The sequence below is a fragment of the Rhopalosiphum padi genome, chromosome 2 (genome assembly GCF_020882245.1).
Source record: "Rhopalosiphum padi isolate XX-2018 chromosome 2, ASM2088224v1, whole genome shotgun sequence".
NCBI lineage: Eukaryota > Metazoa > Arthropoda > Insecta > Hemiptera > Aphididae > Rhopalosiphum > Rhopalosiphum padi.
The window spans coordinates 63,827,939-63,972,117 of NC_083598.1; the positions used below are offsets into that span (position 1 = coordinate 63,827,939).

The 144,179-nt window shown below is 27.1% G+C and overlaps 9 protein-coding genes, 1 long non-coding RNA gene and 1 other non-coding gene across 24 annotated transcripts; 9 read left to right on the plus strand and 2 right to left on the minus strand.

Moving 5' to 3' along the window:
• Positions 1–2,741: 2,741 nt before the first annotated feature.
• Trnaw-cca (transfer RNA tryptophan (anticodon CCA)) lies at positions 2,742–2,813 on the plus strand. Its single transcript has one exon. It is a non-coding gene; the product is annotated as a tRNA-Trp (tRNA).
• Positions 2,814–5,192: 2,379 nt separating this feature from the next.
• Positions 5,193–7,523, plus strand: LOC132921572 (cytosolic Fe-S cluster assembly factor Nubp2 homolog). The gene is made up of 5 exons (XM_060984654.1): positions 5,193–5,576; positions 5,944–6,142; positions 6,216–6,327; positions 6,404–6,557; positions 7,279–7,523. Exons 1-5 carry the CDS (start codon positions 5,466–5,468, stop codon positions 7,471–7,473), a joined length of 771 nt encoding a protein of 256 aa, XP_060840637.1. The 5' UTR covers positions 5,193–5,465; the 3' UTR covers positions 7,474–7,523.
• On the minus strand, positions 7,245–9,251 carry LOC132921571 (evolutionarily conserved signaling intermediate in Toll pathway, mitochondrial). The gene is made up of 5 exons (XM_060984653.1): positions 8,690–9,251; positions 8,188–8,628; positions 7,956–8,110; positions 7,723–7,896; positions 7,245–7,478 (listed from the first exon to the last, which is right to left on the minus strand). The coding sequence occupies exons 1-4, from the start codon at positions 9,105–9,107 to the stop codon at positions 7,741–7,743; spliced, it is 1,170 nt and encodes a 389-aa protein (XP_060840636.1). The 5' UTR covers positions 9,108–9,251; the 3' UTR covers positions 7,245–7,478; positions 7,723–7,740.
• An 8,559-nt stretch (positions 9,252–17,810) lies between these two features.
• Positions 17,811–43,309, plus strand: LOC132919832 (sodium-independent sulfate anion transporter). 3 transcript variants are annotated; one of them, XM_060981712.1, is made up of 14 exons: positions 17,811–18,239; positions 18,311–18,390; positions 19,039–19,093; positions 28,213–28,442; positions 30,428–30,623; positions 37,413–37,633; positions 37,705–37,882; positions 38,422–38,586; positions 38,681–38,842; positions 38,910–39,050; positions 40,692–40,837; positions 40,980–41,153; positions 42,048–42,201; positions 42,464–43,309. In XM_060981712.1, the coding sequence occupies exons 4-14, from the start codon at positions 28,233–28,235 to the stop codon at positions 42,562–42,564; spliced, it is 1,848 nt and encodes a 615-aa protein (XP_060837695.1). In that variant the 5' UTR covers positions 17,811–18,239; positions 18,311–18,390; positions 19,039–19,093; positions 28,213–28,232; the 3' UTR covers positions 42,565–43,309. The 3 variants fall into 3 exon arrangements, with proteins under 3 accessions (XP_060837695.1, XP_060837694.1, XP_060837693.1); XM_060981711.1 differs by lacking the exon at positions 19,039–19,093; XM_060981710.1 differs by lacking the exons at positions 18,311–18,390; positions 19,039–19,093.
• On the minus strand, positions 30,649–33,941 carry LOC132919833 (cytochrome P450 6j1-like). Of its 2 annotated transcripts, none has more exons than XM_060981713.1 (6): positions 33,837–33,941; positions 32,327–32,859; positions 31,786–32,173; positions 31,303–31,530; positions 30,986–31,237; positions 30,649–30,924 (listed from the first exon to the last, which is right to left on the minus strand). In XM_060981713.1, exons 2-6 carry the CDS (start codon positions 32,852–32,854, stop codon positions 30,755–30,757), a joined length of 1,566 nt encoding a protein of 521 aa, XP_060837696.1. In that variant the 5' UTR covers positions 32,855–32,859; positions 33,837–33,941; the 3' UTR covers positions 30,649–30,754. The 2 variants fall into 2 exon arrangements, with proteins under 2 accessions (XP_060837696.1, XP_060837697.1); XM_060981714.1 differs by having other exon boundaries at positions 33,823–33,925.
• Positions 43,310–43,980: 671 nt separating the features above from the next.
• On the plus strand, positions 43,981–57,553 carry LOC132922642 (UNC93-like protein MFSD11). 7 transcript variants are annotated; one of them, XM_060986260.1, is made up of 11 exons: positions 44,150–44,168; positions 44,282–44,341; positions 52,435–52,572; positions 52,644–52,759; positions 53,201–53,370; positions 53,512–53,688; positions 54,483–54,763; positions 56,045–56,170; positions 56,271–56,460; positions 57,119–57,254; positions 57,338–57,553. In XM_060986260.1, exons 4-11 carry the CDS (start codon positions 52,673–52,675, stop codon positions 57,467–57,469), a joined length of 1,299 nt encoding a protein of 432 aa, XP_060842243.1. In that variant the 5' UTR covers positions 44,150–44,168; positions 44,282–44,341; positions 52,435–52,572; positions 52,644–52,672; the 3' UTR covers positions 57,470–57,553. The 7 variants fall into 7 exon arrangements, with proteins under 7 accessions (XP_060842247.1, XP_060842243.1, XP_060842244.1 ...); XM_060986261.1 differs by lacking the exons at positions 44,150–44,168; positions 44,282–44,341 and adding an exon at positions 45,353–45,493; XM_060986262.1 differs by lacking the exons at positions 44,150–44,168; positions 44,282–44,341 and adding an exon at positions 49,054–49,069.
• LOC132922644 (uncharacterized) lies at positions 49,081–49,792 on the plus strand. The gene is made up of 2 exons (XM_060986266.1): positions 49,081–49,322; positions 49,397–49,792. The coding sequence occupies exons 1-2, from the start codon at positions 49,211–49,213 to the stop codon at positions 49,729–49,731; spliced, it is 447 nt and encodes a 148-aa protein (XP_060842249.1). The 5' UTR covers positions 49,081–49,210; the 3' UTR covers positions 49,732–49,792.
• Positions 57,554–63,997: 6,444 nt separating the features above from the next.
• On the plus strand, positions 63,998–96,078 carry LOC132920639 (uncharacterized). Of its 5 annotated transcripts, none has more exons than XM_060983176.1 (15): positions 63,998–64,148; positions 64,253–64,342; positions 64,603–64,677; positions 66,298–66,342; positions 68,460–68,474; positions 73,286–73,342; positions 77,021–77,056; positions 81,318–81,383; positions 82,448–82,486; positions 82,651–82,692; positions 85,270–85,317; positions 89,240–89,287; positions 90,686–90,718; positions 92,003–92,047; positions 93,198–93,433. In XM_060983176.1, exons 2-15 carry the CDS (start codon positions 64,330–64,332, stop codon positions 93,332–93,334), a joined length of 699 nt encoding a protein of 232 aa, XP_060839159.1. In that variant the 5' UTR covers positions 63,998–64,148; positions 64,253–64,329; the 3' UTR covers positions 93,335–93,433. The 5 variants fall into 5 exon arrangements, with proteins under 5 accessions (XP_060839159.1, XP_060839160.1, XP_060839157.1 ...); XM_060983177.1 differs by having other exon boundaries at positions 64,253–64,315; positions 93,198–93,432; XM_060983174.1 differs by lacking the exons at positions 64,253–64,342; positions 93,198–93,433 and adding an exon at positions 95,757–96,078 and having other exon boundaries at positions 63,999–64,148.
• Positions 96,079–97,448: 1,370 nt separating this feature from the next.
• On the plus strand, positions 97,449–103,933 carry LOC132921064 (uncharacterized). The gene is made up of 4 exons (XR_009660827.1): positions 97,449–97,459; positions 100,010–100,066; positions 101,443–101,490; positions 103,873–103,933. It is a non-coding gene; the product is annotated as an uncharacterized LOC132921064 (long non-coding RNA).
• A 1,032-nt stretch (positions 103,934–104,965) lies between these two features.
• On the plus strand, positions 104,966–120,369 carry LOC132919033 (uncharacterized). The gene is made up of 8 exons (XM_060980386.1): positions 104,966–104,972; positions 105,357–105,416; positions 106,131–106,169; positions 107,007–107,045; positions 110,454–110,513; positions 113,044–113,106; positions 117,844–117,887; positions 120,134–120,369. The coding sequence occupies exons 1-8, from the start codon at positions 104,966–104,968 to the stop codon at positions 120,164–120,166; spliced, it is 345 nt and encodes a 114-aa protein (XP_060836369.1). The 3' UTR covers positions 120,167–120,369.
• Positions 120,370–132,832: 12,463 nt separating this feature from the next.
• On the plus strand, positions 132,833–140,567 carry LOC132920358 (UNC93-like protein MFSD11). The gene is made up of 10 exons (XM_060982688.1): positions 132,833–133,062; positions 134,852–134,984; positions 136,589–136,758; positions 136,831–137,007; positions 137,074–137,342; positions 137,424–137,549; positions 137,606–137,795; positions 137,873–138,008; positions 138,107–138,237; positions 138,567–140,567. The coding sequence occupies exons 2-10, from the start codon at positions 134,898–134,900 to the stop codon at positions 138,580–138,582; spliced, it is 1,302 nt and encodes a 433-aa protein (XP_060838671.1). The 5' UTR covers positions 132,833–133,062; positions 134,852–134,897; the 3' UTR covers positions 138,583–140,567.
• The last annotated feature ends 3,612 nt before the right edge of the window (positions 140,568–144,179 follow it).

A 144,179-nucleotide genomic window follows, 5' to 3' on the forward strand; every position in this document is an offset into this window, starting at 1 on the left:
GCAATTTGTAGATTGTTGGTGTCGTCTGTGCATCTAGACATTAATTACATTAAAGAACTCTTTTTCATGTCTTCAAAAAACTGGTCAAAAAGATTCTTTGATGCATTGAGTGAACGTCACCACTCTTCCATCAACTGCCGTTCCAATAAGTTAAATAATAATAATAATAATAATAATAATAATATTAAATAAAAACTAATAAATATAAAATACGATAAAAATGAAAAAAAAATGATTAATATGTACATTTTAAAAGGCGAACCGTAATATTATTGATATCATATTTAGTGTTGAATATTATGTTTTATCAAATTTCGCAGGTCGGTGTACATGCAGTATATTATTTTATAATAATATTGAGTAAAGACACGATCCGTAGACGCGTCATTGATCTGTAGTCAATACTATTATAAAAATATGTAAAACTATTTATGATATGATAAACACAACATTGAATTACCAGCAGGCAACAATAAATTAACTTAGTTCAGTTACACACATTCATCAATTTACTGTATTTTCTAGTAGGTCCTCACACACAAGTATAGATGTGAATAAACCTATCTAGGTAATCAAAAATCCGAAAAAGTACCTTTATAGTAGACTCCAGCTCGTACGTAAACTGGTGGTGACTGGTGAGTAACCCCCCGCCCGATAATTAATAGTTGAGTAATTGATTTATATCAATCATCGATAATTACAACAACGGGTCGGTGACAATTTATCTGAATTAATGTTGTCAATAATAACATATCGATGCGATTATAACTAATAACGATTACGTTATTTTATACCTAATAGGTAATAAAGATAATATACTGTCCTATTACCTAACTACCTAAACGTACAGAGTCAGAAACAATCGATTTGTCTGTGTTCGTTATTTGATTGTGTGCGACGTGCAATATTGACGGTACGGTACGATTTATTTATTGATTATTGTAAATTTTTTATGAATTCAACCTCCTCGAATTTTTTTTTTGTGTATGTGTCTGTAGTACTGTAGTCTGTAGTAGACTCAGACTGCAATAATAATAAAAACGTCATATGATAATAATTATTAACGTGAGAATTTTAATATGTAAAACATTCAAGAAATTGGATAAATAATAGTTAGATTACCTAGGTAATATTGAGCGTTTATGGCGATCGGCTAAAGAACGAAATAAAATACATTCAGGAACTAATCGGTCAATTTTAGATTCTTATAAAAGAGAATTTTTTGGCGACAAAAACATAAACAAAAACATTTCGTCCTTGTCTGCCGCCTCCGCCCGTTGGAGTACCTACGTACGATACCTAACCAAAAAGTACCCAAATTTGTCTATTTAATTTAATAACTTATATTTTATAATTAATACTTTGTCAACCCCTCTATAATAGCTAATAGCTATAGATTATCATTCAATATTATTCAATATTCGAATACTATCCTAGAAATTGTTTTGTGTGTCGGAAAATGGAAATGTATAGTTTTAACGTCACCTTTATTTAATTATTAAATCGAAAACGATAACTTTACTCTATAATATTGGTCTATGTGACTATGATAATATGATTACCTAATATCATTTTCATTATTGGTTCTAGGCAGTCTTGTTAAGTATTCGAATATTTGTATTTAAATACTTTTTTTATATTTTAAATACTTTTCAAATACTTTCGACCCGTGTATTATTAAATACTAAAAAAATACTTTTTTCTTGTATTTTTATTCGAGAATACTAAATACTTTTATTCTAGTGTTCAACTCGAAATTCCAATTACCAATTTTTCATAATATACTAATTTAGATTTTGTTTCTAAAATATTATTCTATAATAATAATAGTTTTGACTTATGAGAATTTATAAATAAGATTTCCCCAAAACACAAGCAGATAACAGAATGACTTTAACCCCCATCTGCTCCTGACCTCTCTACCATGGCATACGGGACACGGACCACCACTGGTTATATTGCTTTTTATCTCGAATCTATTATTAGTTTTAATTTCAAGTTGTAATAACAATAATATAATATTGTAATATAAGTATAAATATAAGATTGGTATTAATGTTATTACTTATTATATTATTATAAGAACTGATAATAAACTATTATAGGCTTTTCTCATCGATCATAATATTTAATTTACAAATACTATTTTCTTGCAAGCAAACCACAGCTAGCGTTCTACGTTAATTTTTGTTATTAAGTAATAGTATTATTTAATATATTATAGTGTTAATTATATATTATATATTAATTATTAATAAAAATAACATTATAATATGCAATTTATTGAACTAAAAAAAAAGTATTTGTTAAGTATTTTGAATACTTTTAAAAAGTATTTGTATTTATATTCAAATACTGTTATAATGACTTATTTGAATACGTATTTTAAATACAAATGACACCAAGTATTTAAATATGTATTCTGAATACATTTGAAAAGTATTCTTAACAAAACTGGTTCTAGGTTATTACTTTATTAGTGTTATTACATTGGCTACATTATATCGCTAATAGGTACCTATACTTAATACATAATGTACGGATTTGATCAGTTTTATACTGTATACCCTCTGTGAGCACTGAGCATAAAAATAAAATATTACAACATCCCCCACCCTCGTGGTTTGTATAGATTTATAAATAATAAATGCACTAATAATGTTTTAATTGAATAATATTTATAATTCATGTTTTAATATTCATAATACTTAAATAACTTTGATATTTACAATTACGTCAACGACTTCGTGGCGCAACGGTAGCGCGTCTGACTCCAGATCAGAAGGTTGCGTGTTCAAATCACGTCGAGGTCAATTTAATTTTTGCACTTTTTATTTATTTATTACTTAGTATCGTCAAATTTAATATTAACGTATAATATTATATTAACCAAACAATATATAATTATAATTTATAATTAAATCAGAAATGCACAAACATGTCTCATATCCTTTTGACAGTGACGTAACGATGATAGAAATATAGAGTAGCTATTATCGTGGCCCACAATTGCAAGGATTATGAAAATCTATCAGATATTGCCATATCACTAATTAATATTGAACATTTATGTATTGGAACCGTAGACAAACTACCAGCTCCCGCTTTGGCTGTAAAAAAAATGTTTGCAAGATATTCCATTTAGGTAATCTATAATATATAGAAAATATATACGTCATAATATTCCTACTTCCTACTTCCTAGACTAATAATAAATCTTAGAATTAAATTATAAATGATTTAACCAAACAATAATAAAATTAATTCCACCATCTATAGAATCACTAAGCATAGAATTAGCAAAGGACACTACAGTACTAACTACAAAGTACTATACCCTCGTACGCCGACGTCTTATACGAACATACAACATAGCAAATTTGTGTTCAGCAATATAAATTTCATGTAATAAAGCCTTAACAATATAAATAATATAATAAATTTACCTGTTACCAAACTTGCAGCCACTAACTCTACTCTATCTTAGTTCGTGCTTAAAGCTAATAATATTATCTACACGCATTGGTAATGGCCAACGCCATATTATTTTATTATTATTATTATTATTATTATTATTGCGGATAATACAGGAGTCGCCAACCTCTTCAAACGAGTGAGCAACAATCGCAATTTTAATTTTCTGACATTTAGGGAGAAAAATTTCTTTTATGAGCAAAAAAATGAAGATGATCATAATTTATTATACCTGAACTCGTCCGTTGAAGTAGACAATACGTTTATTGGAAAAATATTTAATTACAAAACTTATACCTATTATTTTTTTTAGAGTTAATTTTAATACGTATACCGTATACGTCAATAAATATCTGTAAAACTTTTTTTGAATAAGTAGGTACTTACATGATATTTAGTTCGATAAAGCCTTTCTAAGTTCCCACGTTTGAAAATTGAAAGATTGGCATAATATACATACGCACTTGCCTTTAATGTCAACAAAAGAAAACTCCATCTTCCGTTCTTGATTGAAATAAAAACTGACAAGTCTTGTATAAACTCATGTGTTAAATCGAGATTTCAAGGCGGGCCATGTCCCGCTCGGTCCCGTCTTTGGTATCACCACTGGTTGCCACTGACTACCGTTTAAAATAAATGGTACAGACTACAGCTGCTGTTCGTATTGCTAAACTGGCCTAAGATCTAAGAAATTTAAGACAGAATGTAAATGGATTTTTTAGATTTTGTCACTGACCAACCACGAGCCACGATTTAAGCGCGCCCGTTCAGCTAAACGATTTTAGATAATATATCGAACGACGCGCCCGAACAGTAACTTCAGCACAACCTATCCATGATAGGCCTTTACTACGCGTGCATAAATGTTGTTAATTGTTGTTCATAGATAGCGTTAATGTAATCTTAAAAAAATTTAATATAACATATTGAAGTTTTAAATATTTCTATTATATTTCAGTTTAAGATAAATACAAAGATACTAATCTATTTTTATTTTTTGTATTTTATATAAAGTAGAATACAATAAATACATTGACATTAATATTGTTTTTGTTCCTAATTGCTATAACTAGGGCCTAAATTTAAATGCTCTAATTAATAACAAAATAACCATTCAATTATATACTTGGAGTTTAAACTGTATTATTCTAAAGTACCCCAAAAAATAATGCACTTTCCGTTGAAATCCGGGCACTATACAAATAACCATTTAAAATTATATTTGTCGGATATTGTCGAAAACGCCATCGGAAATATTTATGAACAAATTCATCAGCATGTGTGCCTCTCAGCGATATCCGACACTAATTAAGATAGGTACTCGAATTCTTTGAAAAAATAACAATTGCAATTATTCTGCATTTATAATAATATGCTTCTATGAACAAATTAAAAAAAAGATTACAGCTCATAATTTAAATAAATTTGTAACGGCTCGAATTATTACCATAATTGTTTTGATGTACAAATGTGTTTTAATAAATTATTTTTATGATCTCTGAAATCAAGATAATAATACTTAACTAATAAGTATCATAAGAAAAATTGATCGATTCAAAATAGGCTATTTAGTAGTACTAACTGCTGTGGGTGTTGTTATAATTATATTATTAAATTATCTGAGCATCTGACCGTGTATCAATGTCGTGCCGCCGGGGCAACATGGAATTGATAAGAAATTGTTCACCAGTACGACAGTACCTGTCTTATCTACTAGTGTTTATAGTTTTTTGTGTAAAGGGTATTACAAATTACTTTATATTATTATTACTTACTATCATTTGAAGTATTTTAAGTAGTTTATACTTTATAAATTATAACTATTTGCAGATATGTTGGACATGTTTTGTGAATTTTTAACTTACAATTGATCATATTCAGTATTTACAAATTACATTATAAGATTTGCTTATTGTTTCTGAATAAAAATAATATAAAAAAGGCTGTATTAGATTTTATGCTAATTATTGTCTGTATAGATAATTGACAGGATGGCATCAAATGTGAAACATATTATTTTAGTGATGTCAGGTAAAGGAGGTGTTGGAAAATCAACTGTAAGCACTCAGTTGGCACTTGGATTAGTAACTAAAGGATATCGGGTAAGATCATTATTTTTCATTAATTTTGAATAGTGATGGGTTGGTAGTGCACTAGTGCTACACAAAGCATAAAATACTTGTTATTAAAATGTAGTTAAAATGCTTAGGATGAACATTTAACTTCCAATTATTTTGGAAAAAATTTACTATAGAGTATAGATTAATAGAGGAAAGAAAGAAAATAACCAATAGTTGAGCTTAATAGTTTTCTTGCAGGTACCCAGAAAGGAAACACATTGTTCTTAATATATCCATAAAGTTAAAGTTGTATTATAGCACAGAGCATTAAATATTAAACATATAGAAATATTGCCAACAATAGAAATTCAGCTAAATTTTTTTTTTAATTGCAATATTAATATTTTAGGTTGGCATATTGGATGTAGATTTATGTGGTCCATCAATACCATATTTATTAAAACTAGAAAACCAAGAGGTACATCAATGTGAAGCTGGTTGGGTTCCAGTTTATACAGACGAGTCAAAATCTTTAGGTGTCCTTTCAATAGGATTCTTGACCAAATCCAGAAATGATAGCGTTGTGTGGAGAGGACCAAAAAAGACTGGTTTGTTATTTAAAATAGTTATTGCTATCTTTATGTATATATACAAATTTATGTACGTGTTTGTCATAAACAGCATTCATAAAACAATTGCTTTCTGATGTTTTCTGGGAAGACGTTGATTATCTAATTATTGATACACCACCAGGCACATCTGACGAACACATAACAGTTATGGAGAATATTAAGTATAAAATTCTATAATTTGCTTATTATTAACTTTAGACTTGAGAACATACTTAATTGTTGTCTTCACAATTTTAGAGAAACTCCGTGTGATGGAGCAATACTTGTAACAACTCCACAACAAATTGCTTTGGATGATGTCAGAAAAGAGTTGTCATTTTGTCGTAAAACTAATATTCCAATATTAGGAATAGTTGAGAACATGAGTGGTTACGTTTGTCCTAATTGTGCTGTGAGTTAATAAACTGCTCAAGTATTTGATTTACTAGGTTTACTTTGTTCCATGACATATTTTGGCAATAATTTTAATGTGGAACAAAATATAATAACATAGCTTTTGTCTTCCAATTGGAACTGTTTTTATTATTTATTATTTCTGTCACTAAATTTTAATCATATAAAACACCAAATAATTTTAAATTTACCAATCTATAATCTTGTTACTCAATGTTAAAAATATATTATATTATGTTACAATTAAAATTTAGGTTTAAAAAAAGAGTTAATTTAACTTTTTATTATAATTAATACCCTGTACTAGACAAAACACAAAACTTGTTTATTTTAAAATTACTATTAGTAATTATTATTATATAATTAATTAATTTAATATGCTGACTCTTCATTTATATAGAAACTGTGAATTAGTATTTGATTTTAATTAAAACATTGCTATAGGTACATATAAGTAATTTTATTATAAATATAATAAAACAATACTGAATTATGTAAAATGAATTAAGTTATACCTTGAATATGTTAAATTTTTACTGATTTTTGAAAAAATATTAACTTAATAGCTTATATTTGTCAATGTTCATTCATATAAAAAAATTGTTAAAATTCTAATAATGTTGATATTTTATTGATTTTAATTTTTTAAGTTAGGCTTAACATAAAAAACATAATAATTTACAAATTTATTTGTTTATAATTTTTACTTTATTTTATAGGAGTGTACAAATTTGTTTTCATCCAACGGTGGAAAATCTTTAGCTGAACATTTCCAAGTTCCTTTTTTAGGAACTGTACCAATAGATCCGAAAGTATCTTCCGAAACATCAAAATATGTCGGTTTAACTCATCCTGAATCACAAATGGCAATATCTTATAACTCAATTGTTGACCGTGTAATAAATCCAAACTGATTAACCTAATGAATTTTTATACTTAAATACAAATTTAGTTTCATTGTTTATTGCATTAATATAATATACTGTTTGGTATTACCAAAGAACTTTTAACATACATATACAGCATTAATTAAGATACTATATCTTAATTCATGCTATACAATATACATTATACAAATATATATATATATATATACATACAAATAGTAAATATATTAATTATAACAGTAAATGATTAAAAATTCTATATGCTTTTATTCTTACTTGATATAAATTAACTTTTTACTCTATGGGAACTTTTTCTTTCGACTGTTCGACTTCTTTCTTAGATTCATCAAGTTCAGACAATGGTTCCACGTTTCCAAGTGGTGATTTACTTGTAAATAAAATTGGTATATGAGTTAGTCTTGGATTCCCGTCATTCTCCAAAAACCTAATCTTTAATGTTAAATAAAAATTTAGCGTGTATGTAATTATATTTTGTTAAAATTAAATACCCAAGATAATAAAGAGTTTTTACTGGATGTACCAGTAGCAGCGACTGCAAGTATTGTACCATCTTCTTGTTCATGTACAGTTTTTTTTATAGCAATTTTGTCAGACTTTTTCGCAATAGGTTTATCAATATAAGGTACACGAAAATTACTAATATCTGAAATGAATAACAAATTATTTACTAAATATATGGATTTGTTAAAAAAAAAATTATTTATTCATGTATTATGTTACCGTCTTCGTCTTCTTGTTCTTCATTTTCTATTTTTGGAGAAGGTTCAGTTCTTAAAATGAAATATACAATACTTTGTTTTCGAAGCCATATTCTAAATCCTCCTTCAATGTATATAGGGATATTTTCTGGGTGATTAGCAATAATTTTCCTTTGATCAGGACTTTGACCACTAACTATCCATGTATCCTCTATGCTTTCTTCTAATTGCTTAGTTTTGTACACTTTAACTTCAGATTCAATATCTATACTACTAATCCTTTTGATAGCTAATAATGCTAATTCATAAGGATCATTAGGTGCAGGCTTAGGTATAGGCCAAGGGGATAGATTATTAAATTTAGGCATCCAGTACATCATGCGCCAATAGCGCCGTACAGGGAATCCACGAGTACCAAACCGTTTCACAAGCAAGTCTTCTACTTCCCAATCAGGAATAACTCCTAAAAAATATATCAAAAACTCAAATGTATTACACATCAATTTAAGAATACACAATTTTACCATTATCCTCCATTTTCTGTAGTAAGTCGATAATACACTGTTGGTGTTTTGGGTAGTGCATAAACTCAGACTGTATATAGTTTTGAGGGACAAATTTTCCAGCTGGTAATACTTGGATAAGTTTCTTATAAGTTTCTAGATCTTCGTTTACTCCAAATTCATCCAGGTGTTTAATTGCCGTGTTTATAAACTCTACATGTCCAGATCGATATTTTTCTAACTGATATACCCTTAACATATCCAAATACGTCTTCTTATTCTTCTCCTGGACATTATTGAAACTATCTACGCTTACCACGTCAACTTTAGGTTTGTCAAAACATGGATCTGTTGAGTGAAACCCTCGTTGGACAGACTTGACAGACTGTCTGTTAAACAATAAAACAAAGCCCCTACACGTCCTTAGTACATTGTTCATTATCGTATTAACGTTATTCTTGAAGTATAATTTAAAATGTTATATTTGCATAACGAAATTTTTAATGGATATAATATAAATATTATAAATATTATGATAATTTCTAGTTTCTACAACTTTTCCTTATTTTATTGCCGGCTATCATTCACATTATCATTTAACCAGTTATCTCATGCAGGTTAGGCAAGAACTAATGATAATGTTGAAATCAAATTGTGTGCCAACAGATTTTCTTGATTTGATTCCTTATTACGTAAAACATTAGGATAATTTAAATAATTATTGTAGACTGTAGACTGAAGTAGTCAGTAGATAGGTACCTACACTCTACCGGCTACAGAGCCAGATCTAAGAGAGGGGGGCGAACCAGGGTAGGTGCCCCAGAAGTCTTGGTCGGAAGGCGCCAAATTAGGTACTTAATAATATATTATTATATAAAATATGGTAACTAAATAATAAGTGAATATATTAACAGATTTAATTCATTATAATAATATAATATAATGAATTAATGAGTATTATAATATTTAAAATACAAATTACAATTTTCATTTACTTTGACTATGAATACTTCCATTTTCCACACAGATTATCTGTGCTAAATATTTTTATTGTAATTGTACAAATCAAACAACTTTTATTTCAAGGTTTATATTTAATACACATTATTCTTAATCAAGTATCTAAGATTTTTTTTTCCTTTTCCCATATTTTTTTTTTTTTTTAGAGGGTAATTACATAAGTATAACAGTGTCCAGTGGCATAATAGAGGGGCTAAATAATGAGAAGGCGCTAATTTTATACTTTACCCGAGTAAAAAATATGCTAAATCCAGTCCTGGTTACCTACCTAAAATATTATGATTATGAATATATTGAATATACTAATATATTATCACAATTGTGGAGAAATTCTTTATGCTACTACTTCATAACCAGATTTGAGGAGGGCATTGATAGTAATAAATGCCCAAGGCCCCGCTATTTTGATTGCCCCGACAAAATTACCTTGGGTTTTTTTTTTAATGAATTTTAAAAATGTTTAATACATTACGATTGTAATGTAGTAAACCCAATATTATTATTAATATTATTTACTTATTTTATTTATTTTTAAATAATCAGTGTAAATATGTAATTTTATTAAAATGTTTTATTGTACGTCATGAGTCATGACGACATTTTGAAGGGATAAGGAAGAAAAATTCTAATAAATTCGTTCTTGCCTAGTGCTTACTAAAGTAGTTAGACGTAGAGTTATTGTGTTGCTTATCACTTTATCAGAAATACAAACGTGTGTTTGGATCACGATTTAAAATACTGTCTTAAATCGTGGTTTGTTTAATTAAAAATTATATATTCTTATGAATACATAATACATATTAAATACCTGATACCAAATATAGGTAATGTAAAAGTAAAATTACTTTAATTAGGTAATAATATATAATATAGGCGCCTATTTCGTTTATGTACTTGGTTGTTTGTCACTTAAAAACGATTTAAATAAATAAGAAAAATTCTGAAAAATATTTTAACATAAAAATATGTTGAACAATATGCCTAATACATACCTATATATTAGTATATATATATATAACCACAAATAGAGTTGTCCTAATTATAATCATAATATAACATTGGTATATCTGGTATCTACCGTATACCTAGGTAGGTATGCCGTATTTAATAGCAGTGTGGTGTGCTCTCTTTATATGTCTATGGGTGTGCTCTTATAGATAAGAAGGTAATAATGTATAAAAACGTATATATATAAAAATGCATAGCTATACGATACGTACCTTCTTAAGATACAGAATACAGGTATTTATTAAAATTAAATATAAATAATTATAAATATTGTACAAACAGGTATAATATTATTAAAATCCAAAGACTGATTTACCGCCAAAAAAAAAATGGCAGAATTTCATCTACTTCAGAACGAATCAACGAACAACATATTTTTGCGGATTCTTTGGCAGAAAACTTAATTCAAAATTATATTCCACCCATCTAAATACGTTTTTATTAATTGATAAAGAAGTACAATGTAAAACACATCCTATACCAAGGAGCACACTTAAAGTAAAAAAAAAAACAGTAGAGTAAGAAAAGTTAATTGGTGAACAAAATAAATGAAAACATCGAAGGGCTGCCAAATATTGAGTTTACAATATTATTAGTAAAATCTGTATGTTGTAGATATATTTATTTATTGATATGAAACGGGACAAGCCTAATACAAATATTGATATTAATCTTAAAACGTAACAGTATAAAATACAAAACATGGCGAACACGACATAAATAACTGGTTTAGTTCCACCTCCCCCAATAGAAACGATGGATCCTCGTTCGCTAGTCTCATCGTACGTGGTACAGGACTGTTTCGCAAATAATTCACAGAACAAAAAGGAATATGAAAAGGGAAGATATTGCGAGAATTAAAATTTGGGATCCTAAAATTAATCTTTTTTAAAAAACGGATGAGTCTATTTGACCATCAATGAGTTTTCCCAAGAATAATAGGTTTATTTGAACTCTCCTAGCACCCAGCATGGTCAAGCTCAGGTGGCAAAGTACTGGGTTGTAGTCATGAGGTGGACAATCAATTGATAACCGGAAAGATACACACTTCAGAAACTTGCGTTGGACTCTTTCAAGTTGATAGCTGTCATTCATAGTTGTTGGGCACCAGATTACAGCTCCATACTTAAGTAGAGAATGAACAAATGAGCAAAAAGGAGTTTTAATAGGAACTAGACAACTTGAAGTCCGTAGAAAGTCTGAGCAAGAACCCAAGCATTTTCATGGCATTACATAAAATGTTGTCTAAGTCTGTAAAACCTAAGACAGCGATTAAGTTTTATACCCAAATAATTTACAAACGCGCCAGCAGGTTCAAGGAGGACACCATATGCAGATATAGAATAGTTAAAATTAAAAGGGCATCTAGGAGAACGATATCGGATATATAGCCATATAAAGGTAGGTACCATTTATTTTTTTATATTATTTTTTTTTAAATTATTTAATATTGAGTTATAGTTGGAGTATAGGTAATATTACTTATACACTTATTTGATTATTATCACTTAATAGTAATGAGTAATGACTAATAGAAATATTATAGGTACGTACTATACGCATAAAAGCTTATTTCTTATATGCATGTATGGGTATAAATAATTTAACAACACAAACGTGTTTTAACCTATGAAACTATTATCACTAATACTGCAGGTACAGTAATATTTTTTTACTTTAGTCAAAAAGTTAATTTTATTATTAAAATGAAAATTCATTGAAACAATTTGTATATTACTTATAAGCTATAAGTCATAGCTGACCACCTGGGAACGAATTCATATGTATATATAAGTATAGGCCATAGGGTATTTAATAAAATATAAACAATAAACTTGGTATTCGATAACTAATTCGATAATAATAAAGAATCAAATCATCGCTAGGTAGCAGTAGTACTACTAAGTACTAGTATTATAAGTACCAATGGTAGTAATGGTACCACCATATCATTGTCTGTAAAATCGTCTATTCTATATAATATAATCAATGGTACCGTCTATCGTCTATCTACCTACTTATAATTTGTATCAGTGCCGTATTTAAGATTTTGTTTGGGAGAAAGGGTATATGTATATTTACCCAGAGCTCAGTAGTCTCACCCTTTCATCATTCGATTTGTCTCAAAATTATGAAAAATTCATAATTAATTTAACACAAAGTACGTTGCTTAAATTATGTATTACCTTTAGTCCTTTACCTGAGAGGTTAAATATGTTTTTCTAAAACAAATTATAATAAATTGACCATATTATTATCATTGATTATACATTTATTTAGTATTTTTTTTTATATAGTATTATTAGTATTAAGTAGGTACCTTATACTCCCGACATAATTTTGACTTGTATGCAATATAGTATATTATAATGAATAACTATTACGAATATATGTTGCATTTAAACATAACTTTATTATTATCTTACCAGTTGCCACATCATCTATGTATTATTGTAGTATACCTATAATTACCTATTATTTTTATTACAAATCTGTAATACATTTCTCTATACGACTATATAGGCATAAAATATGTAGGTAGGTAATATGTGGTCTGCATATTTTGTTAATACTTCAGTATAGGTACTAACAATTTTATATTTATGTTACATGCTCGCACATAATTCGTCTTTTGTGGTTTTTATTAATAAATACCATTTGAATAAATTCATATGCAGATGCAATACATAAATCATAATAACTATATAGGTTTTCTTCGATGTGCTTCGATATTTTAAAACTTAACAACATTTCATACATTAGTATACAACGATATTAGTAGTGTAATTTTATAAAAATAAATGATTATAAAAAAATATATAGATACCATATAAATAACAATCATTTATACATATACATATACGATATACTACACTACATGAATATTAAATATTATATTATGGTGCTGGTGAAAGCAGTGATACAGTATAATCTACCATTTCAAAAAGCATAAGTATGCCTTGTGACAGTCAACAAAAATAATTGTTTATTCAAATTAAAAGTTAAATAGTTATAGTAGTTATATAATATGTACTAGGCCCTTAAAACTTAGTTTATCTAGCTATTTATTTTCGTATTATTATTTTTAAAGAAATTGATTACCTATAATCTATATACTAATATACTTAGTATTTAGTATTAATAATAAATTAATAAATAGGACAATTTACTTCTCCTTAAACCCAATAAAATGTTTAAATTTAATTATTTAAATTAAAATATAATATCAAAAATAAATTATATATAATATATTGATTAAAAAAACGTTGCTAGTTTAGGGTTTATTTTCAAAAATCGAATATTAAACTTTCGGTGCATTCGGTGCAGGTGTGACAAAAGATAATGTAAATCTAATCAAAGAAATTCTTAACTAAATAGTAATTATTATAAATATACTTATTAATATAGTTGTGATGTGTAACGTGTAACTATGAAAGTTCATGACAAGGACAACACTGACAACAAATCATATTTTATTTATGATCTTATGGACCGTTGATAGATTAGATTTAAAGTTTATTATAATTGTATTTGTAATAATATAACTAGGTACTTATTAATTATAATATCCTATTTATATAAATATACCCATAAAAAAATTGTAATATTTTTAATTTTTATACAGATATTTTCAAATTCAAATTTATAAAATCATATAATTAATTTAGTTTTATAATTGGTAGATTTTATTTCATTTTTATTATGTTACATGTGTTATGTACATAAAAAATGTTTGTTAAGAAAACTTTTTAGATAATTTTTTTTCTAGGTATTTAAAAAATGCATTATTTTTTTTTAAAAATAGTATAGGTGATTTGTTTTAAGAACAATAAAAATTGGCCTCTGAATAATTATATATCTATTATATCTATTGTTCTCAAAGTATAGCTAAACAGCTCTAATCAGAAATTGCTTAACTCGTTTATGATAAAAAAAAAAAATGAACATGATCAAATCTAAGTAACTTAATCTTATTAGTTCCGATGCAATACTAAGGTAATATGTAATTCAATATTCATAAATTATCATTATCCACTCTAGCCGTAGTGGTTAGATACTAACTTATTAACAGGTGTTAGGTAGTAATTATACATAGTAATTTACTATTATAGTTACATATCTACTACCCATCACATGAATTACTAATGCTAGGAAATAAACATTTTTTTTTTATAAATTAAAAACGTTAAATAAAATTGTATGAAAATATAAGTTACAATTAAAAATGTAAATTTATAAATCTATACTAGATATAGTTTAGGTACGCAATAGGTAATTATAAATTATAATTAGCTATTGCAGGTAATCGAACCGACAAAGCAGACGATTACACGATATTCATAAGTTCTATTATTGGCACTTCGTCTTTTACTAGGGGGACGCAAATCATAAATGGTATAAAATATGTATCATTAATATTTGATGAATACTGAATAGCAATATATTCTAATACCTATATAGAACGGCTAAAACCTATAGTAAAGACGTATCGCCGAATGTCTTAAAATCTTCCAAAACATTTAAAGAAATAAAGAATACATAATATAATATATAATATATAATATATAGAAACTGGTGCACAAGTCCATGGTTTATTTTTATTTTTTAAGGTTAAAATAATAGGGCTGTAATGCTGTATAGCAATTAAATATTTCAACCCTCTTATAAATAATGTTGATAATGCAATTATATAATTTTATAATTATAGTTATTTTGTATTTGTTTTTATGATATTGAATTTAAAACTGACAGCTGTCCTAACACAATTTCTTCCCGCATCATTGCGGCAGACCCTGTAATGAAGATCTGTTCACGTTTGTATAACAGTATATTGTATAGTTTAAGTTTATTAGTTTGAACGGAGGTTATTTTTGAGTTAATTACAATAAGTTTTTGTTATAATACATTTTTTTTTTTGACAATGAACAAATTACCAAAGTATATTATAACATGCAGTATTCAATGTCTTAGTATTGAAAAAACTATAACATAAGCCATAAAGTTATGTAAGTTAGTTGTTAAATAATATAGATTTATAATTATTTTTTGGTATACTATACAATAATATGACTGTGAAAACATTAAAATCCATATATAGCCATATAGGTATACGTAAAAAGTAAAAAAATGTATGGAAAATTAGATAAGTTTCGATAGGAAATGGATGCTATCGCTATGGTATACACTCGTAAATTAGTATACCTAATGTAATTTGTTATTGCCTTCCAACGTATTTTTTTTATCCAATCACTGAATCTAGTTATATCAAACTTTTTTCATCGGACAAATTAACGTCAAACAAACGTGCTTTTACCAAATATTGTACCTACTAAACTATGTAGATTATTTATATGTAATATAAACTTATACATAAGTTATACTATGTAGGTCGGAACCGATACTTATCTTGATTTTGTAACGTTTTCACGCAATTTTATAAACGTAGTAGGACTCGTATGAGTATAAAACAAATAGTGTATACTTCGAAATAAAGCTATACGTATTATATATAGACCAATATATTCTTGCCAGTTGCCATCCCTAATAATAGAGATAATAATTATTAACTTAATATTTTTTTAAGCATTATAACTTAAGTCTAAAATATCTTATTTTGCTGTACAACTAAAAAAAGTACAAATTATATAGATATACAAATATTCAATAAATGTAATAAACTAATAACTTAATTTCGGTTAATCAATCCTTTCATATTAAATTAATTTTAGTATTCCTTTTCGACCAATCTCTCTATTTCTCATTCCTAGATGGATAAATGCTCTAACACTACCAAGTAAATAAGTTAAAATTTATAAAAATGTTCTTACAAATTTACAATTATATTATTTTGTAAAATAATGTCCTATATGGTTATATACAAACAATATACCTATTACCTAACTGATTTCAACAATGAAACACCTTTAAATAATAATATATCATTGGGAGCTAAATGTCCTTTTCTCACCTATACGTTAAATTCGGCCTCGGAGTGAATAATCGTGCCGTTTAAACAGCTGTCGGTGAACAAAACACGGAAACAAGTTCACTTTCACGAATTCCTAACCCGTTTTACCGAAATGGAAAACTGTAATCGTACATATTATTATCATATTGGCAAAATATAACCAACCAATTCGTGAATCACTTGTAAATCAGTACTCTCAGTCAAACATATTATTCATAGAATGCCACCAATACTCTGGCAGTCTGGCAATCTCTCCACAGTATAACATACGAGTAATATACCAAACACCCAAGATACAGCACTTGTGCCAAATGGTAGCTACATTATCCAACAAATATATTAGTCTCTTGAAAATAAAACAACAAATTTGGACAGCATATAATACAATATTTTCTTGAAACATATTACTGCGTGTACCTGCCTACATGAAAAAAAAAGATCTGCATGATTTAGAAAATTACTCACATTATATAATACTGTATTTATACCTATACGGGCCCACGTGGACGAAGTTTAACAGGCTGAAAAAAAAATATATTATATCTCGCCACTCGTTTGGCTCGGTGGCAGTGGCGTCCATCCCATAAGGCCGTAACACATTAATAATACCTGCCGCACAACGTTATTGTTCGTATTACACATAGTAATGTTATACCTGCAGTACCTACACTCGGTAATAATATTTGCAGCGCCTAACACAACGTTTGCGTCCTCCATGCAGTAGCGCTGCGGAGGAACCGTGGCGGGTGACGTGCATTGCGCAGTAGCAAAATAATATTATTATTATACCCTATGGACACCCGGCGCGGAACGACACACCGCCTCGCGCGGAGCGGCATATTATCATACCTAAACGTGACAAAATAATAATATACACGGACGGTGGACGACGGCAACGACGAGAGTACGAGACACGTCGTCGACTCGTCGTACCGCAACAACGATCGTAATAATAATAATATTATTATTTTAGTAAAAATGTCTTCTCTTTAACATTTTATATTTTATTAATAAAATGATATTGTCGTTGTCGTTCTCGCGGCGGCGGCGGCGGCGTGCAGGACGACTACGCGGATCGGCCGTGTATCGTAAAATATTGTATTGTGGTCACGGCGCGCGGTCGTATGGTACCGGCGACGATCAGAATCTCAGATCAGTCGGCAGTCGTGTCGCAGCGTCGTACGAGTACGCACGTGATCGCGGGTCATACACAGCGTCGTCGTGTGTTGTACGGTGGTCGCGATCATAATAATATTATTGTATCCGCGTCGATTGCCGCCGCCATTCGAATCGATTCCTCCGCGCGCGCGTTCCGTCGGTTTTCTCGGCTCTTCCCGGTCGCAGGTCGCGGGGACTTTGCTGCTGGTGACGGCGATGCCAGTGTGGGCCGCCTAGAATCCCGCCGAGTGGAGCGCTCGACCGTTCCGCGTGCACGCGCGCGTGTGTGTGTGTGTGTGTGTGTGTGTGTGTGTGTGTGCGCGTGTACCGTTCTACCGTTGCAGTCCTCCGCCGCAGCTGTGTGTAGACGGTGTTGTCGCCGCCGTTGTCCTATCGTCGTCGTCGTCGTCGTCAGAGGTGAGTCTCTTAACAGGCGCGCGCGCCAAGTGCATCGTCGATGTCGAATATAACTTTTGATCATTTTTGAGGTATTTGAGTACACGCATATTGTCCGCCTTAACGTACTAGGGGTCACCAAACGGCGGCCCGCCGACAAAATATTTACCTGGTACGTAGACGTGACGTTTATTTATTTTTTTTTTTTATCAACGACGAATTAAGCGAAATTTATAAACATTTTGTTTTCTCGTTTTGCATTTGCTGTGTATACATTACGTCGTCATAATATGCATGGACGGGCCCTGAAAATTTCCTGGTTTCTGAGCGATTCGTGTTGCTCGTCGAAAACCGGGCAAAGTATTACCGCCATGCTCTATTTAAATTTTAAGGAAATGCGAGGAATTTTTAAATTGTACGGTTTTTGGTATTCATTCAATATTAGAACCATCGTTCTATGACGGCATGTCGTCGTCGTCGTTGTTGTTATTGTTATATTTGCTCATAAGGATTGATATGAGGATACAGGAACCGGATTATCTGAGTATTGCGGAGACGCGGTTGTCTGACAACGTCCGTATATAGTAATTTTTGCGCGCGCGGACGCGCCGGCGAAAATGCCGGTTGGTGGCGACGGCGGCGACGGCGCGCGCAAGTACACACGTGTATTTGATAACCAGGCGAACCGTTGGGAGATTTAAAAATATAAAATATTGTAATATCCAATCTTGTAAAAAGTACTTTTAAAACTGTATTTAAATACAGATGCAAATACGTCCACTGAGAAATTAATTAAAATACATTTCAATTTATTTTTAAGATAAAGCCCGGATAAAGTATTAAAGAACAAATACAAATACAAGGGCAAATACTTGGTATGTATTTAAATACGCTTCAAATACTTTTTTAATTGTACAAGTGGGTTACAAATTAATTTTGTAATTGGTAATTAATGATTTTAAGTCTTAAGTAATGTGTATAATGTAATATTTAAGTATCATTAAACTTTGTAGGTACTACCTACTAGGTATTCATTTCTTACTGAAATATTAAAATAAATAAACATTTGTTACATTTTGATTCCAAAATACTTAAGTATTAATTAAACAATGCACAGTCGTTAATGAAATATAAATTAAATGTTTATAGAATAATAAATAAATTTATATAGGTAATGAATAATGATATTAAAAAACAATCTGAAATGTAACAAATATTTCTTTAGAATTTTGAAAAGTATTTGATTTTAAAAACAACAGAAAGAACAGAAGGTAGTTAAAATAATTTGTAAAATGTTTTACAAGTCTTATAAAATAAAACTCCGATGTACTATCTAACAATCGCGACAATTTATAATCCGTTAACCCGTCTAAATTGTCCATACTCACGTGCACTATTATAATGCATGCTATACCTATAATTTATTTGTTTCACATCTCAAAACGTCTTTATGCACCAGTAATTTTTATTTCTTTTGAACGCAATCGTGCAATTTAAACTAAGAAATCGGAAAAAATATTTTCACGAGTAGGTATGATGATTATTGATTATAAATTCTACAAATATTTTCAAAATATTGTTTTATTTTATTGTAAACTCAAAACTCCAACCATACAGATTGTCACTTAATTTGGGTCGCGACCGGAGGTTGAGAACCGCTAGTGTACTACAATTGATTAAAGTAAAAGTGTAGAACAATAAAGTAGGTAACATAATACAAAAGAAGGTAGGTAGGTAGTTGAATTTAGTAAAAATCAAAAAGAAAATAGTTGTTTTTTTAGAGTATACATTAATTTGTTATACTCTTATTAAAGGAAATACTGCGTATATTAAGTTTTACATGGTATATAATATACTATATAGTTACCTCCCTAAAATATATGAATTGTCTCCCATCCTTATGGTAAATAAAAAAGTTAATTTACACTTGTTTCATTTGATGATCATGTAATTTATAATTATTTACGAGTTGCCTTCCAAAAATGTTCTTACTACTCATATATAGTTGCTCCACACATAATAGATATAGAAAGATCGAGCAAAAAGTAGTTCATAAACTTTACTAAAATATACCACATAAATAGGCGAATTTATGTACTTATAAATAATATATTGTATTATAGTTATAAATATATCATTATAGTTATCGATTACTGATTCAGTTTTTTTTTAATTATATGCATATTGTAGTTAGTTAAAAAAAACCTAATTTTTACTGTAAAATGAATAAATTGATTGCTAACTAAATTATCTTGACCGGTATTAATGTATAAAATAAATACTAATTAATAATTGGTAAACAATATATGTATTATTATTTGTTACGATTAAAATTTTATATTTTTAAATGCATGTGTATAATACACAGCTATTTATATAAGAAGTAGTATTTTTTTTTTACAAATAACCTCATTCACTACATATTAATGTATTATTAAAAACATTTTCATTGTTGTATCTACCATTTACATATAATACATTGTATTTTATTTAATATCATTAAAAATACTTTAATAATTGTAAACATAAGAATAAGAATTGTACGCACGCGGTCATATTTTGATTGTTACTTTCGGACTTCGGTGATTTTATAAGATTTACTCTATTGCATATAATATCAAAGTATTAGAAATTTATTTAATATATCTTTTTTTTCGATTTAAGCCGTTTCATTAAGGGGAACTAGGTGAGAATTACTTCCCCGATGTATAAAATATATAAAATATAGGTACCTACTACCTATAGTAAAATCAATGAAATAATAAATTAATTTTTAACTATTGCTAACAGTCATTATAACTTGTTTTAACTTGTCTACATACGCAAAACATAGAAATTAAAAACGACCGGTTTTGTTGGCGTTTCGGGTACCTACTATATTTATGTTTACGTCGTTCTAATATTACATTATTTGAATTTTTATAGGAAATTTTGTATCAAATTTATCGGTCTTTGACCTATGTTTTAAAAAATTAAAGATTACTAATATTTAATAAATATATATATAATATAAAATATTGGTATGAGTATTAAGATTATAAATTATCGTATACACTAACCTATATAACATATTTTTAAAATACAACCAAACATAACATTTTTTTGAAGAAAAAAATTCTAATCATTGAAATGCTTAGATTAATGTTAAGTCTTTTTTGTTTATCTTTGTTACGTTAAAATATGTAAATAATTAAATTTTACAAGTACATTATATTTTATTTAAATGTATTTCCCCCCTCACCCCAAAAATATTCTCGGGAGACTAATTTTTAAATGCTCCAAAATACATAGGACAGCGGTTCTCAAACTTTTTGTTTTACATACCACTAATAACTAAAAATAGAACGATCCAAAATCTAAATTGTATAGTATACAATTTTTTTTTTTAATAATAAAGCAGTAAAATACTTCAACTAAAGTATAATTATTTTTTATTCATTAGTTTTTTAAAATAAGTTATGAATTAAATAACTGAATGGGTATATTATCCAAAAACGGCCACCGAGTAATGTTTCGCGTACCACAGTTTGAGAACCGCTGACACAGGATATTAAACACGTATTATTATGCGCATATTATACGCGACATATATTAGGTATAATTTGGGATTCTAAACGGAGCGATGGATACATTAATTTTACAATGATGTGTGTTTTTTTTGTGTGTACGTGTACACGACAAGTAGTTGATAAAATGCTTCGATTTTCACCTTCGCGGGTGGTTTTATTTGATCTAGTTAGTAGTATGTACTATAGATAGGTTAAATTAAAAATTTCATGTAATATTTATAATCAGGAAAAACAAAAAAAAAAAAATTAAAGAAAAACGCTAACCGTAGATACTTGAAGATGTCACCAAATGTTTATATTATTGTTGTATGTTTACAATACAATTTTTTAAGCTATATACAGGGATGTTAAATTAAAAATTTTTTTTTTATTTATTTATTTATTTTTATTATAAATATCGATTAAAAATTATTTGCTGGGTGGAAATGCTTGAAAATTTATTTCAAAGCTTTTCATAAGTTGTTACTTTCTCAATTTGAACCTAACCTATATAGGCATAATCTTTTTTTTATTTTTACTTATTATTATTGAGTATGTACAGCAGCAATTACATTTTAAAAATATTTTATTTTAAACTATAGTTATACGAGTTATACGTATAAGGCTATAGTAATATATTATGAAATAATATAAAATATAAATATAGTTGTCATAATTATTATAATGTAAGCGATTTGTTTGTTGTAGGCAAAAATTAGTTCAAACTACTGGATTACTAATAGAAATTTAAATGTATAATAAAATATTTTTAATATAATTAACATTTAATACTCCTATTATTCTGACCTACTCATATGTGAGATACAGTCAACACCTACTATAGGTATAGCCGAGTAACTCCCACAGTGTTTTCATATACTTATACCAGTTATAGTTGAGAGATTTAAAAAATCTGACTTAGGTGTTTATATTTTGCTTAAAATTTTTATTCGCCAGAAAATTCTTGTAATTAATAAATAAATAGATGATATGTCACTGCTTAAAACAACTGATCACCATAGTTTTTAATTTCTAATTTATATTTATCATGGTGTGTGGGTATGATGGTAAATTAATTTAGTAACCTGTCTGTTTTCATCAAATATCATGATTTTAGTATGAGTTTTACGAGTAAACATGCTTTTAAGTAATTTACGTTCGATTAAAAAATAATGGATGTTTTTTTGTTGTATATTATATTTTATTTATAAGTCATGTTTATAGAGATAAAATATAAATTTAAAATTTATATTTTTATAATATGGTGCTGATTTTTACATTTTTATCATTTCATACATAATAAAATATAATTTATTAAAATTAGTATTTTAGTTTTAGGTAGGTAAAATTGTAAATCATGATAGTTTATAATTTGCTGTAAGAGTTTTTTTTGTTTGTTGTTGTATTGTAAATATTTATATTTTTTAATGCTTATGAAATTCTTACTAATTTATACTAGAATTTTTTTTTATTGGCTAGTGTGCATAATACATATGCATTATTCAATGTCGACACTAAATTAGAAATACAATTATAAATTACAATATTTCTAGTTAAAATTAATTATAAATCATAATATGTAGACAAACTTTGTTTGCGGTTGTTTATAGTGACAAATTATTCAAAATATTCCAAAAATTCAAAAGATAGACAAATTTGTTTAGTATAGATACCTAATATAAATATTAAGAGCTTGTGGTTGTAGGTATAAAACAAAATGTTATCAAATATAATACATTGTTACAACTTAAAATATATATTTTTTCCAATCAATATTAATTAATCTTGGGTCTCAAGGATGTGATACTATGCAGGTAATATGTTACTACCTATACAATAATATTTTATCATTAGTTTTTTCACATAAGATAGGTAAGACTCGGAAGTCGTAAGTCTAAGAACCTGCTATTATATAACAATTATGCTTGTATCCAGATAAAATACTACATTATATTTATATTCCATTATTAAACCAATATGTTTAATATTCATTAATGCATTCTTATATTAAAAGAATTTTAATCATCAGAGTACGATCACTTTTATACTTAATACAGTAATTTTAAAATTATACATCTGAAAAATATTTTATTAATAATATTTTTTTTTAGCTTCAGGTGTTTATTTAATATAGATACAAAGAATTATCCTTATCGTATTTTTAGTACTTCGTGGACACATTTTTCACGACTTCTAATAAACACTAAATATCATATTTTAAGTAACCTTCTATATACTTAACGGGTACTACTAGTTTTAGGAATTCAATAAAATTATTTCAGCATTTATCATAAATTATAATATTCTATTGTTTACCATGTATTAACAGAGAATCAAACAAATAAGATTTTGCTAATTGTATTATGGTCTTAAAACACGTTTATAAAATATTTGAGCTTTCTCTATATCTTACACTCGATCATTTAGACAGTTTTTACAGTACTACGTTACTTCAATAGCCAAAAAAGTAAGATACACTTTTCAAGGACGTCTGTTTGTAAAAATATTTATTAAACATTTTTTAAATTAAAAATGTCATTATCAAGGATAGGTATTATTATTTACTATAAAATTTAAATCTGCTTAAAGTTTCATTATTTATTGCCAATATTTAACAGTGTTAAAAACATTTGTTTATGTACGTCTGTGTATACACATAGTATAATATTCAATACGCTCGTTCAGTTTTAATAATGAAATAAATTATTTTTGATTATGGAGAAATACATTTGTATTTTATTTTATCACAAAATGTTTCAATATTTAATAACTATTTAATTTATAATATACATAAACACCAACAGCTATTATAATATTTATAATATCTGTAGAATATAAATTGTATTCTTTAATTTTATTGAATACATTAACATAATAACACATATTAAATTCTATATTGTTATATTAAACATCATAGTTCTAATAATTTATCAGTCAAAGTAATATAAATAAGTAATATTATTATTATTTTTAAATAAATCGCATGGGAACTATTTCATTTTGAATTATTTAATATCAAAAATAAATTAAAATCACTTGACTTAAAAAAGTTTATGTTGATCAAACGTTTAAAGTTCAAATGTTTTAACTTTCAAGTATTATTTACGTGTTAGAATTTACAACTTGGTCAGTAAAGCTTTCGTATTAATTTAAATTGTTATATAAACTAAATCATATAGCAATGATTAACCTTAAGTATTGCTTGTGCGTTAAATTGTAAATGAATCTATCACAGCTTTAAATTATTATTAGCATAGCATTTAAATAGCTCACCATACATTGTTTGCGTAGCAGTGTAGAACTTTCAAAAGCAAACATTTATTGTCAGCATCACTTGAAGTATAAGAGTCGCATGTTTAAAAATGCACCACACTAATATTAGTAATATTTATAGTCTATAAGTACCTATTTTAATTAAGATATTCAATAAAAGTTTAATATTTTACATATTGCTAGTAATATTTTAATTCAATTTAAATTCTATATATTTTTTATAATTGTTTATGATTATGTACAATCTATATAAGTGTATAATCATAAAATAAGTAAATTTGACAATTTTTATTTAACCATCGTATTGAAGTGAATATGGTTAAAGAAAATATTCATTGATATTCCTCATTCTTGATTAAATTTAAAATTGTATTCTTATGAACATTGATTATGCATTTTATTTTGATAAAAATATTATATTTCACTTTAAAGTTAAATGCACGTGATTATATCTATTATGCAAATCCCTAAATAGTAATTACAAACATGTGATATAATGCTTAATGATAATTGCTTAAATAACGTCCTATAATATATTATATAAAAAAAAAAATACTAATAAATTGTATTTTTATACACTTATAGTAATCAGCTTGGAAAATAAAAACCTAATTACAATTATTGTAATATAATTAGTTATAATTGTTATGCTTATATTTTTATGTTCAAACAGAATATGAATAACAATTGAACGATAATAATTGATCATCATAGCATTTAATGCATTATTTACATTTATTTTGTTTTATTTAATTAAAATATATTGTATATTATTACAGCAAGAATAATTAAAATATGAAAATATTTTTTAAAAAAAATTGTAGTTTATTAAATAAAAATATCTCTATTTAACCAAAAATAATTAAGAAAAAATTCAATGTGATTATATTTTTTTAATATTGTACCACAAATTTTATCGAAAGTCCAAGAAAATATTACTTATTCCATGTGTCATTGTGAAAAATGCATAATTTATAGTAATGTTCATTGAAATTTGTATGTAACACATCCTATAACTAAACAAAATAATATGTTATTATCCACTAACACATAAAAACAAATACTTTAAAACCAATATATTGCACGCTCCGCTTAAGATCTAAAAATAAATCACATTTTGTCTAAATTAATTACATACGTCTCGCCTTGGATTATAAAGTATAAAATACTGACTATACAACAGTTATTATATAATGGAATGGTTCAATGGTCCTGTGGATGTCGAAACTGAGTAATGCTTTGTTTTAGAGATACAGTTAGTTATTGCCGTATTGACCAATATAACAATATACAAAAAACCATACAAGTTAACATACTCTTAAGTTATTTTGGAACCTTGAGGTCTGAATACCAACCATATAACGATGTACTAACATCAAGAATACACGCAATGTCACAATTTCTTCTGTGGTAGTGTGGTTTCAGGACCACTGTGGTACCTATATCGATTTCACAACGATGTTTCTGTACGTGTAACCGATCATTGATTTGTTATCTCGATCGATGTTTTTTATATATGCCATCAACATCGTTTATTAATGTTGTGAGTTTTGTTTTTGTTTTTACAATAAAGCAAGGTCGGAGTACATATAACAATACTCACATGGCGAGATAGAATATCTTATACTATACAAATATGTAGGTAATATTGAATGGCAACAAGTTATTCACAGTGTGTTCTATACAAAGTGTGGATTTGATCATTCATTATTAGCATTTATACAGAAGACAGATACTTATACATATATCAATATGGTGTATTATGTACACCGATTTATACGATAGGTTCGACGTTGACAAAATAGTTTCACATTTTTGTTGTCTATATTTAGTTAATCAATTATTGCATCGCGTTTTTTAGAAAACATATCAGAACTTACTGGTTTAAAAATACGATATACAGTAGATCTATAAAAAAAAGATTAGTTGTAGATCAGATTTAGTCCTTTGATTTGATAAACCAGTGGTTCCCAAACTTTCTTGGCCTCGGAGCCTTTTTTAAGTAGAAGTTTCTCGTGGAGCTTCTAAAAAATATTAAGCGATAATTTTTATCTGCCTGTGTTCTGTGTAAATTTTTTGTGGTATTATGAACGGAGCCCTTGGTAAGCCATTGCGGAGCACAGTTTGGGAACCGCTGGTCTAGCTAATAGCTATTATCAGATAAACTATAACAGATTCTATACCATAAATCTATAATTTTCAAATTTAATTTAGGATTATTATCAGTCAAATTTATTTAAGAGGTTTAATGATATCATGTATCAATTATTAATTTTGTTTTTTTTAGATTACTCGCAACTTTGAGTAGAGTAATTAGTAAGGCTATTGGTTTTATAACAATAGTGTAGTAATAACAATTTGATCGGTTAAGTAAATTAGATAAAAAGTTTTACACAGCGCATCTGTACATTTAACGATAGACACTGCCCGTTGGTAAGATCTTACTTTAAAAAAGTAATTTTTAGATTTTATGGAAGCAATTGTTTTTATAAATACAATAATTTATTATTTTTTTTAAATGTTTATTCACACACATAGTCAATGTTGATCGTTGAATTAGCTTCATTATGTATCTCATATTTTAAAGCAAATAAACATTTAATACATTAGCGTTATTAGTTATAATAATCTAAGTTTCTAAAATGTCTTAGTTTTAAGCTTCTAAGTATATTTTAAAATGTAGGTAGTCCAATACCTACTATATTAATAATACTGATTAACGAGATCTGGTAAAAATAAAATATATTCTTAAACGATGATATATATTTATAATTTGGACAATAATATACAATCTGTACAATAGTATACGTAGTAGGTAAGTGTATTATAAATTCTTATACGATAGAAGTTTAAAACACATGTAATATTTTGATGACAACACTTATTAGAAACACATTCGTATTTGATTATATTATGATATAAAGGTATAAAAGATAACCTAAACGAGGCATAAAATAATAATCATGGTTTGTGAAATACTGTCGAGTATAAAAAACCTATCTAAATTTAATTGTTGATAAATATGTTAATACTTAATGAATTTTCATTATATTACACATTTTAAACAAAATAGAGGACAATGACAAAAATAAAAACATTTGATTTGCAATATTATATCTTAAAAATATGTATATTGTAATACATGGTGAACAATATTATTTTTCTTTTTGCAGATATTTAGACAACAATCGCCATGTCGGAGTACAGCGGTGAAGCCAAGTACCGACCAAAACGGTATCAATCTATTGGCAAGTTGTTCAAAAAACGTGTTCCAATCATTTCTTGGCTACCCAAGTACGATGCAGATCAAGCTGTCAGTGACTTGATCGCCGGGGTCACTGTTGGACTAACAGTCATGCCTCAAGGGCTGGCGTACGCTACACTCGCAGGTCTAGAACCACAGGTGAGACAAGCTTATACTGATAATGCGGATTAAGTTAAAAATGTATAATGGTCATGTTAATTCAAAATATTACAGTAGTATTAATGAAACTATTGAAGTGTACTATTTATACAACAATAGAAGGTATCTATACCTTCTGATATAAGAGCATTAGATTATGCCGGTGGAAAATGGTTTTAACTTAAGAATGATAATGTTTATGAGAGAATGTGTGCTATTCGTTTAAAGCGTTTGATCATTCGTTATTTAAATTTTATCAAAAATATGTAGGTGCCTATTTGGTTTAACTTTTTTTTGACCGCATTGAGAAAACATAAGATTATTTTATACAAATATATAATTATTTCTACTATCATAAAATACCTATTTAATATTTTACATATTATCATAATTATTTTTGTATTATATTTCAAAAGTACAAGTAACAATTGCTGCCTATATATTCTTTTAATGAAAACTAAAAACTGAACACATTTTGATTATAATTAGTTTTTTTATGACACATTTCAGCGCATATTTGAGTGTATTTAAAGTATAATTATAATATATTCATATTTTTACACATATTTTTCATATATTTTTAGCTTATTAAATGGTGAGTACGGTTAAATAATAATGTTTAAAATAGTCATATATTGGTAAATAAAATTGCCAAACATGTTAAATATACATACGCACAATTTTATTTGCATACATACTTTCAATCAATATATACATATATAAATATAATACAACACTTTTTCTAGTGTGCTAAATAAATAATAACTATGTAAGTACTATAAAATATTCATTTTTTTTTTTTAATGACATACTAAATTTATATCTATGTCATGTAATTAACTCCTAGCTTTAATGTATCAATACAAAAATTATATTTATTATATAGTTAATAATTTCATACATTAACCAGTTGCCGGAAATATGAAAGAATCTGATACGACCTAAACATATCACAATCACCTACATATGACAGCAACTTCGAAAATGATATAGAAGCCAAAATAATGGATTTTTTAATAAAACTAACTCATATATAATATAGATAGAAAATAAATTATTAAAAATACTATACAAATAATATTATATAATGTAGGTTAGGTTATCTTAACCCACCTATACCATGTGTCCATGTAACATGTTGACGATAATTATTCCGGAAGTTACAGCATAAAAAATAAAAATATCGCGTTATGCATGAAATCGTTGAAGTTTTTGCATACACGTGGATTTATTCATTTTACTATATTAAATTCATAATCTTTAATAATTTACATTTGTTTTGGACTTTTGGTTAATCTAGTTAGTTATAGCTTATAGGCTATAGAATGGGCTAATATACTTACGTATGTCATAAATCTCATATTGTGCACAAACAGGCATTCATTGTTTTTTTTAAATTAAATTAATGTTGTTTTATAAAATATCTATTTATGATAACAATTATAAATTGTTTACGTATCTATAATATTTTATTTAGATAACACAAAAAACAGTGATGAGATTAGCTGACTGATTAGTGGATTATATTGTTTATTGTCTATTAAACAATAATACTTATCATTATATTGAATATTTAGTAAAGTATCAACGTTTTCTTTCAATTTATATGTTTTTATTTTTACTTTTTAATGTTCAAATTACATTTTGTTATAATTTTTTTCTATTAAATAGTAAGCAAAAATATATTTGAAATCAAGATATACATGTTTAAATTTTAGTGTTTGAATACAATTTATTTTTAGTAAAAATTAATGATATGTGCTTGATTTGCTTATCAACTGATTTACAGGTTTGTACTTTAGTTGAGTGTTATATTTTAGATTTTCAATAATCCTACAACGGTGATATTAGTATAAATATTTTTGATTATTGCTTATTTTAATCTTATGTGAACATTTTTTGGTTAAAGTAGTTTTTCAATAATTATAAGGAGTTAATAATAAAATATATACTGATCTCATTGTACATGTATATTTTTTTTACAGTATGGTTTGTATTCTGCGTTTGCTGGATGCATTGTTTATACAGTATTTGGTAGTTGTAAGGACATTACCATTGGGCCTACAGCATTAATGTCACTTATGACTTACCAACAAGTGGTCAATAAAAACGCCGACTATGCAGTATTATTATGTTTTTTGTCTGGTATTTTACAGTTCATTATGGGATCACTTAAACTAGGTATGTATATTCATTTAAAACAATAATCGGGACAATAATTATGTTTGTTTATATACATTTTATACTTTTAATTCAAACAGTAAAATTATCATCATAATACCTATAATTGACGCGGAAAATCTGTTTACTTGTTAGTTTTTTCTCTTGGTAACATGAAGAAACATACCACCATCAGGGTTTGCTGGTATAGTTTTTGGATTCAGTTTAATTGGCAATTTCATACTTTTCGACAGTGAAATGTTGTAAGTTGATAATATTCTAAACAACGCCACTTTTATTTGCATCATTCCGAAACGCATACCTAACCAAATTAATAAAATATTTTCAATTTTTTTCGCAATTATTTTTTAACAATACTTTACCAATGCATAGTCTAGGACCAGCGCCAAATGGTAAGTACGCGTATTGGGGTCTATTGTGTTTTTCATCCTCTGTAAATCTTTCCGGAATGAATTTTTCTGGTTCTGGCCAATATTTAGGATCGTTATGGATGGCATATACTGGTATGACCACTTGCAATCCTTTATTTAGGGTGAAATCTGAGTTGGGAAACTTATATGGTTTCACTGTCTTCCTGGTTAAATTAGGCACTGGTGGATACTTTCGCAAGGCTTCTATAAATTGAAATTGTAAAAAATGTTTTATTTTAATATTTATGTAATTTACTTTTTCTACTAACCAGATACAATCATATCTAAATAAGTCATTTCTTGCAATATTTCATATGTTAATTTCCCATTGTGTTTCATGAGTACTGAATCAATTTCATCTTGAGCTCTCATCTGTACTTCCGGATTCTGTGCAAGTTCAAAAAATGTGAATGTTAATGTAATTGATGAAGTTTCATAGCCTCCAATAAACCATACAAAACATTGGGCCGCCAACACATCCATAGTAAATTTAAAATCTGAAATATTAAAGATACTATGATATTAGGTTTCAAGTATTTATGATTAATATTTAAAAATATCTAATATAGACAAAATTTGAACTCCGGTTGTCTAAAAAAAAAAATGATATACTTAATATATATTTTAAATATTTAAATATATAAACACTTTATAACGATAAAAAACTCCGCTGTAATACAATTATAAACACGTTTAACTATACAACCAATTCTCAATTACACAACTAGATAAACTGAAAAATATGCAGGTACCTTCTTTTTCGTCGTTTTCGTTAATTACTAATTTACTTTCTTCTTCAGAAGCTAAATTTTGGCCTCTTTTAATTTTCAACAGTAAGTCTAGAAAGTCATTTCGTTGTATACCATTATCTTCTCTATATCTGACTGTATCATTCACTACATTATAGAAAAAATCGGCGTATTCTTTTTTGATACTTCGTACTTTTAGTAATCCGATTAAACTCGGGGCCAACGCATTCAGCGCATTTCTTATGATACTTTCTATACTAGTTGAAAATAGCATTCGACCAACTTTCCGAAATTCTGCATCAGGATTGGCCAATGAATTAGTTTCAAAACCAAATGCTACAATACTAATGACATCGGTTGAAAATCGAGCTAATAGTTCCTTAAATTCTACCTAAAATAAAACGATAATTTATTTTTAAAACTATAAAACTTGTAATTAAAAGCTTAACAACAAAATAGATTGAAAATCATTAAATTTATTATGTTATTACGGATTAGTTATATGCTTAAATGTAAATTATAGAGTTACATTAAAATGTCTTACTTTTTCACCAATCATTGCTGATGCCTCTAGAACTCTGACCATTTCCTGAGCTCTACCATCTATGAGATCAATCATGTTTTTTATTTTTCCAATGGTGAATGCTGGTGTTAATTTATTTCTTAAAACTTTCCATTTGTGGCCTTCCAGTGTTAATAAATTACCAGTAAGCGGTTCTAGCTTATCATCAAATACTATTCCACGGTTGGGAAACGTAGAAAATTCCTTTGTAAACACGTCTTTAATAATATTTAAATCTCGAAGCATTAGCTTCGGCTTTTGAAACTGATAGAAACCAGCGAACTTGTAACCATTAGTATTAAAATATATGCTGGCATAATGTTCGCCTACCCATGTTTTCATTTTAGTTACCTCCTTAGTATGACCATATATAATGTGAGGTTTTAATGGAACGGGGCATCCTTGACGTTGCCAAAATGTATAACGATATTTTAAGTAGAAATAAAATGATGTCGAAATTATGACGGCATAAGCTATCAAGTTTAATAGCAAACAATCGAATAAAACCATTTTTCCTGTTAATAAAAAAAAATTACCATTATTATACATTATTAATATATTGTTTTCATTGTTAAAAATAAATATAACTATATAATATATTATAATAATAATATAATTTAATGTTTACCTAATTAATTTGAATGTGTAGTGCATACATTTTTATAGAAATAAATAAATTCATTAAACAAATAATTTAATAATATGCTAATTATTTTACAGGAAATTATTATATGTGGTTACACTGGTTATATTTCTTTAAATGATTTTTTTTTTGTTATTAAAACTTAAGAAAATAATAATTTGTATTTAATAGGTAGTTTTCAGTAAAATGCAAAAACTATTAATAATACTTGTAACTAGATTAAAAATTTAAATTAGTAAAATAAATTCGATATGTATTCGTGGATAGTTAAGGTAGTTAAGTAGGCCTAAACTATAGGTATTATATTATAAGAGAATAACGCAGGGCATGTCCCGCGTATCCCCATTTAAGTTGTATTTTCCTGTCCGCCCTCTTGGCCGTGTTCTACATATAAATACCAGCGTTCGTTGAGGAAGGTAGTTCTCAAACCCTTGAGAGTTTTACAAATTGTATAAATTGTATAATACTTTCATTTCAATAAATGATGCTGCATGGGGGCTGAGAAATGTGAAAATAATTCGGCCCCCATGTAGTGATTTATAAAGAAGAAGAAAAAAAAAGTGTTATATTTTAATTATATAATACAATTAATATTTTTTCTGGTCGGTTCAGCTATTTTGTAGAACCTCAGATCTAATATATTGTCGATAATATATTTAAAAATTATGCAAGAAATGTATCTTTATTAATAACTTTGTAAATAATAATAATAATAATAAAACAATTAGGTAAACCTAATATATATATTTTATAATAAATTAAGTTATTAAGCTTTAAATGTTTGATATCTAAGTATAATTATAACTTAATAATTGATGTATTTAACTTTACTTACTGTACTTACTTTACCTTTTTATATTATTGAAAAATTCTTTGATCTTCGGAAGACGAAGTTGACAACTACTCGAATATAACGCAAACATGTATGTTCTTAACGTATGTAACACATCTAACGTTTATACATCTAACTACTATTTACTTGCATAATCATTTTTTTTTTTTTTTTATTCATTTATATAATACTTTATAATACTTAATAATAAACATTTCATATTATCAAACGTATAATATTAAATTGATTTGTTATTTTTTTTTTATATATAAACGAAAAGGTTTAAGTATTAATTGAAAGTAGTTACATTATTTTGAATGATAAGCACATATTCTGGCGTTTTTCTACACTGTCGGATAATCTACGCTGACCTATGCGGCAGTGGCGGTGTCATATATTATTTTTTATAGGGGGAGGGGGGCGATACCAGACGAAATTTTTTTCTGCTCTCAGACAAAATACAGTTTTAATTTCTATGATTTCATTCCATTGATTTACTATTTTATTGTTTTCTTAAAATGTATGATAAATGTCATCATTTAAAAGATAACATAATCAATTCAAAGATATTTTCTTTAATTTAAGAATAAAAATATACAATCAAAGTTTAGCAAATCCATTGGTTTTATTATTCAGTTTTCTTTAAAATAAAGAATTTTATTTTATGTTCAACTGATACAGAAATGATGAAAGATATCTTGATTTTTACGCATAATTATGATGTTGAATTAATGAATAATAGTACCTAATTTGTTAACAAAATGGTTTAGAATCAATAGATTATTACATTAAATGGGTACATTGCAATCAATCTTTACATCAATGCTACCTTTCCTATAATCAATGTTATCGGATATCATAATTCAAGTTTCCTAAAATAGTATTAATTTTAAGGAAAACATCTTAATGTTAATGGAATATTATCAATATTTCGTTATTTCTCAATTTAACAACTGTAAAGTGGTATTGAATTAATAGCATTTTCCGTTATATTGACAAAAATATATTTTTATAGTTTAAGATAAAAAAAATATCAGCCAATTATAGTAGACAAGTTTTGGCGTCGCTTTATGGCATATATGTAAGATTGCAGCAAACGCGTACATTACTACTGCGTAAACTATTATAGCTTTTATTTGTATAAGAAGTGTCTATAACCTTATAACATTTTAAACTAAATTGGTTAAGTAAATTTATTTATTCTATATTCTTTTAGGATTGAAATTAACGGAAAGCAGCTATTTAAATCTTATGTTCTATTTTTAAAAAGAGTACCTAGACTCTACTATAGTACTCTATAATTCCCCCCCCCCCCCAATTTTTTTTATCAAACTAATATAGTGTTTATATGATACTATAATGTATTTATCGAAATTATTTAGAACAGGTATAAACATTAATATTTAATTCTTTGAATAAATTTGGTATATTAAAATAGTGTGTATTCTATATTCTGTATTTTTTTATGCTAAGGGTAATATATAATACATAAAAAACATGAAAATATAAACAGATATTGTTGATAAATAGTAAATACATTAAAAAGACAATTAATATCTAAGTTTCATTACACATGAATTATATGAATCACATAGCTAAACAATGTTTAACGTAAAATAAAAAAGCAACTCAGATTTAACGGCTTAAATGCTCAAGATTTGGCATCAGTTATCAATTCAAACTGTAGTCGATAGGTGTTAGCGTTAGGATTCCAAGAAAAGGCAGGTACAAGTAACAAGATTGAATCCCACTCCGGCGAATTTGGGCGAAGCTTTGATTAACATGGTGTTTGAATTTTTTAAATTTTTTCTTAAAAAAAAAACCATTATATTGAAGGAAATTTTACTTTTATCTAGTACATTAAATCTTTAGTTTAAAGATATTAAGGTTATATTTTAAAGGTGGTAGTATTAATCTTATTACAATTAATATTTGTTTCTATTATATGATTTCTTACTATATGAAAGAAATAATTTCTTTAAATTGTATATAGTCATAGTTAATTTAATGGAAAGTTTATTATTTTTCAAGAATTATCAGTTTCATTAGTTAAATGAAATCAATGACCTGAATATAATGAGTTGACTTCATTGGATCAAAATTATACCAGTTTTTCATCGATTTAATATGCGTTTTTCATTAATTAAATGAAATTTTTCTCTTAGTGTGTTGAGACATTTATGTATGGCTACTCGGTTAGGTTAGTTTAGGTCATATTGCAGTCATAAATATAATTATTTTTAAATATATTTAGAAATTTGAAAGTACGTTTGTTGAAATAAACTATTTACATTTATAATAATTTTTGTACTTACGGTTTTGATTAAGTGATGTTAATACTTATAAATTATAATAAATAAGTAATACGAGATATGTAAGTTTAAAGTTATGTTTGTTAATACAATGATACCTGTGGCTCTGTGGGCTGCGATGAACCAAGATTTAAATTACGACTTTGGATGATATGATAATATTATGGATATAAACTTTAGAATCAATAGTTTATAGGTTCACTATATTTTGTATAAAACGTTAAACGTCAGTTACATCTTGATCCCGGTTTCAACGAAATACATTACAGAAATTTTTTTCGGAAAATATGGAAATTATTAATTCAAACATAGGTGTGTTCAAAATTTGTTGGAAAGGATATTCACATATGACATATAATGAAACATAGAGGACGCAAGCGATTAACATGGAGATATACGAAAGAATGTTCATTGAAATGTCTATTGTAGGTATTCATATAGAATACTATTCGATATCTATGATTTATTTTTTATTAATATTTACTTTAGTAACTTAATAATTGCCTTATAATAGGTATATATTTTATACTTCAACTAATATTTGGAATTTTAAAGTAAAATTCATTTTAATTTTGTACATTGTTGTTTTTTTCCTAGGTACAATATTTTCAGAAAAGTATTACTAAAAATGCTTTGGTTATAATATGTTATATTTCCAAATAAATAATCAAAAAATATACCTAGTTTATTATTATCACTAAGGTACTTCATTAAAACTTCAAATTTCCTCCGCTTTCTTTATTAATAATAATTTACAATTTCTTTATTTACTTGCATAATTTTAACATTAAATTATAGGGGGGCAATGGAGGAGCAAAATCAAATGTTGGAGCGGGACTTCCCCCCACCCGTGTAGCGCCGCCCCTACTGTGCGGATAACTGAAAAGAGCACAAAACACATAACTATAATATAGTTATAACCATATTAATCATAATTTTATATAAATTTAGTATTTAATACGTTTATTATTTAATCAATTTAATTTAATTTTTATTAATTTCTGTCACACAATATTCCTTCAATATGTATAAGTGGTAATTCAAATTAAATAAATAATTTAATTTAAATAAAAATGTTGTTTGTTAAATTAAGAATATATACAATCTAGATGATCATAAAAAAAAATATATTATATATATATTTAAATATAATTAATAACTATGATTTGTTGTGTATAAATTTTATAAATTTTGATAAACTGTAAACATATTTTTAAATACTTTCTTATTGAATGTAGTTATATTTTGTTTAAAAATACGAGTATAAATATTTTAATCTAGGTGTATTAATTGACTTCATTTCCATCCCGGTGACCGTTGGTTTTACATCAGCTACTTCTGTTATCATAGCAGTATCTCAATTAAAGGGTCTTCTTGGCCTAAAGTTTGAATCATCAACCTTTTTAGATTGTCTACTGAAAGTGTACCAGAATATTGGTAATTACCGTGCCAATGATACAATTCTAGGAGTTACTTCTATCATCATACTACTAATGCTCCGAGTAAATAACTTGCGCTCTGCTCCTAAGTTAAAATCATTTTTCAAATATAATAATTGTTTTTATATTTTTAGAAAGTAAAAGATATTAAATTATTTGGACCTAATGGTAAGCCATCCAACAAACAAAGGACAATTATGAAAGGGCTGTGGCTACTCTCCATATCTAGAAATGCTTTAATTGTGGTTGCTTGCTCAATCATTTCATACTGGTGTTATAGGCCAAATTCAGAACCTTACGTGACTTTAATTGGTAAGTAAAAAATATTAATGAATTTACTATCTATTATATAGACATATAGTCCACCAAAATATTCTTTAATAATAATTAAACTATAATTTATAGAGTATTATTTTATGACATTTTTTGAATATCGATATGCATAATGTAAAAATATATATTAACGTTTTCTATAATATAACTAAAATAGATTACTTTTATAGTTAAAACTAGTATTATATTATTAAAATTTAAAGTAGTAAAAAAATAATAATTCATCGTATGAACATTTTCAAGAATATACGGTTTTTAGATTAAACGAGAAGACATTTATTTGAAACAATTATTGATTGAACATTAAACATATATAATTGTTTGAATTAAATATAACAATGTAGGTACATTATTTAACATTTATGATAATTGTTTTACTGTTTAAGTTAAAACTGTTTATAATCATAATCAAGTATTAGGTATAATGTAGGTACATATTTAATAGGTACTATTGTGTTTGATATAAGTTATTTTTGTCTGTATTAAAATGTATTTAAATTTATGATTGTATTTTAAAGGGAAAGTAAGATCTGGCTTACCACCGTTAAAATTTCCACCGTTTGGAACAGAAATAAATGGTACACCGGTTAGCTTCATTAATATGTGTTGGGATCTCGGATCTTCCATTATATTAGTGCCAGTGATTGCTGTTCTCGGAAATGTCGCCATCGCCAAAGCATTTGGTATAAAGTTATATATTTGTGAATAGTAGAGATACTCTGAAACTAATTTCGATTATCTACTAGACATATTTTTATTTTAAAATAATTGTAATAGCTAGCGGAAACTCAGTGGACGCTACACAAGAACTCTATTGTTTGGGCGTTTGCAATTTACTGGGTTCGTTCGTTTCGTCGATGCCCGTTACTGGATCGTTTTCAAGAAGTGCAGTGAATCACGCAAGTGGCGTGCGGACTCCTATGGGCGGAATGTATACGGGTAAAAGGCTAATAATGTAATACTATTTAAAAATCATTTGTTAACAAAACATCTTCGAACATTTTAGGTATACTTATTATTTTGTCACTAAGTTTATTGACGCCGTACTTTTACTTCATACCCAAAGCAGCTCTAGCAGCAGTCATCATTAGTGCTGTTATTTTCATGATCGAATACGAGATCGTTAAGCCTATGTGGAAATCCAGTCGTAAGTTGAGATTATAATAACCTTTCAGTGTATACCTATAATTATCTATCAATCTATCATTCTGTTACCTGCAGGCCACCGTTCGTTGTATCTAGATATTTTTTTGTATAACAAAAAATACAAATAAAGTATAATATTGTTTACAAAAAACTATAGCGCAATTAATATAATAATATTTCAGAATTACATATACTTACTACTTAAATTAATACTAAACACTTGGACGATAGTTTCCTATAGGCTATATTTAATTGACATTACTCTTGATCAGTTTCATTTATTTTATTTATTATAAATTGAACAGTGTTTTTTTGTGTTAAGCAATGTAAAAGTGACTATACGGTGAATATATTAATATATTAATTATCAAAATTAATTTTTTACGATATTTTAAAATAAAGTTTGTATCTATATAGTCCATATTATATTGGTAGATATAAGTTTAAGTTTTACATTATTCTATAAATTAAACATATTGGTAGGTACTAGACTTACAAGAACGTAAAATATCAAGATATAATTTTTTAAAGAAATATTAATCGTAAATTCAAATGTTTTTGATTTAAGACTGATGGTCGCCTAATGACAGGGTGATGATTTTTTTCTATTGTGTTGATGGGGAAATAACAAACAAATTCCAATCTTTCCAATTATTTCTAAAAAAATTACCTGTATGTGGCGTCATTGTTATGCCATTAAAATCTAATGTATATATGACTAAACGTTAATATTTTATACGTCATAATATTACGTAAAATATAATTATTGGCTAATAATTAATAAATTATGAATACAAATAAAATAAACTTAATCACGCGATATATGGTACAGAATTACAGAAAAATTTTTATTCCTAACGATAAATTTAAATATTGGTTTCTTTATTAGACACATTGTTTATTTTTATTTGTTGTCGCACTCATTTTCTCATTAATTTGTTTAAACTATTTATAATTGTCCATTTTCTTATGTATAATATCATCTATTAACTATTCCTCTCATCTGTATAACTACGTCAAAACGATTTATGTTAAATATAATATTTTTCACATATAATTCCTTAATTATGCAAAAAATGTTAGTGGCAATGACCTAGAATCTCGTTTAAATTATTTTTTAAACGTATTTAAAGTTTAAATTGTTAAATATTCAGTTTTATATTGTATGTATGTATATAATAATTAATAATTATATAAAATTGCCTATCTATAACTCCTTAAAAAATGAGGGACACAATATTTATTATAATGTAATATAATATCATGATAATTGAGTAAGTTTATTTGCATTTTAGTATAAATGCCTAATAAATATTAATAGTATTTATGAACAATAAAATTAAGTTATATATCTATATTAAAAATATTTAAAAACTTTAATTTAAAACTTATAGTCAAAGCAGTGTCTGTAAATTTAATTTAAAATTAAAGTTTAATCGTCAACTATATATAAAATATATGTCTCTTGCTAATAATTGGTGTTATAATTATACATTTGTCATTTATTTGTATTTTTTATGAAGTACCCAATAATTCAATGAAATTTTATGTATATTTTTTAAAGTAATTTAAATGTTAAGAGTTCACTGTTCTATGTATGTTTGATAATATGATATGATATGCACCATTTCATAATGTTTAGGAAAAGACTTGATACCTACGTTTGCAACATTTGTTTTATGCCTGGGCATTGGTGTCGAACTTGGAATTTTAGTAGGTGTTGCCATAAATATCATGCTTTTACTTATACCGTCGGCTAGACCGTTTTTGCACATTGAAATGAAAAAGGTAAGATTTGAATTATTTTGGAGTTTTTTAAAATATCATTAATTTTTATATGAAAAATATGTTTTTCTCCTTATTATTGCTGTGTAAAACTATATAAATGTATTATATGTGGTAAATAATTGTGAATCTTTAATGATTGCAGTTAAGAACCGGCCTGGATTATTTACTAGTGACTCCGGAGAACAGTCTTTACTTTCCAGCTGTAGACTTTATGCGAGCCAAAACAGATCGAGCTGCTGTTAAAATGGGACAGTCTAAACTTCCTGTTGTAGTTGATTGTAAACATATACTTGATGCAGATTTTACAGCTGCTAAAGTAAGGATAAAAATAAAGTAATACAGTATATTTTTGATTATTTTCATTCTCATAATTAAATTATATTTACTACAAAATAGTCAATTGGTGCTATATTAAATAATAAATATACTTTTTGATTTCATTTATAAAAATAATTAATTTTATGTACTTAATTTAAATGTACTTTTAAAAATATTTTTATAATTGATTATATACATATACAGAGAATAAATTATCAGTTAAAGGTTTTGAAATTGTGCTGACTTTAATGATAAACTTGTTATAAATTTCATTTATAGCTTTTTGTTTTATGTTATATTTGTATTTATATTTTTATAATAATATGTTATTCATGCAAATTGAATCTTACATACAAATTTAAAGAATTCAAAAAAAATTTTACATTTCCTCTTATTTCATATTCTCCGCTTTTATCAGCTCTTAACTTTAAACGTTTAAAACATTAAAAACATTGTTTGCGATTAGATTTATACTTTCCGTATTACGTAAAAGCTTTTTGTCATAAATATTGACTATCTATCCTGAGTGCTAAAGATGCTTTCCCTTTCATATATCTATTCATAATACTAAATATAAAAATAAATTTTATATTGACACAAAAACAACTAATTATGCAATCAATACCCTCCATAATAGAATAATGAAGTCATAGATTAACTAAAAATTGATTTATTCATATTATAAAACTTCAACTAATTTAAATTAAATGGTAATTTCATAGCTATCAGTATTTTTTATTATTTTTAAATAATTGTACTTCATTGTTTTTCATTTTTTTTATTCTTGAATGGTTGTTATTATTATCTAATTTATATAATTGGGTCTGGCCCCGTTTAAACCTTATATACTTAAATACAAATAAAATAAATAATTATTTTTTTAATCATCTAGGGCATCGCTGGCTTAATAATGGACTTCAAAAGGCGAAAACAGCCATTATGTTTTTATAATCCAAGGAAAAGTGTTCTGGCCGTTCTACAGGGTGTATGTGTTGATGAAATTGTTCACTGTTTCACGTATGACGAACTGGAACAAACCCTTAATGGTAATACCTAAAATAAATAATAACATTTTAATATTTGATTTATGTTTAAGTAGTAGCCAGTAGGTACTGTTTAAAAACAATATAAAATACTAATTAGTAATTATCTATATCATGTTTTTTAAGGAATCAGATTTCAAAAATATAATTTAATTTGATTGTAAATAAAAAATAAAAACTTCTACTATAAAAATTATTTATACAAATATAAATTTAATTTAAAAACATTAGACACTTTAATAAAATTAAAATATGTTTATTTTAGATATCAACTTTTCTGGAAATTCAGCGGAATTAAAAGACATAGTACATACAACATCTCAACAGTCACATGAAACGCCACTTTTAAACAGGAGACAACATTAAACACACAAGTTATTCTTTGTAATTTTTTCCTATATGATGAATAAATATCTACTATAATTTAATTTATACATAATCATCATAAATTATGAGTACATTTTGCTCATATTTATATAGGTCTAATTTAAATATTTATTTTTTGTGAAATTTGTATTGACCATACAAACATTGATAATGACAAATTTTTTTCATGTATACTAATTTTGTTCACCCATAAAAAGTTAGAAACTAAGGAATCATCTTTTATAATATTTTACTATTTTTAATAATTGTAATTTATATATTTTTCTAATATTCACAAGTACACTTGTATGTTGTATTACTTCTGTAGTTTGTATGATTATTTGACAATGTGCTTATAAATGAGTCATAAATATTTTTCTAAGTTAATTAAGTAAATAAAAATGTCGTGTTAAATTTTTTAATTGAATTCAAAATTTATTTTTAAACCATGTTGCAAATCAATTGTTTTTGTAAGTAGATTACATAACCAATATCTAAACTTAAATTGAAGAATAATCTATGTTTAAAAATTATTAACATTGTTTGTACTTCACAATATTTTTGTATATTAGTTTTGAATAGAAAATAGTTTATTTTTTTTTCGTGTTACCTATGTGAAATGTGAAAAAGTTGTTTTACAATTTATTTTATTTGACAATTTGTATTTTAAATACATGCAGAATAATTGATGCAAGTATTACAATCATTCAAACATATTAAATAAATATTATAGGTATATTTTTAATGCAGCTATTATTTTTATTTTTTTATTTGAAGTTAAGGCTTCAACAATCTAGGTTATTAGCCTACAATTATTAAACATAAAGAACGAATAGTAGGTTATGAAAAACAAGATTGAAATATTTACAGTTGATTACAATATTTTACTTGAATGTATGGTGTGGACTGCTTACAGTTATTTTTATTTTAAAGATAAATAATAACATTAATTTGATAAAAATATTATGTGATAACTCAAAGATGTGTAGATTTTGAATTCTAACTGAAGAAGGCTGGAGCAATGTGTATTTGGTTTTTTGAAGATAACATTTTTCTTTCTATATCACTTGAATTGGTTCTGCAAGTAATTTAAAACATTTGTCAATAGTATTTTATTAATCACAATTGAATAATAGATGGTAATTTAAATACAATTACAATCATTTCTAACAGATAATAAAAAAATATTTCACTTTTAAAATGTGATAAGTTTTAAGCAAATGTAATAATTTATTTATTTGGGTCAGACATTATTTACTTTGTATCTTCTATCTATTATTACATCCATTTCAAATCGTTTAAAACCTGTCAAGTAAATACTTAAGTTTACATTTTTAATGTTAACATTATATTTCAAGTTTTAATTCAAAAGTTAAATGTATAGTAGTAACTAGTAGGCAATTAGGTAGGTAATTAATTTAGAGCATCAAGACCAACTATAGTAACCTCTGATACAGTTTCCAATTACTTATCTGAGTAATGTTTCATGTTTGATTATTAAATTCACATCGCAGATTAGAATATTAAAATTTTATTAGTCATTATCCAATTTTATGTAACTGTTGAAGTATATAATATGAGCCATGTATACAACATATTAAAAAGTGTGTTAAAAGTTATGAACATTTGTGCATTTTTATTGTTTTACTTGTGTTAATGATTTTTTTTTTTTTTTGTTTTGTTTTTTATTATTTACTGTATTTAACATTGGTCATAGACTACAGGATGATTGGAACCATGGAATGAATAAGATTAAATATATGTATCAATTATTACAGTAAGTCACAATAATACTTGGTAAAATTTTAAATCAATTATATAAATAATTTGTTTTCTGTAAATTAACTACAAAATAATAAGTTATTATTATATTTTATTTATAAAGTAGTTTTAGAATATTTTTTATTTATTTATTTATATAAATTAACGGCATTTGTATTTATTTTGAATCATTTCGATTGATAACACTGCTATATCTAATCATAACACAAGATTATGATAGAATTTATTTTTTATTATTTGGTTCCCGGTTCCATTATATGAACTATTTATGAGGAACCCTGGAACCATATAAATTATAAATCTCTAGCTATACACATTGAACATTTTATAAATCTTTGACTACAAAATAATTAGTAAATTTCCGTAATTTTGTCAAAATTTGAAATTCAACTGCTTATAGTTATAAAAAAATGTGTTTCATTAATATTTTTAAATAGCTATAAAAAGGACCTTGTATTCATTTTTTAAACTTTTTGATTGATCAACAATTTTTTATCGAGACTATGATTGAAAAAAAAAAATCAAAAGACCAAATTTCTATAAATACAAAGAATTTTAAAATTAAAATACGAAAGTTATTGCATTTGGACATAATGAGTGTCCATGGTATAATTTAAAGAAATTTAAACATTATTGGCAGTGTTATGAACAATTTTTACATGCGAAATATAATTTTTTTTAAATTGTTTTTAACTTCTAAACTGATCAAAAAATAGATAATCGATTAAATTGTATCAACACATATCATAATAGGCCGAAAATAAAACAAATGAAAGTTGCAAGAGATTAAACATGGTATTTTCAAGTTTTTAATCGATTTTAAAGTTTTGGATTGGGTTTGATCATTTAAAATTATAATGTATTAATTAATTTAAAGAGTGATTCAATAGCTGCTTTACTCAATAATAATTTTTCTATTTAATATTTTAGATTCTGAGCGGAGCGATGAATGTATATGTATTGATTTTACAATACTGTGTATTTCTTTAATTTTCATTTTTGTATCGTTATTATTCTTTGGAACAGTAAAAAAATAAAAATACTTTGATTTTCAACTTAAAGAATGGTTTCTAATAAAAAATTGGATTAATTTGGTATTTTAGGAAGTCAAAAGTAAAAAAGGCAGGAAAATGGATATCGCTCTGCTGTAAGTAGAATTCTTAGTTCAGTAAATCACTAAATTTTAGTTTAATGTTTACTCATTGTTATAATTTCTTGCCATCCCACATACGAGTCTTTTCAGCGATGCCCCAGTATTTCATTACATGAAATTAAAATTATATAAATAAATACAATAAAAAACGATTCTAAGCGTAAATTGTCTAAATTCTGGTAACCCTGCAGGTTACAAAACAATTATTTTAATAACATTATTGGATTTGCAAAAAAATATCCGTTTTTCTTTTTTTCTTTTATTTTCTGATAAAAAAAGTACTGGGAATTTTTAAATTTGACCTGTTAAAAGTACAATAAACTAGATATTCTAATTTGCTATCCAAAGCCACCATCAAAGTACCTAATAATTGAAGCATCAACTATTTATTATATGCAAAATCAAAAAAATAAACACAAATTTTTGTAAAGTCAATTCATCGTTCCGCTCAGAATTTAAAATGATTACCTTGTACTTTTCTTAATAATTAGAAAAAACAATTTGAAAAACGGACATTTTTATCATTAGCGCCTAGCGTGAACATAATATGCCAACGTTTATAGACTCTATTTATAATTTTTTTTCGCGAATACTATCGTTATAGAAATCAAAAAAAAATTTTGAATTTAAAAAAAAATAATAAAAAAAAAAAAGTTACAAAATATATAGGATAAGCGCCTAGAGTTGCCATATGGCAACAGCAAATATAGACTCTAAAAAAAAAAATCGGGCATTAATGGGTCTAAAACTAGTTTTGTACAAAATTAATTTTTTTTTTTGCTCTGTGTAACTCAAAAACGAATAACGAAAATTTATACAGTTCTGTAATATTTACATACATGATTTTGCAAATTTTATTTTTGTATATACCTACGATTCTGCATGGTTTTAAATGCAATGTTGGCAATGTTGCCTCATGCTATTATTATTTCATCATTATATTATTGTATATAGGTACGTATAAACAAATACATATATTATTTTAACGGAAGTATTATATACCTATAGTTTTGTGCAACAATTTTACCGTTTTTAATGTTATATACCTACATTCGGAAAACTCGATTTTAGTATAGAATTTACAAATTGTTGAACTTATCGTATTTGATATTTTTACTAGAACTTATGGTTTATTCCATTATGATAAGATATATTTTGAAATATTTTATATTCAAAATCAAAAACCATCTTATGAAATTATAGCTTTGTTTTAATACTAAAACATTGTGTTTTATCGTATATTCATATGACAGAAAGATTAAAATGTATAGTAAAAATTGAAATATCTTATACTCTATAGGGAGTATAGGCTAAGCATTTGTTTTGTGATAATCTACATATTTTGTGAACTCAGCTGCATGAGAACATAACCCAACCGAAAGCAGCAAACAAAATGGTTATTGTTCTTATGAATTGCAAATTGTCCTTGTTAGTACATTTATATTAGTATAGTGTATTAGTGTATAACTAATACGTTTCTTAACTTTTCAGAACTTTATTGATCTCATGATTGTAATTATTGCGACCTTTAAGCTTTAATTTTAGATTAGATAGAATAGGTTAGGAATAGGTAGTATTTTTACATTTAATAAAACTTGATTGATAAGATAACGCTCGATGATACAATTAACCATTGCTTTATTTTAAATAAAATTTTTTTTTTTAATTATATTATATTTATACTGCATATTTGCGCGTATACACATGTTTATTAGTTATTAGTATTATTATTATATAATGTACCTATAATGATAATATATATATATTATATAGATATATATTTAATATAGAAGTATAGAATAATTTCATTAATAGTACCTAGGTATTCTAACCTTTTTTTGACATGATTTAAAACAAATTTTATTGTATCATCAATGATGCCGTTGTATTGTTACCTACCTATAGTCTATAGGTAGGTATATATTCTTAGATTCGCCGTTATTATTAAACAAAATAAAAAATCCGAGAAATTTGGTCCACTGTATAGTAGCCAGTAGGTGACTATAAGTGTCAAGTATACTTATCTCATCATTGAGTATGGTGCACTGTAATGAATTCAATAATAAAAATCATTGCATACGAAAAACGATTTTGAGCATTAAGTTCTATGAGTTCATATTTCTAAAAATATTGTATTATACATTTATATTACTATCGTCTATCAGTATAATTAATTTTACCAGAGAATTTCTTAGAAATCATGGATACATTAAAAAAAAATGTTTGTTTTGTTTTTAGAATTTTTATTATACACAATAGTACTATAACACTACCACGCCGTTGGAATAAAAATAAAGTGTTTAGAAATAAAATTGTAATTATGATTTATAATATTGTTGTCCCGATATTGTTATAACTTACAATATATTAGTAAATGTGTACTAATAACTTATAAGTTACTAACCTTATAAGTCATACCTTTCACAATAGACAACGCGAAAAGGTTTGTGATAGCTTAAAATTAATTTAAATACTTTGAAAGTTAAATTTTATATCAATTGTGAAAAATAATAATATATGTAGACACAGTAAATTAAATCTATTCATACTAAAATCGTTATTTTTCGTTTAAGTATGATCCTAGCGGTTAGCATTCTTACCCAGCGGCTAGTATACTTTTTTTTTACAAAACTGTAAGTCTTTTGAAATAATTATAAATTGCTTAAAATTAGTCTGCAATTCTACATGTCTTGAAAATTTCATTGTGCATATAAAATAGTAATGTTGGTAATAAAGTTGGAATGTATTAATGTGTCGTCAATACTGGAATTTAAAATTTTTATTTTTTTTTTATGATGTATGTGAAGTTTTACGCTTAATTTTTTTTAAATTCCATTAAAATAACTTATGAGGAAACTTGTATTATATATTTTAAAATAACCAAACAAATTTTTTATCAATCATAATTTGAAAAAACTAATACAAAATTAAAAAACGCAAGTTCTCTATAAATAGATCAAATGAACTAAAATAATTTTAAAATTTTATCTCGTCTAGGAGTTGTAAATTTTAGAATGGTATATATTAATATTATATAGATTTATTGATACATTATTAGATTCTGAGTCGTGATGAATGTATTTTCGTATTGATTTTACAATAAAGTGTGTTTTTATTTAATTTTATAACGCTTTTTATAGTTTTTAATGTTTTTATAGGTAGTAGAAAAAATGTGTGGTATCAAATTGAGTCTAGATGGTAATTATGGTGGGAAAAGATGAAGAGTAAACAATTCCAAACATTTTTAACCCTACATTGCACATTGTATCACCTGTGATACAACTAAAACATATAGTGATTACTGCTATTTATCAACAGTTAATATGTTGGTAGTTGTCTTGTTATCTTTGTTATATATTTCTAGAGATTATATTATCTATACTTTTTAACCGCCAAATTGAATGATACCACGATTTTTGATAAAATTAATCAGTGATAAAAATTCTAGAACAGTGATTTTTAAAAATCATATATTTTTGGTTTACAATGTTATTGAATGCTTAAAAAATATTTATAAATTGTGTATAACATCTGTATTTAACGTTTTTGTTGTTGAAACCCAAATTAGTAGTAAGTATACAGTTATTTTCGGATGTTTTTAAATGTATCACCTGTGATACACTGTGCAGTAATGACATACTTGGACTTACATATTTACCTATATTTTTATAATTGTATTATTTATATTTTACAATATTATTTTATTTAGAAATGAGAGTATTAAAAAAAGGCTTAACTGATGAGGAATTAGTTGAACTGTTAGATTGGAATATTAGTGATGATGACCAAGATGGGTCTGATATAGAAGATTTAGATGACTTAAGTAAATGATTTATTTTGTATTATATTTATTTAATTTAACTTTAATTTTAATTGGTGTTAATTTAAATTATTTAGATGATATTGTTGAATTGTTTGATAATGATGAAATTCCTTTAATAATAAATAATGACAATGAAGTTACAAATGACTTAGATATTCTCAATTTACCAGTAGATTTTGGTGAAACCCAGCTAGATTTTACTGAAAGGTCAGAAAGTACTTATAACTTACCTACTGAAAATCAACCAAATAATGTAACCATACAAAGTAGATCTAAAGATGAACAGAAACTTTTAAAAAATAAATTATCAAAATTAAATTGGAAAGAAGCAAATTTCTGTCCTGAACCATTTAATTATGTTACTTATATGATAAGTATATTGTTTTTTTTAAGGATGTTATTTATATAAAAAGTTTATTGTTTTATTTTAATTTGTATTTGATTGAATAAATTTCATTTTTTTCATTTAACATGTATTTTTATAGCCAAACACATTATATTAAAATATTGGTATATATAGTATTTTTCAAGTCTAAGCTGCACAGTGTATCATGTATAATACATTTAAAAAAGATGGATTCCTGTATTCAAATTTTATAATTAGAAGTTAAAAATATTTTTTTGGAGTTATTTGACTCATATTACATCAGAAAAATATTTTTTCAAGTCAAAATTTGGATGTAAATATTAATGTGTGCATTGTAGGGTTAAAAAAAACTTGAGAATTTAAAAAAATAAACATTTGTAAAAGTTTTAATATTAATATTAAAATAATTATTTGGTAATCTAGGATAATTTTTCATCGTATACAGGATTTGTCATTGAATTTAACTTCAACATATTCTAATTACATCAGTGACCTCTCGATTTCAGATACACCTAGACAACTACCTATTGTTTAACTATACACTGTACAGTAGAGCGGTTACCTAAACGAATTTTTTTATATTATAGACTCACACATGGTATGCCTATGGCTGGAGTTAGACCCAAGATTTTATCGGCTTAGCCTAGACAAATATTTATCATATTTTTTGATAAGAACAAAATTATGCTTTTTTTTCGAAATTAGTTTTTTATTATGGCTTATTCAACCAAGACCACTTCAATTTAATACTAGATATTTGTAACACTTAAATAATCAAGACTTATATACTTTTATATGCTATTTCGATAAAAAAAATAATTCATGCAGCTTTCAGGAGTATAAAATATAAATCTATCAAACGTATAATCAAATACTATCTGTTGTTTGTATATTAGCTGGACACAAAAACAAAATATTTACCTTTTAAACATTTTAATTTAATGATTACAATTATCACCTTAGTTCCCAAACTTAATTACATATTAAATATTTTATTTAAAAATATAAAAAAATGTTGTTTTATTTCGATTGGAAATTATGAAAAAAAAATATTTTCAAAATAGTTAATAGATTTTGAATTAGTGTTGTTTGATAATAGAATCACTCTGTATATAAAATTCTGAGTGACAATACTCGGGTTGTTTTAGCGCGTTGATTAAATGTCACGGCAGAGTTCAGACTCGGCTATTGGGTAGTTCAAAGTTCAAGAACAATAATATGTGTACACAAAACCTATTTCCAATTTATTGATCTATAAAATCGTGCAATATGATAAAATATATTGATATTTAAATGTCATTCGCGGAATTTTAGCTCATATCAGGCTCAGATTAATGATCGAGTTATAAGTTAACCTAGGACCTATTCAGTTTTACTTTTGGAAGATTATATATTATTTAATATGAGTTTGACAATAAAAGTTTATTGAGTTTATTGATTTTTTTCAATGCTGACGAAGTATACAATATCGTTTAATATATATATAACGATAATATGATAGTAGTATGTTGTATATGTATACTTCAGTAAAATAGCCTGATCGTAAAATAATTTTTTTTGTTCTTACCTGTATAATAAGATGGGTAATATTAAATAGAAATAATAGAATATACATATATACAATATACATAATACTTACCTACTAGTTATATTATTAAAAATTATGAAGTAAAATAAAAATAAAATAATTTGTATAGCATTATTTTATTATTTTATTTTTTATTATGGTTATTTATGAATAACCACCACAGAAAGTCACGGGGTAAAGAATTCCCATTGGCCATTATGCGTTGCTCTTGCATCATTTATAATATTAAGGACATAAATACATAGTAGTAATCGCAAAATTAGCAATACTATAAAAATGACAAACTTAAAAACGTCATAGTTCTCATAATTTATAAATGGTATATTATCGTGTTTTATTTAAATAACTATAAAAAGTATTAAATAGTAAAAATTCTGTAAAATCCCGATAACACCATATACGTATTATAAAAATATAGTTTTCGTGTGGTACGTACATTTGTTTCGAAAAGCTGCGAACTAAAACACTAACGCACATAAGTACAATACTGAGAAATCAAAGATTATTATGTATCACACAACACTCGGTTGTTAATAAGTATCAACCCATCGATAATTAGAGCGTTCTATTAAACAAAAATTAAAACTGCAGTTGACCATTTGCCATTCTGAGGATAAGACGGTTTACTCGGTGAAGGTCTAGGAATAATAAACTACACAGGTTTGTTGAATTCAGTTTATACAATTGTATGATACATTTTTCTAATAAATAATAATATTATCATATTCAGTAGCATAGCATAAAACTTGGCCATATGATCAATATGGCCAAGTTATATCGAAGCTGGAACCTCGTAAACACAGAAATTAAATTATTAAATAGTGATGCTAGAAAGAGTCTGATGTTATAGATTTTTTTTCATATTTTAAATCACATCATTTGCAGTATAAATATAATTTAAATTAAAAAAATGTACAGTGGTTATTTAAATTTAATGATAAAGGTCTTGTTACATTTTGAACAAATGTTAGGGGCTCCGGTGGCCCTAACCTAAATATATCACTGATAATATAATGCAAGATCAGTAGCAGATCATGAGTTTCTTGTTATAAGTTAATAATTATTATTTTTATTTAATAAATTATGTATTTTGTTCTAATTTAATAATAGAAACATAAGTGATTTGTTATTATTATTATTATTATTTATAATTTTAGAAATTTAGGTTGACATTGGACTGTCTCCACTAAGAATCGTTTTTCATGTGTAATTACTCGTATTTATCATCAATTCAAATTTAACATATCAATATTACAGTTACCTATACTCGAAACCAGTAAAGTTGACTTAGCTAGGTACCAATTTTTATTTTATATGTTATACCTATATATAAATATAATTTAAACATTTTTTCTGCTTTATTTAGATTTTCATCATTGAAACAGCATTTTCACAATGGACAGGAGGCTAATGAATATAAGCATATTAGGCTTAGGATTTATGTTTGTGTTTACATCTTTTTTGACCGTGAGCAATATCGAGGTAATAACACAAAAAAAAATATTAATACACGCATTATTATAGTTTAGTGATATAGCTATGAAAATAGTAAATACATATATATAAATATATTAATATAATCAACTTTTAATAATTCGCCAATACATAAGTTATTTGAAAATACCTATGATGCATTGATGATGCGTATATTTCCAGATGGAATTCAGAAAATAATTGAGAAATGTATACAAACAACTTTAAACGCAGTCCAAATTCAACAGTATAATGTTTTTTTATAGAAACATACGATTTATTGTTATAATACAATTAAATAAAAACTTTAAAGTCAATAAATTAATAATATTAAATTATCTACATACTATTATACCGAAACGTACTTAGAATATTCGTGAAATAATATTATGTTATATATTAATATATTATACGTATGAATCGTATGATAATCTATTATGTTTATTTCAGAAAACAGTATTGAAAAGTATCGAAAAAGAAGACCCCTCATTTACTGGCGATGGGTACACGAGTCTGTGTATTATATATGGCGTGTTTGCTCTATGCAGTTGGTTGGCCCCGGCAATAATTGGCATGATTGGTAGCCGGAAAGCTATTTACTTGGGATCTATATCTTATGTGTATGTTTATACTGAAATATTTATATTATTTATACGTTATAATATTAAGTGGTAAATTATTATAACAGGCTTTATATTATATTATGGTATTAAACCATACGTGCACTTCATATATCGTATACGTTGTTATAATATTTACAGAACATTTTTGATGCCGTTCTTCTGGCCGTCCAACATTCTCTTGTACACCATGTCTGTGTTGCTGGGTTTCGGTGCATCAATTATTTGGACAGGACAGGCTACTTACCTGACTCTGAATTCGGACGAAAAGACCATATCTAGAAATTCAGGAATATTTTGGGCCATGTCGAAAATAAGGTATTTTTATGTTGTGTGATATTTACTAATATAAAAATCTAAATTTGAACGATTAGAATTGGAAAAAAATCAGATTTTTTTAAATTTTAAATGTCATTCGCAAACACCTTCTAATATGGTATAAAATAGTTTAAGTTTTGTAAAAAAATAGGATCCTTAAAGTTAATTAATACTTAAAAATTTCATTCTGAAAATTAGAATTTGATTAAAATGTATTTTTGAATGAATAATGAAGTGAGTATGCTTGATGAATCAGTTGATACCCATATACAGTGTTATTTGTGGTAGGCAACTAGTAGCCAGTAGGTAAGTAACAAAATAAATTGTATCAACACAAAACATACCGCTCATTTTCCTAAGATTATGCGCCGGATAGTTCATATTATATAAAGATTGAATGCACTCACCAGCCACCCAAATACTAGTGATTTCATTTTTTTGTTAATCATAGCAAACATTTATTTTTTTGATATTAAATTAATTTTGAAGCCTTAACTATATAATAAGTATTATTATACCAGATACTCCAATATCTTTGAGTATATTATTTATTTATATTTATTGTTTGATAAAAGGGCTGGACTCAAAGTTTGAATAGATGACTTTTCAACGGAAGGAAGGGAGCATTCTAGCAGAACCCTCGTCCTTCCCTTCCCCATAAACGTAAATCTTCTGACTACAATACTGATTATTATCCCTTGAAACTATGTATGATTGTTGTGACAGCATATATAATTATTATATTATAAATTATAAACAAATTATTTTGTTTTTCTCGTCCCATTTATTTACAGCATATGTATCGGAAATGTCTTTGTGATATTGGTGCTCCGTGACAAGACTGAGTTAAACGAATCCGTCAGAATGTTGGTGTTTACTGTGTTGGCAGTAGTGTGTGGTTTTGGTACGGTGATACTGATGGTCTTACGCCCGTCCTTGGACGCCAAAGGGAAAGAAAACGAAGTCCATCTACAGAAATCAAATAGTATTATTCCGAAACAAAAACTCAAAGATTCAATGAGGCTTTTGATGACTAAAGACATGCTTTTACTAAGCACATTGTTTTTGTATACCGGTAGGTGAAACAAACAATGTCTGTGACAAAATTAGGCACACGAAAGTGGTTCATTGGTATTATTATGGTATTTATTGATAACTGATTTCTATTTTTTCTATGATTTATAAAAAAAAGAAATATGGTAATTGAGAAACCATGCTATGTAAAAAATCCACAAGTAAAAAAATCAACTACAAAATCGGTATGAAAAATAAAATTAAGATTTATTTTGTTTTATAAATGTAAAAATAATTACTATAAAATAAAAAATTATAAGTTCAGTTATATGTAGTTATGAACTGTAATTTAAATATATTGGTATTAATTAGTAAATAAAATATGATGCAATTACCAATACAGGGTGATTATTTTATCATGAACCACTCATTATTTCAAAAAGTATTTATGTTTTTGAAAGCATTTTTTACATAGTTTCAAGCTGTTAAAAAAACAACGTTTTTATTAAAAAATTATGTTTTTAAATATTTTTTATCCTTATATTTTTTTAAGTTTTTTATTTTTTTGAATGACAACATAGAGTTTTAATTTTATATTCCAAAGCAGAATAATTTTTTGAGTATTTTGATACATGAAAATTGAATTTAGGACAAGTAGTTTAAGAGTTATACGGATTTAAAGTTTAGACAAGCGGAGTAGTGGACAAACATTTTGCTTCACTCCGCGCAACTTTAAATACTTATAACTGATAAACTACTTGCTCTAAATTCGATTTTTATATATTAAAATACTCAGAAAAATATTCAGCTTTGGAATATGAAATTAAAACTATGTTGTCATTCAAAAAAGTAAAAAACTTAAAAAAATATAAGGATAAAAAATATTTAAAAATATAATTTTTTAATGAAAACGTTGTTTTTTTAACAACTTGAAACTATGTAAAACAATGTTTTCAAAAACATGAATACTTTTTGAAATAATGAGTGGTTCGTGATAAAAGTATCACTCTGTATATCAGACTTTCAATCAGTTTTCATCCTAAAATATTTCTTATTTAGATACCTTGGTATAATTCAGTTAAAAAAATACCCATACTCTTAATGAAACAAGGTTTTTAAGTAATTACCGAATACACAAAAATTATTTAATTATGAAAAGCAATAACAGAGTATATAATTTTATTATAGATTAAAATCAGGGATTATTTTTGCATTATCATTTTAACCTAGAAAATTGCTGTTCTTTTTTGTAGTACAGTCCTAATACCCATCCCTCCCAACACTAAAAATGTATTTTGTTTTTGTTTTTTTTTTAATTATTATAAATTTTACCTCCTCAAAGGTCTGCACGTATCATTGTACAGTGGTGTATACAGTTCGTGTATTGCGTTCACAAAGTCTATGAGCACTAATTCCAAACAACTGTTAGGTTACACAGGAATATTGGTCGGAGTCGGTGAAGTTACAGGTTTGGATACATGTTAATTAAACTATTAAATTCATTATACATAATTTATATTACGAGATTAAAATTATACCTGATCATGATGCATTCACTATGTTTATAGGTGGTTTATTATGCAGCGTTTTAGGTAAAAAGTCTGCAAGATCCGATTTAAAGTTCAGTGGTCTAAGTCGTTCGACCGTAATAATTATCAGTTTTTTCATCAACATTGCAGCGTATGGCTTGATTTTTATAAATCTACCAAATGATTCTCCGTTCGGCGATTCTTACACCAAATCGTTTATCAAACCTAAGTATGACATTTATTTTTTTAAATTCATCATCTAAAATTTTTGGTAAGCTATTATATTATTTTCCTATACTACAGTGTTACCTATATTATTAATTATATATAATTTTTAAACAAACAAAAAAATAATGTTGGCATCTATGGCCATTAGTATACCACAGTAAATACCTAATATATTTTACAATGATATTTTATACGACGCTTTTATAATAGACATTAGTTGTATGGTTATGTACCAGGTAATTCATTTAACGTAAAACATTATTCCTTGTTTCAAGCTTAACGTTTTTGAAATTATTGTTTTACACAATTTTTATTCGTTAAAAATAAAAACACTATATTCTATGTGTAAGAGATGTGTGTCTTATTTTTAGAGGTTCATTATCGGAGTCTTATTTACTTTTTAGTATTGTGACGTAGGTACTAAATAATTTTCGCCAATGTTTTTTCCGATTAGTTGGGAATTATAATTTGTATGCGGTTTTTATTTTTGGACGGCGGTCTCTATTAACTGTCGAGATAACTGCGATAAAGATTCTTGATCGGTTATTTCATTTCCGATTAGACACGTATTTTATATTAGAAAATATTTTTATGCATTCTATTGGATTTCTGTTCTCTTTTTCTATCTTAATTACTATTAAATATATTATTATTTGCAGTCAATACTTGGCTGTATTTTGCGGTTTCCTCTTGGGTTTAGGAGACAGTGGTTTTACCACGCAAATATATAATATCATCGGAGTGAAATACTCTGATAACAGTGCTTCCGCTATGTCTTTGTTCATGTTTATGCAGGTAATTCACCTTAAATCGAGTAATTTTACTCAATACCTTTTTGTATTTTTATTATATTATAATATAAATTGACTGTTTTTCAGGCAATGTCAGCAGCTATAAGCTTTTTTTACAGTAATCAGTTTGGACTCTATATACAACTTATCATATTGGCAATCGTAATGACCATTGGTACTTTATCATTTCTTGTAGTGGACAAATTTATTTTCATTTAAATATAAGAATAAGAAGAATGATAATTTTTAAATGTAAACACGTTACTCATGTTTAACGTCATTAATAATATTATAAAATACTTATTGACTGATTGTATTATTTGTATTTTTAAACCAATACATAGTATAACAACGACTCCTAAATAGTAGGTATCTATCTAAAATATGTTCAAATTAAAAAAAATTTCAATCCGTTTATGAAAAATAGTTACCAAACTTTAATTGAAATTTTTAAAGTATAAGTCTAAAAATATTTAAAAAAACAGAATTTAAATGTCAAAATTATTTATTTTTTATTTTGTACAATTGTTTATAAATCTATCATAACATACGATATAGTATACGTATCTATAGTATATAACCAATATTTTATTATTTTCACTACCTATACATGCTATTATTTTATTAATGAACATTAAAATGTGTATATTTATTTTAAATTAACGCCACGCTACGCCACCGTGGTAACAAAAACAAGTTTAAAAACACATTATCCATGATAATCTTCTTGTAATATATTTTGTTATTGTTGAAAAAATAAGCTATATTAGTATATTATAATACAGCTAGTAGATATAATAAATAAATTGTTGAGTACCAGAAACATACAATATTTGTATGGAAAGTGTTTACCGGTATCTGTGGTTTTCATAACTAATGCTATTATTTACGAGTTTGTTATTAATTTTGAAATCGTCAGGATTGAGCTGGATTGAGCAGGATGCTGAATTGAGTGGATTTAATGTCTAAATCAAAAGTAGTTAGGATTTCCAAGAAGGCTGCTGTTAATTCACATATAGTAATAGTAAAGGTTAATAATTGGGAGTTAAGCTGCACAATATTTTCTATAATGATACCTACACAAATAGCTGGCAATAATAATAAGTAATATTATCTTATGTTTATCAACCTCCGGCTGGCAATGTAAGCACTACAATCTACAAGCTACAAGCCTACAGTATACTAGCTTCTGCAAACTTTAACCAGTGACTAGTCTATCCCAGTGTTTCTCAACCTTTTTTGTTATAGGGCCCCCTAAATTTAATTTAAAACTATCAAGGCCCCCCTCAATCAGAACTATTAATTTTTTTTTCTTAATGACATACTCTAATGTAAGATAAACTTCCCCGGTGTAATAAATAATGATTAATCATATGGTCGGTTATAATATAATGTATACGTTATAATGTTATATTTATATAATAACTAAATAATCGAAAATATTTTAAATTAAATAAATATTTTAAGGCCCCCCAGTCATATAGTCATGGCCCTCTAGGGAAGCACTGGTCTATCCCAATAAAATGGACTCGAAACTTTATCTCATAACCAATTAAGATCAAAATTAAATTTATCTTACTTTAACAAATATATTGTAATAAAATCATAGTTCTTTTGGCTCAAAATGTATAATAAAATCAAATCAACACAACAGCCAATGTAAGTACCTATATACATTTAATATATAAGTAGCATCTAAATAAATTAGCTGACTGAACCGATAATAAACAGTTATCACAATAATAGTTATTTAATATAAAGTACTTAATTAATGTTAATTTTATTATAGTAAAGCATCATATAAATTAATTTTAAAATAAAACTTTGTAAAATAGAAATTCGATGTCGAAAAAATTTTTTGAAAATAATATTAATAATAAATTATTGTGCATTACTTATAAAAATAAGAAGAAAAAAAAATGGGCAAGTGGGTATCGCTCTGCTGTATAGTAGATATGGAGAGTAGGTCACTTGTCGTGTGGATGTGTTAAATTTGAAGGCAATGACGGGTATCATTGTATACGAAAAACGATTCTGAACGGAGATGATTTGTCAGTCAATGATAATTAGTTGGATATATTATATTATTATTACTTATATTTTAATTGTAATATATCGTTATCATCTTTTTATAAGTACGTAAGTGTGTATGGCTAAGGCAAATTTATAATCGTTATCGACCAACAATTTCAAATAATATTACAACTATACTGTCATCCGTAAGTTAGATTCTGAGAGGAATGAACATATGAATATATTGATGTAATAATTAAGGGTTTGTTTTATAATATATGCTACGTAGCACTAGTCAGTCAACAAATAATGACATTATGGAGTAGAAAAAAGTCATCAACCATCAAATTTGAGTATGATTTTTGTTTTGTGTGTGTGTTGTGTGGGAGGGAAATTAATACTAATGTCGTGCAATTTTTCTAACATAATAATACTCTGTACTTGTATGATCGAAATTATACTTAGTTATATTAAATACATTACAACCAAAATAAAGAATAAACTGCTTTTGAATTTTATAACAGTAAATATTTCATTGTTTTGAAAACTAATTTTTTTTTATAAAATTTGAGATATCATATTGACTTTACTCTATTTTATAGAAATTTAATTTTACTAAAGATGATTGCTTGATTGATAAAGTCTACCATTAAGTATAGACTAAATCTAATTAAAAATATGTTTCTTTTAAAAAAAATTTGTTTGAATCAAACTATAAGTAATTATAATAAATAATTGGTACTGATGAATAACTTTTAAAATACAACGATGCTCGAGGTTAAATTGATATTGACTAGCAAACATCCTTAATTGTGTCGGTGTGGGTAAGGTGATCAATTTAAAATTTTATTAGAGAAAATTAATGATAATTATTTAACGATTCGAGTAAATATTTTGAAAAATGAATAGTACATGAAAGTAAATTATATTCCATTGGACGATGCTATTATTTCAATTTTTTTGCCACGTAGTATATAAATCATACATAATTGTAAATGAAGAAGGCACACGTATATTTCAATTGTTAAAATATAATATTATTACAATGCAATCTTTGAACAAGTGTTTTAAATCAAGTTTTTATAATTTAGTGTAACATTAGTATATATTATGTTGAAAATCTAAAAGCTAATAGATACGATAAAAAACTTCCATTGTAAGTCAAATTCAATGTAAAGTTAAGTTTTTAATTTAAATTATCTATCAAAATCGCTGGAAAATAATTAAATATTTTTGAAAATTATACCATACAAAGATCTAATGAAAATTTATTTAAAGTATCTACGGTTATTCGTTTTTTGTGTTAAACCAAAAAATAATTTTATCTCTCAAAAGTACCAACCAGATCCAATTTATTATTTGAAAGAACCCTTAAAGTTTAAGATCATACTAAAAATAAAAACAAACAACAAATATCATTTTAAAATCAATATATTTATCGTTTTTCTCTGCAGACTCTAAAATGAATATAAACATATGAATCCGATTAGAATCGTAAAACTCGACAATCTATCTAAATACTATCTTCTATCTACATAATATATTTTTATATAAATAGAAATCATGTGTCATAATGTTTATCCGAGACGAACTCCGAAACTACTGGACCGATCTTGATGAAATTGTTTACACCGTGTGTAATTTGGTCCTAATTAAAAGATAAGATAGCTCTTATCTCGATTAAGGCCTTTTTGCATTGCAATAATTTTGAAAAAGAAAGTTATAGAATTATTCAATTGTCAATTATAGTTAATATTTCTCAAAAATAACTAAGAAAATAATGTATATTTTGAATATTATTTTACAAAAACAATTATAAAAATTTAAAAAAGCCTCAATCTATAAAATGATGTATCTAATATAAAATATAAATAAATCTATAAGTGTATAATATGGTTGAATTATTATTGAAAATAATTTTAAATTAAAATTACTCAATCCAAATAATAATATATTAATTATATTATGAATTTAACTATATAAATGTGAAATGAAAATCTTTGTATAGGGTAAACTCTGGAACTACTTATCAATTCTTTTTGATTTTTTTTTTTTTAACGAAAGAGTATATCACGGAGAAGGTTTCTATCACAATAGCATTTGTCCAAATTAAAAAAACCTCATCTACTAATTAAAATAAACGTGTTTATTGTATAAATTGTATACATATAAATATACGAGTACATATACACATAGACGTAAATTGGGGAGACTTAAGGGGGCTTAGCCCCCCTACATCTTTTAAAGTTTTTCAAGAAATTTAAGGTTATTTATTAGATAAAATTGTAAAATGTAAAACGTAATTCCTAATCAGAATATAGATGTATGTGTAAATGTGTTATGTGAACATTTAAGCTTCATGTATGTATTTTGTATTGTAAATTTACATATAATAAAATTAAAATGATTGAGCTATACGTTAATATTTTATAACGACAATGATAAAAAGTTATGTGATACATTTATGCACCGTTAAGTAAATAATTTTGAAGTTTTTATATACCTACATTATTACCTACATCTTTAATATCTTATATAATAAATGTTACAATAAAATTGTAAAATTTATATGTAGTGATGCGGGGAGCGAAACCCTTCAAGGGCCTGTTCTATGTTTGTAATTTAAGCCCCCTCCCTTCTAACAAGGCAAATTTATGCCTATGCATATACATTTACATGTTTTCGATGCATTCCGAAACTGCTCAACCGATTTTGATGAAATTATGATCAATGTGTGTAATTTTATCTCCGTCATAAGATAGGATAGTTTTTATCCCGGTTAATGACCACAATATATTACTTCATTATTATGTTTAGGGCTGTGCGATTATTTAATCGATTATTCGAATAATATATTATTTTTAACAAATGATACATAATCGGTTAATCGATTGAAAAAGTGCAACTCTAGGCGGGACAGTTATGTAAAATTGATATGTCAACGATATCATCTATACACTAAATCAGAAAATCAAAAATAGTTTTTATCCTTTTGCTAAATGTTAGCATTGTTAATATTATAGGCAACCAAACTTAACGCGGGTGCATTTTGAACGGGCGACGAAGTGCACGAGGACAGCTAGTTTATAATAAAATGTTCAACGTTTTTGAGCTATTTTATTATTATACCTATTCTTTTTTTATGATAAATTTTCAATTAATTTTAGTTTTATTTTGATGAATATTGATTAAAAATTATTTGTTTAGTGGAAATGCTTGACGATTTAATACAAAGCTCCTCATAAATTTCTACTTTTTCAATTAAAAAATTTCAAAAACATATATTCACAAAGGCTTTTTAACGTTTTAATTTAGAATTTTAATCAAATTCGTCAAAATTTCAAAAATAAACAAATTATTTTATGGTTAGAAATGTATAAATAATGTTGTTTTTATCTCTTAGGTTTGACAATTTAATCCAAGTTTATTTATATAAGTATTCAACCTAAATAAAAAAAAATTCTAACGAAAAGCCAAAATTAATTTTATTTTTATATAAACATTTGAAGTTCAAATTTTTATGATATTGAATACTCAATTGTAAAATAATTATTTCTCCTAAAATTTTTTTTAATATTTTGTTGTTTTTCAGAAAAAAAATAACAGTAGGTAGATACTTACAAATTTCACTAAATATTATATTTTTTGTTTATATTATCATTTTCATTATACAATAAAATTATAGAAAACTTTTCTTGAACTATTTATAGGTATGAACATTTTCGGTTTTTTTATATATATAAATGTCTATATATAAGTTGATATAATATGTCAAAAATAAATATAGGAATTATCTCGCATAACAGACACCTCTAAATAACGGATAATTTTGATAATGGTAATATTTTCATTACTTATCTATAAGAAAACATCTAAATAGTAAATACTAATAATTTAATAAATGCAATATTCTTGAAAAAGATTATATTAACTTACCGTTATACTATAATAGTAAAATAGATAAATTAAATAGAAATATCAAAAAAACATATCACAAAATAATATATGATATATATGTGATAAACGCTAACAAACCATCTCCGCTCAGAATCGTTTTTCGTATACAATGATATATCATTGAATTCAAATTTAATAAACCCATAATAGTTACACACATGACACCTATTGTGTAATATAACGATAACCAGTTGTCTTTTTATTTGTTTTTTACATACATCATTAAGAAATGTTACAATGCATCAATACTGGTTTTGAATACTCGATACCGTTAATCGATATCAGTATTCGATATCAAAATCAAAAAGTACATAAATTCAAAATCGAAATTAAGATTGGAAAAATATTTTCGGTTTCAATTCCTGAATCATATTATAATGAAATTTATGACACACGACTTTACCGATAATAATAATTGTAGTATATAGTCATTGTTTGTCAGAAGACAGTAAATTTTAAATAGTAAGTGCGTCATATTTTATGCTTTCAAGTACTTTCTATTTTAAATTAATCAAATCGTATTATAAAATAACTATTACATACAATTTATCTGAATATGTTTAATTAATATTGCACTTAAATCGAATTATAATTTATAAATTCAAAACAATCGATAATAATTATTATACTCGGTTTTAATATTGTAGGTATAATAGTATTCGAATTCTATGAAATATCAATAAGTCAATAAGATTTCATATGTTTTAGTGTTTGAGTGTACTCAGTTGGTTACAAGCAAAGACAACGAGGATCATATTTACGTATGTAGTTGAATGTAGTGATTAATATATCATTTTCATTTAAACATTTAAAAGTTATAGTTGTAAAGTAGATTATTCATCAAAAATGTCTCCAAATATTTCTAACAAAAGTATTTATATTATTTTTATAATGAGCATTAATATTGTATCCATGGTGTGTTTTTACCGTGAGTAAAATTATTTATTTAAATCTACTTATATAGGTGATAATAATATTTTATTTTATAATGTATTTTTATTTAAATTTAGTAGTGATAAATATTTTTTTTAGATATTTGAATTACAGAATTATATATAATCACAGAATTATCCTTAAATGGTACAAAAATCTGAAGTAGGTATTTGAAAATGTTTTCTTCGGGTATGTTTAAAAATTCCAAAAATCAGATTTTTAATACCTCCATTATTATAGAAAAAAGGGGGTTTAGTAGAATGTTGATAAAAACCTTAAATCATTGTTGATAAATAATAATTTAAAATAAAAATTGTATGGAATAATTATTATAGTTTCATTATATCGAATACAATTAATAAAATCCTATTCTAAACGGCTTGATAATTATATTAGTTGTCATAAGTTAATTTATTTAAATAGTATATTATTTTTAACGCGTTTTTCAGAACCAATTTTGAATAAAGAAGTAAAAGACCCAATTTTTATATATCGAGACTATATGGATGAGGAAGAATCGTCAGGTAAGATTTTTATAACATTTCATAATTTAATTTTTTTTTTATAAGAAGCATCTATAATCTAGGAATGAAATAAAGCCATAAAGGGATGGTTTATACACAAAATATGGCCAACATATATACCTGGGCGTCCACAAAAAAAATTTTTTCTTTAACTATAAAGTATAAATGGATCAGAATATTTAAATTAAATTTTTTTATTATTTATTAACTTTTATATTTCCTTACATTTTAGTAATAGGTATTTAAATATTCAATTAAATGTGAATAATATAAACTGTATTTAACAGAAAACTCAATTGTCAACAATCATTTATATACATTGATTAATATCTAGTTAATTTTGTTCTATCAATGATTGGTTAACAGTAATTTTGGTTATCACCACTTAATAGTTTCTGTAGATATTTATTTATATGTATTTTATACATTTACTATAAACTATAGTGCCATTTGTTGTATTAATTGAAACAACGATAAGTATTTTGGTAGTACCTCTACCAATGCTTGAATCTTTGTTATAATTTATATACATGAACACAGTACATCAAGCACACACATTAAATTATACTAGTATTCAATACAATTATAAATATTTTAGTTTAAAATATTATTGAATTTTATGGCTAAAAAGAATTATTACCATTTATTTTTGACAAAATCATTTTAAATTTTAATGTAAATAATAATAGGTATACGCTAAATACAATATATTTCCTACATATATATATACCATAAGAAAAATAACCATTATATTATTAGATATTTTTAAAAGACATAAAAAATTTTAATATGATATTTTAAACAAAAACATAATATATACATAGTTTCCAAACAACACCTTAAAGAAAAAAAATAATGTTTAATGAGTCTATATATCAAATAATAGATTCATGGATAGATTAATGTTAGAATTTTCATCATCACCAACCGTAAAAATAAAAATAATAATATAATATATAAAACTAATTAAATATATTTTAATAAAAATATTTTAAATTATATTATATAGATAGATTATAATTACACATACATTCTATATATGGGCAAACTTAGTTTTAGTTTTTTGCCAAACTATTTAACTTTTTTACTTGATCAAAAATTATTTTATTGATCTTATTAAATAATTTTATAAATATAATAAGATTTTCTAAAAGAAAAAATATACGAAAGCAAACACACTTATTAAAAAAAATAATTGTTAGTTCTTACCAAGAACGTAGTCCTTAATTGGAATTATTTACAATTATTTACTCATCATTTACAAATATAAATTATAATATATATGATATATAAAAAGATAAACAACAATTTAACAAATAATATACAAAATTATATAAAATATTTATTAAATATAAATTACTTAAAAGTATAATTACTGTGTTTACATAAACATTGGTATTATATAAAAAATTAGCTCATGCTATTGTTTTATTTTAATGTCATTTTTTTTACTGAAAAATTTCATAAGGGATAACTATGAAGGGATTCATACATTACCTGTTACCAAATAACCAAATAATATAGGTCCAGGGGGATGCACATAGCTAAATTTAGATATAAACTATGCACTACTAAAATCTTTGAAATTTTTTTTTTATTGAATATCTCATATTCTTATAGGTTATGTGAAACTCGATATAAAACAATTCTACGACTCCTTTTATAGTAAGTAATAATGATACATTTATAATATAATATTTTTCATAATTATAATGTATAGATCTCTAGTTTGTATAAATTAAATTACACACACACACACACACATATATGTATAAAGAGATATTCTGTTATCGAACAATTTATTATTTAAAAATCTATATTAACTTATGAAAATATTTTTTATTATTATTTCTAGTCAAAATAAAACAAGTCTCGAACCCCATTTATAAGTTATAACTCATAATTTGCTCATCTGAATTTCGATTTTTATGTATTGAAATACTCTAAAATTATTCTGCTGCAAAATATAAAATTAAAAATGTATTTTGTTATTCAAAAAAATAAAACTTAAAAAATTATAATGATAAAATGTTGTTTTATTTAGACTAGAAATTATAAAAATAATTTTTTTTTTCTAAAACGATAGTATATTTTAAAATAACGAGTGTTATTTGATAAAACAATTAAAATCATCCAGTATTATATACGCCGAATTCTATTGATATACTGGCTTGATGTAATAACTATATACTTCACTACTATGCTGTCTTTATCATTAACTATATTTCTTTAGATATCAAGTTCCAGACTTTTTGAATTTTCTTTCATCACGTCAATCTATCTTTTTGACATATTTTATTCATTTTACTCTTTGTAAACTTAGTTGTTATTCTAGTGTAGAGGTTCCCAACCTTTTTTTACTCACGGAAATACGGCACCCTTAGTCATTTTCTAAAAATCCGGAGGCACTCTGATAGACTATTTCTGTTTTATTTAGCAGCGTATAAGTATAAACAAAAGTATTAAGTCGTAGGTTTATAGTATATACATTATACACATATTATATTTTATAAAATAAATTATTTCATTGAACATTAGCTTACTATATATTTTTATTTTTAATTATTAAAACAATATATTTCAAACAATTTCACGTAACTCTAAATAAAGTTTGCGGCACCCTGGTATGTGTCACAAATATAATATGAGAGAGCAATCAGTCTTACAACAGCTTCGTACAATCTTTTGTTTTTTAGATATCATTTTAGATTTTAAAAATTTCATCAATGTTTAAAACACTTTTTTGGCTTTATACTGCTGAGTACGTCTTATTTTCTTTAACCAATCATTCTTAATGCTTAATACTGTTTCCTGTTATTTTACTTTTAAATATATTAAACTTACAACTATTTGAGTCCTTTCACTCTCCGTGAGTACTATTATCTTCATTTGTTTAATATTAATTTCTATACCTATTTACTATGCTGCTTCTTCCAGTGTGTTGAGCACATTAATATTGTTAATGCTAGTAATTACCTTAAAAATTTTTTTGAATAAGGGGCAGTGCTTTATTAATATTTTAAAAAATACCTTGTAACCAGAACTCAACAGTCATTTTTATAGATATCCATAGCTGCCAAATTCTGTTTAATCTCTCATTATATACAACAAAGGATGAGTATCTCATCGTTCTAACTTCTGGTTAGCATTCTTCAATTTTTTATATTAATAAAAATAAAGATCCTAAATATTATTTTATGTAGCTTCTTTTCTCTTCATTTTATATGTTCTTCTGGTTATAATTTTCAAACTAAATATGACTTTTTCAATTTCTTTTATGCTATCTTACTCTGTATACAGTGGCGTAGCCAAGTGGATGGGGGCTAACGGGGGTATAGCACCACCCCCATTGCCCGTATTTTTTATATTGTTATGAAATATTTAAATTTAAATAAGGAAATTGTCTTACAAATTTTAGTTTGTTAAAATAATAAATACGTTAACGGAAAATCAACGTTAATATGTAATCAATATTTTTATTTTTATTTTCAATAACTCAAATTAAAAGTATTTAGCCCCCCCCCCATCATAAAAATATCCTGGCTACGCCTCTATATGTATATAGTTCAGTTTTTGATATTTAGTAAAACTATTAGCTTATCTGGCCGTTAAAAATGTTTAAAAATATAATTTCCATTTTTTAATTCTTGACTCTAATTCCATTAATTTTTGTTAGTCTTGACTTATTAGTTATTATTGTGTAAAGTGATATTGTTGGGAAAATTAGTACATATTTATATATTAAATATGTAGGTATTTAATAATAGTGCGTGTCATTACAGGTCCTCAATTTTTGTGTAAGTATGTTTTTCCGGTACTACCTATTATGCATTATGAAAAAATGACTATTTAAATACTATTATACGAGATATTTTATTTTAGTACCAAATTTTGAATAAAATATTTTGGTCATCACAATAATTTTGATTTAATGATCATGTATTTTTTGTATGGGAATGTTACTACATACATAATATACGTGGTGTGGCAATTAAATAATGAAATCGTAGCACTTTCAATGCTTTCAAAAGCCTCATATTGGTGCACTTCCATTGGTCCCTTTAACTTGCAATAGTTTTAGGTCAAAACTGTTTCACTTTAAGCATGGTGTGAGCAAGCGTATTACAATGGTGAAGGATCCAACCAATTATGGCTAATTCAGGTCTCACAAGAAAATGAGCTTATAAAGACTTTTTAAAACTTTGATGTTTACCTCATTACTCTAACCGTTCACGTTGTAGAATAAGTTCTAAAATCTAAATACACATTGTTATTGACATTGAAATATATAGGATTTTAATGTCTTGGTTTAGTTTTGAGTCATCCAAATTTAATTGGACGTTTTTTCATCCCTTAAGCTAACAGTATTTGCTGTCTCCGAGTTTTAGGATCATGTTTAAACAATAATTTGTGATTTTAGACATATTTTATCCGGATTTAAAAATAATAAAATTAGGTAATAAAAAATGATCGCCTTTTCTTCACATGACACATTTTTTGACTTTGGTTCTACATCGTTAACTTAAAAAATTTGTTAAGCAAAAATTATAACTCCAATCACTATTAAATTTGGTAAACTAATGTCAAAATTAATGAAATTCCCGAATGTTATCATCCGACGCGTTGTATGCAAAGAAAATGTGATATTTATTTAGTTACCCAGCAAAAAGTTTGTCACCGTGGTCCCCAAGATTTGGATATAATATTATATTAATACTTTGAGAAAGCCTTATTTTTAAAATTATATGGACCAAATATTTCTTTGTCTTCATTTGTTGTTGTCTCATCCTTCTATTTATAATTGACAAGTACCCAGAATCTGACTCGTCTATTCTTATTGAAAGTAGTAGTACATGAATGCTTAGGGTTCGAAACACGATGACTAATTAGTAATTGTAGCCTAATAATAACATTGTATGAGCGTTGCGCAGCATGTTCAATGCGCGAGTACTCTCGTACATGTCTAATGTCTAGTGGCCACGGATAACGTGTAGGCTGATAACAACTTTTTCAATTTCGGTTAATGTATGCTTAATTAGAATAATCACCATAGCTAGAATAATTATGGTTTGGTTACAAACTTGAAACTAAATACAGTGAAACCTCTATTAATGGGCACCTCTCAATAATGGACCCTTCCCAATAGTGGACACTTCTAAATTCCCCGGCAAAAATGTATGCACATAATAGGAGTTATAACCTCTTAATAGTGGACACTCCTAATAGTGGACGTGGACACAATAACCTGGTACCAAATTAAAAATTACCTCTCATAAATGGATACAATACGTACACGTACATATCGGAAACGTTTAAGTAAGAAGAAGTAGAAGAATACGAATCGATATACAATCCAACGTTTGAAGAAGTTTGAAAAACAATACATAATTTAAAAACATATTTTAAAAATAAAGAAAATGAAATCGCATTATCAATGGTAGCCAATTTACAAATTCATTGTGAAAAGCAGAAAAAATGTACACCAAAAAAAATTACAGATTTTTTTAATTGTAAATAATCATTACACAGTTAATACATACACATACTTATATTATAGTATAATAAGCTAGAGTAAAACTTTTTTGACATCGTCGTTAACGCTATATTACGTTTCACAAAAAAATCTTCTTATGAGTTTAGAAGTAAAAAACTGTAAATGTCTAAAACCCTCCTACGATAATTTACAGTCTAGAAGTTATTCGGTTGGAGCAATCCATATAGCCATATAGGTATTAAAATTCTTCGAGAATCAGAATTAATACACCACGTTTCATACTTTTTCCGCATTATTCCGCATCAAGTTGATGATAACTTACTTTCAGTTTAGTGTAAACAAGATTTCAATCTCCAAATCAATTTAAACATTCAATTTTATTTTAACTTCATTTTCAACATTAACTTAAATTTAAATTTACATATCAAATTTCATTTTAATTCCATTTCAACTTCAATGAATATTGTCGAGTGATTTTTGTTAAGTTGTTAATAGTTTTTATTCAAATACAATTGACAAAAATATAATAGTAATTGAAAAGTTTGTAGTAAGAGATTAACGTAGAGTAGATAAATAGAGAGCCCCAACAAATTTAAATTTAATTTATTTAAACATTGTTGGATAGGTACGATTTAAAATATTCTGCTGTCATTCCAACTTTAAGTGTTTCTGTTATTACTATAATATATTAATACCTAGTATTAATATATTTATTGTTATATATCGTAAATAGTAAGTTATGATACAATATAAAATCAAAGACAAAAAAAAATAATAAATTGAATTTATTATTTGTGTTCAAATTATATTCAAGTAATAGTTAAGGTGTACCTACCCTCAAAAATTTAGATTTAAAATGTAATAAAAGATACATTTTTTTCTGTGTAAATTTAAATTTGAAACACAGTATGATACACAGTACAATCATCCCAAACGGCTTCCGTCCATTGTTTGTTTATTCCCAAATGGCTCTCGTGGAAAAAGATTTTACGACTAGGTAAATTATTGCGCTCCTAATATTTTAGAGTCAGTATACCAATTGCGCTTGTATAACACTTACTAAAATGCTTGAAAATTAAAACTTATTTATTGATTAATTTATTTCTGGTTAAAGTGACTATAATATATTATACCTAATTTATAACCAGGGCTTGGAACCCTAACCTGTTTGTCGTGGAGCACTTTAATAATTTATATAATAGGGCATAGGCTGCACGTAAGCGGCGCGTCGCACTCGTGTAAACTAGAAAACGTAACATTTCATAACACTGTATTCTGTATTATTGATAATATTATTATAAAAAATCAGAGTGCTCTATTATTTTTGGTAAAAAAATGTAACTCATGACTATAATTTAAAAAAAATGATTTATTTATATATTATATTATATTATGTATTATTATTCACAAAAATTCGGTTAGTGTTTTCATTTATTTTATAATAATTATAAATTTATAACTAATACATTTTCCTTAGGTAGTGTAAAATATTTTGAGCGCAATTGGTCTATCGACCCTAAAATGTTTATAGCGCAATTAGTATATAAAATGGTAATTTTAGGCGCAATTGGTAAACTGCCGGTAAATTCTCAAACGGCTCTTGTCAAAAAAAAATTTTACAAACAGGTAAATCCCCAAACTGCTGACAGTAATACTGGTATACCGATTTGAGGTCGATAAACCGGTATACCGCATTTTTAAATTTTAAATTTATAAAACGGAATAAGTACCGAAAATATCTAAATTATTGTTAATATGAAAATATCAAATATACTAAAACATTGAACAGAATCTCTATACCGAAATTAATTATATTTTAATATATTATATGCACTAAAAAAAACAGGAGCTCATTGGAAACATCATTGATGAATTTTCGTCAAATAAAATAACACGTATGGATTATATAAAAATTGTGCGAAAAACATTTACCCAATATCTGTTTTTTATAATTTTACGTTTAATACATACATTTTTTTTTACATTTTTATAGTGATTTAACGCAAAAATTTAATAAAAATTAATTCACAGTAATATATAATTTTTATAATTAATTAAGTGTACACCAACACATTTTTATCCAAACCTCTTTTGATACAATCCTAAGTTTATATGAAGTGGGAATGAATTTGTGTTGTAAATAACCGGAGCCGTTTAGGAATTTACCTTTTTGTAAAACGGGAGTCGAATGGGCGACGTCCGTTTTGTCGAGTTGTCTGTATCTTTATAAAGGTAAAAAAGAACTTATCTAATGATTCTATACTACCCAAAATAGTGGCTGCATACTACTTGCGTCCCTAAAAAAGATAAATTCAACTGGTAACTTGCATCCTGTTTTGGGGACGCAACTCGGCCATATTATTCTTCTTACCAGCCATAATAGTCGTGACCAAGTTGTGTCCATTAATATTTAAACTATGTTATGTCTGCGACTAACGATAAAAAATTATCAGCATTTACAATTTTTACCTAAATGTATATAGTGGAATCATATGTAGTTAATCTATTCTGTTTTGTAATAGTCTATAATGCTTAATTTATACTATAAAAAACGGAAACGTAACTAGGTTGTCTAAAAAGATACTTTTGGATGCAAATAGAGTAGGTATAGACTATGACCCTTTTTGAATTTTTTTAGGTGGGACACAATTCACTTGATACAGTGACATCTACTGATAATAATCTCGGACGCAAGTAGTATGCACGGTACCTAATCATTCTAAATTCTAATCTAAACAATTAACATGGCCGCGTTTCGGTGATGCTTGATATTGCGTTAGCAATAGAAAACATCGCACAAAACGGACTGTCACATTTGAGGAATTTAAAACAAATTCTTGCTATTTAATTGCCACACCCTATATATTTTGTTTAATATATTCGTCGCGCGCCGCAATGTATATAATAGAAATAAATATTCATTAAAAAGTCAAAAAATAGCAAAACAATAAACAAAAACAAATATTTATACAAAACATTATGACTTGCTCTACTTAAATTTTAGGCTACCAATTTCTTATTAAATATAAAGATAGTTATTATTTTAAATTTAACTTGATTAATCAACTAATGATTATTTAAAAATTTTTACTTTTTCTTTTTTAAAATTGCTAGTTCCTCGTTTATATAATCAACCACTGGATGTACGGGAAAAAAGAATCTCTAACTATTGTAAGTAATTTTAGATAATACAAATATGTATTAAAATATTAGAAAGTACGAGGTAAAGTTACCTTAATATGTAATATAATATTTTGTAAAGTGTAAGCCCTTAAATTATAACCTCTTTATAATCGCGGAAAATACCAATGTTACTTTGGTAGTCTATAATAAACAAAAAATGAAAAATCTTTGTACAATATTATTCTACATCAAGTCTAAGCTTTTTTAAAGAATATATTAGCTGATAGTGGATAATACGAGTACAAACTATAGATGTTGCTTAAATTGAAAGATTCGTAATATATATTATTAAAAACGGTTTACGTTCGTATAAATATTTTACATGATATTTTATGTACATATAAAAATAAAATTGGTATTAAAAAAATTCGATTAAAATATATTTAAATACATTTTCTAAGTATGTAATTTATAATTGGCGTTTGCCGTTTGGCCAATAATACTTCGGAACCTAGTTGAGTAATCATGAATATATGTATTATAATATTATAGAGACATAAAGTATGTTACTATAAATATTATAAATATTAAAAACTAGGAATATTTATAAGTATATAGTACATTGAAACAAGTTAAATGTATATACGACAACACATTAGCTACCATAAGGCAATCAACGGTCCCAAAATCATAAGGATGTTTCCATGTTTTTAATAAGCAGCCGGCGGCTGCAGTATACTATTCTGATAATGTCATGCGTCCCTGAACTACCGCAAAACCAATATATATTTATATCTGTGGCGTTGTAGTAATGTCTTTAGTGATTATACTGTAACAACTAGAGGATAACATTTATGATAGGTTAGCTGGTTAACTATATTATTTACATTATTACTACGATTTAAAAATCATATTCATTTGTCTCAACTGACAACTTAGTACAAAATAGAGTAAAAATCATGATACATTCATAATAGAAATTATTTTGTTTAACTGTTTAGCATATATATTAATAACTATCATGTTATATGTATACTTTTAAATTCGTTATTAAGGACCTCGGACTAAGATATACAAATAGAAGCAAATACTGCTATTAGCTATGAAAAATTAGCTCATAAACTTGGATACCTAATTAATAATCCATGGTTAGCTTTCAGACCAGATGTTTCAAAACACTGACCAAAATTCTCTATTCCAGAATAAGTCAATATTTTTGAATTCACATCAATACTCTCACGCATCATGATTTAATCATAATTGTGCATTTCATATCGTTGTTCTTTATTTAAAAAAGCTATTTTCGTTTTTAAAAGTAAAAAAAATGATCATTAAAACCATATTGTGGTTTTACAAGAAAAATATATCTTCTTATTGCACGAATACATAGTAATGGTAAAATACCTTGCTCTCTCAAAAATATGTAGGTACTTGGCGAGCTATAAAATAATATAAATAAAATGTATAATCGTAATATTCATTGGATTTAGAGTGTTAAAACACAATATTGATTGATTCTTACAGAGCTTTTAATAATACACATAATAAAATCCAATTTTTGCTTTACCTTCTACATTTTGGATATCCGCTTTACTTAGTAATTATCTCATCAATAATTGTTTTCTGCGACTAGTATAATAAGAACGTACCTCATCACGCAGGCGGCGGACCGATTCTTCATCTCAACCTTGTCATAGTTGGGCTGTATATTATATCTTTTCCTATTCGTTTTTGACCAGCGCACAGTGAACCTGCTTTGGTCCACCACCTAGGTACGTTCTTATTCTACGGCGAGTATAAGCACTTTGGTTATAAATTGATTGAAAAATGTACACCAGTTGTGATTTCCACCGGGAGCGCTGCCTTCCCGATGAAAGAAAAATCAAAAATGTACATACAATTTTTAATTATAAATAAAATTGAAAAAAAAATAAAATTAAATAAAAAAAAAAAATAATATAATACAATTTATTTATAAACAACGTCAAAATGTCAGCATCTAATCAGCGACTTCTTGTTTCAACGTCTGTATATCTAAAAAAAATTATAAATTTTTGTAAATATTGTCACACTCACATTTTATTTATTTATTTTTCATACCTGTAAATTTGTTGCATTGGACAACTGTAGCTTTTTTAAGATTGTTAACGTGTAATCGACGACGATTGTCAGAGAGGATATTTTTATATTTTTATTTAAGTATTATATTTTATTAAAATATTTAATTTAAGAATAATCTTCGATAAAATTAACTAAATATGTATTTTTATGCACTATAAAAAACGTACACAAATATTACAAAAAAAAAACAACAAAAATGATATCGCTAGGTTATGAAACGGATTTATAACTAACCTATAGCTATAAATATAGAAGGCATAGACAAAAATATGTAAGTCCTATAACTTCTCATTCCTAATTATTAATATTTATTAATTATATATAATGAGCAACCCTTTTTATATAAGAGTACACCGGTACAAATGTATTATGGAGGATTTTGACTATTCCTAAAAAAATTAATCGACCTTCCCAAGATAAGGTTCCAAATACGCGCATGTTGGAAACTTATAGAAGGGTTTCAACAAGAACAGAGTATCAAAAAAATGAAAGTAGAACAATACATAAGTGGTAAAACCCAATAAAAATAAAAATACTGCATTAAGAATTTTAGAAATTCAAAAACAATGTACGGAAAGAAATATATTGTAAATTAAAAAGCGTATCCTATAATTTATCACTACAAGTATAAATTATTTTATTTGATGTATAACTAAACATGTACCTATAATAATAATAATTCTAAAACAGTATACTTTAGATATTTTATGCTTAGTTATTTTGCACCGCTATTTTTATATTTGCTTTTTTGGATTTGCGGTTTTGGCGTTATACCTTTGTAAACACATATTGAAGTTATTCTAAGAATGGCATAATATTGAAAATACTTTTACTATTTTTTTTTTTTTTATAAATACCTATAATATTTAAAATATTACTATTTTTTTATTCTACGGAAATATCTATCAAATTTCATATATGAATATCAAATCATACTTACAATGTTTCGACTGTTTTCGGACTTACGGTTACAAAATTATGACGAGCCTCCGACGCTCATATACCTAGCATAAAGCAAAATTTCAAGGTCAACTGAAATATTTATCAGTAAATAATGGGATTTTGATAGCTGTCGCTTCTATTATGTTTTTGGTTCAACCGTACATTGCTGTACAAGAGGATGAACCAAACATTTGGTTGAATAATATAAATATATGAAAAAATAAAATAAAATTATTAATAATATTAATAATTGAATAGGTTACCAAGTTTATATAATAACAATAGAGTAGATTTTTAGTTGTGTTTAAGGATTTTATTTTTTGTCTACTTCACTCAATATTTAATATATAATTTTAAAAAGAATTATATAGTATTATGATCTGTTTCACTATGTACCTAATATAAACCTATGCTTTATTATGTATGACAAAACGTAATCATTATTTATTATAATATGTACCTACTACCTACCAAATCGGTAAAATGTACGTACATATTGAGTTATATTTACCCTTGAATTTTGTAAGTATAATGTCAATGTTGAAATTCTGCGTATGTTCATTATTGAATTACTTGTTTACCTATTTGAACAACATCGAAGAGTAGAGTATGCAATTATTATCTCTATTTATTTTTTTTAAAAACATTTATTGTTTTATTTAGGTGATAGTGCTAACTATGTGCCGTTCCAAAAATTTAGTAAGTCTATGCTAATTCGATAAATTAATTAATTTAAGAAAATTAAGTTCAACCACTAGTTAAATTTTTACAACCTAAGTACTTGCAACTGACTTCATTAAAGGTCAAAGAATCCAATAGCTATGTCATTTCCTAAGGAGAGGAAAAAATGACCATCTTCGGATTGCTTTCGAATAGAAACCTCAAGGAAAACAACCACAGGGACGTCCCAGAAAGAGGTCGATTAATGGAGTGACAAAAGATCTAAACTCAATGAGTATAGAATATTGGTGTGAAATAATTGTGTATGACAAAAAGAAATAGTGGAATATTGTAGTGATGGCTAAAACTCTTAGCGAATAGTGTGGCCAAAAGAAGAAGAAATACTCGAAACAAATATAAATTTACAACAGTGGCAGTTTTGGGATTCAATTTTGACTGTGACAACTAAATGTTAATATATATTTCTACATAGATATACAAAGATATAATACATACAAAATTATAAATATCTTGAAACGTTTAGTCATTAGCAACTATAAAATATATGAATGATAGCAGTTGTCTGTCGATTATTCGTTCCTATGAACACTAGAGGAAGAATGTCAGCAGGCTGGAACAAAAACATAACATGGTCCGGAATTATCGCATCCGCCAGAATGATCGTCAGACAGTAGTGATATCGTTTTACCATGTGATGCATATAATTTATTGGTTTTTAATGTTTTTATTATTATTATTTTAATGGTAGAATTTATGAATAATTACTATAGAATTGTTTTTTAAGACCAAGTTGTCCTCGATTGAATAGACGTGTTTTCAAAAATGTACGACTTTTAGATCGACTATTATATCTGAATTCTTATCCACCATTAAGTTAATAATATAATAAAAACCAATAAATCCCCTATGTTTTACAAACGGCATAAATACTACTGTTTGGTGTGCATTTTTAACAGATTTGATAACCCCGGACGACTTTTAAATGTACACTTCAGCGTCGTTCCTCTAGTAGTCTAGTGTTCGTGTTCGTTTCGTTAAATCGCTGCTGATTTTACAGTGTAACTAATACTAACACTAACAATAATTCAATAATTATATTTATTGACAATAGTATATTTATTTGGCTGAGGCATTGAGCTAATGCTTACATAACTACATGCCGCCTTAATCAATAACGTGTATAAAGAGCATGTGTTATACGCGTATTCAATATACAGACATACAGTAATGCTACTGATATTACTACTAATACTGAATGCATCTGCATGTAAGAGATACCGGCTGTAACTTGCTCTCGTGACTATGCGCGAGAGATTACGAGACCAGATGCCTCAGCTGCTTCACATCAAATACTAAATAGTAACTGATTCGCAACACCACAATCCACAAAATATTAGATAATTGTAGGCAATAGCGATAAAAATGCAGTTGATACACAATGGGACACGAAAATTCGTCGTGGAGCTCTAACATTTATAAAGAAGAATAAGGTTAGGGAATCTACTTTACTATTTAACAAATCATTCAATCCCAACATCCGCTAAAGAAGCTAAACCAAGTTGATCGGCAACGGGAGCAGGGCCGGGACAAGAAAAATTTGACGGGGGGGGGGGGCGTCATACTAAAATTGCTGACTCTAAATACCATCTTTGCCTACTCGAAAAAAAATTTAAAACAGAGCAATAATAACAAATGCAATTCTAAAATATTTTTTCCTGTAAATCAAATACATATTATTATGCATGTTTAGTCTAAAAACAAATACAATATATACTTAGATACATGTATATTATTATTTATCATAGGTGCGTACACAAAATAATATTTTAAGGGGGGGGGGGGGGGTTAAGGTTATACACTTTTATGGTTGTATAATAAGAAGTTAATACAATTTCTATGGTAGAATTATTTATTTCTTATTAAAAAAATAAATATAAATTTTAAAACTTTCAATTTTTGTAGGTTTTGCATTTAATATTTTATAAATGAATACAATTTCCAAAAATAAAAAATAAAAAATCATATCTATAAATTAATAAAATTAATATTTTTATAATACACAATCCATTTTTCGTGGTAGTTTCGCAAATCTATTAATAACTTCGTCAACATCGATAAATATTTATGAGCTTAAACAGTCGGTCGGTCTTGTCTTATGTTATTTCTTAAATAAGTCTTAAGTCTCCGTATCTAATGTTGAAAAAGATCGCTCTGCAGTAACAGTCGTTACAGGAATATCGTTAAAAAGCATTTTATATTTGGATAGAAATCACTAGATATTTGACTTACAGTATTTAATGAACACTTGGGGCGATTATTATCAGATACATTTTCCCATTAATGTGTTTACCAGATTTCAATTTCAGCGTCAAATGTATCAAGATTTAGTAATAAAAACTACAACAATGACATTAATACAAATAATACAACAAACATTTTATTTATCTTCCTCATTGACAGAAACCACTTAAGTTTCGATACTCTTTTAAAATATTTAAATGTTTTCCTAAAATTTCGGTAGGGATTTGAATCCCTAAAATCCCCCTTGTATACGGAATATGATTTTTGTTAAAATGTTAGTAAAAGTAAAAAGTATACCTAACCTAAAGGCTACAAACGAGTTGTGTCCCACAGATTTTTTCGGTTTACACGAATTGTGTCCAACAATTGTTATAAATTCAAATCGTGAATTTGTCTATTAAAAAATTTAAAGGTATATTATAATATTTTACACGAAAAATGCAAAAGTTCGTATAAAAAAATCATATACTCGTCGTAGCTTCATGTATATCTAATTATCTCCACGTGAACAGAATCGAAAAATGTTATTCAGTAAATATTTTATGAAATATATGTTGGTATTTATACAACATTAAAATGGACAAATTTATAAAAACTTTATTATTTTAATTAACGAAACAACATATTTTATTCTTATGAAAAATATCGATTTGAATTTATCAGCACACAACTTGTGTAAAACTTTATAAAACAGCTGGGACTCAATTCGTGTGTATCCCTCTTTTATCACTGGGACTTAACTCGTGTATGAGAAATTTCATCGGGACACAACTCGTTAACTGCGAACTTAACGATAATCTTTATTAAACACACCACCACACTTAAGGGCAAGGCACTCAAGTTTAATTCTTTTCCTTTTATTTTTCATTATAAATTGAAATTAAAAGTTAAAATTATAATAATACCTAATGTGATTACTAATCTTCTATGTACATTACTTCAGTATCTAGTACTCACACACAGACGACAGATAGATACGTGTAATGATTGGTGGCGTGTAGTTGATAGGTGTACGTGGTACTGGAAAATGTTTATTAGTTTATACTATTTTTTTTTATTTATTTCAATAATTAATATCTTATAATTCGAATGTTTTAAAAAGATGTTCAATTGTCATTTGTAACAAATAGGTTATTTTGTCTAAAAAATTCCGATAGCCGAAAGTACTGACTTCAATACGATTATCCGATGGTGGGGTGTCACGATCCACATACCCCACTTCCCTCCGGCCATTACGGAAGTGTAGTAATATAGCAAAGAATTTACGCTATACCGTAAATAGAATAATAAAACAAGATTAAAAAAGTGAGACAATATGAGTTTATATTGGATCATTAGGTAATAACCACGAGTACAATAGATAATAGTACATTTTAAATTAACAATAATATCATTGCATATTATAAATTCAATTCTAAATAGAGAGCGATTTACCAGAAAATTATACTAATATAATTGTAAACAGTAATTTACTTATGATGCTAATAAGAAAAAAAAATCACCATATAGTACAATATGTTGATTTTAAACAATTCGAAAATTATGTTAGCGCAGGTCAACTTTTACGGTACTATTACTGTCAACATTCAATCCTGCACACATATTTTAAATTACCGTTGGTGATACGCATTCTTGAGTCCAGTCGATGTTAAATGATATAACAATTGGGAGATATAAATAGGTAATATAATTTAAATGTAAAATAAAATTGCCACTGCTGTCTTCTGCCAAGAATACTATTTTAAATACTTGAAAATATGGTCTTTATGAGGTATACTTAAATGCTAAAAAAAATCGGAATTTAAATAAATTCATATCAAGGGATAAAGTGAGATGAAAATACTTGGATAAACACTCTATATACTGCAAATTGAAATTTGAGTAGAATTATTTTCTTTCTCTTCTTTTCAATTCAATTTTACTTCATATTAAATTGATTTATTAAAATACTATAATACAATTAGTATTTTATTTTTAGAGAAAATGTATCAGACTCTGTCGCTTGGAAGGTTTGTAATGAAATTAAGATTATGTCTAAAAGAAGGTAAGTTGTTAAAATCATAAAAAAAAATAAAATTCTTAAAATAGTATTTCCTCTAAAACATCTTTGTTTTTAGTTAAAATGTAACTTGTCTTGTGGAATACAGTTATACACTGTTTATAAACAAAATAATATAAATATGTAGGTACCTATATTTGATCAATGATGAGTACGATTTTAAGTCAGATTTTGTTAATGGACCATATTTAGTTTTCTTTTGATTTTATCAGAAGATAGATTTTAGCCGACAATATATAGATTATTACTTGTTATATTAACATTTAATACGGCGAGTCGACGAATAAATCATGATTATTAATAGTAAAAATTTAATTGCTAAATGATATGATATATAAAAATATACTTGAAAAATATATAATAATACAATATAGTGATTAATTTTATGATTTTTTGCTTCTTAATTCTGGACATATTTCTGATTTAAACACAAAAAAATTGGAAAAAGATTCGACAAATGCTTAAAGCTCAAAATAAAACCAATATCGTTAAAATTCTTCTTCTACTTTATATGCTTTCAATTTCATATCAAATATATATAATTAAAATTAAGATAAACAATCACACTCATGGTTACAATTAATAAATGTATACTCATTGTAATCGTGTTCATTTGATTTCCAAATTTGTTTTTTTTTTTAAATATATTTTTTATAAACATGTTTATTGTTTATATCCCATATTATTACTATATAATAATTAATAACACAGACATAAATAGTATAATATATTCTGTGGATAATAATAATATAAACTGTAACCAGTGGCCACCATTTAAATAAACGAAAAAATATTTTATTTACATGATCATAAATGATAAATTAAATTCATGTCTACACCTAATATCAACCTATAGTGGTTGGAAAAATGCTATTAACACCTTCTGAGTCTCTAGAAATCTATTGATATATTTTTTATTGAAAATGGTTTAGTAGTTTTTGAGTCTATAATTGAGGACAAAGTAAAGATTAATTTATACATACCTATATATTTATATGGATATTAATTATTAATATTACTTGTAACATAATATATTCACATAATTTTAGAAACTAATCCTTTTGACAAGATACGAGTTTGCTGTAAAAGTAAGTTCGACATGAAATTATTCTCTAACGATAAATCACAATATATATTCATTTATTTAGGTTTTAAAATTATTTTAAAATTATAAGAATACAATCAACAGTCTTATCGTACTCATACATCATACATTTATAAAATTAAATAATTTGTTTTACTTTTCTTTTAGCTAATTTGGGAAGCAATAATGACACATTTATTAAATGTTTGGGTTTGTTATTAAAATCATAATAATTTATTAAATTTTAATTTAATTAATCGCATACTACCTTAAAAAATATTTTATATCTAAAAAGAATATAGATGTTGTCTAAATGTATAAAATGAATACATATAGTTAAGATATACTGGAAAGAAGTTAAATTACTTACAATATGTTTTTGCTTTCTAATTGATCAGTCATGTTTAAATCTTCCCAATATAAAAAATATATAGTATTTATCATAGCTATAATGTTGAATTGAATTTCATAACTTACTATAATAATATAACATAATATATAATCTCTATAACTGAAATGTCTTTTGTATTTAATTTACTTTAAAATTAACAAAAAAAAAAAAATTATATTAGATTATAATTATAAACTTTAGGAAATATGTTTAACTTACTACCGATTTTAGTAGTTTTTAATAAAAATATATTTCATTTTCCTCGACGTATTAACATGTGCTTGTGTATACAAAAGTAGCATTCTACTATAATTTATAATAGATTACAAACACTAATGTTCGTTTACTACACACGCAACAATACAAATAATAATATTATACATTTCATTTGAATTGCTTAAATATTACTCCACACGATACGCTCTAAGTCTATGCAGCTATGCTCCTTAATTTTATTCATCATAATTATACTTGAAATTAGTAATTGGTTCGATAATATTAAATACTTTTTATTTTTAAATAATAATAATAACATAACACATTAGGTAATACCATCGGCATAACTAGGGGGGCTTAGCCTAGGTTTTACTTTTTAGCCTCAATTAGCCTTCAAATTATTTTTAACTTTGATTTTCTAGGACTCTAGCCCTTGTAACTATTAAATCCTAGTTACGCCCATGAGTAATACATGTTATTAATTATAAATTTTAATACCTAACAAGAGAAAAAATGAAATAGCAATGTTGCATAAAAATTATGCAAAATCGTTACGATTTTAAAAAATTGCAAAATCATTCTACACTGATTAATTCATTCTGCACCACTTTTTTATATGACTGACTAAATGATGACTGATGAATTAACTAGATTCGTTACTAAAATATAATCAAAAAATTTTCCAACAGATGTATTAAAAATCTTCAGTATAATAAAATATGATACATTACGTGAATATCAGCCTAATATTGATACTTGTCAAAAAATGTACATAATGCTACCTCTTTCCTATTATACTTTCTTTATTGTCTTTTTAATATAATATGGACATGGATAAATATTAAACTGATTACTTTATTACATATTAACTAAAATGACACATTTCATTATATTAATGAATTATTAGCATTATTTTAAACAAAACTCACAACTACATTATTATGGACCAGGGGTGGCAACTGGCGGCCCGCACTACATTTTCAAATTACATCATACAATTTCAAAGTAATTCGTCTATACTTTATGCTACGCTATGCTAAATTAAAAATGCATATTTTGAATGACCTTTTTTTGCTCTCTATACTCTGGCCCGCTAAATTTTAATTTTCTAAAAATTGGCCTTCTAATAACTTTCAGCTGCCCATCCCTGTTATAGACGAAGGTGCATCCAAGGGGAAAACGTAAGTTCCTACACAAGAGTAGTAGGTAAAAAATTACCTAATTCTTACATATGTGATGTCACTGATGTATAAATTCCTGAATGGTAAAAAAAGATACGTATGTTAGTGCATACACGGCGGACGACAGGTACGTTTGTATAAAAAATATACTATATTTTATATAATATTAATAATATTATATGTTATCAAACTGATGATACTGTCTTAAAAAAATAAAAAGATCATAGTACATTTCATTTTCACACATTTTAATATAATATTTCAAAAGTAGTTTTTGAAATTCTCAAATCATACCAAATAAATACACATTTAAAAATAATAACTGCAAAAGTTGCACAAAAACAAAAATTAGTCAAAAATATGCCGTAAAAGAAAATTGTATAAATAAAAAAATTGTAGAGTACTCAACAAACAAAATTAACCAATACGATTATGTTAAACATTTATAAGTTTCTGGAATAAACCTTATACAATATTTTTTTATTATTATTATTATTTTTTTATTGTATTAAAATTTATAACTAAATCATCAGATTAATAACTTATAATTTATGGTATTATATAAAATATTGTATTTTTACAACTATTGAATAATTACATATACTAATATAATAAGTGGTATAGGAATTTATATATATATGTACCTTATACTATCGTGTAAGAACTAAAATATGTATTTTTTTTTACCGGCTAGGTCTTGTGTAGAAACTTACAATCGCCCCATCCGAGTACCGAACCACTACAATATAATGCATATACATAAACATAACACTACCTATATTCTATACAATATTGAAATATTATTAGTAAAAACTTATAAATTTCGTTTAAAATTATATTTAAGGTATAATTAGTATTTTAATAATATATACAATTCATAGTACAGTTTTATACATTTAAGTATACTTTAAGTTATAACTGTAAAATATATTCTTTGTACAACACATAACACATAACTGTGTTAATAAACTTTTTGTATTTCTAATTTTATTTTAATAGATACATCCCTTGAATCAACTCAGAAATCTTGTATGAACAAATGCTTTGGTACGTAAAGTAAAAAAAGTAAATAATTTATTGTTAATATAATGTACAATGGCGTATTTAAAACCTTTTTTTTATGGTGGTGGGGGGGTGAAAAATATATTACTTTATAGATATATATATATAAATGTAGTCAAATTATAAAATTAAATCAAACTTTCTGTTCTTATTTTCCGAATATCAATTCCTGGGGAGGGGAAAATACCAGCACTCCCCCCACAATAAATACTAGCTGTGCAACGTAGGTACATTGTCCATCGAACATCGTGCATAGCTATATATTACATCATTTGCGCACTGTTTTCCGTTCAGATACACCAAATTATCGTCGTCAAACGCGCATTAATATTCTGTACAATAGAAGAGTATAAAAAATAATTTTTGGTTGAAAATTCAATGGTTGTCATAAATCATATGTAATAAATATTAAATACATACAAATAATTAAAAATAAATTGGATTAATTCAATTAAATCGTAGTCATAATATTATATAAATATACATATTGAAATGAACTTGTGTTCATTTTAATATGACACATTACAGTAATAATTACAAACGTACCTCTCGAAAGGTCCTCCGTTTTACTATCCAAATTGATATACTTATGGCGATAAAAATCGATTGGTCACCCGTAACAGGTACAATTTAGTTGTTGATTTCGTTGTTTTATTTTTAACTTATTATTATTTATTATTATTAACTACAAAATATTACTACGGTACATATTATATATGTTAAAACAGAAATATCCATTTAATATTATAAAATATTACGAGAGTAAATTTTAAGATCAAAGTTAGAAAACAACTAGCACTTTTGGGTATTCACCTTTTTTAGTTTTATTGTTAAATAATATTGATACGCAAATGATGAACGAACTTTTAAAACAACCGATATTCAAATGATGTATAACACTTAAAATCAAACAATACGCAATTGCCATATAAAAAAAATCAAAATTAGCAATGTTGATACACAAACGACAACTGGCGATCGTGCGATCTATATACGATTTATATCGATATTTTTCGATGATCTCGACGTGATACGCATGTTTTGAATATTGTATTTGGTTTTTTATGGCTTATTTCTTAAAAGACTTAATTAACTTAATTATAAAAAACTGAAGTAGTTGAAGTTGTAAGCATATTACATTGTTTATTTATTATGTTAGTATTAATATTGGTTTTTTTTAATGTTATTTTTACTGTTATCCAAGAAATCTGTACCTATTAATCAATTTTTTTTAGTTGATCTTTAAATTGTTATATATTATACATATTAAAATAGTCAGAAACCCTACTGTTAAGTCAGAAAAAAATCAACCATACAAGATATTACCATGCTAATATCTTGTACTTAAAGTATATGTCAAAAATCAAAATATTATGATTGACATTTTATCTAATAAAAATATGGTGAAGTGGAAATAGCCAAACATCTAAAATCATTAACTAAAAAGAAACTGTCAATGATAAATTACAAACAAATCTCATTACTAATTCCACAAAAATATGTTGTTTGTAATTTTGAATATAATTATAATGTAAAATATTTAAAAAATTGCCAATAAAAGATCGCAGAGATGATAGATTTAAAAACCATCCCTGTTATAAGTATTTTTTAAACACCAAATATACCTACTAAATATAACAATCAATATGAACACTAAAATAGTGACTATTAACATAATATTGTGATTCCGGTTTGAATCAATCAGCCATGACTAGTGCTAGAATTGGAAAAATAATATAAAGGGGTAGAAAAAATAGCGTTCCTAACAACCATTAATCTCAACTTAACCCGTTGGGGGATACGCTCCCCCACCGCCTTTCTACACCCATTATACAATCAACATTACCAATTGAAATATAATACTCTAATACTAGTAACATTTAGCAACAATCAATAAATATTATTTTATTTCTCATTTATTAAAATAAAAATTAATGTTACACATTATTAAAACTTATAATTAATTAATTAATTTTTAATTTTTAAATTACACTCAATAAATGTTCATGAGTATGGCTCACTTCAGTATTATTTATTTTAGGACAACATTCTCCTTTAGCAGATCTCTTTCCTCTATAAGTATCCAAAACAGTAGGTACACACGATTCTGGTTTAAAATTTTTAATTGGAGGTCCAACACAGTTTATAAATATTAGAGAAGAAATATGAATATAATTTAGTGCATATTATTTTTGGTAATCACTAAATTATTCATGGAACTAAAAGCATGTTCACACTAACTTGATGATATATTGTCTTAATTGCGGTTAACAGAGGGTTCAGATCCTGTATATAATGTTTTTTTTTTAAGATATTCGGATGACTATACGTTTGGTTGACAGGCCGTTAAAATAAGCCATAATTAATCAAATGATCATAACCCAATTTTTTGAAAAAATTCTGAACAAAAATCCAATGAAAACGTACTTATATATTATTACTATTATTATATTTATATAGCTATTACCATTGGTTATAAATATTATAAATATAAATTATACTATTTATTATAATGAAGATTATAGATGGCTATATACAGTGAAAACTCTTTATAACGAATCTAAAGGGACCAAGAGATTTCTTTCGTGAAAGAGAGTTTTCGTAATAGAGAGGATTTAAAAAAAAAACAAAATTGTTGTTAAAAATTACGTCGATAATAAAATAAATATATTCGATATCGATAATAACGGTATTATTACGATATTAAAAGTAGATAATGAAAGAATGTAATCGTTCTTGGAAATTTCGGCATTTTTGCCGATTACTTTTATAATTTATAATACAATAACAGGTAAATTGTGTTATGAAACATAAAATATTGTTTCGTTATTGAGAGTGACTATACGTTATAGAGAATTAATTGACTAATGGGTTATAAAGCAAACCAACATTTATTATGTAATGTTTACGTTATATAGAGTTTTTCGTTGTAAAGAGTTTCGTTATAAAAAGTTTTCACTGTTTATTAAAATATCTTAGGGAGGGCAGCTCTCCTAAGGCCCTCTCCTATTTACGTCCATGATAATAATATAGAAAACGTATATTTCAAGTTTAAACAATAAAATTAGTGGTGGCCTACTGCCTTGGAAATGATAACTTTTTTTATGTAATGGTATCACGTCTCGTTATATTTTGTATACAAAATTAGATGTTTTGTACCTAATAACGTGAGAACACAGTGACGCGTTTATCTTGACTAGCAGGGACTAAAGAATTAGGACAGGGGAAACCGACTATATAAGGGATTCTTGGATAGGACTCCGATAGACATGATTCAGCAGAGCTAGTACGAGCACCTTCACGTCAGCCTATATCACGAACCAGTCATCTGGACTTACTCTAATTTTTTAATTAAAAAACACTGAAATATTTTTAATAAAAGTACTTAGAAAATATTTGCCTCATCTTTTTATTTCACCACGACTACGACATCACTATTCAACGGTAACTTTGATTTGCTCACTTCAATATTAATGTGATTTGTGGGGCAAGTATAAACCGTCCGTTGCTACCACGTCGCCCGGGCTTAAGTAAGCGAGCGGTTGCGGGCGGTGGTGCCTGGGTGCGAACAGACGGTATGTCATATGTGTGTTCATATTTAAATTAGTGGATTTCGTATATGTACTAATATTTAGTAACATGTGTAACAATCAATGGGGATGAAGTTGAACACCGGCAACGCGTAGCTTTAGCAAGCGGCTACTGGACCGATGAATCAAGTTCTAGTAACGGCGATACTTAAGCAAGTGGTCGGGTAGGGACAGACGGTCATTCCCGCTGTTGGCTTGGGATGCACAATCAATAATTGTTGTAATAATATTGTGTATTGGTCAATAACTTAATTAAATTATTATATCCCATACACGCGTGTATCATGTATTTTAATATTTTTGATTTTATGTTTCAGAGAAATTTATAAACTCATATAAAGATATATTTGACGAAGACCATAAAGGTATCCATGCAATTACAAATGATAATAGTTTTAATATAATTCAGTTATTATATGTTTTACTGTGTGATCCACTGCACATGATTATCAAATGGGGAGGAGGGAGATCGTTTCTGGTCATGAGGTGGATATGTGTGATGTGTGTACCCTAATCGAAGGTTTTAAAATGGTTTCATTTTTCCTTTTCAGCTTGAGGTTTTACCATAAATTAATATTGTTTTTAATTTGGTGTTTTATTTTACCCAATGCTTTTACCATTTTATCTGTACAACTTACTGAATATGTGTCAATATTTCAATAATTTCCATAGGCGATAAATTGAATATTTTTAGTACACAGACCGGATTTTGCACACCGAATGTGTTTTCTATAATGTAATTGAGCTGGGTATAGTATAGGTTGGGTATTTCTTCAAAGGTGAATTTAGCTAATGCTGGCTTAGTTTTTCCTAGCTTAATTACCATTTGTTCAATATAATCTAAGCATTTTGGTTTTTTAACGATTGGTTATGATGTTTTATTGAATTAATTTGATTATATTAGCTTAGTTACGAGTATTCTATAATTCGTTTGTTGGATTTTTAATTTTATTGAAGTTTATGGGCATAGGCGCAACTAGAGTTCTATTTCTGGGTGGGCTTAATTGATATCAGCAACCCGTGAGGGCTTTGCCCCTACACCACTAGTATTAATAACATATAAAACTGAGTGGGCTAAGTTCACCCAAGACCCCCTTTATTTGCGCCTACGATTGTTTGACGTTGGTGTAAAAATTAGAGCTTATTATATCTATATGTAACTCCAATAATAAGTTTGATATGGCAAGTCTTTACTTAGTCGATCAGTTCCTGGACAGGTGAAAAATTTCTAAATGTTAAATAAAGATTAATTTTATCAATATGTTCCATTTGACGACTAGTTGTGCTAGTTGTGGTTTTATTTCCCGTATACTTTTTGTAATAGATTTTAATAAAATATAAAAAAAATTGTCGTCGAGAATTATCTATGTGACCGTACTCACATTACTTTAGCACGTTTCATTAGGAATGTAACCGGTGAAATTCGGTATTCTAATCGGAATATTATTGATTGCCTTTGTGATTATGTTGTGAGGTATAATATTGGTTGAACTTTAGATATTTCCTTTAACTAAACGAATGTTTAGTCGAGACTCGAGTTGATAAGATAACGGAACATAGGTACTAGGTAAAATTTATCAAATGAAACTATGTTATATAAATAAAGAAATTATTAAAGTAAATAAAATAATACTAACTAATTATAATAGTAATATATAATATTAAACTAATAAATATTTAAATTACAATGAAATGGCAACGTTAATAAAATTTAAAAAAATTATCAATGGGTATAATTTATAATTTTCAATAATTTTTTATAGACTTCCTCTATACATTTGACGACAAAAAACGTAGTAAGAACATTTAATTTTAAAAAATAAACATAATTAATAATTATCTATACAATGTAAAACATACATACATACATTTTGTTAAAATACAAACTGAATTTTATGTTTTAATGTTAGTGTTGAATAGATAATTCATAATAGAAACATATAAATACTTTTATCATTATAAAATAGTATTATATATTTCTGGTATTAAATACAGCTATAGCTATAGCTATTTAATCAATAGTTAATAATTGATACCAAAATTGTATAAAAAAAAACATAAAAATATAATTATACTATTATTTAAAAATATTCATTTAAAATATAAATAAAAATAATAAATTGGGAGTTTCTAATGATATCGATCAGCATTTACTCCAAAAATCCAATACATTTAAAAAAATTGTAAAAAAAATTGCTTTATTTAAATAAATATTCTTATTACTAAAACATTTTCTAAAAATCATATTTCCAAATTGGCTAATTTAAAATTTTCAAATAGTTTTAAGCATTTTATTGCGTCATAGATATTATTACCTACTCATTGACGAGATATATTCAAAACGTATTGCATATAGCAGAGGTGGCCAACTTCAATAGAAATGTAATCGACTCTGAGTTTTCTCAGGTTGTTGTGATTGAAAAAAAAAAGTTGTCAATAAAAAAAAATATATTTTATATACATGCGTGTTACTCTTACGAGTATAAGTATTGTTTAATTTTACAGTTTTACACAACACGTATTTTAATATGCCTATATAGAATATGCTACTCAATATCAGTGTATATTATATATTATAATCTCGTTTTTCATAGTTATTTATTGCCTTTTTTTAAATCTAATTTTTATATTCATGGGTTAAACAAAGATAAATAAATTTAAAAAAAAAATATTTTATTAGTTTTCTGAAAAAAGTCGATAATTTCAAGAAAATGTGAAAGGGAGTCACGATCGACCTGTTGGCCACCCCTGGCATATAGTTTTATACAAAAATACAAAATAGCGATATTTCATATATTTTCAATGTTTTCAAAATATTAAGTTTTTAATAAGAGTTAACTAATATTTTATAAATAGTTAGTTGCTATAATTATTAATTAATATAATATATTAAATTTTACTTTAAACATTTTATATATAAACATTTCGGGAATGAAATATTTTTTTTTATTTCGAACACTTGATTAAATTATTTAAATTTCAGTTTCTTTTAGATTTAAAAATTCTATAAGGAATAATTTTTATATTTAATATAATTATCTTACCACAAGGCATAATTTCATTATTATTGATATTTTTAGAAAAAAATGGAGAAAAAACTTTAAAATTATTCAATACTACTACTAGTAAGTTATTGACTATTGTGCATTTTATATATTTTTAAATTTTTAATAAATAAATGGTATTTGAAATATTAAAACAATTTTTATTTAAATTACATTTTATACTGGTGCTATATAAAATAATAAATTGTGTACATTAGAAATATATAATAAATTATTGTTATAATACCAACACCTAATTATTATTTATTATAATACTTAATCCTTGGAAAGGATTAGGTGTAGGTGAGATATCCTAAAAACTAGATAATATTCTTTAATGCTTACCTTTAGTTTTATAACAGGTAAATGTAAGCTAACAATATAAAAACACAAATCTGCTATGCCATATGTATGTAAGACACAGACGTATGTAGAAAAAAAGGTCGAAAAAATGTAATACCAAAGAATTAACGCATAGAGTCGTGTCATAATCCTTTGTACTATGCACGAAGAATAAAGATATCTTTATTCTTCATGGTACTATGTTAGGTAAAAATGAATATTTAAAATTGTGGACATTTTTTACAGTCTAGAACAGTGGTTCTCAATCTTTTTAGTACCGCGACCTCAATTTCTCCCGAAAAATCTTTCGTGACCCATATGGTTTCATTTTTCAAAAAGTAGTTATAAAAAACAAAATTTATATTATATAAATATGTATACATTTTTATTATGTATTCAGTATTTTATAGGTTTATAATCAATATATTTTTACAAATGCACTCTTAATAATGAGGTGTATGCGAAATGTGTGCTTGTTTTCTGTTTTGGTTAATAACAGCATTGACATCATAACTCAAAAAATTTTTCACGACTCACCAAAAATTGACTGACGAGTGACGATCCACCAGTGGGTTCGAGAAAGGCTGGTCTAGAAGAATATGTAAATTATAGATCGTGGACACTTGGTACTATAGTTTATACATGTCACATGATATAAAACACATAGCTTAGCTTATGATATAAAGACGTATGAAAAATTGTGTTCATAAATAATAGTAGTATTATAAAGTTGTATACAATTTCTATTGAATTGAGACCAAAACTCGCCAAATATGATTTCGACTATAAACATATTCGTTTATAGTTTATAGACGTTGACCATAATGTATAATCTATATTTTATATCGGGCTTTCAGTCAATGTTTTCTGTGCGTTTCTGTTATCCTAGCACGTACGCTGTACGCAGATCGTCGCGAACGAACGCTGCACGGAGCCACGAACACGTGTGACTACGTTGGGAGGCATATGAGTCAACCGGGCGATTGTAAACTCTCCCGGGTCTTCAGTACTACTTATTTAATTTAATAAAAATTATAAAATAAATCTAATATAAATTTAAGTTTCATTTAAAAATAGTCAATCAAATAATAATAGTAATAATAATATAAATTAACGCCTTTAGCTGCTATGAGCTATAATATATTATAGTCAAAATACAATAACAAATAAAAATTCATAAAATAAATCTAAGATGCAAAATAAATACAAAATATATAATAAAATAAAAATGTTTAAATTTAATTTTTTTTGATAATAGAAATACACAGATTTTAAAAAACTTATGGTATCTTTTTCTAATCTAATATTTTTTGAGATATAGTTCTTTCATTATTTTTTGTATTACAGTTTTTACTTGTTTTGTTTAATTAATTGCCACTTTTAATTTTAATGTATATTTCAGTTTGAAAATGTTGACCCAGGAGAGCTTACATATTTCCTTCAGGTAACCATAATGTTGATCCGGGAGAGTTTACACATTTACTTCAGGTAAACATAATGTTGACCCGGGAGAGTTTACTATTTTTAAAAATCGGAAGAGTTTACCACCGCCCGATCAACCATCACCGGTCTACTAATAACCTTCCACCGCCGACTGTGTAGCCGGACCGATGTAAGGTAATAAGGCGGGTTTCCACTGAACCGTTCGCGTGTACGTGCACGTCATTATAATATGTTCCTGTGTATGTAATTTATTTCTAATAATGTAATGTATGTAATTCTAATAAAATATTATTAATAATAATAATAAATATAGAAAATAAAATATTTAATTCCCAATATCCGAAATTTTGCGTATCCGAACTAGGTACGGTCCCAATTAGTTCGAATAATCGAGGTTCTACTGTACAATATATTGTGGTTGAGTAAAATATGATAAATTATAAATAATAATATAACAATAATAATTACTTAAATGTATATTATACGTGAACATGTTTGGCGTTTTATCTCCAACGAGATAGCCCCTTTTCTTAGCCTAAGTCACTTAAACTAAGTCGTATGGATTTAGGAGTTTGAGGCGCCTAATGTCTTGCGAGTTGTCAACAAGTTGTTTAGCAATTGCATTGGAATGCAGCTCAAGTTATTTCACATGTTTTTTGGCAAAAATGTTGATTTCGTCCTGGTTGGATGATATTCAAATATCGGTGGATGATTTCGTTCATAACCACACACTTTCAAAAAAAGGTCGTCGTTCAAAACCTCATACTTTTATACCTTAATCCCGCATATTTTCCCCAAATCAAGTCGTTCAATTCCGCACACATTGATATATATATTAATAACAATACATTTATTTAAAATAACATTATCGTTTAATACCACACACAAATTAATCATATTTAATCAAGATTACAAAATCGTGAAAATAAAACTTTCGGGATTATACAGAAAAATCAGTTCTATTCCAATATTAAAATAATATTACAATGACAAAAATTCACAATCTGGATTATGGTTAAAACTTTTTTTTAGTTGCCTTATTTACCATCACAGTTTATTCCTAAGGTGTTTTTAGAGATTATGACTACTTGTCTAGATGAAAAACAATTTTATTATTTTGTTGTTTAATTTATGACGGTCAATCAAATGTGTATGGTTTTGAACTATCGACCTTTCAAATTTCCATTTTTAACAATAAAATAAATATGTGCGGTATTGAATGGTGTAAAATGTGCGGTTATGAACGGTAAGTGTGTGGTTATGAGGACCACCGAATTTCATACCTAACGAGCCATTATGCTGCAACAATGGAACGAAGGGTAATATTCTGACAGCGTTGAATGACTTCAATGGAACAACCCCACAGTTGTATGCCATAAGTCCAAATCGGTTTGATAATAGCTACACATAGAAGCCGTTTGTGTGTCAGGTCGAGTGTGGAATGTCTTCCAACTAGCCAGTACAGCTTGCGCAATTTTTCTTTTATTTGCAATTTTTTCTGGTAAACATGGTGTTTTCAATTAAGACGAGAATCAAGGTGCATACCATCGTATTTAGCTGAATCTTTTTGTAGGATTATCGTGTGATCTAACAACACTTGGAAATTTTCAGTTTTACGTAGTGTATAATTTACGTACACCGATTTATCACCATTGATAAATATCGAATAATGATAAAATCTCATCGAACATTATGATTTATGACACTTTTAACGTGGTTTGTCGTGATTGTTTATTACCTATATTATCATATAATTTGTAGGTAACTATAATGTTAATTTGCATAAAATAGTATAAAGTGTACGCGTTTTGCAATGCATATTTTTACCAGACCACGTTTTAGATTTTAAACAATAAACCGTACAAAATGGTACCATTAAAATCAATATGCTAATAAATTAACATACGTATACTTAAATATTCTAATGTTGATTATATTTTTTTTTAATAAAAATAAACATGTTTATTATCTGATTTGATTACATAATTAATCATGTTTAACATAGATCTCGAAGACCGTTATTATGAATTCGATGATGACAATATGGTAATATATACTGTGTTTTTTCAAGGTAATAATAATATTGTTATAAAACGTGTTTCAATGACACAAAATATTATTTTAACAGCATAATTTTTAAGTTGTCATGTGTACAAATATGGGCTATGCCGAAAGTCTAACTGAAATTTACTTTATAATTTAAGTTTTATTTTTAATAAATTCCATAAACCCAATCAGTCTATCACTATTGTAATCTAATTTCAAGTCATAATATTATTTCTATATTATGGAGATTGGAGAGTTAATAAATATATTTTATACTTGCATTTTTTTTTCATTCCTATTGTAATATGTTCAGTTGGTTCTAATTACTACCTAACTCATATAATATCGTATTGTACATTATTTTGACGACTTGTGTGATTATGGATCTCCATTGTTTTTAACATAAAACGAAAATGTTAACTAATTATAAATCGACAATCGTTGACAAAAATATTAAAATATTGTACAAAAGTGTAAGTTGTTTTGTTGTTATATAGTTATTTTACAATATTCAATAACAACCGCTTCACAAGTACCAATAGGCTATAGGAACTGGTCCAATATTATTTCTTTTATTAAGCAATTGAGACAAATAACAGAATATAAACTGGGAGAAAACGAAAAAATGGCTCAACTTATCACAGCACTTTCAAAAAATATCGAAATATTTTGAATTTGCAATAAGTCTGGACGGTATGCACATAGCATATTAATTATTTTGGAAACTCAAAATTCAGAATATTAAGAAAATATTGTTATCGAAGAAGGTTATAACATTAAGAAAAATATGTTGATCAAGATTAGCCATGTAACTTGTAAACAGCGATATCGGTCAATTAGTTCATTGACTATTAAATGGAAATGAGCAAATGCTAAAAGCAATGCAAGTAAAAAAATCAACAGAAAAGGTTAAAATTTCAGAATAAAAAATATGGAAATAGTTTTGGGAAGCAAAAGGTTGTCTGTGAAACTCAGTCCATACCAAATCTGATTATAATTTATAATCATAAAACTTTAACCTGTTTCAAATTTAAAAAAGGTATATTAATTTAAAATGAAAGTATCTTTATTTTTATATTATATTATTAAAACGTGAGGCGATTTTTTTGGACACCTATATCTAAAGTTCTACTGGATTGATTTTCATGATTTTTTTTTCAAACGCTAGTAATCAGTGAGCATGAGCAGATGAGCCATCTAATGAGAAAAGTCCGAAAATATATCAATTAAATAGTTTTCAGAAATATTTAGTTTTCCGTGTAGCGATACACGTTGATTGCCGTGTGCGTACACACATCATTGTAACCCCCACTACTCCTATATACATCTACTGCCGAGGTTCTCAAATAAATTTGAGTTGATCCAAAAATAGAGCTAGGCTCTTTGAAAATCATACTCAAGATGTATTCTTTTTTAACACCATGTCGCCAGGCAATAGAATATACATAATAATTTATAAATTAAAAAATAATATAAAAATAAGATAATACTTAGTAATAATTATAATGATAATTAAGAATAAGAATATATAATATAATATTTTAATTTTTAACTATACTTAAATGGCGATGTTAATCAATTTCAATAATGTCAACGATAAGTATAATTTATAATTTTCTATAATATAAGTATATTTTTTTATAAAACATTTAGAAATCAAAAGTAAGTACATTAAATTTGATAAAAATATTTTATATGATTAATTATGTTTAAAATATAAACACAAAACTTTATTTTGTTTAAAAATACAGGTATACATTTATATTTTAGATTTATGGTTAAGCATAGATGAAGGAATATAGTTCTTTTCGGTAAACGGAAATCTGGTACGGTCTTTATAAACGCGGAATACTGGTACGGTCCACAATAGTCAAGGTTTCCCAAACTTTTATCAAAAAAAAAAAAATAATAAAATATCAACAATTATTTTTAATTTCATTTTACCGACGATCGATGGGAAACCACGACTCACGAGTAACTGCGAGTGAAAATAATACCTTTAAGAACCCGTTTTGAATCAAATATACACAATACCTTATCGCCTAAAAGTTCAAAAAAAAAAAAAATACCTTGCAAGACAAACTACACAACGAATGTGAGAGCTTCTTAAATAAAGAAATTTAAATAGGACAATTTATAAATAATATAGCGAAGTATACAAAATGATTATTATTAATCATAAATTATATTATATTATATTTTTTATTGTAACTATATTTTATATTTATTTTACCTACCTGCTACTTTGTATTTACTCATTTATGTTTTTTGTCAATTTTGATTACTAACATTATTTTTTTGTTTTAATTATTATTTAAATTTAACTTGTTGACGATGGTGATTTATCGAAATTATATTATAAACATTATAAATATTTTAGGACCCCTGAAAATTAAATTTTGAATAGTACCAGTTTTCCGTGTTTTTTATTTCTTTTGTTATAAATGTATGGACCGTACCAATATTACGAGCATCGTTATTTTCAATGATATTTTTTTTTTTAAAGTTGGCATCACTTTTCGGGGCAGAAAAAATGATTTAATTTTCTACTCTGAGGGTAATTCCTGGTAACAAATTTGTTAAAGTCGGTTCTTCATCTGGTATAATGGAGGATTCACAATTTTTTCTAAATTAATTGCGTAACTTTTAAAACAACAGGAAAGCAAATATTTATATTTTATGCAGCTTCAGTATTTGACAAAATTGATCTTGTACACAAATATATTTAAAATTAATAACATAATTATTGTAAAGACTTGCAATTTATAAAAAATATTCATATTATGAGCATTATATTTTTTTGATAATTTACAGTTTTAAATATATTTTGGGACTTTTTGAGATATTTGTAAACATTTAAAATGTTGATATTTTTATTTTTTTATTCGATTAAAAGTGTAAAATAGTGAAGTTTAAAAAATGAGAGCCGTCACGAGACGCCTGATAGATGTGAAACATCGAAATTGATAGTTATTAAAATAGTTAATAATTAATGAAAACCAATAAAAAAAATATGGAGTGAAATAAACAAAAACAATTTCGTTATTAATTCTTATTTTGGGTGATTATAAATTCTCTCGGTGGTTAACTTTCCTGAGTCTACTCCAGTACTACCTAACGGAAACATGTAAACTCTCCCGGGTCTTCAGTACTACTTATTTAATAAAATAAAAATCATAAAATAAATCTAAGATGCAAAATAAATACAAAATATACAACAAAATAAAAATGTTTAAATTTAATTTTTTTTTTTGATAATAGAAATACACAGATTTAAAAAAACTTATGGTATCTATTTCTAATCTAAATTTTTTTGAGATATAGTTCTTTCATTATTTTTTGTATTACAGTTTTTACTTGTTTTGTCTAATTTATTGCAACTTTGTATTTTAATGTATATTTCAGTTTGAAAATGTTGACCCAGGAGAGATTACATATTTCCTACAGCCTACAGGCAAACATAATGTTGACCTGGGAGAGTTTACTATTTTTAAAAATAGGGAGAGTTTACCATAAAATCAGGAGAGTTTACCACCGCCCCTTATTTTGTTTATTATAATAGTGTTTATTGTATACACAATACATAATGTACACAATAACAATAGTATTAGAAAAAAGTTAGTAACCACTATGTATACAAGCGGGGATCGTAAAATTGATTATAAACAACACGCGTATGAAAACATTGAAAACGTTAAGTGCGAAAACACACACCGTGATTATTTCGGGCTATATTTTCTAATCAGCGCCTCTGTTACACAATATCAACGACAACAAATCAGTTCATCTATTCTGTGCCTGTGGTTTTACTCTCAAGGCACGTCAATAGATGTTTCACATCAAAAATAAGAACACCGTCACTGTATAGAATCGGTTTTCAGGTATGCACAAAGGTTTTTCATTAAATTCAAATTTAACATACCCATTGCAACTTACAAGTCATTGTAGTCATTGTACCCAATGCTACTTGACGAAATAAATTATTTACAATAGACAAAGTTATCAGGTTATTTGTATTTATCTGTGTGACTGTGTTTATATTATATAGATTATTGCTTACATATTCATTATTCACATTATATAAAGTTTAAAATAAATATTATTTCATATAACTTTTGTGTCAATAGTATTATTATTAGCTAGGTTTAATTTAAAAAAAATTTATATAAACAAAATAAAAACAAAAATTGTTTATACGTTAAATTGTTTCAGATGAAAATGTAAATAATATTTTTAAATTATTTAAAAGTGACATACAAGAATGCAATGGTAAGTAATATAATAGTTTTTAATTAATTACAATATTATATGGACAATATAATATTATAATTAATGAGGTGTTAGAGAGCTCACATAAGCGCAAGTATCTAAACATAATTTATAATTTCTTAGTGACACTCCGAAAGTGATTTAAGTCCAACTTCATTGTCACTAGATCCCCTACTTAAATATTGATTGTTGCATACTTGCATTATTTCATTTAGGTAGACAGAATTTCCGATACAAATTTACCCAGAATGTTGGTATCATTCCTTTAACTTCGTCGCAATTTCAAAATAGATTTTATCAAGATTTCTCGCGTAAACTCTAGAGTCTAGACACTATTAGTGAAGATAGGAAGATGACTACATTGAAATCAGTGACAAATGACTCTAAATTAATGGATTTAGTAGCGATTTAGCTAATCAGAGAAATCTCGTTTTCCATGGACTGTGTTTGGACCGGGAACGAACATTAATAGGCCGTGAGCCCGGTCATCGCAAATACTTCGCTACGCGTTTTACCACACACCGACCGACCAGTGTATTTGTGTATAATATAAACATTATAAACACAATACTAAAAATATGGTATAAATAAAAAGAGGCGATTTGCACCTGCAAATAATTAAGGATGTGCGAATCACGCTTACACAATATAAGTATAATAAATTAATGTAACGATTAGTGCACACAAGAATATAAGAAATACAGCGCACTCGTTAAATAGAGAAAAAGAATAATATTGTAAATTAATCAATAATAATATCGTATTTAACAAAAACTGTCACGGTCGACAAAACGGTTCAACGACGGTGAGGTTTTTCGGACTGATTATAGAAAAAATTGTACAATAATATCAATATGCATGTCGCATGAATACGCAATTGGACAGCGACCACATGTTATTCCGCGCACTCAGTGGACAATAACGCGTCATTGTAATAATCTAAGCTTAACATAATATTTTTTATTTATATACATTTCCAAAGACACATAGACTTATAATATAAGTTATATTATACGTTTATGTATGATTCACGTTTATTATCCTCTATTTTTTTCCGTGTTCCATCCCACTCCTAGAGGCTAGAGTGTATATTTTTTTTCTATTCAACTTGTCATGCTAAATTTGTTGATGGTTAATAGTTAATACTAATATTGGTACATTGATACAAATTTTATAATGTGGATTCTGAATGTCAGTGTTCACGAATAATTCACGAATTATTATTTTTAATCATTATATTAGGCATATTATTGACAGACTTAAATAACTGAAACACATACGACCATAATATTAAATTATTATTGTAAATAATTTCATAATTAATAGTATTACTTTATTTTGTAAGATATTTATCATTAACTAAAATTTTTTTTTAGCATTTTTTGTTAATGCTGAAGTTAATGAAAACATGATAACAGTGGATAGTAAGTTATTTAATCATACATTTTTCATTTTTAAAGAATAATTTAAAATAATTTAAAATACATGCAAATTTTAACCTATCAATAATAAATAAAAATACGAAATTGTTATTAAATTAATTAGAAGTTTTTTAAAGACAAAAAAAGGATAAAAAAAAATATACATTGTATATTTAAATAGGATGTTGAGTTTCTTTACCATTATTTACAGTGAAAATAATAAATACAATATTATTCTATTATTGTATGCCTAAATAGTAAATACATAACAATTAAAAATTAAACATTATTGAACATTTTTAATTTGTATGGGAAACAATAATAAATATAAATTATGTATTAATGTTATTCTCAAATATCATAATTGATTAAAAAAAATATAGGTATAAAAATGAATTTTGTTTTTTTTTAATATATAATACAAATTATGTCCCAGCTTCTATAGATATAATGATGCTAATGGCTAATGAAACAACCATCATTGAATTATTTAATTTTAATTTCTTTATAAAAAATTATATAAATAAAGATTTTTTTGAAATATTTTATTTATTGATTTATTTTATTTATTATATATTTATTGTTAAAATAAGAGAGTAATTTATTTGTTGAAATTTATAATAATAAAAAAATCTTTGTCAATTATTTAATTAGTTTTGATAAGTTAACAGAGTAGGTACTAAGAAAATAGTGTTGAGGATTAGATTCAACGATTTTTAAATGTTAGTGACTTGAATGAATTTATTTGAAAATAAAGTAAAATGGTGTGGTTAATATTAGATATGACTAACATTGCAGAACCATAATGATAAGTTGAATTATCTTAAATTCTGAAAGAAAAGTATGAAGTACCTAACATGTTTTTAATTTATTGAAATTATATCGATATTTATTTCATTAAAAACAAAGTAATAAAGTTTTTATTTCGCTTATTTGTTGAACATCATCATTGTAATTTAAAAGTAGGATAAACATCGGATAAAAGATAGCTTAATTTTAGTTTATTTAAAATTATTGAAAAGTAATATATTAGACATTATAAATGTATTAGACATTAGTAATTAGTACATTTTATGAAATATGAATATTGAATTTTATATATTAACATTTATAAATAAATAAAATTAAACTAAAGTATCAAAATTCACATAACCTTTATTTCTTTTTAAGTCAAAATATTTATATTTAAACTTAACTTTTGTAATAATAATACAATAATTATTGTATTGTTATCAGTTGATAAAAAAGATATCTCTAGGCGTTTTTAATTTCATTTAATTACAGGGGCCACACAACACTTTTTTTTGGTAAAAAAAAAATTGGTAAAATTTACAGTAAATTTTTTTTACCTGTAAAAATTTACCTGGTAAATTTGCAGCACTAACATCTCTACATCTACTTCTAAAAATATAAATTAAAGATTTGTAAATTGTATTTATAATACTAAATTTATTATATTAATTAAAGACTACGTAATTTTCAACTTCTTTTACTACCTACTTTAATTTTTGTTACGAGTATTTAGAATGGAAAATCATTATATTTAAAATCAAGTATATTTAAAAAAAATTCTTCTTCTACTTTAAATTATTGTAGTCACGATCTGGGCTATCATAATAATATATTATTATAATTAACAACTGACGGTCAATAAATATAACTATAAAATATCTGGCCCGAGCGTCTGGGCTGTCTTGTTTTAATTATTAATTGTGAAAGCTAACTTGAATAAATTCACTACAGCACGAGTGAGATATATTTCATTTTTAAAGGTCATCGTGATTAATTTTCCTGAGATCTAATAAAGTATTAAATTTGATCCATTGTTTAATGTATTTAAAAAATACAGCTTAACACGTTTCATTCAACATATTAACGCATGGAATTATCAAACCAATTTTAATAACGAGTCTTTTCACATCCGTTATAAAAAATTTAGTATAAAATATTTAAATATCTCTGAGGTATATATTGTGTTAAAAAGTTCTGTATTCTTTATAGCTACAAGTTTTTCATCGCCGTTTATTTAATTGTTTGATACAATTTATAAACTTCATCAAGATCTATAATAAGAATGATGTTTTAATATAGCTAAGTGGAAATATTAATTTAGAAAAGAAACAACAGTTTCTGTACAGTTACGAGTATATAAATAAAACATTTAATTAACAATCAGGAATGTCTTCACCTGCATCTCATTTCAATAAACCAAACTATTTTAAGACAATTTAAGATTATTATACAATAATTGTAAAAATTATAGATTCTTCAACCCATAAAAATAAAATATGCTCATAAAATGTATTAATTATATAATATGTATCTATGCTTTTCATGTGAACATGTGTTTTGTATTTGTGTTTAATCTAATCTTATGTGTTACAGTTTTTGAAGGATTCGAATCTTACAACGAATTTGTGGAATCCACAACAGCATTGGGTATGTTAGTAATTGATCTCTTATTACTGATTACTATAAGAGAATTGGAAATTAGACAAAAACAAATAATATATATAATATAATAAATATTGAAATATTAAGTAAACATAAAGAAATCGAAAATGGATTCTAAAATAGTTTACTATGAATAACATACATTTTAATGTAGTTTTAATTTAATCTGAAAATCTATCATTTTTGTTTATCAATTCTATAAACATATTAATATATTCAATAAGCCATGTAACAAAAAAAAAAATTATAATTAACACAGGTATTGGTATGCTATTATTATTTTGATTTTAAGAACATAGAAAACATATTAATCACAAAATTATTCTAAACTTTAGGTTAAACTGCGACATGCGTGCCTTTCGAGCACATTTTATATTATTGAATGCCACACGCCCACACTATAGCGTCAGATAATTTGACACACAAATACGCAATACACAATTTTAAATTATTTCAAAAAAGTCGTCAATTATATAGAACATTATGACACAATAGTTTTATTTCAAAATAACGTTAATAATACGTAATATAACATAACTATATTGGATAACAAATTATTAATTATAATATATTAATTAACAATTATATTATGCTATATTTACTGTACTTACTCTATTATAATCGTATTATATTTAATTTATATCAAACAATTTTTTTAAATTTTGTATTTGGCTTAATTCTGTTAAGTGTTAACTGTTACATATTAAATAATACAACATTAATGATTTAATCTAATTTACAGTAAAATATTTAAGTAAGTAAAATTCAACTTGGTTATAATTTATAATTTATGACTTATGACAAAACAAATACTAGGGATGGGCTGATACTTTTTTTTACACCTGTATTTGAACTAATACCAAAAACAAAAAACAAAATCAATAAGCATAATATATTATTATCACAAATGTATAGATTCATTGTTATAAATATTAAAAAAAAATTGAAATTAATTATGCCAGTTATTTGGACATTTCTTACTAAATGTCCAAATTATATTTCAATGGCCAGAATGTTTAACAAAATGGTTTGTAAAAGAAATACCTACAAATTTGTATAAATTATTTATTATTATATTATTATATATTATTATTATTTATATCTTATTTATTTATCATACATGTTATAAATGTTATATAGCTATAAAAATAAATAATAACATTATTTTTTTAAATTATATGCATGTACAGAAGAAATAGGTAAGTGAATCATAATCAACTTATTTAGGAAATTAGATATATAATTATTTAAAAAAATTTAACCAACAATTAGTTATTTAAAATATTATTATATTTTTTTTGTAATATCGTTCTTAGTTTTATGAACTTACCTTTCTTGGAAGACTATTATTTATCAGCATGATTTTCATGGATTACAATTTACAGATGTATTCCATCCAACTAAAATACATTAAGCTATTAAAGATGATGAATTAATTTTTACATTGTCTAATTTGTTCATTATAGAAGGTCCACGTAAGTAAATCATCAACATAACATTTTAGTAAGGATTTTAATAATTTTGTTGAGTTATCTTAAAATCTAAGAAGTTTTTTTGTTACTTTTATATAAAAAATGATAAATATACCTCCATCACACAATGAAAATAACTGTATTAGTAACAATATTATGGACGTCATAAAACAGAAATTTCCAATGCATTGATATTAAATATGTGTAATTACTAATTATCAAAGAAAATATTGTTTCTTTATGAAATTATTTATAAGAACAATTTTTATAGACAATTATCTCTTCTATAATTATTTATTATTTAATATTTAGGTATTTTTCATCTAATCTTAAAAATAACTGAGTTATTTGTGAAAAACTGATTTTTTTGCATAACGCGTGCTCTAACGGATAGCGGAGATAGCGGTCAACCAATCTTAGGGAACTTTTAGCATTGATTTAGTATATTTATTATATTTTAATCAATGATTTTACACAGTACCAGCATTTAATTGTTAAAGATTGTATATAAACTATACAATAATAATAATTAATATTTAATACACAGTGTACGTGTACCTATGTCCTAACTATAAATATATTAAAAAGAAAAATTGTTATTAATAAAAATACCTGTGAAACATGTTATCTTACACAGTATACTTAATTCTAATCATTGAAAAGTATATATTTAAAATTATTTATGTCTAATAATTATATTCATAATTATTATTATAGTTGTAAATAATGCACAACTATATGAAATATTTCTTGACAGTAAGTTATTATTTTAAACAATTTTAACACTTTTTATTTAAAACGATTAAAGATGAAACTTAATTTAAATATTGTGTCATTTATAAATTACAATATCTTCTGGTGGAAAATAATAATTTTAATACGATTTGAACATCAAATACATTATATTACTTACATCATAGTTTAATTCGCTCAAGATAATGTTTGCATAAAAGTTTCATTATTATCATCTACGATCCATTTAGCACATATAGGTACTAAAAAAAGGAGTCATCGACGGACTGACACATGTCTGGTTGTTTGATTGATCTATAATATAATATATTGTATATTTACTGTTATAAGTTTAATACTCCCTAACTTATGCGACATTATTATAAAAAATTACCAATGTAAGCAATAAAAACAAAAGAAAAGTTACACAGCGGTGTTACTGTGTCATCGGGATTGTCCTCATCATTATAAGATTTTTCTTTGTGTATTGATTTTTTTTTCTGCTCTTCTTATGGCGATGAATTGGGAAAACATAGCTGTAGCCTATAGATATTAATACTGTTGTACAAAGTAGGCACATGATATTTTCGTTGATATGAAATAAATTCTATAGGTACTTAGTTATATGCCAAACAGCCTAACAGTTGCGTATAAAATAAAATAAAAAAATGTAGATTTTTAGATAATACATTTATTTAACCGAACATATATCATATAATATATCATATTATTGAGTTTGCAAAATATTGTATAAACTAAATACCTATAAATGTTTTTATTTCAAATCTTGACATTTTTATTCAACATATTATTGATGTATCATTATAGTTGTCAGATTAAATATAATTATTATACTTTCAGAAAAGATTACTTTCGAGGATTACCAAGAGTTACGCAAACGTAAGTCAAATTATATAACTGTATTATTTCTTTAATCTCTTTAACACATATATCTCTATTAAAAATTTTAACTATAATATGACATGTGCTAAATATGATCAAAATCAAGTTATATATTTGTTTTTAATTATTCATTCAATGACATGTTATACTTTTGTGTGAATTTGATATTTTATTTTTCACGTTGTTTTCTATATTTATAAAACAATTTTAATATTATTCTATTTTGTCCCGTTTTTATACAACAATATTTAAAAGAAATTCAATTCAGCTCGGATGATAATTTATGAAATCTAATGATTATTTAATTTTATGTTAACATGTTTATGTGCTTTCTATTAAATATCAAAGACATAAATAATAACTTATGATTATTATAGTCATAGGCGTAGGGTGATCAAATATTCAAATGTATTAGGGGGCAAGACTGAAACCCCATAATACATTTTCAACATACTCTAGTTGTATTTTTTGCAGTTTTTAATAGTACCTATCATAAATATATATTACTATCTGTTCCGTCACGGCATTGCCTGTGTATTAGATGCGTTAATAATATAGGAAGCGCACGTCAATCAAACGGTTTTCAAAGTGTATTCGAATAAATACGTCACAAGATGCATTGGAAGTGAAATACATTATTATTAAGATGGAAGCGAACTCGCGATGGGTTTAAAAACGTTGTAGCGTGCATTACGTACCATCGGACATTCTTTTTATATCATAAAAATCAGGAAAATCGGGAAAATCCAAATATTGACCACCTAAGTACTGTAAAAACCACTTTTTTGAAAAATACTCTTATAGAAGATTTCGCGGTGAAGGATTTATTTTTCAACTCTGAAACTTTACACGAATCGTAATACGGATTGGCGAAACAGTTATCGCGCAAGAAAACACGAAATAATCGAGATTTTTAATTTACATTACGGCCAGCCACTGCACATGTTAGTTTTTTGCCATTTTTCACCTAAAAACTAAATAATCGAGTTTTTAAGAATGTAATATTATATATTTATTAGTTAAATAAAAAATTCCAGTCGACCCTATCCAATAGTTGCTTGTATTTTTATGACTCCACAAAGGAAAACATTATATTCTATTCTCATTTCTCAGTATAATTTTATTAAACATTTTAGCCCCTGGACTCTAAAATAATCTATTTATTTTCTTTTCTTTTTTTTAAGTTATCTATTTATTTATCTTATTTTTTTATCTATTTAGTAATTCACTCATCAACGTCTCGACCGAACCGCTGGGTCTAGAGACTTGACATTTCGTACAAAGGCTCCTTAAGCAATGTAAGGGAGCACTAAGAATGGATAATTGTTTGTTATTTCTTCTAAGTGGTTGCTAGGATACTAAACATATGTCTAATTACTTTAGATGTTTTTTTTAATATTTTTAACATGGCTACGGTGTTATAATATATACCATCCCCTATTTCAACCCCTTACATCTCTTTTTTAGTATTAAAAAGTAGCCTATGTCCTTTCTCAAAGTTTAAACTATCTATGTACCAAATTTCATTTAAATCGGTTCAGTAGTTTCGGAGCCTATTCAATACAAACAAACAATTCCCCTTTATAATATTAGTATATATATATATATATATATATATATATATATATATAGATAGATAATCCAAAAATAATAAAAGTTTGAAATTATAGTCGAAAAAAATAAAAATATTTTATTTTCATCTAGAGTATGGTATTTTTTTTTATTATTATTAATAATTGTTGTTGCTATAAATTATGTATATTGACGTATCTCATTGTTGAAAATGACCTCTCACGCGATGCCGAAGAAATTGGTTAGGTCAAAGCTAAATTTTGAAATATGTATACATTAGAAAGAGTTGAAACTGTTTTTTAAATAAATTAATTTAATATTTGTGTTCCGGTTCATTAGTACAATATTGAATACAATTTTTGGCAACCATAATTTCAGCTTAAAGTGAATTTAAATCAATTTTAAGTAATTCCTTCATCAATTGGAACAAATTTTTAATATAACTAAGTGAATTAGTTTTATGATTTTTCACTAACATTCGTTAATTTATTTAAATTGTACAAACCTTATTATATTGAATAAAAATGAACTTTTTCATAAAAAATCTATCAATCATATTATTTAGCAATTTTGTTGCCATTTGGCCTATATCCTTATGACCGAATTTGATAAGATAATGTTAGTGTATCGGTTTACTAATTCCATCGACCATAATATTACGATCCATACATTAAATATTATCACCGATAAATAATTACAATAGTGAAAATTTTAGTATTATATTATCATTAATCGCAAGAACAATTATTTACTTCAATAAAATATACGATAAAACAAATAATTCTGAAGGGGTGGTTAACCACCCCTCCCCTAGATACGCTTATGAATATAGTATATAGCACAAAGGTATTGTATAAATCGAGGATGTTAATAAAGTTGTGACTACTCGACTCAAATTTGTCCCTGTCGAGAGTCAAGTGGCCGCCTCGAATATGACCGAGGCCCAAAAGCCGGAGTGCCGTGGATTTTTCTTTTTTTTGGTACATAAGATAATAAGTGTTGTAGTGACATTTGGACAGTGATATACGCGTAGTCGGTAGTCGGTAATATAATAAAAAAAAACACCACTTTGAGGGAAATGAAATATTTAAGATTTATTTACGTATTTATTTTGCTTAAAAGCGTAAGTTGGTGCCGAGAAAGTCACCTGGCACAAGACTCGGTCAGAATAGAATAATAATAATAATAATAACTCATACCTTTTTAATAATAATACTTAATAATTATAAAAACATGAAAAAGTACCGGTCACGGTGATATATTTATATATTAAAAAAAAATGATGGTGTTAACCATAAACATTACCAATGCCAGCGGAGTGTGAGGATGTGTCGCCCCTCGGCGCACCAGCATAAACAGCTTCTACTCACGGTAGATCATCTTGTTAAGGCAGGAGAAAATGGAGTGCCGTGCCTTTGCGTTGTCGGCCCATACCATGATATGTGGTTGGCACGAACAGACGACAGGCGACAGAAGGGGATGATGATACGTGCGGATGATTAATTATAATAATAATAATATTGATATTACGTGGCCGATACTTTCAATGACCTAATTAAGTAATTAATTGGTGATCGTCTGTGCGGGGAGACCTTTACACCTAACCCATGGGTACTAGGAGTGGTGCGTGGGTGCGAGGTTTTCCCAGGCGGCACGGTCATTGATCGGCGGAGACTCGAGGTCCATGTGATAAGTTGCCTTATTGCACGCCGCGCTCGCAATATACCTGTAATTAGGCCTTCTATGTATAACGGGTGTATGTGTGTGTGTGTGTGATTTGCATTAGACGTTACAAAGTGAACATTATTATTTAATTAGTATTATATTTTTCAGCTATACCACTGTCACATGAAACATTGTATTCATTATATTCGTTGAGATTAAAACAACTAGGTAATTCATTTTCAAAATTAATTATTTTATACACTTTTTATCATGTTAAATTGCAAGTATATATTTGTTTATTATTTTATTACGAACGATTGTCGAATAAGATTACCAAGCCTAATGAAACTTATGTTGGAGTTGACAAAAACATAGATTTCGACTTTCAACTTTTTAACTTAAAATATACACACTCAAACGCACTTTATTCAATTCAACACAATCTACAAATTGCCAATCCCAGGTTTAACTTACACATGAATGATCCAAACTCTGACCAAAATGCACCTGAAATATACTGGTGACATATAAGTAATAATAATTTATAATATTTTATTAATTTGTACGTCTGAACTTAAAATATATAGTATTCCGGGAATCTGGAGATAGGCTCGCAATGTAGTGATAGTGTACGTTGCGGTTAAATAATTATATGATGACGATTTGTACAATGTATTTTTCAATTTTTCAATCAAAAAAGTCGACACAAAAGACTCTGATTCAAAAATCTACTAGTATTTAATTTGTTAATTTATTTATTATTTCATGTACATATTTAATATAACTCTTGATTATAAACAATTACCAACAACCTAAATCGATATGGACACGTTGCGTTTTTTTTATGTGAGTAGTTTGTCGCACTTAAATTTAAAGGAGCGACGACGTAATTATTAAAAGGTATACTAGGTATAGATATTGATGAAACTGGGAATGTTAATTTTAAGTTAACGTTTTGACTAATTAAAATCTTCATCAAAGATCCCTCTAAGTCAATATCGAATTAATTGAAAAAAAAAATTATGATGTTTTAATTAGTAGATCGGCGAACAATCAGTTTTAATCGTGTGCTTTACTCCCGAACAAATTATTTTCAATTTTTAATTCATTTAATTCGGTGTTTGCTAGTTGTGGTCAAAATCAAAAATTACGTAATAGTTGCGGTCAACCAACTGAAAGGTAACCTACTAATTGCGGTCACTGTTTGCGCTTGTATACCTCAGTAGTGGGATAAAAGGACAAAAATAAATACATATTTCTTAAATAATGTATAACATTTATATATATAAAAAACAACAGTGATCGACTTCAGTTGAAGTTTAGTATTATAATTATTGTATCGTCTTTTATCGTAACAAACTACGGTGACGGTTGATAGTCATTTAAGATTACTATACAGTATATATTCGAGCGCGGAACGATTCTACGACGATATAAACTTGCTCCGGACACCACAGGTGTGGTGGCGGAGATAAAAGTGTCCAGCAAGTACCCTCTTCCATTGTCCGGCGACAGTTCGTCTGCCGGTGGCCAGCCAGCCCGGCGACCTATACAGCCATTTTGGTCTCTTGTCTTTTCCTAACTGTTGGGCTCGACGTACGTATCTGTCCACCCACCGTTATTGCGCACCGTTTTGTGCCGCCGCCCAAAACTTTGTGGTCAATTTTTTATACCCAACGGTTTGTTACTTGTGTGCGTTAACACGTTAACACCGTGGTTTAATAGCATCGCAAGCTGACTAAAACGGTCGTTAAATTATTTAAATATTATTGGGCTGTGCCTCCTCGTGTGCGATGCTCACTTTGTCGTCCGTGGATCATCTCGCCGTCCTCCAACTGCGAAGGACCTACGTGTTGCCGTCTACCAAGAAGCTGCCGCCAACCAGGTCGTCTTATTTATATACCTTTTTTTTGTATTTGATTTATTTCATTATAAACATATTAACTATTGTTATCAAAGGCTGTATAACTGGACACCCATATAAGATATAAAGGTGTTCGGATTAGTATTATTATTATAATTAGATCATTAATTATTCCCGGGGCACCCTATAATAGGTCCATTATAATTATTTATTATTTTTCTATTTGTTTAATATACTTGTTTGTGGTGTTATATGCACCCGTATTATAATTGACGTGCTATTACATTATATTTATATATTTGGGTAACCCATTCCGCTCCTGTCTTAACACATACTGCCGATAACCGCCAACAAGGCAACAACCGTAGGATCGGTATCGGCGTAAACAGTATAAATAGTATAAACTTACGTCTTACATCAAATGGTATTTAATAGCTCTAAAGTCAACTCCAATATAAAAGTATGGAATTTGTACATGCCAAAACAATTTCCAGGTTATACTACTTAAAAACCGTGGGCTTCGAATTTCAAATTAATTTTTTTAGTTACTTATTATAATATAATTCTAATTTCTACTAATATATAATTTAAATTCTAAATTTTTTAACTCATTCTATTATCACTGTAAAAGCTCAGTCTTTGTTGTTACTGCAACTTCGATATTACCTACAATTGCAGTGACCGCAACTATTATTATTATTATTTTTTTTTTTAATTAAATCTATTTATTCCATAAAATATAAAAATTACGTAGTAAACAAAAAGATTTGTCTACCTTCTAAAAGCAAGGCTTACCATATGTGCTCATCTCAAAAATCATCCATGACCGCAACTAGTATGCAGCCATTTAATTTTGTCAATTTTGATAAAAATATATTATTAATATATTTTAAGGATATATTCCATTAGAAGAAAGTCTATGGAATAATGAATATCCAGAAATACAGAAACGATCATGTAAGTATTCGGATTTAAAAATATTGTGTATATTGTGTTATATAACGTTTTTTTTCAACTAAATAAATTTATTAAACGGATCAAAAATTAAAAAACGATATGAATTTCTCAAAAATTAGGTAATACTCAATATTAAAAATAAATAGGTTACAGTATACTATATTACGTGAAAGTGCCTTTTTTGTGTTTGAACTACGGCGCTACAGAGGGGCACTTCATGCGTAATGGACTGTAATGTGTGTTTACTGCAAATTATTATAAAATACATAATTGTATACGCTTAAACAAACCATTTCTGCCTTTACGTATACTAGAAGTATGGTATATTGTAATATACTGTTATTATAAGGCTCTATCATTCCTAATTTAACATTCGCGGTATAAAAAATAGTTATAACTAATTATATTTCCTTCTATCCTCTGTGTAACTCGTTACTCCTCCCCCTCTCTGATTGACAGCATATTTTCCACAAACTGCTTAACCGCACCCAAATTATTTTTTTTCTCCAACATTAATTTTATGATAGAATCTAGCTCCATTTATTCACCTAGAGTGGTCTCCAAGGCTCTTCTAGAGTGTCAATATCCATCGCATCTGAACAAAGTGTATGCCCAGCGTCGTCCTCTACCACTCCACAATACTCACACATGTAGGAATCTGTCGCCTCTTAAATCTACGAAGATACTGATCAAAATCATCATGTCCAGTCAGCATTTGTGTTAAACGAAAATTTAAACTCTCAAATTTCCATAACGTCCATTTTTATTAATTTCCTCGATTGATCTTATCGTCTATCTGCCGTATCTTCGTATTATTCCACTCTTCTTAGAATTTACTAATATTGTTTTCGTTCTTTCCTCAGCTTTATCAATAATCACACCCATTTGATACACATATTATATTTTATGATTTTCTAATGCAGCGAGGTGTATAGAAATCAAACCAGTCTCTACTCATCCATACTGCCATCGCCTCCAGCGCCATATTTATTGTTTTTGCGTTCTGGGGACGTTAGTGGTGTTCTCTAGGACTTTTTTGGTGGTATCAGCCCCAAAAGGGTGTCTACGGTTGCTTCTGGACGGACGCCCAGTTTCCAATTCCTAAATAAGCGGTAGCCCAAAGACTAAATCAAAACTTTTAATTAAGAAACCCGGTCTCTAGCGTAATTCACTTATTAGTTATAACTTATACTTAAACCAAAAACAGGGTAGTGGGGGTAATTTTTAATATGTTGTATAAAGGTACTCCTAAAAAGATGTCCTATAAAAAAAGTCGGGAGAATGAAAAGTGGCCGCTGATGCCCACGCGCCTGGTGGTGAATTTTTGTAATGGTTTCGCAAAACTGTGAAACAAAGCGCGCGCATTTTGAATTATTAACCATAATGCATATTGTTACATTTCATTCCAATAAGCAATACAAATAATTATTTTGATAAAAACATAAGTAAGCATAATGTAATTTAATATAGAGTTTATTTAAACGTATAATACAAATATATTATACAAAATAATTAAAATTGAAATATTTACAAAATAATTTATTATAATCTAAGCAACTAAATATCCGCATCAAATACGTCGTCATCATCATCATGTTCATCGCTCCAATCGCTATCATCGTCTCTTAATGTTATGATGATCGGCTCTAACATGACATCCCTCAAAATTTCCTTTTCATTATCTTGATTTTGAATTTTTTCCGCGTGTGCAACACACTTTTCCCAATTTTCTTGTGTTACTGCATCCATAGCCGCGTGCGCCAACTTTTCTACGTCAGCCATCTTAAAAGTGTTATTGTTTTTAGCTACCTCCCCTTTAACCTTTGCTAAAATCAATGCAATCGGGTTATATTGACAATGGTATGGAGGTAACCTTATCACTTCATGGCCCATTTCCAGTGCTATTTCATCTAATTCGTAGCGTTTGTACATTGGAATGAGTTTTTTTACACGCTCACGCAATTCAGACAACCGCTCTAGTGGTGAAAATTCAATATTTTTATTTTTCAGCCACTCTTCTACAACGGCTTTTCTACTATTGTTTTTTGGAAAATTATCTTTAAGTTGTGAGTGGTAAGATGCATTGTCCATCACAATTACAGACGGCTCTTCGAGGTGGTTCAACATATTTATAAACCAATTTTTAAACGAAATCATTGACGTATGATAGTCGCTCTCAAAACTGCTAACATTAGCTCGAAATATTAATTTGGAATCGCTAATAAAACCATATTTTGCAGAACCTGCTTGGCAAATAATGAGGCGACCCCCTTTGCCTGTGGGTACTTTTAAACCCTCGGTCTGTTCTGCATTTTGCCATATACGTGTTCTACTACGATTTTGGTTTATCCACGTCTCGTCCAAATAAACTACGGGACGGGTATCGTTTTGTTCGCGAAGCGTACACATTTTTCGTAAAAATGCACAACGAAGTGCAACAATGTCGTTCCTTTCCATGAGAAATTTCCTTCCGTCATTGCACTTTTTAAACGAAAATTTTAAATTTTTCAAAAGCGAATGCATCGACCAAACAGAGCCTTCCCAAATGCACTTCTTTTTCACTTCCGTTAAAATAGTAAGAGCTGTTGGGTACTCACCTCTATCGTAAAACTCGTGCACTACTCTGCGTACTATATCTGTGTCGAAATCGTCGAATTCGGTCAATGGTTTTGCACATTTATACGTTTTACGCGGAGACTTGAACGAAGCAACTTGTTGATCTGAATCCAAACTATCTTTTCCTTCTTTGCATATGCGCCTTACAGTACGTTCTGATAATCCACAAGCTTCAGCTGTTACCTTGAGGGACTGAGCAAACATAGATGGAATAATTTCATCTTGTTTGGAGAGATCTTTTAGAAATTTGTACACCGAAAATATTATTTTTTTACTCTGACTACGAATGTCACTACTACTGCCAGCCATTGTATAATTAAAAAAAAAATGTAACAAAAAATAGTTGTAAATAATAATATATTGGTTAAATTCAGTTATTGAAGCCTGATGTAATAAAACACAACACAACACAACACGTGTAATATTCGTTAACGAATGACGTATATTGCTGTTGGGTCGTAGCCTGTAGGGACGCACATGGTTTGTGTACAACAGCACAATACAAATTCCTTAAGTACAATTGGTAACCAAATCAAGAACGAAGGCAAAAGGGAAAAATGTAAAGACCCCATTCAAAATTGTGCGCCGGTCAGATGTTGTAAACCAACCGCGCCTTGTGTGAAGCACTTTGAGAATCACTGTTTATCAAAAAAAAAAAAATGTTCCTAACACATTGCCAGCGGCCACTTTTCATTCTCCCGATTATAGTAACCAATAAATAATATTGCTTGCTTGCTTGCGCCGCCGCCGTTGATAGTACGTTATATCGGGCTAATTAAAAGGTAGGCCGACCACACACACACGCGCGCGCGCGCACACACATTAATTGTTATTTTTATTTGTATTATTTGTATTATATTATTTGTGAATTATTCTATTATACAATAATAATATGTAGATTACGGCGACGCTCTATCGGCCGCCGCCAACTCGCTGGTGCGCAGATATTTAGCACGGCCGCCGTAATTCGTCAGTCTCTTTCGTACCGTACGTCGTTGTATTTTTTTTTTTTTTTTGATTCGAACTCCGCAAATGTAACTATCAGTTTTGTTGAATAAACGTTATTTTATTATATTTATTGGCGAGGCGCGAATCGCCATTTGTTGTTAATATTATTTTTGTGTGCGCGAATCGCCACAGTTTTAGTAGCCTAATTATATGCGTGCGCGAATCGCCCTATTTTTATTATTATATTTGTAGGCGCTAATCGCCTTATTTTTTATTATATTATTCTATAATTTATAGGCGCAAATCGCCTTATAAATTATATTGTTTTATACTTGTAGACGCGAATCGTTTAACGACTCTAACGTGTTGCAATTTTTATTTAATGTTTTGTGTGTGTGTGTGTGTGTGTGTGTGTGTGTGTGTGTGTGTGTGTGTGTGTGTGTGTGTGTGTGTGTGTGTGTGTGTGTGTGTGTTATTACTATATATATCAAACAGGTTGCAACTGGCCAGCAGTACAACAACAAATAATTCAAATAATTCAAATAATTTTGAATTCTTTTATATTATCATTTTATTTATATTATTTATTAGTTGTGCCCAATTGGCATTAGGAACAATTTTATTATACATTATTATTTTATACTTAGCTTTATAATAATATTATATTTTTATTTGTTGTGTCGAACCGGTAACCTTATATCATATTTTTTATTGTTGTTATTATTATATTATATATTTTTTACCATACCTCCAATTTGAGTTACCATTTAATCAGAGTTACATATTTTTCCTTAGTTTAAGATTACACACATACACAGATATACACACATACACACACCACCCACATACTAGCACTCACAGGTTTTGTTCGGCGACCCTGTCCAACTCCTGCTGAGTGCTATAAACACATATACACATTTACACAGGTCGGTCGGTGCGTGAGTGCTGAGCACGATAAAGCTAGATAACTGGGCGCGCGTATTAATACTATACGCTCCCCGGCCCGTACAAATATAATTGTGTTATCACAATAGTAACAAAAAAAAAAAAACGGATTTACAAATTTTTTTAAAAGGTCACGTCTAGCAACATATTATTAATATAATTACATAACCATAGAAACCTTATTGTTAATTGCTTTTTTTAATCATAATTTTAAAACATTTAATATAGCGACACAAGAACAGGCCGGAAAAGGGGTTTTCAACTATATGAAAGTACGCTAATTTTTATTATATTACCGTAATTCCGTAATTACACTATATTTTTATATAAACGTTATTCTAGGGCTCGGAAGTTGATGCATTTTGCATTTTTTATTTTTTTTTTGAGTTTTTTAGACTATGCTCTCCTGGCCAAATGTGTTTCATTAACATATAAATCTGAACAACTAATTTTTATTTTGCATTTTTTGACATTTTTACTGATTTCACATTAGTTCACTTTTTATCGTTTCTTGTCGACCATTACTTACGTTTACTATATTTGTAATTTTAGATTCTGAACGGAGTGATGAATGTATTGATTTTACAATGATGTGTGTTTTTTTTTTTTAATTTTTTTAATTTTTTTTTTTTTTTTCGTGTCTGTCATCACGTTTTAAAGTAGTAATAAAGCTTCGATTTTTGACTTCAGCCTTTCTTTGAATAGGAAAATTAATTTCCAGTAGTTTTCAAAAGCGTCGGGAAAAACCTTGAAAAAATAACGGAAAACGGGAATTTTTACGCATAACCATTTTTCGACAAAATCGATTTTTTTATTTTGCTGTAACTCAAAAACGAATCATTGTAAATACTTTAAATTTTCATCAAATGTTTATATTATGGTTATCTATTTGCGATTAAATTTTCAAAATATTTTAACCTTTTTTAAGCTACTTATAGACAATTGAAATTTTCGACTTTTCTAAGTTTTTTTTCTTAAAATGCCGATAAAAAAAATTGGCTATCCAAAACTTTTTTAAAATTTAATACAAGGTTTATTATAAGTTTTACTTATTGTAGTAAAAAAAAATCAAAAATCGTTAGTCACAATTTTTGTTTATAAGCATTTAAAGTTCAAATGTTTACAAAATATATCAAAATCACGAAAATGTACAAGGAATTTTGAAGTTGAAAATTCATAAAATTTTTGTGATTTATACTTAAGGTTCAAAAATCTAATACTAGGTTATCCATAAGTTTTCCTTCAAGTAACTGTAAAAAAAAATTCCATTGTCAATATAGAAAACATTTTATGAGCGTATGAAATTTAATTTTTTACGAAATCGCGTAAAATAAGGATATATTACAATTTAAATATAGGTAATATTATAATATATCCAACTAATTATCATTGACTGACAAATCATCACCGTTCAGAATCATTTTTCGTATATACAATGATACCCGTCATTGCATTCAAATTTAACACATCTATTATAGTGACCAGTAGTAGACCTACTCTCCATCTCTACTATACAACAGAGCAATACCCACTTGCCCAATTTTTTTTGTTTATTTAATTTTTAAGGACATTTTTTGTCATTTTTATTTCATATTTTGAGTAATTTGTAAGCTTTGATAAAGGTATATATAATTTTATAGTAAAATAGAGTACAATTAAAAAACAACATATTTTTTAAAAAAAATATTTGTAAATTTTTTAGGTCATTTTTTGTTATTTTTATGTCATATTTGCATATATTTTTTTTAGGCCATTTTTTAATGTTTTTAAGGTCATCAACTTCCGAGCCCTAAATTAATTACATACGTATTATATTGCAAATAATTTTCATACATTTTTTATTAGAATTATTTTGCAAAATATGTACAGATTGTGCAATAGGGTCTTGATAATCCGAACGGGTTTGGGAATATAAACTCATGATCTAAAAAAAAATCAATTTTCTTAAAAATTAAACTTAAAAATTAAATTTTAAGCTGCGATTGAAAAAGACAGTATACAATATTACAATTAAAATTATTATTATTATATTAGATTACAATGTATTAGATTTAATTTATATATTTTTTTAATTAAAATATTATTATTGTGCGTATCTGCGAAAAAATAAATCTTATAATTATATAGTACATCAAGCATAGAGGGCCCCTTCTCCCAATCATGTCACTCATGTCAATTTTATATTCCTATTTATCATATTTACTTATTGCTTTGTACTGTACAGATTGTAAATTTCTCTTTTAATAATAAAAAAAAGGAATAGATTGTAAATATTCTTTTAAATAAAAAAGATATATATAGATGAGTATACCTAATGATACGATAATTATCAAGACCGTTCAGATTATCACGACTTTTAGATTAACCAGTAAACGAGACCCGACCATATATAGATATTCAAATTGTTGTTATGATTATTGAATTAATTTGTCTCAACAACTATAGGAGTACTTTGACCTTATATTGTATTAATGAAAATAAATATAATTATTAATAGTAAATTATTATTTCTCTGCAGGATACACTTTTATCAAAAGTGTTGAATAGATAAACAATATCATTGTATTACATTCTACAGATAATAAATATTAATTTTAAGTATTAATCATGGAATATTTCTCGCTCTATTATGGATCGCTTGGACCAAATAATAAGAATCTAGTAACCATTATCTATTGTACTATTATATCTTAAGCTTAGAATATTTTATTAAAATGTAATTAAATTATATGTTATAATCAGTACCTATAATAATATATTAATGCTAATGATGTATATTTATTCAAATTTCGATTAAAAATGTTTCAATTATAACAAATAAAACTAATATTGCAATAAATAAAAAAGAAAATAACTACACATAATGATTTTAAATTATCAAATGACGGAGGTAAATTTAGAAAAAAAAATAATCATTAAGTTTATTAATTATTTCAATTATAGTAGATTATTAATAGCATTAATTATAGAATAGTTTATTCTAAATTTTTCACATTTTTCTAAATTTGCCCCTGTCTGATTTTATAAGCAGCCCAATGGGCCGGTGTCCAGTTTTTGCATTTAACCATTATTCTATTTTATTTGTGAAAAAAACATGATTTTTTTTTTAAATATTTTAAGAAAATATTTTACAGTCTAACTACTAAAAAATTATTGTCACAATGATACATTTTTAATTAATTGATAGTTGGAATAAATTTATATTTAGACGCATGCGGGACATGCATGTATGTTTTGTGTGTATGTATGTGTATATGTTTTATGAATAAAAAGGAAGACGTAATTCACAATTCACAGTAAACTATTATTTTGTTAATTTAGTTCAGTTTCAGTAATCGCTTATTCTAAATATATTAATTTTTTTTCGTGACGCGTGTTTTCATTATTCTTTTGATATAGACATAACATTTCTTAAAATAAAATATATGGGTAATGCGGCTAAAAACCATCGTGCAAAAAAAATAAAACTACAGCAAGTCACCCAAGAATCAAAAATAATTACTGAAATGTTTAATAAACAAACAAAACCTGAACCAGTTATCCGGTTTTTTTTTACCCATTCGGGCTGGTCAAAACCTTTGTCCCCCCTCTATAAACGCCACTGGTCTACAAGAGCTGCAAGAGATTTATCGGTCACAAATCATTCAACATCAATGAAATCGACTTCACTATTATCATTAAAGTATAATCTGCGATAACATCATAATCAACACGATAATTTCATCGACAAAACAGATCGGAAGCGTAGTTGATAGTGAACCGACGAACACGACAAAGACACGGAAAATATCGTAGTATCGATCATCGTGAACCGTCAAGAAGTAGATAATGAACAGTTTCGGAGATCTAGTTGATTAGCTTGATCCGGGGCTAACCCTCGAACCACGTACCCCACGCAAACGATTGCGATTTTTCGCGACTCAAAGGTGCGTCAAACGTGTGGTACTGCCTGTTTGCAAATGTTATGCCTAAGACGAGCGTAAATAGCCCCGGCCACTTTCACTTTTAGCTGAATGCGTTATATAGAACGACATCTACGTAGTTATGAAAAATAGTAGGAACGGAATATGGTGGCAAGTCACTTCCGCAAGTATTTTGGTGATGGTCCGTCTCCTTACGGGGACGGCGACCAACAGCAATCTCAATCAAATGGTGAGCGGGTAATTGCTAATAAAAAAAATGTAACAAAGGCTCTGGACGACGGTGTAATGAATACAAGACCACGTAGATAAATTGCATGTATACGAAGGCAACGTCTAGACGTGTCGATATTCGGTTTGCGGGAGGCGACTGAACAACCTGCGGATACCGCCAGGCCCGGATTAAGGTGCAGGCAGTGTAGGCTTCAGACTACACAACCACGGATTTAGGGGCACGGGCACTACATACTATCCTTATATTTTTTTTTTTTAAACTAGAAAAATTGTACAATCTGTAAAATAATTATTGACAATAAGCACAATACTATCCTGATGTTATTTTTATTTAAATAATATCGGAAATTTTAAATAGTAATAATCAATGCGATCAATTAGAGTGTATGTTTCCAAATTTAGAAATAGTTATGCGTATGTACCTTAGTACAGCAGTTTCAAACTGCTCAGGCGAAAGAGCTTTTTTTGTACTTAAAAGAGTAAAATCCTATTTGAGGTCAACCATGAAGGAGGAAAGACTGAATGCATTAGCAATATTTAGCATTGAAGCAGAATTGGTTGAAAAATTAGATTTTAATGATACTATTAACACATTTGCCCATCAAAAAGCAAGAAAAAGAAAAGTATAGATTAATGGTTTGTTACTTTTTGTAATATGATTATTTTATATTTTTATATATCTAAAATATATTTTGTTTAATTTTAATTTTATGTTTTTACTTGTTTTCACATAGGTATTATATACATGTACATATTGATGTGGCTAATAAACCTAAAATAAAGTTTTATTATTTATTTAAGTATCGAGTAGAGAAATGTGTACAATATTTTTTTTAATTGAGGGCGCCAAATTTTTTACAGCTTATGGGCACTGTAGATCTTAATCCGGGCCGGTTTTGTGGACGGTTTTTTCAAAAACAAAAAAAAACTAAATTTACGTTTTTTAAGCGTGTATAGAGTGTTTGTTAGATTTTTACAATTATACCAGAATATTCAAGGGACCGCCGCTTAATCTTTTAAAACAATAATCCAAAAATATACTACGAAAAATATGCATTATTTAGGTGAAGGAGTAAGTTTTGAATTTCGAAACTTCACATTCGCTATACATTCCTTCCCTTTCATAATCAATGTAACACAATATTTCCGTAAAAATGTATTTCTCTTTTATGATTCGCGTGTGGAGACATCGGTTGTGACATTTTAGTAAGACTGTAATTATTTGTTAGACGAATGTTGATTTATTAATATTATGAGTTTATGACATTTCAGAGCATATTTTAAGATTTGTTTACTAAGTGGCACTATCACTATAAGCCATAAGGACTAGGCAAAATATACCTACCTTGGGTACCTTTTATGTTGTATAATCATGTGTAATAATTGGTATTTTATGTTTTTAGACGAAAGCGGAAAGATTAGATTATTAAACATTAAAGTTTGTCTTGGTATTTTCCGTCAGCCGTATTGATAATATTTATTTTTATAATAATTCAACCGACGATGATCGAGTATGAAAGTAGTTGAAAACAGTAATCAAACGTATTTGTCGTCTTGTTGATAAATAATAATAATAATAATATGTGCCCCGGGACTTGGGGCATGAGGTACGAAGCACATTCATTAACCACAAAGTGGCACTAATTTTTCACTAAGTGGCACTAACATGCCACCTATACTTTATAATATGTTGAAATATGTTCTGAGACTTGTGCCGGTATTGCCAACCAACTACATAACATGACATAATACAACGTTTGGGTGTGGTGCTCTGCGATGTGTAGTAACATCAGTATTAGAGATTGTCGGGCAAATACTGATACAATGCCTAGATAATGTAACCTTAATTTAAACTTTGCCTTAAAAAAATCAGACACTGTGCACAATGCCCAACTTTCTAATTATCCCGTAACATATACAATTTTCGCTGTCCATGTATTGTTTATACTTACTAAGTTAACGCGCAGTTTTCTAGTCAATTATAGAACTGTTGTCTGAATAAATAATTCACAAAACTAAATAAATAACTTGTCAATAATAACATAAGTCATAACTATTTTAATGTAATAACAAATTATTTAACTATTAGATAGGTATCTAGCGTGATGCTAGAGTGTAGCGACTACACGATGCCGAGTGTTTGATTTCTATTTATTTCAATTATATCAATCGACAAAGTTCAAGTTGTACATTTTTTGACGGCTGTGCATCAGGAATGGCCGCTGTGTACAATTCACAGATAATATATTATAATAACGTATACAAATATTGAAATATACCGATTTTGGAGGATTTGGAACAGCTTGCTGTCATATTGTAGGTACTTATAAACTAAATGGTATCTAGATTTTATAATTTACTTTACGGGTTTTGACTTAATTTATTATGGTATTATTGGAAAGGCTTTGAGTTTTGCAATAATACTTTAAGAGCCAGTGTCGGTGCTAGATATTTTTTAATGGGAAGGCGATACTGAGCCAAATTGTCTTCTGGTGAGGCATTTATGTATGACTATTGGCTACTTGATCACCCATTATTTTTTTCATACCATATTTTCAGTAAAGTATTGCTAAAAATGTTTTGGATATAATATGTTATATTTCTAAATGAATAAACAAAAATATTATTATTAAAAGTAAAACTTCAAATTTCTTCCGTTTTCTTTTTTTTTTTTTTTTTGTAAGTGATAAATGATAATACATAACTTTTTTTTTTTTAACATATGATATTTCAGAAAGTTTGCAGTTAGTATTAACTTTATTCAGTATTTTTATTTCTATAAATATGTAAAAAAAAAAGCATATTTAAATTGAATAAAACAGTCAAACTTAAAATAATACCTATAGGTACTTTAATAAATTTAAAAACTCTTTAAAGTAATAATTAATATTATTTTTATTAATAATGATATACAATTTCTTTATTTACTTACACATTTTTAACATTAAATTATAGCGGGGCAATAGGGGGGCATAATCAAACGTTGGGGGGCACTTGCGCACCCTTTGCCTCCATGTAGCATCACCCCTGTTTAAAAACTAATAAATGTTGTTAGTCAAAAGTCATCGTACATGATTGCGATTTCTGGTCACTGAATTGAACATTTATCATTTTTCAAATTATTTTCGTTGGAAAAATGTGTCCGTAGAGTTAAATCGAAAGATAAAAAATTAAATATAAAAAAATACCATCTAAGAGTTTAAAACAAGTACAGAATAAATAATAATACAAATCGAAATACGAATCCTCGTTAAAATTCTACTTACCGTACGTACTACGTGTTATGCATAAAAAATAATCGTATTTGTAAAACAAAAAGGAATGCTGACCGATAAGAATAATGAACGTACTAGCTGGCTAGTAATAAACAACGTTGTACTCTTCGTCGTCGTCTGAGAAGCACAGCATCGGACAAAACTCGAATTTAGTTCATTTGAAGTTCAGAGTTTAGACGTCAAACACGACTATACAAGAAGAATTTATTATAAATTGTCTGCAGACCACGGGTCAACCAACATCGACGAAATCGAATTGACTGTCTCTCACTGTTATTATTATTAATGAAGTCGTCGTCGACAATAATAATAATATTATCATTATCAATATGACGATTTCGTGGATGGAGGAAGCAGCAGCTGACGAATCGACGACGTACGTAAAATTTTGTGGTCGTCGGGTAGGACGACAGCGATGCGGGATCGCGGGGGCACGAGAAAGAGGAGACGCTATACGGAGTCTGGCGATAAGTCACCAACACACGTTCTCCGGCACCCCGTGGCGTGACGAGTTCGCGGGTGTCGCACACTCGGTTACAGACGCGTTAAAGGCTCCCTCCGAACGGCACTCGCCTTTTACAATCGCGCGGCCCCACGAGACGACACGGTGGCTAGCGGTACCAATAGCAGTCGTGGCAATCGTTACTGATTATAACGAGAGCTCGACAATATTACCGTTATTAGAAAAAACCGAGAGGGTTCGTGCCCGCCAAGCAGTCGGTCGCCGGGAATAAAGCGACACTGTACTGCATTGCAAACGGTAGAAAAGTTGGCGGGCGGCGATGGAACAGCCGGCGAAGAAGTCCGGACAACAATGATAAAACCGTTGAAAACGCACTACAGCAGCGTTTGACGTGGCGACCGTGGCGTAGGTGTTACCGTGAAGTGGTGGCGGTGGCACGCTCGCGGGACGCACGTCAAAATAAAAACGTCCCGGCCGGTGTACGGCGTTTACGCGTCGCACACGGGCGGAGGCTGACGAACGGCCGAACGCAGTCGGGGACGTACAAAAACAATGCGGCGACAGATAAAGCGGCCGATCCAAATGGCAAATGGTATTTCGCGATCGTATAGAATCGTACGATGTCGGTGTCGGAGACGTCTCGGCAAGATATTGTAAAAGTAAGAAAAAAAAACAAACAAACAATTATCGTGTGATATGGGAATGCGGGAACACACGACCTATTGGTCAGCGTAGGGTCTTTGAATGCAATGACGACGTCTATAGTTCCGGTGGCACGACCGTTACTGAACGATATCCATTTATATTATACATATATCAAAATGATGTGGCGAAATCGCTGACATGTAGTGACATCGCGTCGCGGACTAAACGCAGCACATTGATTTGCATCGGCAAGTATTATGTAATATGTGTAGGTACACATATCAACCAGGCGCTTGCATCACTGGCCGGTAATTTGCTGACCGCCGCAACGCTGATCTGTGAAAAATCGCCGCCGTAACGTAGTGTCGCTATCCAACCTTGGTTTAAGTCCGACCCGGCCCAAAAAGTTCTAAAAAAAACACCCGAATTGGCCCTTTTTATTTTTTTTAGGACCCTGCAGTCCTTGCAGGTCTTTAGTAATACGTACATATTGATTATATTATGATATACCACAGACTTCTATATTATATTGTATATTCTAAAATAATCAGTAGAATTAATATTATAGAAAACCGGCCCATTTGGTTTCTTAAAAATCTAGGATCAGGAAAATGCATACTCCTGCCACCTTCCCAAATGACGCCCCTGATATATAGATAAAAGTAAAAATAATAAATATCTAAATTAAATTGTCACGCTTGGTAACTATACATTATAGTAGTTACATATACGCTAATTCGCTAATATAATAAGGATATAATAATATTAATGATAATAATATACATAATTTAATACATATATAAACTCTTATGCGTTTTCTGTTTTTATTGTCGGTGGAAAAAATATAGGATGACGGTTTGTGATAGCCTGCAGATTTATATTATTTTATAACGCAGAACGTACTTATTATATTGCCTAGGTATATAATATGTTTAGCCGTTCTATAAGCATTGTACGTGTGAAAAACACGTCACGAGAAATACAATTTTATTAAAATCAGGGAAGTAACTCTGCTGTATAGCATGTTTTGAGTGTACATTAGCATCGTATCATAATATGCGAGTTTTTCGATTTACGTCGTATAAATTCGTATACGCGCCGATCGTTTGATCTGCAGTTGCGCAATGGTGCCGTCGGTACTTACGAACTCGGATTGAAATCAAAAAACACGCGCGTGCCGTGAAACGGGCCCAACTGCCCAAGAATGATATTATTGCGTACGTGCCTGAAGCCGGTGACGACTATCCACGTGTGTCTTGTAACAGTTGTAACTTATGCATTACACCAAACGATTTTAGTGCGGACAGTACGGTATACGATATCCGCGATTATTAATTCTAAACTCAGTACACTCTATATATTATTATATCTGTTATTACTCTATCTTATTATTATATTATTATCTGTATATGGTTTCAGTGTGGTACTGTGCAGGTTATCGGACACAGTATATACAATTATATATAGTATACGATGAGTGGTTGTAGCGTTTGTTAATCGAGTTGGTGTAGTTGGGTACCTATGCCTATCAAATTTTATCATACTATCCCGGAAAATATAATGTTGACGATCTCCGCGGGAATTATATTATATTATATACAACACACGTGCATTATAAAATATGTACAGTAATACGATGCACGCGTAAATTGTACTGTGCGCCCCTAACCGACCGATGCGAGCCACGCCATGTGCATCGTGTCCACGTCATAATACGCATTATACGTATATGTGTTCGCGCTGTCTGTTTGTGCATCGTATTCTGCGCAAGACATATACGATGACGCGATGAGATGGACCGAATACACAGCGAATGTCCGTGTTGACTGCAGCGAACCTCGTGATGATGTGCACTTTAATAATAATTCGCGTACGGGACAGATGTCTATATAACGTGACCGCCGATAGTGAGAAACCTGTAAATGCCAAACACGACGATAACGAAATCGCTATAAACCGACGATCGCGATAAAAAGTGATACGACACGCGCGACCAAGTGCAAATCGCCAATCGTTATTGAATCTAACGACGCACATGTGTGTGTGTGTGATATGCAGTCGTAATGATCGTTATGGTTATTATTATTTCATTGGTCACATACACACACACACACATACGTACAATAATATAGAACGATGGCGATGCAGCTGGTACACTCGAAGCCGTTTGGATTACCGCGTCTTTCGGATAGGCCGCGTGTTCGGATTACCGCGACGCTACAGCTGTATAATATATTATACCACGGTGGCTGTCGCGGCTCTACGGATACCATCGTACAGCGGTTATTGGTTATCGGACCCGATGTAGCGACGACTGCGATAGGAATGAAAATGTCAGCAGTGTCCACTCGACTGCGGTTTCCGGGTATACGGAAGATCGGGTGCGCGAGATCTGCGGCGACCGTATACGACAGACGTTACGGACGTGGCGACGATTACACGGTATCAGGACCTGTCCGGCTGCTCGTACTCTTTTATTATGCTTTGAAACCCCGGCGGTTGCACTCTGCCTTCCTGACTCGTCCTGTCCGCAGTCATTTACTCGTGTATTCGTCTCGTCGTCGTCATCGTACCCGTACGCGTCGATGTCAAAACGCACGTATAAACACTACATAAACGTGCTTGTGGCCATTTTCAGTCAACGAGAATAATATGCAATATCAAGGCGATCACAGATCACACATGATGGCTGTATGATTTGAACAAAATCTCACCGGTGTGTCACAATAATGTGTCGACACACGGTTATTATTATATTTTTGTTATTCATTATTATTTTAATTGTTTAAAACGATAATAATAAATACTTAATAAATATGGAGTATATGTATACTCGCATATAAATTAAAATTGCATTATATAGAATACAATTTTATTTTACGCGTTATCGGTCGTGTAATATGCGTAAATCTGATTAGACACAATTATTTATAATATCGTTTAGTCGACGTTCGTCCGAGCCGAGCAGAATATTGTATTCAGTTTCATTGCACGTCTACAACATGCACTCGTGACTCGTCCACATAAAACCGCAAAAAATGCGTAAAACCATTTATAATTATTTATTATCGGTTCCTTTTTGATTGAAATGATTGAATACCGCCGTGCAGGCGAACTTTTGCTCGTTATAAATATTCGTAAATTACACAAAACGATTGAAGAATGTACATAGACATGACCTTTAATAGTGATATCCGTTGCCTACGCGACATTTATAATATAAAAACTTAAGTGTCCCCAATTGAATCAGGTGGACCTGATGGGTTAATTTAAGATAGAAATACATTACAATGTTAAATCTTTGCTGACCGATAAGAACGATTAACGTACTCACTGGCTAGTAATAATCAACGTTGTCAGGGTAATTTTCAATGTCTTAGTCATATAGCATTATACGAAACTCAAGTTTATAGTTCATCTGCGACTCGGAGTTCAGAGTCTAACTCTATACAGGAACTACAACTCACACAAAATTCAGACTACGTAGTTACTACTGATCTCGCATAGCTCATTAGTGACATTAGTTGTGTAAGTGTAAAGTGAATTAGCTTTACTACATTATTATTTATTATCACTTATCAGAACGGCCAGCACGGGTCACGCGCCGACTAGACGCGATAACGGCGATGAATGTTAAACTTCGAAACGAAGTCTGATCACTAAATTCTGACTTCGCCATAATTTTCAATAAACCTTAAAGCCAACTTACTACATAAGTTGAAGAAAAAAAATTGCAAAATAATGGTGTCCAGTAAAGTAATAAAATACCGAAATAAAAATACACGAAGCAGAGACTTATTAGGAGTTAGGGACTGAAATACCGAATTGATATGAAGAATAAAATCAAATACTTTAAATACCTAATATAATTTTAAAGTATTTTTCGAAACGTAATAATGATATATAACTAACTGCCTAGATCGACATGTATCGCTTACCTCAGGTGTATCTAAAGTATCTTAAAGTTAGGGGCTCCAGCATATTTAAATTAGTAAAAAAAAGGAGTCTCTACCCCTATCACACCTCCCACGCGTGTGTACCATCATTCGTTATTAAATTATAATATTATTCAATTATTATATATATTATATAATCAATACATTCATCACTCCGTCCAGAATCTAAAAGTGATATTAAGGTAAACATTAAATGATTAAAATATTATTAAGTACCTATTATTTTAGATAAGTATAATTTCAAGTTTAATATTTTTTAATTAATATATAAGTGAAAAATGAAAACTAAAGGATTTATTTAAGTTACATTGTAACAAAATACACTTGTCATTATACTGCTTTAGCCTTCAGCACTTTCGCTTAATATTAACAAATCTTACAAATCTATTTAAATATCTTTTGTATTTAGAATATTTGATAAATTTCTTTCAATGGCTATGATAGATAAATTATAGATTTTAGAGAAGCGATTTAGTATCATATATAGCGCCTTACATATAGTTGACCTTATATAAGTGTTTATTTCAAGTATTTTCTTTCAAAACATGTTGGAACTGAAAGTGCTAAATGTTAAATTTCATATAAATTTGGGGAACAGATTTTTGAATAAAACTTTTTAACCGCTTCATATTCCCCTGGTGATTGCTAATCTTTTCTAACTGATTATCATAACAAATGATTGCAACCAAAATTTTGGATTTTAATTCAGTTTCATTCAGTGACGTATTTTCAAATTTTTCTGGGGGGGTCCTCAGTTTATACATAATTAATCTATGATAAACTATAATATATGAATAATAGTTTATATACTATAAACTATGATATCTTGTAATAGTTACTACGTCCTTATGCAGTTTTTGGAGGAAGTTGATCAAAATATATAATTGTATTATTATAAATGTATAATTTCTATACTTATTATGTTCGGACTTCGTCAACCTGAGTTCGTGTTGCCCAGTCCCACTGCCCCAGGTTGGTAACACTACTGAAGAGACGCTCCTCTTCACCCCGGTCGAATACTTGCAGCTCGCAACGGTCGCGATGTTTTTGACGTCGCGTTGGTTGGGCGGCTATCACTCGTTCTGTTTTTCCGTTGCCGTTCTATCGGACAGTTCTGTCTTCTTACCTTTTTGCCGTTCGCAATAAGACGACGCCATTTTGTGGTTGTGTCCAATGCACCGTTCCGTGAAAACGCTCATTTTGGAAGATCATTCATATTAGGTCATATGTCTCGTTGACAATTGACAACAAGCTCCAGCAGTTCGCAGCTCATTGCCTTTGCAGCTCGCAGCAGTATTAGTGTGGTAACTATTATATTTATTCACACCGTTCAGTTCGGACTCAAAACCTCGTGGTTTCCATCAGCTCAAGTCGTTCCAGTCAGCTCAAGATGCAGCTCAGCACCACCCCCTTGTATTATTATTTATGTATTGAGCAGTTGTCTCATTCCCCCCTTGGCTATTGCCGTATTTAATATTATTATAATAAAGCTAATACATATAGTTCGTTGTATTACGTATATTATATATCTATATATATGATATACATGTTATAATATTGTTATTCGTTTTGTTATATACTCTGGTATGGGACAGAGTATATTTTATTGATTTATTGTTATTTTTCATATATTCTGGTATGGGACAGAATATATGTAATTAATATATTATTATCAGTTTGACAGATATTTTGTTATTTTATATGTTTTATTAGTCTGAGACTGATCATCTCAGCTAATATATTATTTTATTGGAATTAATTATAATAAAGATCTATTATATTCACCTATTATAATTCACTTGTATAATATTTATATTAGCTCTATTGTACCTGGTCCAGGGTGTGCGAGTTCTAGGTGCCAACCGCAGTGTGAGGAGCCCCTAGTGCGAACATATTACTTAAAACCATGCTGAAGGAACATAATATGTTGCGTAACGAATTTTAAACTATATTTTATTTAATATTTTGTTAACGGGAAAAAAATATGTCCGCACGTCCGCGCGTGCCTACATAAATCGGGTTCTGCAAATATGTAAGAATTTTAGTTTTTTTTTTTGGAGAGGTTTTGGGGGGATCCAGTACCCCTGGACCCCCCCCGTAAATACGCCACTGGTTTCATTAATAATTAATAAAACCTATTTTTGAGATATAAGCTACACAACATGATACGTCTTAAATAGAGTCATCACATAAAGATTACAATAATAATATAGTTTGTCAATAACAAAAAAAAAAAAATAAATATTTTTCCAAAATGTTAATAAAAAAAATTAAAACGATATTTTAAATTAAGGTTTAAGTGTTGCTATATATTTTTTACGGAACTTGGAATTATGATAGGGGACTAAGTTAATGACTAATGTCATAATAATATTAGTCGTGTCATACAAAAAAATCCACTTTTGACGTCTGGATTATCAACAGAAATTTTATTTATTTGGTGGTTATATTGCCTATAGAGTTATATCCTAATGGGTATGAATGGTATGATAAAAAAAGTGCTGAGTGGTTTATCCTAAAAACGCAATCTGTAGATAATGTAATAATATTACGTATATTTTGTATTTTCGTTTGATGTTTAGGTACCACCTGTTTAAAATTGGGAACCAATAATTTATCTTATCACGGTTTATACAATGTACATTATTCCGGTTATCAGTTGTCACAGACTATCCGTCCGTGTCCTGCGTGGCTGATTGTCATTGACCGTGTAATCAGTGCATTTAGAATTATAGAAGGTAATATTTAAATACAAATCCGATAACTGGTTAAAATATTTATTACTACACTTTCGAGTTTTGACCGAGTTTTACTCCCTACTCCCTAGTGTCTTTTATTCAGTGTTATCGTTTGTCTGTTTACTGTTCACTGTTCAGTATTTTCTAATATTTATGAATTATAGGTATGTAGTAGACAGTTAGCAAGGAACGCAAGTAGCACGGCATTAAGTTCAGGTATAGTCTCCTTATTAGTGTTTTACAAAAATATCTAATAATTTATTATATTATATTTTGTATTTATAAATTTATTTATTTTCAATATTATACTATGTCATGTAGTTAAAATTATTATTGATTTAGGTTTGTAATATCATTTCATGTAAAATACTAAAATAATCAACTTACAGATTATACTTAATAGTGTTGGAAACAAATAATTACTTTTCTCACTAAAAGTCACTTATACTTTATATACTCTATTATATACAGTATACACTTTATACTTTTAATCTACTCATCAAAAAGACAAAAATCATAGCTTACTTATTAAATCAGCTCAAGTCACTTTTAAAATGATTGCATTAAGTCATGCATATATATGTAACAACTAGTTAATTCTATGGTGGTATTATGGCCGATAACATTCTTTTTTAGTTGCATTTCTCGTGTATTATTAATTTATTTCTGATTTTAGAATATAAATTTTATCACCAGTATAGTTCATTTACCTCTCTAGAATATTAATTGCTTTTTGTTGTTTTTAAAGTATACATATATTATGTAAGTTAAAGAAAGTTTTCTGTGATTTAAGAATTTTTTTATGTAATTTCCTAGTATAGCTCATATTAAAGCATTAGTTAAAATAATATGTTGTCAAATCTAAAATACTGGTCAAAATAATTGATTGATTATAACTCATTTATTTTTATTATAGTACATTAAAGTTTATTTTTAATAGGTATATTATAATAATAATGTAACCAACGAGCAAACGTTTTAGACTAATTAGATAATCAATTTTTATGAAAAATTAAAAAGTTTATTTACCTATTCCGTTCTTCAATGTATATTACCATTGACTATTATTTATAATGACAAATTCATATACTTAATATATTAGATAGTTACAAAATTACAAAATACATATTCTGTACTAATTTTCTTCTATATTATGATTACTATTACCATAGGCGCAACTACGGGGGGGAGGCTTGGGCGGACTTAGCCCATCCATTTTTGTCTCTAGTCCACCCAGTTTTATATGTTATCAATACTAGTGATGCAAAGACCCCAGGAGTTGCTGATATCAATTTAGCCTACCCAGAAATAGAGCTCTAGCTGTGCCTATGACTATAACCTACTGTACCTATAGCATTTTTTGTTTTGTTTTTACTATAAAATTTAATAACTTATATCATATTATAATGTGATTATAATATGTGCTCATGAGGAATTAATTTTATTAGGTAGATAAACAATAATAGTGAATTTACCATTTAGAATTTAGATTGATGATAGATTATTAGGAGTCAGCTAGTAGCTTTTAATGGGGTTCATATACTTTAAAAACATTCTATTTAGATCCAAAAAGATAATAATTTAGAATAGAATTTTTTACTATTCAAACTAAAATTTTATAAACAATAATATTCTGATTATAACTTAAATATAAACTATAACGATTAACTTCAAACTTTTAATAATTTAATCAAAATAAATATCAATCTTAAAATTAGATTAGGTAACTACATATTAATTGTATTAAAGTATAAGATAATTTAACTGTATAGCTTTCTACTCAACACAGTGTGATAGTTACTTACTCATAGTTATGCCTCTATGTTACCTATAACGTATAAGAAATAAACTTTTAGGTCTTCCAATCATTTAAATAATTTTGTTTTTGTATAAACCATGTTTATCTCTATTATTTTATACAACATTGTAGTTTAGTAAATTTTAACTATGGTATAAAACAAATTGAGTAAATATTTTATGTATTAATTTATATTAATATTTACAGATACTCAAAAACAAGTTGGCCGATCAATATAAAAAAATCAAACAAAATGGATAAAAGGCTATTAAATGTTAGCCTGTTAGGCATGGCCTTCATGTTTGTTTTCACTGCATTTCAAACAATGGGAAATATTGAAGTAAAAACCTCATATTAATATTGTTGATATAATATTGTTATTTGTTGGGTTTGAAGTATATTTTCAAAGGTTTGGGGATAATTTTTACATTTAAAGACCTTTTCATATGAAAACACTTAATAGTGCTTCTGTGAATTCTACTGGTAATAAAAGTCCTAACGATATGGATAGTTTTTACATACAACCAAAATTACTGTTTGAAAACACTGTAAACTGTGACACTAGTGACAGAGGTTGCCTATGCTGCCAATTGCAGCATCTAAAAGTTGTGTTGCTGAGTGAACTTATGTGAAAGAGCCATAAAAATGTAATCCTGTTAATGAATATTATATTACCACATTATTAAGAAATAGTGTTATGTTCCATCTTGTTTTAATAATAAATTATGCGGTGAGGACTCTACAGACCACCATATCCAATGTGTCAGGATCAATTGTAAATTTAATAATAGTATGTCAATAAATGAGTTGTAACGGGTTCACTAATCAATGTATATTTATTAACAAAAGGAACAAAAAATAATACATCGCACAGCACAGTTTTAAAATTAGTAGGAATAAATGATTAATCAGTTGGTGTCGCACACAGTCGACCAAATATGATTATTGACTGTAGCGCCACCAAACACCAAATTATATTACTACAAAAATAATAATAATAATAGTAAAGTTGTATTAATATTACAACAATCATAAATTAAAAAAAAAAAATAGCTTACAAGTCTTTTTAATAAAATTAAATACAACTATTAATAATCAATAATAATAATAATAATTCTGATATTTTGCAATAAATTGTTATTTATAATAATTTCAAATTTGTTTTTTTAACATAAAAAATATTTATAGTTAAATTTTAAATTGAGTATACACTTTATAAAACTTGAAATGTAATGTATAGGTGGCTATATAGTTTTCACTTATTATCTATAGATTAATTTATAAATAACAAACTTTTTACAGTCTATAATATTTCATTTTGAAATTGATAGCCCTTAATATTTATAAAAATTATTCTAGAAATATAGAATATTGATACTCTAGAGTCTAGATCTTACTATATAATAATTATTAATTACATACTAAGTATCCACATTTATGTAATTGTATATCAAATAAATTTAACTATACGTATTAATGATAAACCAAGAAGTTGTACTTATATGACATGTATGAGGTGTGTTCTAAAATTAACTGAATTTTTAGAAAACATTTTCGTTTATTTGTGTAAATCAGTGTTCCCTTCAAAATAGTCCTCATTAGATATTATACACTATTGTCAATTCTCAAAACACTCAATATTTTGTGATTTTAACTCTCAGTCTTTCAGCAATGCTTTTTAATTTTATCTTTGTTTTCAAAATTTCAGCTTTTCAATATTTTTTGATTTTTGAAAACAAAAAATAAATTTAACTTGCAATTGGTCTCTATATTGATCATTTGGCCTAGTGGCAAATCATGGTGCACTATGCTGTTATAATTGAAGAATACAAAATTACAAAATTACAATTTCTTTTTGAACACGTCTTGTACAGTTGTACCCCCCTCCCCCACTGTGTTTATTGAATGTTGTTTTATGTTTATTTATACAATTTTTTTTTTCAGAAAACTATACTGAAAAGTATTCAAAATGATTATCCATCATTTACTGGTGATGGATATACTAGTTTGTCCATTATCTATGTTGTGTTTGCTTTATGTAATTGGATATCTCCATCAATTGTCAGTTTTGCAGGTTCTAGAATAGCTATGTTTATTGGATCATGTTGTTACACGTTTGTACTTACTTACAAATAATGCAGTTATGTCTTATAATAAACTTTATTAAACATACAAATTTTGTTTAGTATGTTCTTAGTATCATTTCTTTGGCCGACTACCTTTTTACTTTATTTTATGTCCGCGATAATTGGTTTTGGTGCTTCAGTTATTTGGACAGGACAAGGGACATATTTAACCTTAAATTCTGATTCTTCTACAATGTCCAGAAATTCAGGAATATTTTGGGCGTTGTTGCAAATGAGGTATTTTAACTATTTGATTATTATATTGATATTATAAATATTATAATCGTTTTGTTTGGATTTTAGTATGTTTTTAGGAAATACATTTGTGTTTTTTGCACTTCGGGATAAAAATCATTTGGATGAATCAACAAGAACATTAGTCTTCACTGTCCTCATAGCTGTATGTTTTTTGGGCACATTATTATTTTTACTTTTACGATCACCTGTGAGTTCGGAAGGAACTGAAAATGAACGAGGAGAAACTTTATCACCTATTCAAGAAATAAAAAATTCTTTATCCCTTTTTCTGACTGAAGACATGTGCTTATTAAATATGTCATTTTTTTTTACTGGTAAATGGAAAAATTATCAAAAAACTATTTTCAGAAGTATAATATATGCTTGTAACCTAATTATTTTGATTTCTTTTACAGGTTTACATTTGTCATTTTATAGTGGTGTCTACAGTCCAAGTATTGGATTCACTACAGCAATGGGGACTAACAGCAAACAGCTTGTTGGCTTATCTGGAATCTTGATTGGTGTTGGCGAAATTTTAGGTTAAAGCAATATGACTATTGCTTCAACGATTACAATACATTCCAATTTTTTGTAGGAGGTTTTCTGTTCAGCATTTTGGGTAAAAAAACTTCTGATAACAACGTTGAATCTAAAGGATTCAGTCATTCAGCAGTGGTTGCTTTAGGTTTTATTATAAATATTGTTGCATATGGTTTGATATTTATAAATTTACCAGACGATTCACCGTTTGGTGATACAAACGCCAAATCATTTATTGAACCTAAGTAATATAAATCGCTTGTATATTAATTTAAACATAGATAATAACTATTATAAATTATACATTTGAATAATATTTTAGTCAGTACCTGGCAATTTTCTGCAGTTTTCTTTTGGGTTTTGGCGACAGTTGTTTCAATACCCAAATTTACAATGTGATAGGACAAAGATATTCTGAAAATAGTGCTCCAGCTATGGCTTTGTTCAAATTCATGCAGGTATATATTTTGTGTTGGTCCATTAATTGTGATGTATATTTATAAATTTATACTGTGTTATTATTAAGTAAATATAATAATATAATTTTATTTTTTAGTCAATAGCTGCTGCTGTTAGTTTCTTCTACAGTAATCATTTTGGAATGTATGTTCAACTAACCTTGTTGGTGATCACATTAATCATGGGTACTCTGTCATTTTTCAAAGTAGATAAGTCTATTGATAACCGGTAAGAAAAGTACATAGACAGCTTCATTCATCACAATTTTGGAATATCAAACATTGCATATTAGTATTCTAATATTACATTCCAATTTTAATTTTTTTTATAAAATTATTTCTTACTAGTTATTACATAACTTTTTATATAAATACCAGCATTGATTTTATAATTAATTTATTGTAAAATCAATGATACCAGTATAGTGTATATTCAATTTTTTTCAAGTATTCCATGTGCCAAAACTGCTATTAATTAATTTATTCATTAAAAAAATATTTATACATACATATATGAATTTATCTTGTTTTTACTGTTTATAATTTATTGTTTTTTAGATATAAAGAATTTTAGAATTTTAATATTCATTGGACCAAATTATTTGAATCATACGTTAAGCTATACGTCATATTATATTAGAAAGAAAATTTATTTAAAACTAGTTTGACTGATATAATGGTATATGAACAAAAAAGTTTCAATGTGTCATACAAAATATATTTGTTCTAGGTTAATATTATAATTTATTAAGAATTAAAAAGAATATTATTATTAATCAAGACTGTACCAACTAACAATATTTTTTAATATTAGAGAAAGTTAACATTTATTTTGTTTCTTCTTTAATTGTATTAACTACAATTAAACTGAAAAGACATCATGCCCGCATTTGTTGTTTCCGTCTTATTCACGTACAATATAGCAAATTGTATTCAGCAGAATCCATTTTATGTTGTTTATTTTAATAGTAGAGTAAATTTACTTACTATCAAACTTAAATGTAAGAATATTATTTAGAACATTATGTAAGCTTTTATTGATAATTAAATTTTAAAGTGAGTTATGAGCAATTTAAAGTTTTAATATTTTACATAGCTATCTCATTTTAAAATTAAAATAAAAGCCTTCATGGTGCTCTATATAATATTCTTACTTTTAAGTTGAATAATAAATACATTATTATTTTAATCTATAAACAGTATAAAATGGATTCTACTGAACTCAAATTTGCTATGGTTTATGTTAGTAAAATACAGGCAGCATATTCGGGTTTGATGTCCTTTTAAGCTCTCAAACTTATAAATATTGAGGCATTATTATACAATCTATCATAATATTAGAAAATATTAGACTTGTTAGAAAATGCTAAATATTAGATTGTTATTGATAGATACTAATGTCTAGTCATTAAATGTAAGAAAGATTTAAGGAATAAGATAATTTTTTATAATGAAGTATAATATTTTTAATTATATTTTTATATTAACATATTTTATTTTATTCTTCAAAATTAAAAACAAAATAATGTCAAATGTTTAAATGTAGCAATATTGTGTTTAAAATCAATGATATTTTATTTTTTATTATATTGCGATATAATTTTATATTATTTCCTAATATATTTATTATTTTTATTTTTATACATTTTTTATATATTTATGATTAAGTGAAGTTTCAGGATTTTTCATAGGTTTTTGATAAAGTCGCATTTTTCAATTATATAATAATAATAATTTTATTTTTCTTACAAACAACAAAAAACAAAAGAAATAACAAATTAATACAAGCTGAAAACTACTCTATAAGCGTAATGTTTGTGATGGGGATTAAGAATTTGAGTTCAGTATAATATAAAGTATAGTTAATTAAAATAAAAAATAAAATACATTATATAATAACCAAGAAAAAAGACATCATAAATATTTTTTTAAATAGAGAATAGAACAAAATATAAATACATAAATACTGTTTAGGATAATAGGTCAAGTGATGAAATATACATAATTTTTATTTAAAGAAAATTCAAAATTGTGTACTTATGATCCAATATCCATACTATAACTAGATTATATGATTCAATTACTTAGTTTAAATTTGTTAAGTCAATAGGTCTTTCCTATATGCAAGGTATACAATTTTATTTTTTTGACGATTGCTTATCTGTTGGTACCAGACATTAACCAGCTTCTGACTATATGTAATGAATGTTACAACATTTTAGGGCTCCTCATTGATGTAAAGAGTAACTACACAGTTACACAATTGATTTCATGGTGTAAACCAAATTTTAACACAAAATACACATGTTGACTGTTGACGTGTGAGTGTGTAACGGATATTAAATAATAGATATTCTAGTGTAAAATAATGATTTCTTTTTAAAAATTTAAAAAAAATCTCAAAAATATAAATGTACAATTTTTTTTAAATTAAGATTTCAAGTTTAATATTTGACGAATTTGATATTTAAACAAAAAATAGAGATATTAATTATTTTGTTGTAATTAAAAACTTTGTTACTGATATTTTATAGTTTAATGTACCTATATAAACAATGACATTTTTAATACTTTATCTATTTATACCTTGACCTTAATGACACCGTTTTACAGTAAAAAGCCACTAGGCACCTATAGATATTGTATTAAAAATAAATCAATACCTATATAACCTAAATTACCTATTAGTAATAAGATATTTTAGTGATGATGATAAATCTCGGTTTAAAATTGTTTTTAATCACGTAAGTACCTACGAATTACAATGAAATGTATAAAAAAAATAAAATAGGTAATAATAATAATATAAATATAACATAAAGTATACTTGGTAATATTATAGGCTGACAGACCATTTTCACCCATAATCATATTCATATGCAATGGTTTATTAGTTTATTACTAAATTCTAATTTAACACGTAGGTAAATGTTATGCAATGACTTAAGTACTCATAATAGTCAATTAATAGCTCAGAGTGGTTACCTACTCGCTACCTATTCTCTCATTTTTTCGTTGGGATTTTTAAAGAGTGCATCCCTTAAGTAAATATAAGACTATAATTTGGTATCATTAACAGGATTTGTAATTGGTTTGTATAACACCAAGTCACCAGACACCAATAGTCAATAATAAATGTAAATATTTGAGTTATTTATCAATAATGGTCAATCCATAATGTTATATACCTATATGTATAATCACTTAAATAATCTACTAGGTGAAATTGTCCATTTCATTAACTGCATAACTTTTCACTGAAATTTCATGTTGTGTAATTGTTTTCATCAAATAGCCATCCACTTGGTGAAACAAAATGTAATATACAATTTTATAATTATAATATTATACTGCCATTGGTTGTAATAATAATACATAAATCATGTATCACAATATTTATGTAACCTACTATTATCAATATTATATTATATTTTGTTTCACCAAGTGGATGGGCAATTTATGAAAAAAATTACACGATATAAAATTTTTAATTATTTCACTAAGTGGAAAAAAACGGTTTCTATTTCATGAAATGGACAATTTCATCACGTTGATACGACATGTACATTATTTTTTTTAGTAAAAATATATTTAGTAGATACTTATAGGCATCGAAATACCTAATTCATTTGATGACCGAGATCAAATACCTACTTTGAAATTATAATTATAATTTCAAAGTTTTGCTAAAAGGTAAATATATTACCTAATTAATTAATATATAAATATCTTCCTAGATTGAAATAGTATCGGTAGTGCTGCCGATTTGCATTGTTATATTTATTATTGTTATTATAATAGGTACTACTCCCGCATAGTGGTGGCAAACCTTTCTGTACCTACGTGTAACGTGTTGAATAAACAACTTTCGTTAATTTTATTTTCCCTGCATGTCAACTGTCAACTGATTTGATGACCTTTTTATTTTATTGTTAAGCCAAAAAAATGTTTACGAATGATCTTTTTGGAAAGTTATGCGTGTCACTCATATCATACGAGTCATAAACTCGTAGATTAGCCATCACTGTTTTAAATTTTAATATTTATAACATACCTATTACATTTTCAAGTTTTTGACAGTAAAATATTTTTTATCGGCATTTATAGAAAAGAAAAAAAAAATCGAAAATGTCCATAAATAGCTCAATACCTAATATAGTTATCCTAACTCAAAATATTTTGAAAATTTCACCATGTAAAGAAAATTAATTTACAAAACATTTAGTGAACATTTCAAATAAATTCCAATTTTTATTTTTTTTAAATAGTTAAATAATTAAGATAAGTTATAAAAATATATACACGTTACACGTAGTACAATAATTGCTTAGGTATAATATTATGGTTAGCTAAATCATTATTAACAATTTAATATAAACATTTTTCTTTAATTATATAGAGGTATAAATACTTTTATTATAGATAAAACTGTAAAAGGTAGGTACTCTAGAATGGTATGATTTCTCATTTTCTTATAGTTTTATACCTACTGGACTACCTCAAGTTGAGTCCCAATTTCAAAAACCCCATGAATTGCGTCTTGACGTATTTTATTGATTACATATATACCTACATTTTTTGGGCATATTTATTAATATTTTTAAAATTCAAGTTTATTTTGTCTATTTAATTAGCGTCATTATAATTTGTATTAGTATTTTTTTGACTGTTTTTTTGATCGGCTATGTTGCAAAAAGCTCTGAAGTGAAGTGATATGTACATTTCAGCATGTTTTCCGACGACGCACGGCTGAGGTATCGATAAGACGATAATTATCCGGTTAAGTACGTCAAGATTTAAGATAATATTAATGATAAGATCATGAAAATATTACAGTGACCCAAAGCCTACAGTTTTCCCTTCCAACTTAAGTAAAATGTTCATTTTTCTCCTAATATACCTAGTAATAATTAATAGTTGATACGCTACTTATAATTATTAATTATTATAGTTCAAAACAAATAGGTTTCTACTATTTTTTATTGTTTATGTATTATATAATTTAATCTACTTTAATATTGCACTGCAAGTAAAACTGTTTTTAAGAACTTAAATAATAAAAATAATAAATCAAATTATAATAAGCAATAAAAATAAATTGTATTTTATATTTTAAAATGTATATGATATATTGCAATATATTGCAATATAGACAATATACCTAGGTTAGGTATATTTAATACGATATCGTCGATATCTAAGGTTTATTATTGTTAGTTAAAATTTTGAAAACAGATCGATTTATATTACTTTTGATGTACGATATTAATAAAATATAAAATCCATTTCAAATTAAAAATAAATTTATTGATCAGCTATCTATATTTTGATACCTGTGTAATAATAATTATGATTGATGAGTATTAATATACATTTTTTGATTACATGACAATATTAAAGATAACTAATAAAGTTTATTAAATTCGATATCTATAAATTAATTAAATAATTATATATATATATTATTATTTATTTGAATAAATCAATCAAGTGTGTTAATAAATTAACGCTATAGATTTGTATTTTGATTTTTGATTTCGATTTCGTTTAATTGTGGGAACTTGATTATTAATTAATATTAGGTAGGTATACCTATAGTGAGTTAATGCGTGTAATTTTTATAAATCGTGCATATATTTTTAAATATATAAAAGAATATTCTTTTATAGGTACCTATCGACTATCGTTAATGTTATAAAAATAAAATCTTTTTAAACTGTTATAAATCTAACACACATGATAACCTGCCATCCATATATGTACTATGTCATATATATTACGGTCATTTATGTTAATCATCGTTGTAAGGATAAATAAACACTTTCTGCTAGGGAAGTTGTTCATCAATAGGGATTTGTCAGATACAGAATTACAGAGCTTGTAACGACATTTCTCACTCAGCTACCACATTACTGTAAATGTTATATTGCCATTTGGACTTGGAAGTATTTTGATAAACAATTAGAAGTTAGAAATGTTCACCAAAACTGTATTAAAATTTTTAAGCTCCATTCATTGACCTGTACAACTAGGAATTTGCAAAAATATTATTTAAATAGAAATATGTATTGCATTTCTGAATAAAGAATTATAATGTCGATATGTCGAAACAAGATTTAAGTGGAGTGACAAAAGAAAAACGATAAAAAATGGTTGTGTTGTTTAATACAT

What these genes read in the sequence shown, in the direction of transcription:
- LOC132920639 (XM_060983173.1), top strand. Translation starts at nt 64,067, where the DNA reads ATGTCTCCAAATATTTCTAACAAAAGTATTTATATTATTTTTATAATG. An exon ending in TGTGCCGTTCCAAAAATTTA is followed by an intron (nt 77,057 to 81,317) that starts GTAAGTCTATGC and finishes TTTTATTTTTAG; the next exon opens with AGAAAATGTATCAGACTCTG. An exon ending in TTGTATGAACAAATGCTTTG is followed by an intron (nt 85,318 to 89,239) that starts GTACGTAAAGTA and finishes TTTATGTTTCAG; the next exon opens with AGAAATTTATAAACTCATAT.
- LOC132919033 (XM_060980386.1), top strand. An exon ending in AGAAATACAGAAACGATCAT is followed by an intron (nt 113,107 to 117,843) that starts GTAAGTATTCGG and finishes CATTTAATATAG; the next exon opens with CGACACAAGAACAGGCCGGA. An exon ending in GGGTTTTCAACTATATGAAA is followed by an intron (nt 117,888 to 120,133) that starts GTACGCTAATTT and finishes ATTTCTCTGCAG; the next exon opens with GATACACTTTTATCAAAAGT.
- LOC132920358 (XM_060982688.1), top strand. Translation starts at nt 134,898, where the DNA reads ATGGATAAAAGGCTATTAAATGTTAGCCTGTTAGGCATGGCCTTCATG. An exon ending in TGGTGTTGGCGAAATTTTAG is followed by an intron (nt 137,550 to 137,605) that starts GTTAAAGCAATA and finishes AATTTTTTGTAG; the next exon opens with GAGGTTTTCTGTTCAGCATT. An exon ending in AAATCATTTATTGAACCTAA is followed by an intron (nt 137,796 to 137,872) that starts GTAATATAAATC and finishes ATAATATTTTAG; the next exon opens with TCAGTACCTGGCAATTTTCT.
- LOC132921572 (XM_060984654.1), top strand. Translation starts at nt 5,466, where the DNA reads ATGGCATCAAATGTGAAACATATTATTTTAGTGATGTCAGGTAAAGGA. An exon ending in TAGTAACTAAAGGATATCGG is followed by an intron (nt 5,577 to 5,943) that starts GTAAGATCATTA and finishes TTAATATTTTAG; the next exon opens with GTTGGCATATTGGATGTAGA. An exon ending in ACGTTTGTCCTAATTGTGCT is followed by an intron (nt 6,558 to 7,278) that starts GTGAGTTAATAA and finishes TTTATTTTATAG; the next exon opens with GAGTGTACAAATTTGTTTTC.
- LOC132919832 (XM_060981712.1), top strand. Translation starts at nt 28,233, where the DNA reads ATGTCGGAGTACAGCGGTGAAGCCAAGTACCGACCAAAACGGTATCAA. An exon ending in TATGGGATCACTTAAACTAG is followed by an intron (nt 30,624 to 37,412) that starts GTATGTATATTC and finishes ATTTTAATCTAG; the next exon opens with GTGTATTAATTGACTTCATT. An exon ending in CAGATTTTACAGCTGCTAAA is followed by an intron (nt 41,154 to 42,047) that starts GTAAGGATAAAA and finishes TTAATCATCTAG; the next exon opens with GGCATCGCTGGCTTAATAAT.
- LOC132919833 (XM_060981713.1), bottom strand. Translation starts at nt 32,854, where the DNA reads ATGGTTTTATTCGATTGTTTGCTATTAAACTTGATAGCTTATGCCGTC. An exon ending in TTTAGATATGATTGTATCTG is followed by an intron (nt 31,238 to 31,302) that starts GTTAGTAGAAAA and finishes TTCAATTTATAG; the next exon opens with AAGCCTTGCGAAAGTATCCA. An exon ending in TGGTCCTAGACTATGCATTG is followed by an intron (nt 30,925 to 30,985) that starts GTAAAGTATTGT and finishes TAATTTGGTTAG; the next exon opens with GTATGCGTTTCGGAATGATG.
- LOC132921571 (XM_060984653.1), bottom strand. Translation starts at nt 9,107, where the DNA reads ATGAACAATGTACTAAGGACGTGTAGGGGCTTTGTTTTATTGTTTAAC. An exon ending in ACAGAAAATGGAGGATAATG is followed by an intron (nt 8,629 to 8,689) that starts GTAAAATTGTGT and finishes TATATTTTTTAG; the next exon opens with GAGTTATTCCTGATTGGGAA. An exon ending in AAAACTCTTTATTATCTTGG is followed by an intron (nt 7,897 to 7,955) that starts GTATTTAATTTT and finishes TTAACATTAAAG; the next exon opens with ATTAGGTTTTTGGAGAATGA.
- LOC132922642 (XM_060986264.1), top strand. Translation starts at nt 52,673, where the DNA reads ATGGACAGGAGGCTAATGAATATAAGCATATTAGGCTTAGGATTTATG. An exon ending in TGACCGTGAGCAATATCGAG is followed by an intron (nt 52,760 to 53,200) that starts GTAATAACACAA and finishes TGTTTATTTCAG; the next exon opens with AAAACAGTATTGAAAAGTAT. An exon ending in TGGGCCATGTCGAAAATAAG is followed by an intron (nt 53,689 to 54,482) that starts GTATTTTTATGT and finishes ATTTATTTACAG; the next exon opens with CATATGTATCGGAAATGTCT.
- LOC132922644 (XM_060986266.1), top strand. Translation starts at nt 49,211, where the DNA reads ATGAGAGTATTAAAAAAAGGCTTAACTGATGAGGAATTAGTTGAACTG. An exon ending in AGAAGATTTAGATGACTTAA is followed by an intron (nt 49,323 to 49,396) that starts GTAAATGATTTA and finishes TAAATTATTTAG; the next exon opens with ATGATATTGTTGAATTGTTT.